Below are 138,302 nucleotides of genomic sequence, written 5' to 3'. Positions count from 1 at the left end.
CAGCAGTGGTCTCAGCACCAGTGGTCACACCAGAAGTTGTAGTTACTTCAGATACTGTGGTCTGAATAACTGTACTTGTAGCTTCAGCTGTGGTTGTGCTCTACCAGTTGTGCTTTCACAGCTGATGTCACATCAGCAGTTGTTGTGTCTGCAACAGGGGTGGACACAGACTCTGTAGTCACTCCGCAGTAGTGATTATCTCAGCAGTAGTTGTTTGGGCTGCCTGAAGTGATTTCAACAGTAGTTGGCTCTGCAGCAGTGGTCTGAGCATCAGTGGTCACACCAGAAGTTGTAGTTACTTCAGATACTGTGGTCTGAATAACTGTACTTGTACTTCAGCTGTGGTTGTGGCTCTACCAGATGTGCTTTCCACAGCTGATGTCAAATCAGCAGTTGTTGTCTGCAACAGGGGTGGCCACAGACTCTGTAGTCACTCCTGCAGTAGTGATTATCTCAGCAGTAGTTGTTGTTTGGGCTGCTGAAGTGAATTCAACAGTAGTTGGCTCTCCAGCAGTGGTCTGAGCATCAGTGGTCACACCAGAAGTTGTAGTTACTTCAGATATGTGGTCTGAAACAACTGTACTGTACTTCAGCTGTGGTTGTGGCTCTACCAGATGTGCTTTCCACAGCTGATGTCAAATCAGCAGTTGTTGTGTCTGCAACAGGGGTGGCCACAGACTCTGTAGACACTCCTGCAGTAGTGATTATCTCAGCAGTAGTTGTTTGGGCTGCTGAAGTGATTTCAACAGTAGTTGGTCTGCAGCAGTGGTCTCAGCACCAGTGGTCACACCAGAAGTTGTAGTTACTTCAGATACTGTGGTCTGAACAACTGTACTTGTAGCTTCAGCTGTGGTTGTGGCTCTACCAGTTGTGCTTTCAACAGCCGAAGTCACATCAGCAGTTGTTGTGTCTCAACAGGGGTGGACACAGACTCTGTAGTCACTCCTGCAGTAGTGATTATCTCAGCAGTAGTTTTTGTTTGCTGCTGAAGTGAATTCAACAGTAGTTGGCTCTGCAGCAGTGGTCTGAGCACCAGTGGTCACACCAGAAGTTGTAGTTACTTCAGACTTGTGGCCTGAAAACTGTACTTGTACCTTCAGCTGTGGTTGTGGCTCTACCAGATGTGCTTTCCACAGCTGATGTCAAATCAGCAGTTGTTGTGTCTGCAACAGGGGTGGCCACAGACTCTGTAGTCACTCCTGCAGTAGTGATTATCTCAGCAGTAGTTGTTTGGGCTGCTGAAGTGATTTCAACAGTAGTTGGCTCTGCAGCAGTGGTCTCAGCACCAGTGGTCACACCAGAAGTTGTAGTTACTTCAGATACTGTGGTCTGAATAACTGTACTTGTAGCTTCAGCTGTGGTTGTGGCTCTACCAGTTGTGCTTTCCACAGCTGAGTCAAATCAGCAGTTGTTGTGTCTGCAACAGGGGTGGCCACAGACTCTGTAGTCACTCCTGCAGTAGTGATTATCTCAGCAGTAGTTGTTTGGCTGCTGAAGTGATTTCAACAGTAGTTGGCTCTGCAGCAGTGGTCTCAGCACCAGTGGTCACACCAGAAGTTGTAGTTACTTCAGCTACTGTGGTCTGAATAACTGTACTTGTAGCTTCAGCTGTGGTTGTGGCTCTACCAGTTGTGCTTTCAACAGCCGAAGTCACATCAGCAGTTGTTGTGTCTGCAACAGGGGTGGACACAGACTCTGTAGTCACTCCTGCAGTAGTGATTATCTCAGCAGTAGTTGTTTGGGCTGCTGAAGTGATTTCAACAGTAGTTGGCTCTGCAGCAGTGGTCTCAGCACCAGTGGTCACACCAGAAGTTGTAGTTACTTCAGCTACTGTGGTCTGAATAACTGTACTTGTAGCTTCAGCTGTGGTTGTGGCTCTACCAGATGTGCTTTCCACAGCTGATGTCACATCAGCAGTTGTTGTGTCTGCAACAGGGGTGGCCACAGACTCTGTAGTCACTCCTGCAGTAGTGATTATCTCAGCAGTAGTTGTTGTTGCTGCTGAAGTGATTTCAACAGTAGTTGGCTCTCAGCAGTGGTCTGAGCATCAGTGGTCACACCAGAAGTTGTAGTTACTTCAGATATTGTGGTCTGAAAAACTGTACTTGTAGCTTCAGCTGTGGTTGTGGCTCTACCAGATGTGCTTTCCACAGCTGATGTCACATCAGCAGTGTTGTGTCTGCAACAGGTGTGGCCACAGACTCTGTAGTCACTCCTGCAGTAGTGATTATCTCAGCAGTAGTTGTTTGGCTGCTGAAGTGATTTCAACAGTAGTTGGCTCTGCAGCAGTGGTCTCAGCACCAGTGGTCACACCAGAAGTTGTAGTTACTTCAGATATGTGGTCTGAATAACTGTACTTGTAGCTTCAGCTGTGGTTGTGGCTCTACCAGTTGTGCTTTCCACAGCTGATGTCAATCAGCAGTTGTTGTGTCTGCAACAGGGGTGGCCACAGACTCTGTAGTCACTCCTGCAGTAGTGATTATCTCAGCAGTAGTTGTTTTTGCTGCTGAAGTGATTTCAACAGTAGTTGGCTCTGCAGCAGTGGTCTCAGCACCAGTGGTCACACCAGAAGTTGTAGTTACTTCAGATACTGTGGTCTGAACAACTGTACTTGTAGCTTCAGCTGAGGTTGTGGCACTACCAGTTGTGCTTTCCACAGCTGATGTCACATCAGCAGTTGTTGTGTCTGCAACAGGGGTGGCACAGACTCTGTAGTCACTCCTGCAGTAGTGATTATCTCAGCAGTAGTTGTTTGGCTGCTGAAGTGATTTCAACAGTAGTTGGCTCTGCAGCAGTGGTCTCAGCACCAGTTGTCACACCAGAAGTTGTAGTTACTTCAGCTACTGTGGTCTGAATAACTGTACTTGTAGCTTCAGCTGTGGTTGTGGCTCTACCAGTTGTGCTTTCAAACAGCCGAAGTCACATCAGCAGTTGTTGTGTCTGCAACAGGGGTGGACACAGACTCTGTAGTCACTCCTGCAGTAGTGATTATCTCAGCAGTAGTTGTTGTTTGGGCTGCTGAAGTGATTCAACAGTAGTTGGCTCTCCAGCAGTGGTCTGAGCATCAGTGGTCACACCAGAAGTTGTAGTTACTTCAGATATTGTGGTGGACAACTGTACTTGTACCTTCAGCTGTGGTTGTGGCTCTACCAGATGTGCTTTCCACAGCTGATGTCAAATCAGCAGTTGTTGTGTCTGCAACAGGGCTGGCCACAGACTCTGTAGTCACTCCTGCAGTAGTGATTATCTCAGCAGTAGTTGTTTTGGCTGCTGAAGTGATCTCAACAGTAGTTGGCTCTGCAGCAGTGGTCTCAGCACCAGTGGTCACACCAGAAGTTGTAGTTACTTCAGCTACTGTGGTCTGAATAACTGTACTTGTAGCTTCAGCTGTGGTTGTGGCTCTACCAGTTGTGCTTTCAACAGCCGAAGTCACATCAGCAGTTGTTGTGTCTGCAACAGGGGTGGACACAGACTCTGTAGTCACTCCTGCAGTAGTGATTATCTCAGCAGTAGTTGTTGTTTGGGCTGCTGAAGTGATTCAACAGTAGTTGGCTCCAGCAGTGGTCTGAGCACCAGTGGTCACACCAGAAGTTGTAGTTACTTCAGATATTGTGGTCTGAACAACTGTACTGTACTTCAGCTGTGGTTGTGGCTCTACCAGTTGTGCTTTCCACAGCCGAAGTTACATCAGCAGTTGTTGTGTCTGCAACAGGGGTGGCCACAGACTCTGTAGTCACTCCTGCAGTAGTGATTATCTCAGCAGTAGTTGTTTGGGCTGCTGAAGTGATTTCAACAGTAGTTGGCTCTGCAGCAGTGGTCTCAGCACCAGTGGTCACACCAGAAGTTGTAGTTACTTCAGATACTGTGGTCTGAACAACTGTACTTGTAGCTTCAGCTGTGGTTGTGGCTCTACCAGTTGTGCTTTCCACAGCTGATGTCACATCAGCAGGTTGTGTCAGCAACAGGGGTGGACACAGACTCTGTAGTCACTCCTGCAGTAGTGATTATCTCAGCAGTAGTTGTTTGGGCTGCTGAAGTGATTTCAACAGTAGTTGGCTCTGCAGCAGTGGTCTGAGCATCAGTGGTCACACCAGAAGTTGTAGTTACTTCAGATATTGTGGTCTGAATAACTGTACTTGTAGCTTCAGCTGTGGTTGTGGCTCTACCAGATGTGCTTTCCACAGCTGATGTCAAATCAGCAGTTGTTGTGTCTGCAACAGGGGTGGCCACAGACTCTGTAGTCACTCCTGCAGTAGTGATTATCTCAGCAGTAGTTGCTTTGGCTGCTGAAGTGATCTCAACAGTAGTTGGCTCTGCAGCAGTGGTCTCAGCACCAGTGGTCACACCAGAAGTTGTAGTTACTTCAGATACTGTGGTCTGAATAACTGTACTTGTAGCTTCAGCTGTGGTTGTGGCTCTACCAGTTGTGCTTTCCACAGCTGAGTCACATCAGCAGTTGTTGTGTCAGCAACAGGGGTGGACACAGACTCTGTAGTCACTCCTGCAGTAGTGATTATCTCAGCAGTAGTTGTTTGGGCTGCTGAAGTGATTTCAACAGTAGTTGGCTCTGCAGCAGTGGACTGAGCCAGTGGTCACACCAGAAGTTGTAGTTACTTCAGATATTTGGTCTGAATAACTGTACTTGTACCTTCAGCTGTGGTTGTGGGCACCAGATGTGCTTTCCACAGCTGATGTCAAATCAGCAGTTGTTGTGTCTGCAACAGGGGTGGCCACAGACTCTGTAGTCACTCCTGCAGTAGTGATATCTCAGCAGTAGTTGTGTTTGGGCTGCTGAAGTGATTCAACAGTAGTTGGCTCTCCAGCAGTGGTCTGAGCATCAGTGGTCACACCAGAAGTGTGTAGTTACTTCAGATATTGTGGTCTGAAACTGTACTTGTAGCTTCAGCTGGTGGTTGTGGCTCTACCAGATGTGCTTTCCACAGCTGATGTCAAATCAGCAGTTGTTGTGTCTGCAACAGGGGTGGCCACAGACTCTGTAGTCACTCCTGCAGTAGTGATTATCTCAGCAGTAGTTGTTTTGCTGCTGAAGTGATTTCAACAGTAGTTGGCTCTGCAGCAGTGGTCTCAGCACCAGTGGTCACACCAGAAGTTGTAGTTACTTCAGATACTGTGGTCTGAACAACTGTACTTGTAGCTTCAGCTGTGGTTGTGGCTACCAGTTGTGCTTTCAACAGCCGAAGTCACATCAGCAGTTGTTGTGTCTGCAACAGGGGTGGACACGGACTCTGTAGTCACTCCTGCAGTAGTGATTATCTCAGCAGTAGTTTTTGTTTGGGTGCTGAAGTGATTCAACAGTAGTTGGCTCTGCAGCAGTGGTCTGAGCATCAGTGGTCACACCAGAAGTTGTAGTTACTTCAGATATTGTGGTCTGAACAACTGTACTTGTACCTTCAGCTGTGGTTGTGGCTCTACCAGATGTGCTTTCCACACCTGATGTCAAATCAGCAGTTGTTGTGTCTGCAACAGGGGTGGACACAGACTCTGTAGTCACTCCTGCAGTAGTGATTATCTCAGCAGTAGTGTTGTTGGGTGCTGAAGTGATTTCCACAGTAGTTGGCTCTGCAGCAGTGGTCTCAGCATCAGTGGTCACACCAGAAGTTGTAGTTACTTCAGATATTGTGGTCTGAACAACTGTACTTGTACCTTCAGCTGTGGTTGTGGCTCTACCAGTTGTGCTTTCCACAGCTGATGTCAAATCAGCAGTTGTTGTGTCTGCAACAGGGGTGGCCACAGACTCTGTAGTCACTCCTGCAGTAGTGATTATCTCAGCAGTAGTGTGTTGGGCTGCTGAAGTGATTCAACAGTAGTTGGCTCTCAGCAGTGGTCTGAGCATCAGTGGTCACACCAGAAGTTGTAGTTACTTCAGATATTGTGGTCTGAACAACTGTACTTGTAGCTTCAGCTGTGGTTGTGGCTCTACCAGATGTGCTTTCCACAGCTGATGTCAATCAGCAGTTGTTGTGTCTGCAACAGGGGTGGCCACAGACTCTGTAGTCACTCCTGCAGTAGTGATTATCTCAGCAGTAGTTGTTTTGCTGCTGAAGTGATTTCAACAGTAGTTGGCTCTGCAGCAGTGGTCTCAGCACCAGTGGTCACACCAGAAGTTGTAGTTACTTCAGATACTGTGGTCTGAACAACTGTACTTGTAGCTTCAGCTGGGTTGTGGCTCTACCAGTTGTGCTTTCAACAGCCGAAGTCACATCAGCAGTTGTTGTGTCTGCAACAGGGGTGGACACAGACTCTGTAGTCACTCCTGCAGTAGTGATTATCTCAGCAGTAGTTTTTGTTGGGCTGCTGAAGTGAATTCAACAGTAGTTGGCTCTCCAGCAGTGGTCTGAGCACAGTGGTCACACCAGAAGTTGTAGTTACTTCAGATATTGTGGTCTGAACAACTGTACTTGTACCTCAGCTGCTGTGGTGGCTCTACCAGATGTGCTTTCCACAGCTGATGTCAAATCAGCAGTTGTTGTGTCTGCAACAGGGGTGGACACAGACTCTGTAGTCACTCCTGCAGTAGTGATTATCTCAGCAGTAGTTGTTTGGGTGCTGAAGTGATTTCAACAGTAGTTGGCTCTCCAGCAGTGGTCAGCATCAGTGGTCACACCAGAAGTTGTAGTTACTTCAGATATTGTGGTCTGAACAACTGTACTTGTACCTTCAGCTGTGGTTGTGGCTCTACCAGTTGTGCTTTCCACAGCTGATGTCAAATCAGCAGTTGTTGTGTCTGCAACAGGGGTGGCCACAGACTCTGTAGTCACTGCTGCAGTAGTGATTATCTCAGCAGTAGTTGTTTTGGCTGCTGAAGTGATTTCAACAGTAGTTGGCTCTGCAGCAGTGGTCTCAGCACCAGTGGTCACACCAGAAGTTGTAGTTACTTCAGATACTGTGGTCTGAATAACTGTACTTGTAGCTTCAGCTGTGGTTGTGGCTCTACCAGTTGTGCTTTCACAGCTGAAGAACATCAGCAGTTGTTGTGTCTGCAACAGGGGTGGACACAGACTCTGTAGTCACTCCTGCAGTAGTGATTATCTCAGCAGTAGTTGTTTGGGCTGCTGAAGTGATTTCAACAGTAGTTGGCTCTGCAGCAGTGGTCTCAGCATCAGTGGTCACACCAGAAGTTGTAGTTACTTCAGCTACTGTGGTCTGAATAACTGTACTTGTAGCTTCAGCTGTGGTTGTGGCTCTACCAGTTGTGCTTTCAACAGCCGAAGTCACATCAGCAGTTGTTGTGTCTGCAACAGGGGTGGACACAGACTCTGTAGTCACTCCTGCAGTAGTGATTATCTCAGCAGTAGTTGTTTTGGGGCTGAAGTGATTTCAACAGTAGTTGGCTCTGCAGCAGTGGTCTCAGCATCAGTGGTCACACCAGAAGTTGTAGTTACTTCAGATACTGTGGTCTGACAACTGTACTTGTAGCTTCAGCTGTGGTTGTGGCTCTACCAGTTGTGCTTTCCACAGCTGATGTCACATCAGCAGTTGTTGTGTCTGCAACAGGGGTGGCCACAGACTCTGTAGTCACTCCTGCAGTAGTGATTATCTCAGCAGTAGTTGTTTGGGCTGCTGAAGTGATTTCAACAGTAGTTGGCTCTGCAGCAGTGGTCAGCACCAGTGGTCACACCAGAAGTTGTAGTTACTTCAGATATTGTGGTCTGAACAACTGTACTTGTAGCTTCAGCTGTGGTTGTGGCTCTACCAGTTGTGCTTTCCACAGCCGAAGTCACATCAGCAGTTGTTGTGTCTGCAACAGGGGTGGCCACAGACTCTGTAGTCACTCCTGCAGTAGTGATTATCTCAGCAGTAGTTGTTTGGGCTGCTGAAGTGATTTCAACAGTAGTTGGCTCTGCAGCAGTGGTCTCAGCACCAGTGGTCACACCAGAAGTTGTAGTTACTTCAGATACTGTGGTCTGAATAACTGTACTTGTAGCTTCAGCTGTGGTTGTGGCTCTACCAGTTGTGCTTTCAACAGCCGAAGTCACATCAGCAGTTGTTGTGTCTGCAACAGGGGTGGACACAGACTCTGTAGTCACTCCTGCAGTAGTGATTATCTCAGCAGTAGTTGTTTGGGCTGCTGAAGTGATTTCAACAGTAGTGGCTCTGCAGCAGTGGTCTCAGCACCAGTGTGTCACACCAGAAGTTGTAGTTACTTCAGCTACTGTGGTCTGAATAACTGTACTTGTAGCTTCAGCTGTGGTTGTGGCTCTACCAGTTGTGCTTTCCACAGCGAAGTCACATCAGCAGTGTTGTTGTGTCGCAACAGGGGTGGACACAGACTCTGTAGTCACTCCTGCAGTAGTGATTATCTCAGCAGTAGTTGTTTGGGCTGCTGAAGTGATTTCAACAGTAGTTGGCTCTGCAGCAGTGGTCTCAGCACCAGTGGTCACACCAGAAGTTGTAGTTACTTCAGATACTGTGGTCTGAATAACTGTACTTGTAGCTTCAGCTGTGGTTGTGGCTCTACCAGTGTGCTTTCCACAGCGAAGTCACATCAGCAGTTGTTGTGTCTGCAACAGGGGTGGCCACAGACTCTGTAGTCACTCCTGCAGTAGTGATTATCTCAGCAGTAGTTGTTTGGGCTGCTGAAGTGATTTCAACAGTAGTTGGCTCTGCAGCAGTGGTCTCAGCACCAGTGGTCACACCAGAAGTTGTAGTTACTTCAGCTACTGTGGTCTGAATAACTGTACTTGTAGCTTCAGCTGTGGTTGTGGCTCTACCAGTTGTGCTTTCAACAGCTGATGTCACATCAGCAGTTGTTGTGTCAGCAACAGGGGTGGCCACAGACTCTGTAGTCACTCCTGCAGTAGTGATTATCTCAGCAGTAGTTGTTTGGGCTGCTGAAGTGATTTCAACAGTAGTTGGCTCTGCAGCAGTGGTCTCAGCACCAGTGGTCACACCAGAAGTTGTAGTTACTTCAGATACTGTGGTCTGAATAACTGTACTTGTAGCTTCAGCTGTGGTTGTGGCTCTACCAGTTGTGCTTTCCACAGCTGATGTCACATCAGCAGTTGTTGTGTCTGAAACAGGTGTGGCCACAGACTCTGTAGTCACTCCTGCAGTAGTGATTATCTCAGCAGTAGTTGTTTGGGCTGCTGAAGTGATTTCAACAGTAGTTGGCTCTGCAGCAGTGGTCTCAGCACCAGTGGTCACACCAGAAGTTGTAGTTACTTCAGCTACTGTGGTCTGAATAACTGTACTTGTAGCTTCAGCTGTGGTTGTGGCTCTACCAGATGTGCTTTCCACAGCTGATGTCACATCAGCAGTTGTTGTGTCTGCAACAGGGGTGGACACAGACTCTTAGTCACTCCTGCAGTAGTGATTATCTCAGCAGTAGTTGTTTGGGCTGCTGAAGTGATTTCAACAGTAGTTGGCTCTGCAGCAGTGGTCTCAGCACCAGTGGTCACACCAGAAGTTGTAGTTACTTCAGATACTGTGGTCTGAACAACTGTACTTGTAGCTTCAGCTGTGGTTGTGGCACTACCAGATGTGCTTTCCACAGCTGATGTCAAATCAGCAGTTGTTGTGTCTGCAACAGGGGTGGCACAGACTCTGTAGTCACTCCTGCAGTAGTGATTATCTCAGCAGTAGTTGTTTTGGCTGCTGAAGTGATTTCAACAGTAGTTGGCTCTGCAGCAGTGGTCTCAGCACCAGTGGTCACACCAGAAGTTGTAGTTACTTCAGATACTGTGGTCTGAATAACTGTACTTGTAGCTTCAGCTGTGGTTGTGGCTCTACCAGATGTGCTTTCCACAGCTGATGTCACATCAGCAGTTGTTGTGTCTGCAACAGGGGTGGACACAGACTCTGTAGTCACTCCTGCAGTAGTGATTATCTCAGCAGTAGTGTTGTTTGGGCTGCTGAAGTGATTTCAACAGTAGTTGGCTCTGCAGCAGTGGTCTGAGCACCAGTGGTCACACCAGAAGTTGTAGTTACTTCAGATACTGTGGTCTGAACAACTGTACTTGTAGCTTCAGCTGTGGTTGTGGCTCTACCAGTTGTGCTTTCCACAGCTGATGTCAAATCAGCAGTTGTTGTGTCTGCAACAGGGGTGGCCACAGACTCTGTAGTCACTCCTGCAGTAGTGATTATCTCAGCAGTAGTTGTTTGGCTGCTGAAGTGATTTCAACAGTAGTTGGCTCTGCAGCAGTGGTCTCAGCACCAGTGGTCACACCAGAAGTTGTAGTTACTTCAGATACTGTGGTCTGAATAACTGTACTTGTAGCTTCAGCTGTGGTTGTGGCTCTACCAGTTGTGCTTTCAACAGCCGAAGTCACATCAGCAGTTGTTGTGTCTGCAACAGGGGTGGCCACAGACTCTGTAGTCACTCCTGCAGTAGTGATTATCTCAGCAGTAGTTGTTTGGGCTGCTGAAGTGATTTCAACAGTAGTTGGCTCTGCAGCAGTGGTCTCAGCACCAGTGGTCACACCAGAAGTTGTAGTTACTTCAGATACTGTGGTCTGAATAACTGTACTTGTAGCTTCAGCTGTGGTTGTGGCTCTACCAGTTGTGCTTTCAACAGCTGAAGTAACATCAGCAGTTGTTGTGTCTGCAACAGGGGTGGCCACAGACTCTGTAGTCACTCCTGCAGTAGTGATTATCTCAGCAGTAGTTGTTTGGCTGCTGAAGTGATTTCAACAGTAGTTGGCTCTGCAGCAGTGGTCTCAGCATCAGTGGTCACACCAGAAGTTGTAGTTACTTCAGATACTGTGGTCTGAATAACTGTACTTGTAGCTTCAGCTGTGGTTGTGGCTCTACCAGATGTGCTTTCCACAGCGATGTCACATCAGCAGTTGTTGTGTCTGCAACAGGGGTGGCCACAGACTCTGTAGTCACTCCTGCAGTAGTGATTATCTCAGCAGTAGTTGTTTGGGCTGCTGAAGTGATTTCAACAGTAGTTGGCTCTGCAGCAGTGGTCTCAGCACCAGTGGTCACACCAGAAGTTGTAGTTACTTCAGATACTGTGGTCTGAATAACTGTACTTGTAGCTTCAGCTGTGGTTGTGGCTCTACCAGTTTGCTTTCAACAGCCGAAGTCACATCAGCAGTTGTTGTGTCTGCAACAGGGGTGGACACAGACTCTGTAGTCACTCCTGCAGTAGTGATTATCTCAGCAGTAGTTGTTTTGGCTGCTGAAGTGATTTCAACAGTAGTTGGCTCTGCAGCAGTGGTCTCAGCACCAGTGGTCACACCAGAAGTTGTAGTTACTTCAGCTACTGTGGTCTGAATAACTGTACTTGTAGCTTCAGCTGTGGTTGTGGCTCTACCAGTTGTGCTTTCAACAGCCGAAGTCACATCAGCAGTTGTTGTGTCTGCAACAGGGGTGGCACAGACTCTGTAGTCACTCCTGCAGTAGTGATTATCTCAGCAGTAGTTGTTTGGGCTGCTGAAGTGATTTCAACAGTAGTTGGCTCTGCAGCAGTGGTCTCAGCACCAGTGGTCACACCAGAAGTTGTAGTTACTTCAGATATTGTGGTCTGAACAACTGTACTTGTACCTTCAGCTGTGGTTGTGGCTCTACCAGTTGTGCTTTCACAGCTGATGTCAAATCAGCAGTTGTTGTGTCTGCAACAGGGGTGGCCACAGACTCTGTAGTCACTCCTGCAGTAGTGATTATCTCAGCAGTAGTTGCTTTGGCTGCTGAAGTGATCTCAACAGTAGTTGGCTCTGCAGCAGTGGTCTCAGCACCAGTGGTCACACCAGAAGTTGTAGTTACTTCAGCTACTGTGGTCTGAATAACTGTACTTGTAGCTTCAGCTGTGGTTGTGGCTCTACCAGTTGTGCTTTCCACAGCTGATGTCACATCAGCAGTTGTTGTGTCTGCAACAGGGGTGGCCACAGACTCTGTAGTCACTCCTGCAGTAGTGATTATCTCAGCAGTAGTTGTTTGGGCTGCTGAAGTGATTTCAACAGTAGTTGGCTCTGCAGCAGTGGTCTCAGCACCAGTGGTCACACCAGAAGTTGTAGTTACTTCAGATACTGTGGTCTGAATAACTGTACTTGTAGCTTCAGCTGTGGTTGTGGCTCTACCAGTTGTGCTTTCACAGCCGAAGTCACATCAGCAGTTGTTGTGTCTGCAACAGGGGTGGCCACAGACTCTGTAGTCACTCCTGCAGTAGTGATTATCTCAGCAGTAGTTGTTTGGCTGCTGAAGTGATTTCAACAGTAGTTGGCTCTGCAGCAGTGGTCTCAGCACCAGTGGTCACACCAGAAGTTGTAGTTACTTCAGATACTGTGGTCTGAATAACTGTACTTGTAGCTTCAGCTGTGGTTGTGGCTCTACCAGTTGTGCTTTCCACAGCCGATGTCACATCAGCAGTTGTTGTGTCTGCAACAGGGGTGGCCACAGACTCTGTAGTCACTCCTGCAGTAGTGATTATCTCAGCAGTAGTTGTTTGGGCTGCTGAAGTGATTTCAACAGTAGTTGGCTCTGCAGCAGTGGTCTCAGCACCAGTGGTCACACCAGAAGTTGTAGTTACTTCAGATACTGTGGTCTGAATAACTGTACTTGTAGCTTCAGCTGTGGTTGTGGCTCTACCAGTTGTGCTTTCAACAGCCGAAGTCACATCAGCAGTTGTGTCTGCAACAGGGGTGGACACAGACTCTGTAGTCACTCCTGCAGTAGTGATTATCTCAGCAGTAGTTGTTTGGGCTGCTGAAGTGATTTCAACAGTAGTTGGCTCTGCAGCAGTGGTCTCAGCACCAGTGGTCACACCAGAAGTTGTAGTTACTTCAGCTACTGTGGTCTGAATAACTGTACTTGTAGCTTCAGCTGTGGTTGTGGCTCTACCAATTGTGCTTTCAACAGCCGAAGTCACATCAGCAGTTGTTGTGTCTGCAACAGGGGTGGCCACAGACTCTGTAGTCACTCCTGCAGTAGTGATTATCTCAGCAGTAGTTGTTTCGGCTGCTGAAGTGATTTCAACAGTAGTTGGCTCTGCAGCAGTGGTCTCAGCACCAGTGGTCACACCAGAAGTTGTTGTTACTTCAGATACTGTGGTCTGAACAACTGTACTTGTAGCTTCAGCTGAGGTTGTGGCTCTACCAGATGTGCTTTCCACAGCTGATGTCAAATCAGCAGTTGTTGTGTCTGCAACAGGGGTGGCCACAGACTCTGTAGTCACTCCTGCAGTAGTGATTATCTCAGCAGTAGTTGTTTGGGCTGCTGAAGTGATTTCAACAGTAGTTGGCTCTGCAGCAGTGGTCTCAGCACCAGTGGTCACACCAGGAGTTGTAGTTACTTCAGATACTGTGGTCTGAACAACTGTACTTGTAGCTTCAGCTGAGGTTGTGGCACTACCAGTTGTGCTTTCCACAGCTGATGTCACATCAGCAGTTATTGTGTCTGCAACAGGGGTGGCCACAGACTCTGTAGACTCCTGCAGTAGTGATTATCTCAGCAGTAGTTGTTTTGGCTGCTGAAGTGATTTCAACAGTAGTTGGCTCTGCAGCAGTGGTCTCAGCACCAGTGGTCACACCAGAAGTTGTAGTTACTTCAGATACTGTGGTCTGAACAACTGTACTTGTAGCTTCAGCTGTGGTTGTGGCTCTACCAGTTGTGCTTTCCACAGCTGATGTCACATCAGCAGTTGTTGTTGTGTGCAACAGGGGTGGCCACAGACTCTGTAGTCACTCCTGCAGTAGTGATTATCTCAGCAGTAGTTGTTTGGCTGCTGAAGTGATTTCAACAGTAGTTGGCTCTGCAGCAGTGGTCTCAGCACCAGTTGTCACACCAGAAGTTGTAGTTACTTCAGAACTGTGGTCTGAATAACTGTACTTGTAGCTTCAGCTGTGGTTGTGGCTCTACCAGTTGTGCTTTCCACAGCTGATGTCACATCAGCAGTTGTTATGTCTGCAACAGGGGTGGCCACAGACTCTGTAGTCACTCCTGCAGTAGTGATTATCTCAGCAGTAGTTGTTTGGGCTGCTGAAGTGATTTCAACAGTAGTTGGCTCTGCAGCAGTGGTCTCAGCACCAGTGGTCACACCAGAAGTTGTAGTTACTTCAGATATTGTGGTCTGAATAACTGTACTTGTAGCTTCAGCTGTGGTTGTGGCTCTACCAGATGTGCTTTCCACAGCTGATGTCAAATCAGCAGTTGTTGTGTCTGCAACAGGGGTGGCCACAGACTCTGTAGTCACTCCTGCAGTAGTGATTATCTCAGCAGTAGTTGTTTTGGCTGCTGAAGTGATCTCAACAGTAGTTGGCTCTGCAGCAGTGGTCTCAGCACCAGTGGTCACACCAGAAGTTGTAGTTACTTCAGCTACTGTGGTCTGAATAACTGTACTTGTAGCTTCAGCTGTGGTTGTGGCTCTACCAGTTGTGCTTTCCACAGCTGATGTCACATCAGCAGTTGTTGTGTCAGCAACAGGGGTGGACACAGACTCTGTAGTCACTCCTGCAGTAGTGATTATCTCAGCAGTAGTTGTTTGGGCTGCTGAAGTGATTTCAACAGTAGTTGGCTCTGCAGCAGTGGTCTGAGCATCAGTGGTCACACCAGAAGTTGTAGTTACTTCAGATATTGTGGTCTGAATAACTGTACTTGTAGCTTCAGCTGTGGTTGTGGCTCTACCAGATGTGCTTTCCACAGCTGATGTCAAATCAGCAGTTGTTGTGTCTGCAACAGGGGTGGCCACAGACTCTGTAGTCACTCCTGCAGTAGTGATTATCTCAGCAGTAGTTGTTTGGGCTGCTGAAGTGAATTCAACAGTAGTTGGCTCTCCAGCAGTGGTCTCAGCATCAGTGGTCACACCAGAAGTTGTAGTTACTTCAGATATTGTGGTCTGAACAACTGTACTTGTAGCTTCAGCTGTGGTTGTGGCTCTACCAGATGTGCTTTCCACAGCTGATGTCAAATCAGCAGTTGTTGTGTCTGCAACAGGTGTGGTCACAGACTCTGTAGTCACTCCTGCAGTAGTGATTATCTCAGCAGTAGTTGTTTTGGCTGCTGAAGTGATTCAACAGTAGTTGGCTCTGCAGCAGTGGTCTCAGCACCAGTGGTCACACCAGAAGTTGTAGTTACTTCAGATACTGTGGTCTGAACAACTGTACTTGTAGCTTCAGCTGTGGTTGTGGCTCTACCAGTTGTGCTTTCAACAGCCGAAGTCACATCAGCAGTTGTTGTGTCTGCAACAGGGGTGGACACAGACTCTGTAGTCACTCCTGCAGTAGTGATTATCTCAGCAGTAGTTTTTGTTTGGGCTGCTGAAGTGAATTCAACAGTAGTTGGCTCTGCAGCAGTGGTCTCAGCACCAGTGGTCACACCAGAAGTTGTAGTTACTTCAGCTATTGTGGTCTGAATAACTGTACTTGTAGCTTCAGCTGTGGTTGTGGCTCTACCAGTTGTGCTTTCAACAGCCGAAGTTACATCAGCAGTTGTTGTGTCTGCAACAGGGGTGGCCACAGACTCTGTAGTCACTCCTGCAGTAGTGATTATCTCAGCAGTAGTTGTTTGGGCTGCTGAAGTGATTTCAACAGTAGTTGGCTCTGCAGCAGTGGTCTCAGCACCAGTGGTCACACCAGGAGTTGTAGTTACTTCAGATACTGTGGTCTGAACAACTGTACTTGTAGCTTCAGCTGAGGTTGTGGCACTACCAGATGTGCTTTCCACAGCTGATGTCAAATCAGCAGTTGTTGTGTCTGCAACAGGGGTGGCCACAGACTCTGTAGTCACTCCTGCAGTAGTGATTATCTCAGCAGTAGTTGTTTGGGCTGCTGAAGTGATTTCAACAGTAGTTGGCTCTGCAGCAGTGGTCTCAGCACCAGTGGTCACACCAGAAGTTGTAGTTACTTCAGATATTGTGGTCTGAACAACTGTACTCGTAGCTTCAGCTGTGGTTGTGGCTCTACCAGTTGTGCTTTCAACAGCCGAAGTACATCAGCAGTTGTTGTGTCTGCAACAGGGGTGGCCACAGACTCTGTAGTCACTCCTGCAGTAGTGATTATCTCAGCAGTAGTTTTTTGGCTGCTGAAGTGATTCTCAACAGTAGTTGGCTCTGCAGCAGTGGTCTCAGCACCAGTGGTCACACCAGAAGTTGTAGTTACTTCAGCTACTGTGGTCTGAAAAACTGTACTTGTAGCTTCAGCTGAGGTTGTGGCTCTACCAGTTGTGCTTTCCACAGCTGATGTCAAATCAGCAGTTGTTGTGTCTGCAACAGGGGTGGCCACAGACTCTGTAGTCACTCCTGCAGTAGTGATTATCTCAGCAGTAGTTGTTTTGGCTGCTGAAGTGATTCAACAGTAGTTGGCTCTGCAGCAGTGGTCTCAGCACCAGTGGTCACACCAGAAGTTGTAGTTACTTCAGCTACTGTGGTCTGAATAACTGTACTTGTAGCTTCAGCTGTGGTTGTGGCTCTACCAGATGTGCTTTCCACAGCTGATGTCAAATCAGCAGTTGTTGTGTCTACAACAGGGGTGGCCACAGACTCTGTAGTCACTCCTGCAGTAGTGATTATCTCAGCAGTAGTTGTTGTTTGGGCTGCTGAAGTCAATTCAACAGTAGTTGGCTCTGCAGCAGTGGTCTGAGCATCAGTGGTCACACCAGAAGTTGTAGTTACTTCAGATATTGTGGTCTGAACAACTGTACTTGTACCTTCAGCTGTGGTTGTGGCTCTACCAGATGTGCTTTCCACAGCTGATGTCAAATCAGCAGTTGTTGTGTCTGCAACAGGTGTGGCCACAGACTCTGTAGTCACTCCTGCAGTAGTGATTATCTCAGCAGTAGTTGTTTCGGCTGCTGAAGTGATTTCAACAGTAGTTGGCTCTGCAGCAGTGGTCTCAGCACCAGTGGTCACACCAGGAGTTGTTGTTACTTCAGATACTGTGGTCTGAACAACTGTACTTGTAGCTTCAGCTGAGGTTGTGGCACTACCAGATGTGCTTTCCAAAGCTGATGTCAAATCAGCAGTTGTTGTGTCTGCAACAGGGGTGGCCACAGACTCTGTAGTCACTCCTGCAGTAGTGATTATCTCAGCAGTAGTTGTTTGGGCTGCTGAAGTGATTTCAACAGTAGTTGGCTCTGCAGCAGTGGTCTCAGCACCAGTGGTCACACCAGAAGTTGTAGTTACTTCAGATACTGTGGTCTGAACAACTGTACTTGTAGCTTCAGCTGTGGTTGTGGCTCTACCAGTTGTGCTTTCCACAGCTGATGTCACATCAGCAGTTGTTGTGTCTGCAACAGGGGTGGCCACAGACTCTGTAGTCACTCCTGCAGTAGTGATTATCTCAGCAGTAGTTGTTTTGGCTGCTGAAGTGATTTCAACAGTAGTTGGCTCTGCAGCAGTGGTCTCAGCACCAGTGGTCACACCAGAAGTTGTAGTTACTTCAGATACTGTGGTCTGAACAACTGTACTTGTAGCTTCAGCTGAGGTTGTGGCACTACCAGTTGTGCTTTCCACAGCTGATGTCACATCAGCAGTTGTTGTGTCTGCAACAGGGGTGGACACAGACTCTGTAGTCACTCCTGCAGTAGTGATTATCTCAGCAGTAGTTGTTTTGGCTGCTGAAGTGATTTCAACAGTAGTTGGCTCTGCAGCAGTGGTCTCAGCACCAGTTGTCACACCAGAAGTTGTAGTTACTTCAGAACTGTGGTCTGAATAACTGTACTTGTAGCTTCAGCTGTGGTTGTGGCTCTACCAGTTGTGCTTTCCACAGCTGATGTCACATCAGCAGTTGTTGTGTCTGAAACAGGTGTGGCCACAGACTCTGTAGTCACTCCTGCAGTAGTGATTATCTCAGCAGTAGTTGTTTGGGCTGCTGAAGTGATTTCAACAGTAGTTGGCTCTGCAGCAGTGGTCTCAGCACCAGTGGTCACACCAGAAGTTGTAGTTACTTCAGATATTGTGGTCTGAATAACTGTACTTGTAGCTTCAGCTGTGGTTGTGGCTCTACCAGATGTGCTTTCCACAGCTGATGTCAAATCAGCAGTTGTTGTGTCTGCAACAGGGGTGGCCACAGACTCTGTAGTCACTCCTGCAGTAGTGATTATCTCAGCAGTAGTTGTTTTGGCTGCTGAAGTGATCTCAACAGTAGTTGGCTCTGCAGCAGTGGTCTCAGCACCAGTGGTCACACCAGAAGTTGTAGTTACTTCAGCTACTGTGGTCTGAATAACTGTACTTGTAGCTTCAGCTGTGGTTGTGGCTCTACCAGTTGTGCTTTCCACAGCTGATGTCACATCAGCAGTTGTTGTGTCAGCAACAGGGGTGGACACAGACTCTGTAGACACTCCTGCAGTAGTGATTATCTCAGCAGTAGTTGTTTGGGCTGCTGAAGTGATTTCAACAGTAGTTGGCTCTGCAGCAGTGGTCTGAGCATCAGTGGTCACACCAGAAGTTGTAGTTACTTCAGATACTGTGGTCTGAATAACTGTACTTGTAGCTTCAGCTGTGGTTGTGGCTCTACCAGATGTGCTTTCCACAGCTGATGTCAAATCAGCAGTTGTTGTGTCTGCAACAGGGGTGGCCACAGACTCTGTAGTCACTCCTGCAGTAGTGATTATCTCAGCAGTAGTTGTTTGGGCTGCTGAAGTGAATTCAACAGTAGTTGGCTCTCCAGCAGTGGTCTGAGCATCAGTGGTCACACCAGAAGTTGTAGTTACTTCAGATACTGTGGTCTGAACAACTGTACTTGTACTTTCAGCTGTGGTTGTGGCTCTACCAGTTGTGCTTTCCACAGCTGATGTCAAATCAGCAGTTGTTGTGTCTGCAACAGGTGTGGCCACAGACTCTGTAGTCACTCTTGCAGTAGTGATTATCTCAGCAGTAGTTGTTTTGGCTGCTGAAGTGATTTCAACAGTAGTTGGCTCTGCAGCAGTGGTCTCAGCACCAGTGGTCACACCAGAAGTTGTAGTTACTTCAGATACTGTGGTCTGAACAACTGTACTTGTAGCTTCAGCTGTGGTTGTGGCTCTACCAGTTGTGCTTTCAACAGCCGAAGTCACATCAGCAGTTGTTGTGTCTGCAACAGGGGTGGACACAGTCTCTGTAGTCACTCCTGCAGTAGTGATTATCTCAGCAGTAGTTTTTGTTTGGGCTGCTGAAGTGAATTCAACAGTAGTTGGCTCTGCAGCAGTGGTCTCAGCACCAGTGGTCACACCAGAAGTTGTAGTTACTTCAGCTAATGTGGTCTGAATAACTGTACTTGTAGCTTCAGCTGTGGTTGTGGCTCTACCAGTTGTGCTTTCAACAGCCGAAGTTACATCAGCAGTTGTTGTGTCTGCAACAGGGGTGGCCACAGACTCTGTAGTCACTCCTGCAGTAGTGATTATCTCAGCAGTAGTTGTTTGGGCTGCTGAAGTGATTTCAACAGTAGTTGGCTCTGCAGCAGTGGTCTCAGCACCAGTGGTCACACCAGGAGTTGTTGTTACTTCAGATACTGTGGTCTGAACAACTGTACTTGTAGCTTCAGCTGAGGTTGTGGCACTACCAGATGTGCTTTCCACAGCTGATGTCAAATCAGCAGTTGTTGTGTCTGCAACAGGGGTGGCCACAGACTCTGTAGTCACTCCTGCAGTAGTGATTATCTCAGCAGTAGTTGTTTGGGCTGCTGAAGTGATTTCAACAGTAGTTGGCTCTGCAGCAGTGGTCTCAGCACCAGTGGTCACACCAGAAGTTGTAGTTACTTCAGATATTGTGGTCTGAACAACTGTACTTGTAGCTTCAGCTGTGGTTGTGGCTCTACCAGTTGTGCTTTCAACAGCCGAGTTACATCAGCAGTTGTTGTGTCTGCAACAGGGGTGGCCACAGACTCTGTAGTCACTCCTGCAGTAGTGATTATCTCAGCAGTAGTTGTTTTGGCTGCTGAAGTGATTCAACAGTAGTTGGCTCTGCAGCAGTGGTCTCAGCACCAGTGGTCACACCAGAAGTTGTAGTTACTTCAGCTACTGTGGTCTGAAAAACTGTACTTGTAGCTTCAGCTGTGGTTGTGGCTCTACCAGTTGTGCTTTCCACAGCTGATGTCAAATCAGCAGTTGTTGTGTCAGCAACAGGGGTGGACACAGACTCTGTAGTCACTCCTGCAGTAGTGATTATCTCAGCAGTAGTTGTTTTGGCTGCTGAAGTGATTTCAACAGTAGTTGGCTCTGCAGCAGTGGTCTCAGCACCAGTGGTCACACCAGAAGTTGTAGTTACTTCAGATACTGTGGTCTGAATAACTGTACTTGTAGCTTCAGCTGGTTGTGGCTCTACCAGATGTGCTTTCCACAGCTGATGTCAAATCAGCAGTTGTTGTGTCTGCAACAGGGGTGGCCACAGACTCTGTAGTCACTCCTGCAGTAGTGATTATCTCAGCAGTAGTTGTTGTTTGGGCTGCTGAAGTGAATTCAACAGTAGTTGGCTCTCCAGCAGTGGTCTCAGCATCAGTGGTCACACCAGAAGTTGTAGTTACTTCAGATATTGTGGTCTGAACAACTGTACTTGTACCTTCAGCTGTGGTTGTGGCTCTACCAGATGTGCTTTCCACAGCTGATGTCAAATCAGCAGTTGTTGTGTCTGCAACAGGTGTGGCCACAGACTCTGTAGTCACTCTTGCAGTAGTGATTATCTCAGCAGTAGTTGTTTTGGCTGCTGAAGTGATTTCAACAGTAGTTGGCTCTGCAGCAGTGGTCTCAGCACCAGTGGTCACACCAGAAGTTGTAGTTACTTCAGATACTGTGGTCTGAACAACTGTACTTGTAGCTTCAGCTGTGGTTGTGGCTCTACCAGTTGTGCTTTCCACAGCCGAAGTCACATCAGCAGTTGTTGTGTCTGCAACAGGGTGGACACAGACTCTGTAGTCACTCCTGCAGTAGTGATTATCTCAGCAGTAGTTTTTGTTTGGGCTGCTGAAGTGATTTCAACAGTAGTTGGCTCTGCAGCAGTGGTCTCAGCACCAGTGGTCACACCAGAAGTTGTAGTTACTTCAGATACTGTGGTCTGAATAACTGTACTTGTAGCTTCAGCTGTGGTTGTGGCTCTACCAGTTGTGCTTTCAACAGCTGAAGTTACATCAGCAGTTGTTGTGTCTGCAACAGGGGTGGCCACAGACTCTGTAGTCACTCCTGCAGTAGTGATTATCTCAGCAGTAGTTGTTTGGGCTGCTGAAGTGATTTCAACAGTAGTTGGCTCTGCAGCAGTGGTCTCAGCACCAGTGGTCACACCAGAAGTTGTAGTTACTTCAGATACTGTGGTCTGAACAACTGTACTTGTAGCTTCAGCTGTGGTTGTGGCTCTACCAGATGTGCTTTCCACAGCTGATGTCAAATCAGCAGTTGTTGTGTCTGCAACAGGGGTGGCCACAGACTCTGTAGTCACTCCTGCAGTAGTGATTATCTCAGCAGTAGTTGTTTGGGCTGCTGAAGTGATTTCAACAGTAGTTGGCTCTGCAGCAGTGGTCTCAGCACCAGTGGTCACACCAGAAGTTGTAGTTACTTCAGATACTGTGGTCTGAATAACTGTACTTGTAGCTTCAGCTGTGGTTGTGGCTCTACCAGTTGTGCTTTCAACAGCCGAAGTCACATCAGCAGTTGTTGTGTCTGCAACAGGGGTGGCCACAGACTCTGTAGTCACTCCTGCAGTAGTGATTATCTCAGCAGTAGTTGTTTTGGCTGCTGAAGTGATCTCAACAGTAGTTGGCTCTGCAGCAGTGGTCTCAGCACCAGTGGTCACACCAGAAGTTGTAGTTACTTCAGCTACTGTGGTCTGAATAACTGTACTTGTAGCTTCAGCTGTGGTTGTGGCTCTACCAGTTGTGCTTTCCACAGCTGAAGTCACATCAGCAGTTGTTGTGTCTGCAACAGGGGTGGACACAGTCTCTGAAGTCACTCCTGCAGTAGTGATTATCTCAGCAGTAGTTGTTTGGGCTGCTGAAGTGAATTCAACAGTAGTTGGCTCTGCAGCAGTGGTCTGAGCATCAGTGGTCACACCAGAAGTTGTAGTTACTTCAGATATTGTGGTCTGAACAACTGTACTTGTACCTTCAGCTGTGGTTGTGGCTCTACCAGTTGTGCTTTCCACAGCTGATGTCAAATCAGCAGTTGTTGTGTCTGCAACAGGGGTGGACACAGACTCTGTAGTCACTCCTGCAGTAGTGATTATCTCAGCAGTAGTTGTTTGGGCTTCTGAAGTGATTTCAACAGTAGTTTGCTCTGCGGCAGTGGTCTGAGCATCAGTGGTCAAACCAGAAGTTGTAGTTACTTCAGATATTGTGGTCTGAATAACTTTACTTGAAGCTTCAGCTGTGGTTGTGGCTCTACCAGTTGTGCTTTCAACAGCCGAAGTCACATCAGCAGTTGTTGTGTCTGCAACAGGGGTGGACACAGACTCTGTAGTCACTCCTGCAGTAGTGATTATCTCAGCAGTTGTTGTTGTTTGGGCTGCTGAAGTGAATTCAACAGTAGTTGGCTCTGCAGCAGTGGTCTGAGCAGCAGTGGTCACACTTGAGTTGTAGTTACTTCAGATACTTTGGTCTGAACAACTGTACTGGTGGCTTCAGCTGTGGTTGTGGCTCTACCAGTTGTGCTTTCCACAGCTGATGTCACATCAGCAGTTGTTGTGCCTGCAACAGGGGTGGCGACAGAACTTGTAGTCACTCCTGCAGTTGTGATTATCTCAGCAGTAGTTGTTTGGGGGATCACGGTTGTGACAGCTTCTGTGGTTCTGTCTCGAACAGTTGTCTCCACTTCAGTGGTTAATCCAGAAGTTGCGCCAATATCAGCAGATGTTTGAGCAGCTGTAGTTGTTGCAGGACCTATTGTAGTCCCTTCATCAACTGTAGTGCGTGCAGATGAAGAGGTTTGTGTAGTTGTCTCTGCTGCAATTGTGGTACCAGTCACAGTTGAGGCACTGACTGTGGTGACTTTATCCTCAGAAGTTGTCTCGGCCGCTGTTGATGTACCAGCTGCTGCAGTTGTCTCAGCACCCGCATCAGCTGTCTTGGTAGATGTGCTGATAGCAGCTGATGTCTGAGGAGCTGTAGTTGTTACCTCATCGGTTGTGATACCTTCAGAGACAGTTGTTTCTACAGATGTAGCCACACCTTGTGTAGTAGTCTCGACATCAACAGTAGTTTCAGCCCAGTGGTACTTCTGCCGGTTGTGGCTACCTCTGGAGTTGTCAGGGATGTTCTGGTGGATAAAGCATCTGTACTGCTCTCTGCAACAGTAGTTTCAGTACCAGTGGTTATTCCAAGAGATGTGCTCACACCAGCTGATGTCTGCGCAGCTGTGGTTATTCCCTGCTCTGTGGTCGTATCTCCAGCAATAGTAGTTTCCACAAGTGTAGTCACAACTGGAGTGGTTGTCTCTGCTACAATTGTAGTTTCAGCCACAGTTGTAGCTTTATAGGTTGAGGCTATTTCTGGAATGGTTGTCTCTGATGTTATTTGAGTTACAGCTTCTGTACTTCTTTCTGGCAAAGTAGTCTCAATGTCAGAGGTTATTCCCACAGTTGTGCTAATAACAGCTGATGTCTGTGCAGCTGTTGTTGCCCCCTGCTCTGTAGTGATACTTTCAGCAAACGTAGTTTCAGCAGACGTAGTCACTGATTTTTCAAGAGAGGTTGTTGCGACAAGTGTAGTGACAACAACAGTTGTTTCAGCACTAGTCATATCAGCAACCGCTGTTGTCTGTTCTGAAGTTGTACTCTCAGAAACAGATGTCAATCCTGTTGTTGTGGTAAACTCACCACTGCTAGTCTGGCCTGGCGTGGTAGTTCCCTTTGTTATTGTTGTCACAGCAACAGCTGTAGTGTCAGCATCTAATGTTGTCTGTGCTGGAGTTGTGGACTCGGGCAGAGCAGTTACTTCACTGACAGTGGTTACCTCCACGGTGGTTTTTTGCACTTCAGTAGTCGTTACATCTGCAATAGTTGTCTCAGCAACAGTGGTGCTTTCAGTCATAGTAGTTGCCTCAGCGCTTGTGGTTTGATCAGCTTTTGTCTGGGGAGCTGTTGAAAAGTATAAATAAATGTAACAATAATTTCAGCTTTTGACACCTTGTACTTTAACAAAATTATTACAATTATGACAGAAGATTATGAACCAAATTGATTTTCTTAGTTTAGTTAATTAGTAATGATTGGAATGTAACTGATAAAATGGTTTACTATGAACTATTTTGAGCCATCATTTGAAAGTTGAATCGATTCGATGAGTTACAATGGCAAATGAATCATGAATGTTAACGAGGAATATCATTGCTCAATAATGTAGATAAATATGAGAAAATGACATTAATCATTTGGACGATTTATACATACCTGCATGCATACTATTTTGAACCCCCAAAAGACTGCAGTTCTGAGCTGTTTTTAACTTCACAATCTTGCGCATGACGTTCAGTTCAGGTAAGTTTGTCTGTGTGAGTCTGACAAAAGCTTTTACACACTGAGACATTGATATGGTCTTATATTTTTTGTTAACTGTGCCTGCATCAAAATGATTGTGTTGCTATAATTGAGTATTCCTATCTCCACACTTCCCTACATATTTTAAACCATGCTGGTCTTTAATTTTTTTCTGGTGTAAGTTGCTGGTGGTGGCACTTTATCGACATGAACAGAAACAGAAAAAAATATTCTTCCTTTATATGTAGTTTTTCTAATGATTTATGTTTAAAACCTGGCAGTACCAAAGAATGCAATTAGTCAAAAAAATGTCAGCTATCTTATGATTGGATTTCACTGTCTGAATCTTTCAACAGTTTAATGCCACTCAACGCTAAACGTTCACAGTCACATATTTGTTTTAGCATAACAGTTACTCCCCTCCCACCAATTCCCCGAATTATTTTAGGTTGTTTAAGAATTTGGCTCGTTTTGAATACTTAAAATTTGTGATTACCTATTTTTTTTTTTATAAACAGTTGCTCTGTACATTAATACTTGCACTGTAATAATAACTTATACACAATTAAGAATGGGTCCACGTAAATATTTCATACAAGTGTCCTCCGTATTTTTTTTAATATGAAAGGACCTGGTGAGCATGTAACCAAAATAGAACTTAATCTTTTTTTCTATGGTCGTTGCCACAGTAACAGGCCATTTTACATTACACTGCATATTTCAGCAAAATATCTTTCCGCACTGTAAATTAGGGACAAAAAGTTGAAAACTGGGTTTAACACCTGATGCAGCCTGCATTCTAAACATATCTCATATTTATTTGTCATTTCCAAAATTTAAGTATGGATTATGGAAATGATTTTGACATATGTGGTTGGGGTCCACACAGCATAATTCAGCACCATAACTATTCACATACTAAATTTGGGCCAAAAAGCTGAAATTCATCTGTTTTCATGCCACTAAACAAAATATTATCAGAAAATGGAATGTTAAAAATGCTGGGGGGGGGGAGGTTAAAAGTTATATTTTGCTGCCAAAAATGCTGCTTATTCTGTAGGAGTTATTCACAGGACTACAACTCACTCTTATGATTTGAAAAAGGTGCCAGAATCATAAAAGTATTATTTTTTGTGTATTATTACTTCAAACGGAAGGAACACCTCAAATTTCACTTTTCCTGTTTTTCCTTTTTTTTTGGAAAATGACAATTTTTGATGAAGTAACTGCCTAAATAGGATACAATCCCCCAAAACTTTCCAGATATGGAAAGACTAATGTTGACTCTAATTAAATCCAAAAGGAAAATATTCTGAGACCCCTGGCAAGTTGACTTTTTGAGGGACAAATCTAGGGTACAAATAACAATTTTGCAAGTTCTAAAAACCTGCTGTAACGAATGTGCAAAAAAAGCATAAGGGTGACATTTAAACATTATATTTTTTTCAAATAAGGGCAAGGATTATACTTTGTAACGATATGGTTGATTTTGTGATATAACTTTGCATTTTGGCTGGCCGATTTTTAAAATAAGCTAAAAATAGATTTTGAGTCCCAAAAACTTGCTAAAATTACTATGGCAACGGGCCATAGATTTTTTTAAGTTTTAATTTTGTTACTCAGCTCACCAAGTCCTTCATATTATAGAAAAGTGTGGAGGACAATTACAAGAAATAATTATGTGGACCCACTATTAAGTAGACCGATATAAAAAAAAAATATGAATGAGAAAGACAATATGGTAACCGTCACAAATCAGCCAAATTCAGACACCTAATTGTGCTTAATAGTGATGCACATGTGAATGTAGATTCAGAATAGATGCATTATATGTCACATTTTATGTCGGAATGCACAATCTTTCAATTTGGCTGATTTGAGTCAATTAAAATGTATGTATCTAGGGGTTTATGGGAGATATTCAAATGAAATGTGAAATCAAGCATGAATTATTAAATGACAATAATGGGAAATGATTTTGCTAAAGACATATGAAAATTAAAGAAATGTTGCCTTAATAAATGACAAAATTCAAGGCAAGAATTTCTGAATATTTATGTTTAAATACAAAATGTAAATCTGGAATGAAAATGAAAATATAAATATGGCCAAAGAAAGAAAAATGAGATGGCAAAATGCATACATATTATAGTAATTTAACATGTTTTTCTTATATATGATATTATATACACATATTATTATTAATATGAGGCGTGATCTTACAGGGCAAGTCAAAAAATTTAACCCAAACCCAAAGATGTATATTTCATATTTTAAAAAATATGTAGCATCAAAAATAATTATGAATGGTAAGTCAATTTAATAAACTACTTTAAGATGAAAAAAATACTTCAACTTCAAGCTGTTCAAATTATATCACCATTTAAATGAAATGCCCCTAAAATCAGTTTGTCCAAAAACAGCAATTTATTGTGTGTTCTAACTGTTTGGAACAACAATGAAAATGTCACAGAATACTTGTTTCAAAAATAGTTATAACTGTATTACATTATATCTTTATTAACAGCCCTGCTTTGGCTAACAACGTGATTTGTAAAATCCACAGGCCTTCAAAAGGACTTCGTAGAATATTTTAAACTTTTAAACTAAGGATTTTATCGCTCCTGATGCTTGCCGACAATTGTAACGACAATTCTTGAAATTGAATTTTTGGACAAAAACAGATTTTAGGGTCATTTCATTTAAATGGTGATATAATTTGAACGAATTGAGCAATTAGAGTGAGTTTTTCATCTAAAACAAGATTATTTAATTGACTTACCATTCGTATTTATTTTTGGTGCTACAAATTTTTTGTAAAATATGAAATAGATTTCTTAAGGTTTGGGTTCCCCTTTTGTTTTACTCATCCTGTATTTTGAGTAATTAAAGAGGCAAACATAATTATGTACAGGACAAATAAAACAAATGGATAGCATCTCAAATTCACTCAAACTACATATTGATTAATGGAGAATATGAAAAGACATCAATAACTGTCAAAAATAGCTATTTTACGCATGAATATTAAAAAAAAACAAGAAATGAAACAAGATAAATGCATGGTACGTAACAAATTAAAGTTATTGTAACATTCTTGGAAGAAAATAAACAAGAGCATGGAGAATGAATATTAAACATTACTATTTATATCAGGCTTTCCAGCGGTAAAAATAAATCAGCGCATTGTTTGCTATCAGAAAAAAAGGACCTGGATGATAGCAATATTATGTCAGTAAAATCACCCGTATGAAGACAATGTTACTTTTGATATTGCCCTAATCCGGGCATTTTCGCTGGTTCCTGAAAGATCAAGAGCAGAGAAGCTCAGTTGACAACCAGTCAACCGAGCGTCGCGCAGTACCATCGCACATGGATGCGCCCGCAGCAAGCACCAGGTTACACGCACACTGTTGTCAACATCCGCAATGGCAGCTTCAAGCGGCATGAAAGTTGTTTCGGTAAGTGAAAAACAATTCGACGAAACAGGGGAAATGAAGACAGTATACTGAAATGTATTTTTTGCGAAAACAGGTCAGCCCGATATAAATAATAATAATATTGCATGGCTTTATATTTTCGGAGGACACAAGAATATATTGCACTTGCTATGACAATATTGTACTTGTCTTCCACTCAGGCAATATTGTTACAGCTGGTGCAATATATTCTTGAATCCCCCTCAAAGCCATCCATTACTATATAAATATTTAAATGGCACAAAAATAAAAGTGATATTTGAAATGTTCGCTGCAGGAAGAATGACTTTCTCTGTCTTCAGGACAGCAGCCAACAATGCATACTCAGAGTTGATTGTGATTCAAAGTATTAATGGCTACAGAAATTTTAATCTCTAGAATAAATATTCAATAAAACCACAAAAATTTGCTGCATCAAATTCAGTTGCAATGTACTTCGATCACTAAGCATTGTACAATGCATCTCTCAAACTGGGAAGCATTGCACATTGGGTATGAAGTATATGTAGCTTCAGTTGCAAGTAAATTCAACTCAGTAATTGCAAAACTAGTATTTAGAAGACGTTTAGTGAAAGAACTTTCTGCTCTTGTAAACATATGCCATATTTGACTTAACGTCAAACAAAAGAAAATCATGTGGAACAGCAAGAACACACAAAAGCAGAGTTTAGTTAGGAAGGGAAATACACAAATATCAAAATGTGATTTGCTTTCTAACCATGGTATACTTCGCCATGTCTGTTTTTTTAGTTTCAATAGCTTGTTTGAATATGATTCAAACTAGACAAGACAGGCCTTGTAAAGCTGGTCACAGAGGGCACAAAACCCTATTCAACTGATATAGAATTGCTAAAATGTTCGTACAATAAACAGTAGAGGTCTACGTGTTGGAAAGAGGTAACCAGTCTAATTCAGAACTGACAGTCAGTCAGTCAGTGAGATAGGTAACAAGTCTAACTATCAAGTAACACACGTCAGTTAGTGAAATAGGTAAACAGTCTAATTCACAAGTGAGAGTCAGTCAGTGAGATAGGTGAACAGTCGCATTCACAAGGGGAGTAAGTCAGTTGGAGACTTGAACAAGTGCAATTATTAAGTATGAGTCAGTCAGTGAGACATTCAATTAGACATTCCATGAGTCAGTGAGTCAGTCAGGTACAAAGCCTACATATATTGACTGGCCCCCTGTGACCAGCAAAAACAAGAGGGGTTCCTTCTATTTTTTTTCTGTTTTTGAGATGAAGACATAATATGAAGCAAACACATTTGAATTTCTCTGTGTAATTGACCTATAGCCGTTTGCGAGTTAGCCATGCCCCCTTAGACAACCTTATGGAGTTTTTGTACACTAAGTTTTGTTTGTCTAAGATTTTGTGTGTTCCGCGTCCATTCGTATATCATGAAATTGGACAATATTTCACAAGCAGCGTTGACATGATTCTACCAATATAGGTCAACTCTGACACAGTGAAGGCCTTTTGCCCCCTTAAGTACAACACGGATGTGAGTCACCATGGATATGACCAAGGCAAACTGGAAATCAGGGAGTAATGTAACATCTTGGATGTATGAGTTAGTGAAGTGGGTCTGTATCACACAAGGGGTTCAGAATAGAATGTTACAGATTAATCAGCCAACAACTTGATTAAAACACATTCCCAACCAAAGATGAAAGAAACGCAGATACACACAATTATAAATGTTAGAAAATGAAAAAGGCCTCACAATTAGACTATCATGTCCCAAGCAGTCAGAAATATCAACAACTTGAAATGGGTGTTTCAACAGCTTCAACCATCATGATGGCAATATTAAGCCAGATGCTGATATTAAGCTTAATTGAACACATTCACATAGCATTTGATTATAAAGCAGTTCTTTAATAGTCATATCGTTTGATGAGAGGAAAATAACTAAATATTAAACCTCACAGTTGAAAAAATGCAACCAAACAGATGAAAAGATATTAATCCACAAGCATCTACAACAGTGTTAATTATTCATAAATACCTGAGACAGGTAACCCATTCCCACTGGTCAAAAGCCCATCACATGGGTGGATTTAAACAGTTGATAAAACACAGACTGGCTGGTTTTAAACAATGTTCCGGTGTCACATGAAATATGACTCCTATGAAATCTAGTACCTTTTAACTTTTTGGACTCCTATGGTTGGATGGTCCTATTGGTTGAATGTTCACAGTTCTCACTTAGGCATGTGCAATACTCCCGAAGAGTCCATATTTCAGTCCTAAACTCACACTACTTGAGCACCGCCACATTCTGCGCCACATCGCGCATTAATGTGCCATGCACACGCCAATCTTCGTATAAATGTAGCTAGAAGGGTGTTTAAAAAGTATGAAGTAAACTTGTTGAACAAATTCGTTGGAAATTTATAATTTTTGACCTGTATTTACTTTTTGACCGGAAGGTATTTACGAATGGGAATAACTATGTGCTTGGTCAGTAAACGAGTACATTTAAAACCGGCTTGGGGCCTGGTCAATGATAATGTCCCTCGCCTTCTTTGTCCAGGCCCCAAGCCTGTTTTAAATGTATTCGTTTAAAATCGGCCAAGCACATATTTATATCCTTAGTAATACATTTTATTACATAATATTAATTCCCGGACGAATTGATAAACCATGAGGAAGTGGTTTTTGATGGAATATGGAGTAATAGGCAAGTTGGTTTGGGCAGTAAAGGTACAAATAATGGGTTCAGTTAGGTGCACAATACAAAGGAAGTGAATGTCAACATGTAAGTTCATGGAAATGAGCAGTATAGACAATAATGAAAATTCTAATGTTTCATTTTCAAATTCACCCACTGTATATAGGTTTTGGTTTTAAGTATACTTGATACCTGATTTGCTTCATTGTATCTGCAGAATTAAACAATTCTGTAAAGTAATCCTGTAAACTAATCCTTACTATGCTAAAGTAACCTGGGTAAAATGAAGAAAGTATATATACAAGTTCAAATGTTTATTTCTGCAGATACCCACGAAAGTAGAAAAAAATCAACTTCTAAAAGACATGCAAAGCATCAATCAGTACATGAATTTGAAAATGAATATAAATGAAAAACACAAACATAAACAAATATAACACAGAAACACAGAGCATGCATATGATGAAATGATTCAAGATGAATAAATGAATAGATTGTGTAAAATCTTTACATACAAATGAGCAAGTACAAATTAAAAAGCCACAGTGTGTGTGTGTCACTGTTACACCTGTTATTTTTCTTGTGCTTCATTAATGGTGTCAGGATAAGGAGCACAAATGGAGTTTTGCCTCATTTGTAGCGTTAAGATTTGGATTTTATGAATGGTATAAAACAAACGTTTTGTGACCTAAGAAATGCTGGTCTTGTTGTTTCTGAAAAACTAAACAGTGTTCTTAAAACAATCAACAAGTTAAACAAAAAGTAAGGATGTATATAAAAAACACAACACACCTATGTAACTATGGCATATTCAACTGCACTTGCTTCAATAAATATTAATATTAGCAAAAAATCTGTACCTGTCGTTGTTAATAAAGAAGCAGCTGTGGTCTCAGTCAATCCTTTTGTGGCTACTTCAATGGTTGAAATCTGAGTACCAGAGATGGTGTAACCTGAAGTAGTTGCCTCTATACCAGTGGTAATTTCAGGTGCATTTGTTCTTGAAACCTGCGTTCCAGTAGTGGCCTTACTAGTTTTTTGCAAAGGTGAACTAAAGTCAACTGTTGTGATAGCAGCTTCAGTGATTATTTCAGGCACAATAGTTGTTGTTTCTACTGTAGTTATGTTTTGGGCTGCAACGGTGGTTACGGCAGATGTAGTTTCATTTGAAGCAGTTGTCTCAGAACCAGTTGCTGCTGTTACTGTTACTGCTACTTCTGGAGTTGTTGTCGAAGATGAAATAGTAGTTACACCTGCTGAAGTTGTTATAGGAGGTGTGATGGTACTTTCCTCAACAGTAGACTGTACTGTTATGGTACTCCCAATCACAGTTGAGGCACCAACTGTAGTAACTTTATCCTCAGAACTTGTCTCGGCTACTGTTGATGTACCAGCTGATGTAGCTGTCTCTGAATCTACAGTACGTGTCTCGGTAGATGTGCTGATAGCACCAGTGGTAACACCAGGAGTGGTAGTTACTTCAGATACTGTGGTCTGAACAACTGTACTTGTAGCTTCAGCTTTGCTTGTGGCACTACTAGTTGTGCTTTCCACAGCTGTCGTGTCATCGGAAATAGTCATCTCGGCAGTTGTTTGACCACCAGTGGTGATACCAGAAGTTGTAGAAACCTCAGCTTGAGTGGTTTGGGTAGCCAAGGAAAAAGGTTCAGCTGCAGTTGTACTCTTTACAGCTGTAGTGATATCAGCAACAGTCGTTTCAGGAAGAGATATGGTCACAGCATTTGTACTTACACCACCTGTTGTGAGAATCTCTGCAGTGGCTGTCTCCGATGCTAAAGAAACTCCAACTGTACTTGCTTCCACAGAAGATGTTATATCAACATCAGTGGTGAGACTAGAGGTTGTTGCTATCTCAGCTGCAGTTGTCTCACCAGGTAACGTTGTAGCTTCAACTGTGCTTGTGGCTCTACCAGATGTGCTCTCAACAGCCAAAGTCACATCAGCAGTTGTGTCTGCAGCAGGGGTGGCCACAGAACTTGTAGTCACTCCTGCATTAATGATTGTCTCAGCAGTAGTTGTGTAGACTGCTGAAGTGATTTCAACAGTAGTTGGCTCTGCAGCAGTGGTCTGAGCATCAGTGGTCACACCAGAAGTTGTAGTTACTTCAGATACTGTGGTCTGAACAACTGTACTTGTAGCTTCAGCTTTGCTTGTGGCACTACCAGTTGTGCTTTCAACAGCTGATGTCACATCAGCAGTTGTGGTCTCTGCAACAGGGGTGGACACAGAACTTGAAGTCACTCCTGCAGTAGTGATTATCTCAGCAGTAGTTGTTTGGGCTGCTGAAGTGATTTCAACAGTAGTTGGCTCTGCAGCAGTGGTCTGAGCATCAGTGGTCACACCAGAAGTTGTAGTTACGTCAGATATTGTGGTCTGAATAACCGTACTTGCAGCTTCAGCTGTGGTTGTAGCTCTACCAGTTGTGCTTTCCACAGCTGACGTCACATCAGCAGTTGTGGTCTCTGCAACAGGGGTGGCCACAGAACTTGAAGTCACTCCTGCAGTAGTGATTATCTCAGCAGTAGTTGTTTGGGCTGCTGAAGTGATTTCAACAGTAGTTGGCTCTGCAACAGTGGTCACACCAGAAATTGTAGTTACTTCAGATACTGTGGTCTGAACAACTGTACTTGTAGCTTCAGCTTTGCTTGTGGCACTACCAGTTGTGCTTTCAACAGCCGAAGTCACATCAGCACCAGTGGTCACACCTTGAGTTGTAGTTACTTCAGATACTGTGGTCTGAACAACTGTACTTGTAGCTTCAGCTGTGGTTGTGGCTCTACCAGTTGTGCTTTCCACAGCTGATGTCACATCAGCAGTTGTTGTGTCTGCAGCAGGGGTGGACACAGACTCTGTAGTCACTCCTGCAGTAGTGATAATCTCAGCAGTAGTTGTTTGGGCTGCTGAAGTGATTTCAACAGTAGTTGGCTCTGCAGCAGTGGTCTGAGCATCAGTGGTAACACCAGAAGTTGTAGTTACGTCAGATATTGTGGTCTGAATAACCGTACTTGCAGCTTCAGCTGTGGTTGTAGCTCTACCAGTTGTGCTTTCCACAGCTGACGTCACATCAGCAGTTGTGGTCTCTGCAACAGGGGTGGCCACAGAACTTGAAGTCACTCCTGCAGTAGTGATTATCTCAGCAGTAGTTGTTTGGGCTGCTGAAGTGATTTCAACAGTAGTTGGCTCTGCAACAGTGGTCACACCAGAAATTGTAGTTACTTCAGATACTGTGGTCTGAACAACTGTACTTGTAGCTTCAGCTTTCCTTGTGGCACTACCAGTTGTGCTTTCAACAGCCGAAGTCACATCAGCACCAGTGGTCACACCTTGAGTTGTAGTTACTTCAGATACTGTGGTCTGAACAACTGTACTTGTAGCTTCAGCTGTGGTTGTGGCTCTACCAGTTGTGCTTTCCACAGCTGATGTCACATCAGCAGTTGTTGTGTCTGCAGCAGGGGTGGACACAGACTCTGTAGTCACTCCTGCAGTAGTGATAATCTCAGCAGTAGTTGTTTGGGCTGCTGAAGTGATTTCAACAGTAGTTGGCTCTGCAGCAGTGGTCTGAGCATCAGTGGTAACACCAGAAGTTGTAGTTACGTCAGATATTGTGGTCTGAATAATCGTACTTGCAGCTTCAGCTGTGGTTGTAACTCTACCAGTTGTGCTTTCCACAGCTGACGTCACATCAGCAGTTGTGGTCTCTGCAACAGGGGTGGACACAGAACTTGAAGTCACTCCTACAGTAGTGATTATCTCAGCAGTAGTTGTTTGGGCTGCTGAAGTGATTTCAACAGTAGTTGGCTCGGCAACAGTAGTCTTAGCATCAGTGGTCACACCAGAAGTTGTAGTTACTTCAGATACTGTGGTCTGAACAACTGTACTTGTAGCTTCAGCTTTGCTTGTGGCACTACCAGTTGTGCTTTCAACAGCCGAAGTCACATCAGCACCAGTGGTCACACCTTGAGTTGTAGTTACTTCAGATACTGTGGTCTGAACAACTGTACTTGTAGCTTCAGCTGTGGTTGTGGCTCTACCAGTTGTGCTTTCCACAGCTGATGACACATCAGCAGTTGTTGTGTCTGAAGCAGGGGTGGACACAGACTCTGTAGTCACTCCTGCAGTAGTAAATATCTCAGCAGTAGTTGTTTGGGCTGCTGAAGTGATTTCAACAGTAGTTGGCTCTGCAGCAGTGGTCTCAGCATCAGTGGTCACACCAGAAGTTGTAGTTACTTCAGATACTGTGGTCTGAACAACAGTACTTGTAGTTTCAGCTTTGCTTGTGGAACTACCAGTTGTGCTTTCCACAGCTGACGTCACATCAGCAGTTGTGGTCTCTGCAACAGGGGTGGACACAGAACTTGAAGTCACTCCTACAGTAGTGATTATCTCAGCAGTAGTTGTTTGGGCTGCTGAAGTGATTTCAACAGTAGTTGGCTCGGCAGCAGTGGTCTGAGCATCAGTGGTCACACCAGAGGTTGTAGTTACGTCAGATATTGTGGTCTGAATAACCGTACTTGCAGCTTCAGCTGTGGTTGTAGCTCTACCAGTTGTGCTTTCCACAGCTGACGTCACATCAGCAGTTGTGGTCTCTGCAACATTAGTGGCCACAGAACTTGAAGTCACTCCTGCAGTAGTGATTATCCCAGCATTAGTTGTTTGGGCTGCTGAAGTGATTTCAACAGTAGTTGGCTCTGCAGCAGTGGTCTCAGCACCAGTGGTCACACCAGGAGTTGTAGTTACTTCAGAAACTGTGGTCTGAATAACCGTACTTGCAGCTTCAGCTGTAGTTGTAGCTCTACCAGTTGTGCTTTCCACAGCTGACGTCAATTCAGCAGTTGTGGTCTCTGCAACAGGGGTGGCCACAGAACTTGAAGTCACTCCTGCAGTAGTGATTATCTCAGCAGTAGTTGTTTGGGCTGCTGAAGTGATTTCAACAGTAGTTGGCTCTGCAACAGTGGTCTTAGCATCAGTGGCCACAGAAGAAGTTGTAGTTACTTCAGATACTGTGGTCTGAACAACTGTACTTGTAGCTTCAACTTTGCTTGTGGCACTACCAGTTGTGATTTCAACAGCCGAAGTCACATCAGCACCAGTGGTCACACCTTGAGTTGTAGTTACTTCAGATACTGTGGTCTGAACAACTGTACTTGTAGCTTCAGCTGTGGTTGTGGCTCTACCAGTTGTGCTTTCCACAGCTGACGTCCCATCAGCAGTTGTGGTCTCTGCAACATTGGTGGCTACAGAACTTGAAGTCACTCCTGCAGTAGTGATTATCCCTGCAGTAGTTGTTTTGGGCTGCTGAAGTGATTTCAACAGTAGTTGGCTCTGCAGCAGTGGTCTCAGCACCAGTGGTCACACCAGGAGCTGTAGTTACTTCAGATACTGTGGTCTGAACAACTGTACTTGTAGCTTCAGCTTTGCTTGTGGCACTACCAGTTGTGCTTTCAACAGCTGATGTCACATCAGCAGTTGTTGTGTCTGCAGCAGGGGTGGACACAGACTCTGTAGTCACTCCTGCAGTAGTGAATATCTCAGCAGTAGTTGTTTGGGCTGCTGAAGTGATTTCAACAGTAGTTGGCTCTGCAGCAGTGGTCTGAGCATCAGTGGTCACACCAGAAGTTGTAGTTACTTCAGATACTGTGGTCTGAACAACTGTACTTGTAGCTTCAGCTGTGGTTGTGGATCTACCAGTTGTGCTTTCCACAGCTGATGTCACATCAGCAGTTGTTGTGTCTGCAGCAGGGGTGGACACAGACTCTGTAGTCACTCCTGCAGTAGTGATTATCTCAGCAGTAGTTGTTTGGGCTGCTGAAGTGATTTCAACAGTAGTTGGCTCGGCAGCAGTGGTCTGAGCATCAGTGGTAACACCAGAAGTTGTAGTTACGTCAGATATTGTGGTCTGAATAATCGTACTTGCAGCTTCAGCTGTGGTTGTAACTCTACCAGTTGTGCTTTCCACAGCTGACGTCACATCAGCAGTTGTGGTCTCTCCAACAGGGGTGGCAATAGAACTGGAAGTCACTCCTGCAGTAGTGATTATCTCAGCAGTAGTTGTTTGGGCTGCTGAAGTGATTTCAACAGTAGTTGGCTCTGCAACAGTAGTCTTAGCATCAGTGGTCACACCAGAGGTTGTAGTTACGTCAGATATTGTGGTCTGAATAACCGTACTTGCAGCTTCAGCTGTGGTTCTAGCTCTACCAGTTGTGCTTTCCACAGCTGACGTCCCATCAGCAGTTGTGGTCTCTGCAACATTGGTGGCCACAGAACTTGAAGTCACTCCTGCAGTAGTGATTATCCCTGCAGTAGTTGTTTGGGCTGCTGAAGTGATTTCAACAGTAGTTGGCTCTGCAGCAGTGGTCTCAGCACCAGTGGTCACACCAGGAGTTGTAGTTACTTCAGATACTGTGGTCTGAACAACTGTACTTGTAGCTTCAGCTTTGCTTGTGGCACTACCAGTTGTGCTTTCAACAGCCGAAGTCACATCAGCAGTTGTTGTGTCTGCAGCAGGGGTGGACACAGACTCTGTAGTCACTCCTGCAGTAGTGATTATCTCAGTAGTAGTTGTTTGGGCTGCTGCAGTGATTTCAACAGTAGTTGGCTCTGCAGCAGTGCTCTGAGCATCAGTGGTCACACCAGAAGTTGTAGTTACGTCAGATATTGTGGTCTGAATAACCGTACTTGCAGTTTCAGCTGTGGTTGTAGCTCTACCAGTTGTGCTTTCCACAGCTGACGTCACATCAGCAGTTTTGGTCTCTGCAACAGGGGTGGCCACAGAACTTGAAGTCACTCCTGCAGTAGTGATTATCTCAGCAGTAGTTGTTTGGGCTGCTGAAGTGATTTCAACAGTAGTTGGCTCTACAGCAGTGGTCTGAGCATCAGTGGTCACACCAGAGGTTGTAGTTACGTCAGATATTGTGGTCTGAATAACCGTACTTGCAGCTTCAGCTGTGGTTGTAGCTCTACCAGTTGTGCTTTCCACAGCTGACGTCACATCAGCAGTTGTGGTCTCTGCAACATTGGTGGCCACAGAACTTGAAGTCACTCCTGCAGTAGTGATTATCCCAGCAGTAGTTGTTTGGGCTGCTGAAGTGATTTCAACAGTAGTTGGCTCTGCAACAGTGGTCTTAGCATCAGTGGTCACACCAGAAGTTGTAGTTACTTCAGATACTGTGGTCTGAACAACTGTACTTGTAACTTCAGCTTTGCTTGTGGCACTACCAGTTGTGCTTTCAACAGCCGAAGTCACATCAGCACCAGTGGTCACACCTTGAGTTGTAGTTAATTCAGATACTGTGGTCTGAACAACTGTACTTGTAGCTTCAGCTGTGGTTGTGGCTCTACCAGTTGTGCTTTCTACAGCTGATGTCACTTCAGCAGTTGTTGTGTCTGCAGCAGGGGTGGACACAGACTCTGTAGTCACTCCTGCAGTAGTGAATATCTCAGCAGTAGTTGTTTGGGCTGCTGAAGTGATTTCAACAGTAGTTGGCTCTGCAGCAGTGGTCTCAGCATCAGTGGTCACACCAGAAGTTGTAGTTACTTCAGATATTGTGGTCTGAACAACTGTACTGGTAGCTTCAGCTTTGCTTGTGGCACTACCAGTTGTGCTTTCAACAGCCGAAGTTACATCAGCAGTTGTTGTGTCTGCAGCAGGGGTGGACACAGACTCTGTAGTCACTCCTGCAGTAGTGATTATCTCAGCAGTAGTTGTTTGGGCTGCTGAAGTGATTTCAACAGTAGTTGGCTCGGCAGCAGTGGTCTGAGCATCAGTGGTAACACCAGAAGTTGTAGTTACGTCAGATATTGTGGTCTGAATAATCGTACTTGCAGCTTCAGCTGTGGTTGTAACTCTACCAGTTGTGCTTTCCACAGCTGACGTCACATCAGCAGTTGTGGTCTCTCCAACAGGGGTGGCAATAGAACTGGAAGTCACTCCTGCAGTAGTGATTATCTCAGCAGTAGTTGTTTGGGCTGCTGAAGTGATTTCAACAGTAGTTGGCTCTGCAACAGTAGTCTTAGCATCAGTGGTCACACCAGAAGTTGTAGTTACTTCAGATACTGTGGTCTGAACAACTGTACTTGTAGCTTCAGCTTTGCTTGTGGCACTACCAGTTGTGCTTTCAACAGCCGAAGTCACATCAGCACCAGTGGTCACACCTTGAGTTGTAGTTACTACAGATACTGTGGTCTGAACAACTGTACTTGTAGCTTCAGCTGTGGTTGTGGCTCTACCAGTTGTGCTTTCCACAGCTGATGTCACATCAGCAGTTGTTGTGTCTGCAGCAGGGGTGGACACAGACTCTGTAGTCACTCCTGCAGTAGTGATTATCTCAGCAGTAGTTGTTTGGGCTGCTGAAGTGATTTCAACAGTAGTTGGATCTGCAGCAGTGGTCTGAGCATCAGTGGTCACACCAGAAGTTGTAGTTACGTCAGATATTGTGGTCTGAATAACCGTACTTGCGGCTTCAGCTGTGGTTGTAGCTCTACCAGTTGTGCTTTCCACAGCTGACGTCACATCAGCAGTTGTGGTCTCTGCAACATTGGTGGCCACAGAACTTGAAGTCACTCCTGCAGTAGTGATTATCCCAGCAGTAGTTGTTTGGGCTGCTGAAGTGATTTCAACAGTAGTTGGCTCTGCAGCAGTGGTCTCAGCACCAGTGGTCACACCAGAAGTTGTAGTTACTTCAGATACTGTGGTCTGAATAACCGTACTTGCAGCTTCAGCTGTGGTTGTAGCTCTACCAGTTGTGCTTTCCACAGCTGATGTCACATCAGCAGTTGTGGTCTCTGCAACAAGGGTGGCCACAGAACTTGAAGTCACTCCTGCAGTAGTGATTATCTCAACAGTAGTTGATTGGGCTGCTGAAGTGATTTCAACAGTAGTTGGCTCTCCAGAAGTGGTCTCAGCACCAGTGGTCACACCAGAAGTTGTAGTTACTTCAGATACTGTGGTCTGAATAACCGTACTTGCAGCTTCAGCTGTGGTTGTAGCTCTACCAGTTGTGCTTTCCACAGCTGATGTCACATCAGCAGTTGTGGTCTCTGCAACAAGGGTGGCCACAGAACTTGAAGTCACTCCTGCAGTAGTGATTATCTCAACAGTAGTTGATTGGGCTGCTGAAGTGATTTCAACAGTAGTTGGCTCTCCAGAAGTGGTCTCAGCATCAGTGGTCACACCAGAAGTTGTAGTTACTTCAGATACTGTGGTCTGAACAACTGTACTTGTAACTTCAGCTTTGCTTGTGGCACTACCAGTAGTGCTTTCCACAGCTGATGTCACATCAGCAGTTGTTGTGTCTGCAGTAGGGGTGGCCACAGACTCTGTAGTCACTCCTGCAGTAGTGATTATCTCAGCAGTAGTTGTTTGGGCTGCTGTAGTGATTTCAACAGTAGTTGGCTCGGCAGCAGTGGTCTGAGCATCAGTGGTCACACCAGAAGTTGTAGTTACGTCAGATATTGTGGTCTGAATAACCGTACTTGCAGCTTCAGCTGTGGTTGTAGCTCTACCAGTTGTGCTTTCCACAGCTGACGTCACATCAGCAGTTGTGGTCTCTGCAACATTGGTGGCCACAGAACTTGAAGTCACTTCTGCAGTAGTGATTATCCCAGCAGTAGTTGTTTGGGCTGCTGAAGTGATTTCAAAAGTAGTTGGCTCTGCAACAGTGGTCTTAGCATCAGTGGTCACACCAGAAGTTGTAGTTACTGAAGATACTGTGGTCTGAACAACTGTACTTGTAGCTTCAGCTTTGCTTGTGGCACTACCAGTTGTGCTTTCAACAGCCGAAGTCACATCAGCACCAGTGGTCACACCTTGAGTTGTAGTTAATTCAGATACTGTGGTCTGAACAACTGTACTTGTAGCTTCAGCTGTGGTTGTGGCTCTACCAGTTGTGCTTTCCACAGATGAAGTCACATCAGCAGTTGTTGTGTCTGCAGCAGGGGTGGCCACAGAACTTGAAGTCACTCCTGCAGTAGTGATTATCTCAGCAGTAGTTGATTGGGCTGCTGAAGTGATCTCAACAGTAGTTGGCTCTCCAGCAGTTGTCTCAGCATCAGTGGTCACACCAGAAGTTGTAGTTACTTCAGATACTGTGGTCTGAACAACTGTACTTGTAACTTCAGCTTTGCTTGTGGCACTACCAGTTGTCCTTTCCACAGCCGAAGTCACATCAGCACCAGTGGTCACACCTTGAGTTGTAGTTAATTCAAATACTGTGGTCTGAACAACTGTACTTGTAGCTTCAGCTGTGGTTGTGGCTCTACCAGTTGTGCTTTCCACAGCTGATGTCACATCAGCAGTTGTTGTGTCTGCAGCAGGGGTGGACACAGACTCTGTAGTCACTCCTGCAGTAGTGAATATCTCAGCAGTAGTTGTTTGGGCTGCTGAAGTGATTTCAACAGTAGTTGGCTCTGCAGCAGTGGTCTCAGCATCAGTGGTCACACCAGAAGTTGTAGTTACTTCAGATATTGTGGTCTGAACAACTGTACTGGTAGCTTCAGCTTTGCTTGTGGCACTACCAGTTGTGCTTTCCACAGCCGAGGTCACATCAGCACCAGTGGTCACACCTTGAGTTGTAGTTACTTCAGATACTGTGGTATGAACAACTGTACTTGTAGCTTCAGCTGTGGTTGTGGCTCTACCAGTTGTGCTTTCCACAGCTGATGTCACATCAGCAGTTGTTGTGTCTGCAGCAGGGGTGGACACAGACTCTGTAGTCACTCCTGCAGTAGTGAATATCTCAGCAGTAGTTGTTTGGACTGCTGAAGTGATTTCAACAGTAGTTGGCTCTGCAGCAGTGGTCTCAGCATCAGTGGTCACACCAGAAGTTGTAGTTACTTCAGATATTGTGGTCTGAACAACTGTACTGGTAGCTTCAGCTTTGCTTGTGGCACTACCAGTTGTGCTTTCCACAGCCGAAGTCACATCAGCACCAGTGGTCACACCTTGAGTTGTAGTTACTTCAGATACTGTGGTATGAACAACTGTACTTGTAGCTTCAGCTGTGGTTGTGGCTCTACCAGTTGTGCTTTCCACATCTGATGTCACATCAGCAGTTGTTGTGTCTGCAGCAGGGGTGGACACCGACTCTGTAGTCACTCCAAAAGTAGTGATTATCTCAGCAGTAGTTGTTTGGGCTGCTGAAGTGATTTCAACAGTAGTTGGCTCGGCAGCAGTGGTCTGAGCATCAGTGGTAACACCAGAAGTTGTAGTTACGTCAGATATTGTGGTCTGAATAACCTTACTTGCAGCTTCAGCTGTGGTTGTAGCTCTACCAGTTGTGCTTTCCACAGCTGACGTCACATCAGCAGTTGTGGTCTCTGCAACATCGGTGGCCACAGAACTTGAAGTCACTCCTGCAGTAGTGATTATCCCAGCAGTGGTTGTTTGGGCTGCTGAAGTGATTTCAAAAGTAGTTGGCTCTGCAACAGTGGTCTTAGCATCAGTGGTCACACCAGAAGTTGTAGTTACTGAAGATACTGTGGTCTGAACAACTGTACTTGTAGCTTCAGCTTTGCTTGTGGCACTACCAGTTGTGCTTTCAACAGCCGAAGTCACATCAGCACCAGTGGTCACACCTTGAGTTGTAGTTAATTCAGATACTGTGGTCTGAACAACTGTACTTGTAGCTTCAGCTGTGGTTGTGGCTCTACCAGTTGTGCTTTCCACAGATGAAGTCACATCAGCAGTTGTTGTGTCTGCAGCAGGGGTGGCCACAGAACTTGAAGTCACTCCTGCAGTAGTGATTATCTCAGCAGTAGTTGATTGGGCTGCTGAAGTGATCTCAACAGTAGTTGGCTCTCCAGCAGTTGTCTCAGCATCAGTGGTCACACCAGAAGTTGTAGTTACTTCAGATACTGTGGTCTGAACAACTGTACTTGTAACTTCAGCTTTGCTTGTGGCACTACCAGTTGTCCTTTCCACAGCCGAAGTCACATCAGCACCAGTGGTCACACCTTGAGTTGTAGTTAATTCAAATACTGTGGTCTGAACAACTGTACTTGTAGCTTCAGCTGTGGTTGTGGCTCTACCAGTTGTGCTTTCCACAGCTGATGTCACATCAGCAGTTGTTGTGTCTGCAGCAGGGGTGGACACAGACTCTGTAGTCACTCCTGCAGTAGTGAATATCTCAGCAGTAGTTGTTTGGGCTGCTGAAGTGATTTCAACAGTAGTTGGCTCTGCAGCAGTGGTCTCAGCATCAGTGGTCACACCAGAAGTTGTAGTTACTTCAGATATTGTGGTCTGAACAACTGTACTGGTAGCTTCAGCTTTGCTTGTGGCACTACCAGTTGTGCTTTCCACAGCCGAGGTCACATCAGCACCAGTGGTCACACCTTGAGTTGTAGTTACTTCAGATACTGTGGTATGAACAACTGTACTTGTAGCTTCAGCTGTGGTTGTGGCTCTACCAGTTGTGCTTTCCACAGCTGATGTCACATCAGCAGTTGTTGTGTCTGCAGCAGGGGTGGACACAGACTCTGTAGTCACTCCTGCAGTAGTGAATATCTCAGCAGTAGTTGTTTGGACTGCTGAAGTGATTTCAACAGTAGTTGGCTCTGCAGCAGTGGTCTCAGCATCAGTGGTCACACCAGAAGTTGTAGTTACTTCAGATATTGTGGTCTGAACAACTGTACTGGTAGCTTCAGCTTTGCTTGTGGCACTACCAGTTGTGCTTTCCACAGCCGAAGTCACATCAGCACCAGTGGTCACACCTTGAGTTGTAGTTACTTCAGATACTGTGGTATGAACAACTGTACTTGTAGCTTCAGCTGTGGTTGTGGCTCTACCAGTTGTGCTTTCCACATCTGATGTCACATCAGCAGTTGTTGTGTCTGCAGCAGGGGTGGACACCGACTCTGTAGTTACTCCTGAAGTAGTGATTATCTCAGCAGTAGTTGTTTGGGCTGCTGAAGTGATTTCAACAGTAGTTGGCTCGGCAGCAGTGGTCTGAGCATCAGTGGTAACACCAGAAGTTGTAGTTACGTCAGATATTGTGGTCTGAATAACCTTACTTGCAGCTTCAGCTGTGGTTGTAGCTCTACCAGTTGTGCTTTCCACAGCTGACGTCACATCAGCAGTTGTGGTCTCTGCAACATCGGTGGCCACAGAACTTGAAGTCACTCCTGCAGTAGTGATTATCCCAGCAGTGGTTGTTTGGGCTGCTGAAGTGATTTCAAAAGTAGTTGGCTCTGCAACAGTGGTCTTAGCATCAGTGGTCACACCAGAAGTTGTAGTTATTTCAGATACTGTGGTCTGAACAACTGTACTTGTAGCTTCAGCTTTGCTTGTGGCACTACCAGTTGTGCTTTCAACAGCCGAAGTCACATCAGCACCAGTGGTCACACCTTGAGTTGTAGTTAATTCAGATACTGTGGTCTGAACAACTGTACTTGTAGCTTCAGCTGTGGTTGTGGCTCTACCAGTTGTGCTTTCCACAGCTGATGTCACATTAGCAGTTGTTGTGTCTGCAGCAGGGGTGGCCACAGAACTTGAAGTCACTCCTGCAGTAGTGATTATCTCAGCAGTAGTTGTTTGGGCTGCTGAAGTGATTTCAAAAGTAGTTGGCTCTGCAACAGTGGTCTTAGCATCAGTGGTCACACCAGAAGTTGTAGTTACTTCAGATACTGTGGTCTGAACAACTGTACTTGTAACTGCAGCTTTGCTTGTGGCACTACCAGTTGTGCTTTCCACAGCCGAAGTCACATCAGCACCAGTGGTCACACCTTGAGTTGTAGTTACTTCAGATACTGTGGTATGAACAACTGTACTTGTAGCTTCAGCTGTGGTTGTGGCTCTACCAGTTGTGCTTTCCACAGCTGATGTCACATCAGCAGTTGTTGTGTCTGCAGCAGGGGTGGACACAGACTCTGTAGTCACTCCTGAAGTAGTGATTATCTCAGCAGTAGTTGTTTGGGCTGCTGAAGTGATTTCAACAGTAGTTGGCTCGGCAGCAGTGGTCTGAGCATCAGTGGTCACACCAGAAGTTGTAGTTACGTCAGATATTGTGGTCTGAATAACCGTACTTGCAGCTTCAGCTGTGGTTGTAGCTCTACCAGTTGTGCTTTCCACAGCTGACGTCACATCAGCAGTTGTGGTCTCTGCAACAGGGATGGCCACAGAACTTGAAGTCACTCCTGCAGTAGTGATTATCTCAGCAGTAGTTGTTTGGGCTGCTGAAGTGATTTCAACAGTAGTTGGCTCTGCAGCAGTGGTCTCAGCATCAGTGGTCACACCAGGAGTTGTAGTTACTCCAGATACTGTGGTCTGAACAACTGTACTTGTAGCTTCAGCTTTGCTTGTGGCACTACCAGTTGTGCTTTCAACAGCTGATGTCACATCAGCAGTTGTTGTGTCTGCAGCAGGGGTGGACACGGACTCTGTAGTCACTCCTGCAGTAGTGATTATCTCAGCAGTAGTTGTTTGGGCTGCTGAAGTGATTTCAACAGTAGTTGGCTCTGCAGCAGTGGTCTGAGCATCAGTGGTCACACCAGAAGTTGTAGTTATTTCAGATACTGTGGTCTGAACAACTGTACTTGTAGCTTCAGCTTTGCTTGTGGCACTACCAGTTGTGCTTTCAACAGCCGAAGTCACATCAGCACCAGTGGTCACACCTTGAGTTGTAGTTAATTCAGATACTGTGGTCTGAACAACTGTACTTGTAGCTTCAGCTGTGGTTGTGGCTCTACCAGTTGTGCTTTCCACAGCTGATGTCACATTAGCAGTTGTTGTGTCTGCAGCAGGGGTGGCCACAGAACTTGAAGTCACTCCTGCAGTAGTGATTATCTCAGCAGTAGTTGTTTGGGCTGCTGAAGTGATTTCAAAAGTAGTTGGCTCTGCAACAGTGGTCTTAGCATCAGTGGTCACACCAGAAGTTGTAGTTACTTCAGATACTGTGGTCTGAACAACTGTACTTGTAACTGCAGCTTTGCTTGTGGCACTACCAGTTGTGCTTTCCACAGCCGAAGTCACATCAGCACCAGTGGTCACACCTTGAGTTGTAGTTACTTCAGATACTGTGGTATGAACAACTGTACTTGTAGCTTCAGCTGTGGTTGTGGCTCTACCAGTTGTGCTTTCCACAGCTGATGTCACATCAGCAGTTGTTGTGTCTGCAGCAGGGGTGGACACAGACTCTGTAGTCACTCCTGAAGTAGTGATTATCTCAGCAGTAGTTGTTTGGGCTGCTGAAGTGATTTCAACAGTAGTTGGCTCGGCAGCAGTGGTCTGAGCATCAGTGGTCACACCAGAAGTTGTAGTTACGTCAGATATTGTGGTCTGAATAACCGTACTTGCAGCTTCAGCTGTGGTTGTAGCTCTACCAGTTGTGCTTTCCACAGCTGACGTCACATCAGCAGTTGTGGTCTCTGCAACAGGGATGGCCACAGAACTTGAAGTCACTCCTGCAGTAGTGATTATCTCAGCAGTAGTTGTTTGGGCTGCTGAAGTGATTTCAACAGTAGTTGGCTCTGCAGCAGTGGTCTCAGCATCAGTGGTCACACCAGGAGTTGTAGTTACTCCAGATACTGTGGTCTGAACAACTGTACTTGTAGCTTCAGCTTTGCTTGTGGCACTACCAGTTGTGCTTTCAACAGCTGATGTCACATCAGCAGTTGTTGTGTCTGCAGCAGGGGTGGACACGGACTCTGTAGTCACTCCTGCAGTAGTGATTATCTCAGCAGTAGTTGTTTGGGCTGCTGAAGTGATTTCAACAGTAGTTGGCTCTGCAGCAGTGGTCTGAGCATCAGTGGTCACACCAGAAGTTGTAGTTACGTCAGATATTGTGGTCTGAATAACCGTACTTGCAGCTTCAGCTGTGGTTGTAGCTCTACCAGTTGTGCTTTCCACAGCTGATGTCACATCAGCAATTGTGGTCTCTGCAACAAGGGTGGCCACAGAACTTGAAGGCACTCCTGCAGTAGTGATTATCTCAGCAGTAGTTGATTGGGCTGCTGAAGTGATTTCAACAGTAGTTGGCTCTCCAGCAGTGGTCTCAGCATCAGTGGTCACACCAGAAGTTGTAGTTACTTCAGATACTGTGATCTGAACAACTGTACTTGTAACTTCAGCTTTGCTTGTGGCACTACCAGTTGTGCTTTCCACAGCCGAAGTCACATCAGCACCAGTGGTCACACCTTGAGTTGTAGTTACTTCAGATACTGTGGTATGAACAACTGTACTTGTAGCTTCAGCTGTGGTTGTGGCTCTACCAGTTGTGCTTTCCACAGCTGATGTCACATCAGCAGTTGTTGTGTCTGCAGCAGGGGTGGACACAGACTCTGTAGTCACTCCTGAAGTAGTGATTATCTCAGCAGTAGTTGTTTGGGCTGCTGAAGTGATTTCAACAGTAGTTGGCTCAGCAGCAGTGGTCTGAGCATCAGTGGTAACACCAGAAGTTGTAGTTACGTCAGATACTGTGGTCTGAACAACTGTACTTGTAGCTTCAGCTTTGCTTGTGGCACTACCAGTTGTGCTTTCAACAGCCGAAGTCACATCAGCACCAGTGGTCACACCTTGAGTTGTAGTTAATTCAGATACTGTGGTCTGAACAACTGTACTTGTAGCTTCAGCTGTGGTTGTGGCTCTACCAGTTGTGCTTCCCACAGCTGATGTCACATCAGCAGTTGTTGTGTCTGCAGCAGGGGTGGCCACAGAACTTGAAGTCACTCCTGCAGTAGTGATTATCTCTGCAGTAGTTGATTGGGCTGCTGAAGTGATTTCAACAGTAGTTGGCTCTCCAGCAGTGGTCTCAGCATCAGTGGTCACACCAGAAGTTGTAGTTACTTCAGATACTGTGGTCTGAACAACTGTACTCATAACTTCAGCTTTGCTTGTGGCACTACCAGTTGTGCTTTCCACAGCCGAAGTCACATCAGCACCAGTGGTCACACCTTGAGTTGTAGTTACTTCAGATACTGTGGTATGAACAACTGTACTTGTAGCTTCAGCTGTGGTTGTGGCTCTACCAGTTGTGCTTTCCACAGCTGATGTCACATCAGCAGTTGTTGTGTCTGCAGCAGGGGTGGACACAGACTCTGTAGTCACTCCTGAAGTAGTGATTATCTCAGCAGTAGTTGTTTGGGCTGCTGAAGTGATTTCAACAGTAGTTGGCTCGGCAGCAGTGGTCTGAGCATCAGTGGTCACACCAGAAGTTGTAGTTACGTCAGATATTGTGGTCTGAATAACCGTACTTGCAGCTTCAGCTGTGGTTGTAGCTCTACCAGTTGTGCTTTCCACAGCTGACGTCACATCAGCAGTTGTGGACTCTGCAACAGGGATGGCCACAGAACTTGAAGTCACTCCTGCAGTAGTGATTATCTCAGCAGTAGTTGTTTGGGCTGCTGAAGTGATTTCAACAGTAGTTGGCTCTGCAGCAGTGGTCTGAGCATCAGTGGTCACACCAGATGTTGTAGTTACGTCAGATATTGTGGTCTGAATAACCGTACTTGCAGCTTCAGCTGTGGTTGTAGCTCTACCAGTTGTGCTTTCCACAGCTGACGTCACATCAGCAGTTGTGGTCTCTGCAACATTGGTGGCCACAGAACTTGAAGTCACTCCTGCAGTAGTGATTATCCCAGCAGTAGTTGTTTGGGCTGCTGAAGTGATTTCAACAGTAGTTAGCTCTGCAGCAGTGGTCTCAGCATCAGTGGTCACACCAGGAGTTGTAGTTACTTCAGATACTGTGGTCTGAACAACTGTACTTGTAGCTTCAGCTTTGCTTGTGGCACTACCAGTTGTGCTTTCAACAGCTGATGTCACATCAGCAGTTGTTGTGTCTGCAGCAGGGGTGGACACGGACTCTGTAGTCACTCCTGCAGTAGTGATTATCTCAGCAGTAGTTGTTTGGGCTGCTGAAGTGATTTCAACAGTAGTTGGATCTGCAGCAGTGGTCTGAGCATCAGTGGTCACACCAGAAGTTGTAGTTACGTCAGATATTGTGGTCTGAATAACCGTACTTGCAGCTTCAGCTGTGGTTGTAGCTCTACCAGTTGTGCTTTCCACAGCTGACGTCACATCAGCAGTTGTGGTCTCTGCAACATTGGTGGCCACAGAACTTGAAGTCACTCCTGCAGTAGTGATTATCCCAGCAGTAGTTTTTTGGGCTGCTGAAGTGATTTCAACAGTAGTTGGCTCTGCAGCAGTGGTCTGAGCATCAGTGGTCACAAAAGAAGTTGTAGTTACGTCAGATATTGTGGTCTGAATAACCGTACTTGCAGCTTCAGCTGTGGTTGTAGCTCTACCAGTTGTGCTTTCCACAGCTGACGTCACATCAGCAGTTGTGGTATCTGCAACAGGGGTGGCCACAGAACTTGAAGTCACTCCTGCAGTAGTGATTATCCCAGCAGTAGTTGTTTGGGCTGCTGAAGTGATTTCAACAGTAGTTGGCTCTGCAACAGTGGTCTTAGCATCAGTGGTCACACCAGAAGTTGTAGTTACTTCAGATACTGTGGTCTGAACAACTGTACTTGTAGCTTCAGCTTTGCTTGTGGCACTACCAGTTGTGCTTTCCACAGCCGAAGTCACATCAGCACCAGTGGTCACACCTTGAGTTGTAGTTAATTCAGATACTGTGGTCTGAACAACTGTACTTGTAGCTTCAGCTGTGGTTGAGGCTCTACCAGTTGTGCTTTCCACAGCTGATGTCACATCAGCAGTTGTTGTGTCTGCAGCAGGGGTGGACACAGACACTGTAGTCACTCCTGAAGTAGTGATTATCTCAGCAGTAGTTGTTTGGGCTGCTGAAGTGATTTCAACAGTAGTTGGCTCTGCAGCAGTGGTCTGAGCATCAGTGGTCACACCAGAAGTTGTAATTACGTCAGATATTGTGGTCTGAATAACCGTACTTGCAGCTTCAGCTGTGGTTGTAGCTCTACCAGTTGTGCTTTCCACAGCTGATGTCACATCAGCAGTTGTGGTCTCTGCAACAAGGGTGGCCACAGAACTTGAAGTCACTCCTGCAGTAGTGATTATCTCAGCAGTAGTTGATTGGGCTGCTGAAGTGATTTCAACAGTAGTTGGCTCTCCAGCAGTGGTCTCAGCATCAGTGGTCACACCAGAAGTTGTGGTTACTTCAGATACTGTGATCGGAACAACTGTACTTGTAACTTCAGCTTTGCTTGTGGCACTACCAGTTGTGCTTTCCACAGCCGAAGTCACATCAGCAGTTGTGTCTGCAGCAGGGGTGGACACAGACTCTGTAGTCACTCCTGAAGTAGTGATTATCTCAGCAGTAGTTGTTTGGGCTGCTGAAGTGATTTCAACAGTAGTTGGCTCGGCAGCAGTGGTCTGAGCATCAGTGGTCACACCAGAAGTTGTAGTTACGTCAGATATTGTGGTCTGAATAACCGTACTTGCAGCTTCAGCTGTGGTTGTAGCTCTACCAGTTGTGCTTTCCACAGCTGACGTCACATCAGCAGTTGTGGTCTCTGCAACATTGGTGGCCACAGAACTTGAAGTCACTCCTGCAGTAGTGATTATCTCAGCAGTAGTTGTTTGGGCTGCTGAAGTGATTTCAACAGAAGTTGGCTCTGCAGCAGTGGTCTGAGCATCAGTGGTCACACCAGGAGTTGTAGTTACTTCAGATACTGTGGTCTGAACAACTGTACTTGTAGCTTCAGCTTTGCTTGTGGCACTACCAGTTGTGCTTTCAACAGCTGATGTCACATCAGCAGTTGTTGTGTCTGCAGCAGGGGTGGTCACAGACTCTGTAGTCACTCCTGCAGTAGTGATTATCTCAGCAGTAGTTGTTTGGGCTGCTGAAGTGATTTCAACAGTAGTTGGCTCTGCAGCAGTGGTGTGAGCATCAGTGGTCACACCAGAAGTTGTAGTTACATCAGATATTGTGGTCTGAATAACCGTACTTCCAGCTTCAGCTGTGGTTGTAGCTCTACCAGTTTTGCTTTCCACAGCTGACGTCACATCAGCAGTTTTGGTCTCTGCAACAGGGGTGGCCACAGAACTTGAAGTTACTCCTGCAGTAGTGATTATCTCAGCAGTAGTTGTTTGGGCTGCTGAAGTGATTTCAACAGTAGTTGGCTCTGCAGCAGTGGTCTCAGCACCGGTGGTCACACCAGGAGTTGTAGTTTCTTCAGATACTGTGGTCTGAACCATTGTACTTGTAGCTGCAGCTTTGCTTGTGGCACTACCAGTTGTGCTTTCAACAGCCGAAGTCACATCAGCACCAGTGGTCACACCTTGAGTTGTAGTTACTTCAGATACTGTGGTATAAACAACTGTACTTGTAGCTTCAGCTGTGGTTGTGGCTCTACCAGTTGTGCTTTCGACAGCTGACGTCAAATCAGCAGTTGTGGTCTCTGCAACGTTGGTGGCCACAGAACTGGAAGTAACTCCTGCAGTAGTGATTATCCCAGCAGTAGTTGTTTGGGCTGCTGAAGTGATTTCAACAGTAGTTGGCTCTGCAGCAGTGGTCTCAGCACCAGTGGTCACACCAGGAGTTGTAGTTACTTCAGATACTGTGGTCTGAACACCTGTACTTGTAGCTTCAGCTTTGCTTGTGGCACTACCAGTTGTGCTTTCAAAAGCCGAAGTCACATCAGCACCAGTGGTCACACCTTGAGTTGTAGTTACTTCAGATACTGTGGTATGAACAACTGTACTTGTAGCTTCAGCTGTGGTTGTGGCTCTACCAGTTGTGCTTTCCACAGCTGATGTCACATCAGCAGTTGTTGTGTCTGCAGCAGGGGTGGACACAGACTCTGTAGTCACTCCTGAAGTAGTGATTATCTCAGCAGTAGTTGTTTGGGCTGCTGAAGTGATTTCAACAGTAGTTGGCTCGGCAGCAGTGGTCTGAGCATCAGTGGTCACACCAGAAGTTGTAGTTACGTCAGATACTGTGGTCTGAATAACCGTACTTGCAGCTTCAGCTGTGGTTGTAGCTCTACCAGTTGTGCTTTCCACAGCTGACGTCAAATCAGCAGTTGTGGTCTCTGCAACATTGGTGGCAACAGAACTTGAAGTCACTCCTGCAGTAGTGATTATCCCAGCAGTAGTTGTTTGGGCTGCTGAAGTGATTTTAAAAGTAGTTGGCTCTGAAACAGTGGTCTTAGCATCAGTGGTCACACCAGAAGTTGTAGTTACTTCAGATACTGTGGTCTGAACAACTGTACTTGTAGCTTCAGCTTTGCTTGTGGCACTACCAGTTGTGCTTTTAACAGCCGAAGTCACATCAGCACCAGTGGTCACACCTTGAGTTGTAGTTAATTCAGATACTGTGGTCTGAACAACTGTACTTGTAGCTTCAGCTGTGGTTGTGGCTCTACCAGTTGTGCTTTCCACAGCTGATGTCACATCAGCAGTTGTTGTGTCTGCAGCAGGGGTGGCCACAGAACTAGAAGTCACTCCTGCAGTAGTGATTATCTCAGCAGTAGTTGATTGGGCTGCTGAAGTGATTTCAACAGTAGTTGGCTCTCCAGCAGTGGTCTCAGCACCAGTGGTCACACCAGAAGTTGTAGTTACTTCAGATACTGTGGTCTGAACAACTGTACTTGTAACTTCAGCTTTGCTTGTGGCACTACCAGTTGTGCTTTCCACAGCCGAAGTCACATCAGCACCAGTGGTCACACCTTGAGTTGAAGTTAATTCAGATACTGTGGTCTGAACAACTGTACTTGTAGCTTCAGCTGTGGTTGTGGCTCTACCAGTTGTGCTTTCCACAGCTGTTGTCACATCAGCAGTTGTTGTGTCTGCAGCAGGGGTGGACACAGACTCTGTAGTCACTCCTGCAGTAGTGATTATCTCAGCAGTAGTTGATTGGGCTGCTGAAGTGATTTCAACAGTAGTTGGCTCTCCAGCAGTGGTCTCAGCACCAGTGGTCACACCAGAAGTTGTAGTTACTTCAGATACTGTGGTCTGAACAACTGTACTTGTAACTTCAGCTTTGCTTGTGGCACTACCAGTTGTGCTTTCCACAGCCGAAGTCACATCAGCACCAGTGGTCACACCTTGAGTTGTAGTTAATTCAGATACTGTGGTCTGAACAACTGTACTTGTAGCTTCAGCTGTGGTTGTGGCTCTACCAGTTGTGCTTTCCACAGCTGTTGTCACATCAGCAGTTGTTGTGTCTGCAGCAGGGGTGGACACAGACTCTGTAGTCACTCCTGCAGTAGTGAATATCTCAGCAGTAGTTGTTTGGGCTGCTGAAGTGATTTCAACAGTAGTTGGCTCTGCAGCAGTGGTCTGAGCATCAGTGGTCACACCAGAAGTTGTAGTTACTTCAGATATTGTGGTCTGAACAACTGTACTGGTAGCTTCAGCTTTGCTTGTGGCACTACCAGTTGTGCTTTCCACAGCCGAAGTCACATCAGCACCAGTGGTCACACCTTGAGTTGTAGTTACTTCAGATACTGTGGTATGAACAACTGTACTTGTAGCTTCAGCTGTGGTTGTGGCTCTACCAGTTGTGCTTTCCACAGCTGATGTCACATCAGCAGTTGTTGTGTATGCAGCAGGGGTGGACACAGACTCTGTAGTCACTCCTGCAGTAGTGAATATCTCAGCAGTAGTTGTTTGGGCTGCTGAAGTGATTTCAACAGTAGTTGGCTCTGCAGCAGTGGTCTCAGCATCAGTGGTCACACCAGAAGTTGTAGTTACTTCAGATATTGTGGTCTGAACAACTGTACTTGTAGCTTCAGCTTTGCTTGTGGCACTACCAGTTGTGCTTTCCACAGCCGAAGTCACATCAGCACCAGTGGTCACAGACTCTGTAGTCACTCCTGCAGTAGTGAATATCTCAGCAGTAGTTGTTTGGGCTGCTGAAGTGATTTCAACAGTAGTTGGCTCTGCAGCAGTGGTCTCAGCATCAGTGGTCACACCAGAAGTTGTAGTTACTTCAGATATTGTGGTCTGAACAACTGTACTTGTAACTTCAGCTTTGCTTGTGGCACTACCAGTTGTGCTTTCCACAGCTGATGTCACATCAGCAGTTGTGTCTGCAGCAGGGGTGGCCACAGAACTTGAAGTCACTCCTGCAGTAGTGATTATCTCAGCAGTAGTTGATTGGGCTGCTGAAGTGATTTCAACAGTAGTTGGCTCTCCAGCAGTGGTCTCAGCATCAGTGGTCACACCAGAAGTTGTAGTTACTTCAGATATTGTGGTATGAACAACTGTACTTGTAGCTTCAGCTGTGGTTGTGGCTCTACCAGTTGTGCTTTCCACAGATGAAGTCACATCAGCAGTTGTTGTGTCTGCAGCAGGGGTGGACACAGACTCTGTAGTCACTCCTGAAGTAGTGATTATCTCAGCAGTAGTTGTTTTGGCTGCTGAAGTGATTTCAACAGTAGTTGGCTCGGCAGCAGTGGTCTGAGCATCAGTGGTAACACCAGAAGTTGTAGTTACGTCAGATATTGTGGTCTGAATAACCGTACTTGCAGCTTCAGCTGTGGTTGTAGCTCTACCAGTTGTGCTTTCCACAGCTGACGTCACATCAGCACCAGTGGTCACACCTTGAGTTGTAGTTACTTCAGATACTGTGGTATGAACAACTGTACTTGTAGCTTCAGCTGTGGTTGTGGCTCTACCAGTTGTGCTTTCCACAGCTGATGTCACATCAGCAGTTGTTGTGTCTGCAGCAGGGGTGGACACAGACTCTGTAGTCACTCCTGAAGTAGTGATTATCTCAGCAGTAGTTGTTTTGGCTGCTGAAGTGATTTCAACAGTAGTTGGCTCGGCAGCAGTGGTCTGAGCATCAGTGGTAACACCAGAAGTTGTAGTTACGTCAGATATTGTGGTCTGAATAACCGTACTTGCAGCTTCAGCTGTGGTTGTAGCTCTACCAGTTGTGCTTTCCACAGCTGACGTCACATCAGCAGTTGTGGTCTCTGCAACATTGGTGGCCACAGAACTTGAAGTCACTCCTGCAGTAGTGATTATCCCAGCAGTGGTTGTTTGGGCTGCTGAAGTGATTTCAAAAGTAGTTGGCTCTACAACAGTGGTCTTAGCATCAGTTGTCACACCAGAAGTTGTAGTTACTTCAGATACTGTGGTCTGAACAACTGTACTTGTAGCTTCAGCTTTGCTTGTGGCACTACCAGTTGTGCTTTCAACAGCCGAAGTCACATCAGCACCAGTGGTCACACCTTGAGTTGTAGTTAATTCAGATACTGTGGTCTGAACAACTGTACTTGTAGCTTCAGCTGTGGTTGTGGCTCTACCAGTTGTGCTTTCCACAGCTGATGTCACATCAGCAGTTGTTGTGTCTGCAGCAGGGGTGGCCACAGAACTTGAAGTCACTCCTGCAGTAGTGATTATCTCAGCAGTAGTTGATTGGGCTGCTGAAGTGATTTCAACAGTAGTTGGCTCTGCAGCAGTGGTCTCAGCATCAGTGGTCACACCAGAAGTTGTAGTTACTTCAGATACTGTGGTCTGAACAACTGTACTTGTAACTTCAGCTTTGCTTGTGGCACTACCAGTTGTGCTTTCCACAGCCGAAGTCAAATCAGCACCAATGGTCACACCTTGAGTTGTAGTTACTTCAGATACTGTGGTATGAACAACTGTACTTGTAGCTTCAGCTGTGGTTGTGGCTCTACCAGTTGTGCTTTCCACAGCTGATGTCACATCAGCAGTTGTTGTGTCTGCAGCAGGGGTGGACACAGACTCTGTAGTCACTCCTGAAGTAGTGATTATCTCAGCAGTAGTTGTTTGGGCTGCTGAAGTGATTTCAACAGTAGTTGGCTCGGCAACAGTGGTCTCAGCATCAGTGGTCACACCAGAAGTTGTACTTACGTCAGATATTGTGGTCTGAATAACCGTACTTGCAGCTTCAGCTGTGGTTGTAGGTCTACCAGTTGTGCTTTCCACAGCTGACGTCACATCAGCAGTTGTGGTCTCTGCAACAGGGATGGCCACAGAACTTGAAGTCACTCCTGCAGTAGTGATTATCTCAGCAGTAGTTGTTTGGGCTGCTGAAGTGATTTCAACAGTAGTTGGCTCTGCAGCAGTGGTCTGAGCATCAGTGGTCACACCAGAGGTTGTAGTTACGTCAGATACTGTGGTCTGAATAACCGTACTTGCAGCTTCAGCTGTGGTTGTAGCTCTACCAGTTGTGCTTTCCACAGCTGATGTCACATCAGCAGTTGTGGTCTCTGCAACAGGGGTGGCCACAGAACTTGAAGTCACTCCTGCAGTAGTGATTATCTCAGCAGTAGTTGTTTGGGCTGCTGAAGTGAATTGATTAGTAGTTGGCTCTGCAGCAGTTGTCTCAGCACCAGTGGTCACACCAGGAGTTGTTGTTTCTTCAGCTACAGTGGTCTGAATAACTGTACTTGTAGCTTCAGCTATGGTTGTGGCACTACCAGTTGTGCTTTCCACAGCTGATGTCACATCAGCAGTTGTTATGTCTGCAACAGGGGTGGCCACAGAACTTGAAGTCAGTCCTGCAGTAGTGATTATCTCAGCAGTAGTTGTTTGGGCTGCTGAAGTGATTTCAACAGTAGTTGGCACTGCAGCAGTGGTCTCAGCACCAGTGGTCACACCAGGAGTTGTTGTTTCTTCAGCTACAGTGGTCTGAATAACTGTACTTGTAGCTTCAGCTATGGTTGTGGCACTACCAGTTGTGCTTTCCACAGCTGATGTCACATCAGCAGTTGTTATGTCTGCAACAGGGGTGGCCACAGAACTTGAAGTCAGTCCTGCAGTAGTGATTATCTCAGCAGTAGTTGTTTGGGCTGCTGAAGTGATTTCAACAGTAGTTGGCACTGCAGCAGTGGTCTCAGCACCAGTGGTCACACCAGGAGTTGTAGTTACTTCAGATACTGTGGTCTGAACAACTGTACTTGTAGCTTCAGCTGTGGTTGTGACACTACCAGTTGTGCTTTCCACAGCTGATGTCACATCAGCAGTTGTTGTGTCTGCAGCAGGGGTGGACACAGACTCTGTGGTCACTCCTGCAGTAGTGATTATCTCAGCAGTAGTTGTTTGGGCTGCTGAAGTGATTTCAACAGAAGTTGGCTCTGCAGCAGTGGTCTGAGCATCAGTGGTCACACCAGGAGTTGTAGTTACTTCAGATACTGTGGTCTGAACAACTGTACTTGTAGCTTCAGCTTTGCTTGTGGCACTACCAGTTGTGCTTTCAACAGCTGATGTCACATCAGCAGTTGTTGTGTCTGCAGCAGGGGTGGTCACAGACTCTGTAGTCACTCCTGCAGTAGTGATTATCTCAGCAGTAGTTGTTTGGGCTGCTGAAGTGATTTCAACAGTAGTTGGCTCTGCAGCAGTGGTGTGAGCATCAGTGGTCACACCAGAAGTTGTAGTTACATCAGATATTGTGGTCTGAATAACCGTACTTCCAGCTTCAGCTGTGGTTGTAGCTCTACCAGTTTTGCTTTCCACAGCTGACGTCACATCAGCAGTTTTGGTCTCTGCAACAGGGGTGGCCACAGAACTTGAAGTTACTCCTGCAGTAGTGATTATCTCAGCAGTAGTTGTTTGGGCTGCTGAAGTGATTTCAACAGTAGTTGGCTCTGCAGCAGTGGTCTCAGCACCGGTGGTCACACCAGGAGTTGTAGTTTCTTCAGATACTGTGGTCTGAACCATTGTACTTGTAGCTGCAGCTTTGCTTGTGGCACTACCAGTTGTGCTTTCAACAGCCGAAGTCACATCAGCACCAGTGGTCACACCTTGAGTTGTAGTTACTTCAGATACTGTGGTATAAACACTGTACTTGTAGCTTCAGCTGTGGTTGTGGCTCTACCAGTTGTGCTTTCGACAGCTGACGTCAAATCAGCAGTTGTGGTCTCTGCAACGTTGGTGGCCACAGAACTGGAAGTAACTCCTGCAGTAGTGATTATCCCAGCAGTAGTTGTTTGGGCTGCTGAAGTGATTTCAACAGTAGTTGGCTCTGCAGCAGTGGTCTCAGCACCAGTGGTCACACCAGGAGTTGTAGGTACTTCAGATACTGTGGTCTGAACACCTGTACTTGTAGCTTCAGCTTTGCTTGTGGCACTACCAGTTGTGCTTTCAAAAGCCGAAGTCACATCAGCACCAGTGGTCACACCTTGAGTTGTAGTTAATTCAGATACTGTGGTCTGAACAACTGCACTTGTAGCTTCAGCTGTGGTTGTGGCTCTACCAGTTGTGCTTTCCACAGCTGATGTCACATCAGCAGTTGTTGTGTCTGCAGCAGGGGTGGACACAGACTCTGTAGTCACTCCTGAAGTAGTGATTATCTCAGCAGTAGTTGTTTGGGCTGCTGAAGTGATTTCAACAGTAGTTGGCTCGGCAGCAGTGGTCTGAGCATCAGTGGTCACACCAGAAGTTGTAGTTACGTCAGATACTGTGGTCTGAATAACCGTACTTGCAGCTTCAGCTGTGGTTGTAGCTCTACCAGTTGTGCTTTCCACAGCTGACGTCAAATCAGCAGTTGTGGTCTCTGCAACATTGGTGGCCACAGAACTTGAAGTCACTCCTGCAGTAGTGATTATCCCAGCAGTAATTGTTTGGGCTGCTGAAGTGATTTCAAAAGTAGTTGGCTCTGAAACAGTGGTCTTAGCATCAGTGGTCACACCAGAAGTTGTAGTTACTTCAGATACTGTGGTCTGAACAACTGTACTTGTAGCTTCAGCTTTGCTTGTGGCACTACCAGTTGTGCTTTTAACAGCCGAAGTCACATCAGCACCAGTGGTCACACCTTGAGTTGTAGTTAATTCAGATACTGTGGTCTGAACAACTGTACTTCTAGCTTCAGCTGTGGTTGTGGCTCTACCAGTTGTGCTTTCCACAGCTGATGTCACATCAGCAGTTGTTGTGTCTGCAGCAGGGGTGGCCACAGAACTAGAAGTCACTCCTGCAGTAGTGATTATCTCAGCAGTAGTTGATTGGGTTGCTGAAGTGATTTCAACAGTAGTTGGCTCTCCAGCAGTGGTCTCAGCACCAGTGGTCACACCAGAAGTTGTAGTTACTTCAGATACTGTGGTCTGAACAACTGTACTTGTAACTTCAGCTTTGCTTGTGGCACTACCAGTTGTGCTTTCCACAGCCGAAGTCACATCAGCACCAGTGGTCACACCTTGAGTTGTAGTTAATTCAGATACTGTGGTCTGAACAACTGTACTTGTAGCTTCAGCTGTGGTTGTGGCTCTACCAGTTGTGCTTTCCACAGCTGTTGTCACATCAGCAGTTGTTGTGTCTGCAGCAGGGGTGGACACAGACTCTGTAGTCACTCCTGCAGTAGTGAATATCTCAGCAGTAGTTGTTTGGGCTGCTGAAGTGATTTCAACAGTAGTTGGCTCTGCAGCAGTGGTCTGAGCATCAGTGGTCACACCAGAAGTTGTAGTTACTTCAGATATTGTGGTCTGAACAACTGTACTGGTAGCTTCAGCTTTGCTTGTGGCACTACCAGTTGTGCTTTCCACAGCCGAAGTCACATCAGCACCAGTGGTCACAGACTCTGTAGTCACTCCTGCAGTAGTGAATATCTCAGCAGTAGTTGTTTGGGCTGCTGAAGTGATTTCAACAGTAGTTGGCTCTGCAGCAGTGGTCTCAGCATCAGTGGTCACACCAGAAGTTGTAGTTACTTCAGATATTGTGGTCTGAACAACTGTACTTGTAACTTCAGCTTTGCTTGTGGCACTACCAGTTGTGCTTTCCACAGCTGATGTCACATCAGCAGTTGTTGTGTCTGCAGCAGGGGTGGCCACAGAACTTGAAGTCACTCCTGCAGTAGTGATTATCTCAGCAGTAGTTGATTGGGCTGCTGAAGTGATTTCAACAGTAGTTGGCTCTCCAGCAGTGGTCTCAGCATCAGTGGTCACACCAGAAGTTGTAGTTACTTCAGATATTGTGGTCTGAACAACTGTACTTGTAGCTTCAGCTTTGCTTGTGGCACTACCAGTTGTGCTTTCCACAGCCGAAGTCACATCAGCACCAGTGGTCACACCTTGAGTTGTAGTTACTTCAGATACTGTGGTATGAACAACTGTACTTGTAGCTTCAGCTGTGGTTGTGGCTCTACCAGTTGTGCTTTCCACAGCTGATGTCACATCAGCAGTTGTTGTGTCTGCAGCAGGGGTGGACACAGACTCTGTAGTCACTCCTGAAGTAGTGATTATCTCAGCAGTAGTTGTTTTGGCTGCTGAAGTGATTTCAACAGTAGTTGGCTCGGCAGCAGTGGTCTGAGCATCAGTGGTAACACCAGAAGTTGTAGTTACGTCAGATATTGTGGTCTGAATAACCTTACTTGCAGCTTCAGCTGTGGTTGTAGCTCTACCAGTTGTGCTTTCCACAGCTGACGTCACATCAGCAGTTGTGGTCTCTGCAACATTGGTGGCCACAGAACTTGAAGTCACTCCTGCAGTAGTGATTATCCCAGCAGTGGTTGTTTGGGCTGCTGAAGTGATTTCAAAAGTAGTTGGCTCTGCAACAGTGGTCTTAGCATCAGTTGTCACACCAGAAGTTGTAGTTACTTCAGATACTGTGGTCTGAACAACTGTACTTGTAGCTTCAGCTTTGCTTGTGGCACTACCAGTTGTGCTTTCCACAGCCGAAGTCACATCAGCACCAGTGGTCACACCTTGAGTTGTAGTTAATTCAGATACTGTGGTCTGAACAACTGTACTTGTAGCTTCAGCTGTGGTTGTGGCTCTACCAGTTGTGCTTTCCACAGCTGATGTCACATCAGCAGTTGTTGTGTCTGCAGCAGGGGTGGCCACAGAACTTGAAGTCACTCCTGCAGTAGTGATTATCTCAGCAGTAGTTGATTGGGCTGCTGAAGTGATTTCAACAGTAGTTGGCTCTCCAGCAGTGGTCTCAGCATCAGTGGTCACACCAGAAGTTGTAGTTACTTCAGATACTGTGGTCTGAACAACTGTACTTGTAACTTCAGCTTTGCTTGTGGCACTACCAGTTGTGCTTTCCACAGCCGAAGTCAAATCAGCACCAATGGTCACACCTTGAGTTGTAGTTACTTCAGATACTGTGGTATGAACAACTGTACTTGTAGCTTCAGCTGTGGTTGTGGCTCTACCAGTTGTGCTTTCCACAGCTGATGTCACATCAGCAGTTGTTGTGTCTGCAGCAGGGGTGGACACAGACTCTGTAGTCACTCCTGAAGTAGTGATTATCTCAGCAGTAGTTGTTTGGGCTGCTGAAGTGATTTCAACAGTAGTTGGCTCGGCAACAGTGGTCTCAGCATCAGTGGTCACACCAGAAGTTGTACTTACGTCAGATATTGTGGTCTGAATAACCGTACTTGCAGCTTCAGCTGTGGTTGTAGGTCTACCAGTTGTGCTTTCCACAGCTGACGTCACATCAGCAGTTGTGGTCTCTGCAACAGGGATGGCCACAGAACTTGAAGTCACTCCTGCAGTAGTGATTATCTCAGCAGTAGTTGTTTGGGCTGCTGAAGTGATTTCAACAGTAGTTGGCTCTGCAGCAGTGGTCTGAGCATCAGTGGTCACACCAGAGGTTGTAGTTACGTCAGATACTGTGGTCTGAATAACCGTACTTGCAGCTTCAGCTGTGGTTGTAGCTCTACCAGTTGTGCTTTCCACAGCTGACGTCACATCAGCAGTTGTGGTCTCTGCAACATTGGTGGCCACAGAACTTGAAGTCACTCCTGCAGTAGTGATTATCCCAGCAGTAGTTGTTTGGGCTGCTGAAGTGATTTCAACAGTAGTTGGCTCTGCAGCAGTGGTCTCAGCACCAGTGGTCACACCAGGAGTTGTAGTTACTTCAGATACTGTGGTCTGAACAACTGTACTTGTAGCTTCAGCTGTTGTTGAGGCTCTACCAGTTGTGCTTTCCACAGCTGATGTCACATCAGCAGTTGTTGTGTCTGCAGCAGGGGTGGACACAGACTCTGTAGTCACTCCTGCAGTAGTGATTATCTCAGCAGTAGTTGTTTTGGCTGCTGAAGTGATTTCAACAGTAGTTGGCTCTGCAGCAGTGGTCTGAGCATCAGTGGTCACACCAGAAGTTGTAGTTACTTCAGATACTGTTGTCTGAACTGTACTTGTAGCTTCAGCTTTGCTTGTGGCACTACCAGTTGTGCTTTCCACAGCCGAAGTCACATCTGCAGTTGTGTCTGCAGCAGGGGTGGACACAGTCTCTGTAGTCGCTCCTGCAGTAGTGATTATCTCAGCATTAGTTGTTTGGGCTGCTGAAGTGATGTCAAGAGTAGTTGGCTCTGCAGCAGTGGTCTTAGTATCAGTGGTCACACCAGAAGTTGTAGTTACGTCAGATATTGTGGTCTGAATAACTGTACTTGCAGCTTCAGCTGTGGTTGTGGCTCTACCAGTTTTGCTTTCGACAGCTGACGTCAAATCAGCAGTTGTGGTCTCTGCAACAGGGGTGGCCACAGAACTTGAAGTCACTCCTGCAGTAGTGATTATCCCAGCAGTAGTTGTTTGGGCTGCTGAAGTGATTTCAACAGTAGTTGGCTCTGCAGCAGTGGTCTCAGCACCAGTGGTCACACCTTGAGTTGTGGTTACTTCAGATACTGTGGTCTGAACACCTGTACTTGTAGCTTCAGCTGTGGTTGTGGCTCTACCAGTTGTGCTTTCCACAGCTGATGTCACATCAGCAGTTGTTGTGTCTGCAGCAGGGGTGGACACAGACTCTGTAGTCACTCCTGCAGTAGTGATTATCTCAGCATTAGTTGTTTGGGCTGCTGAAGTGATGTCAAGAGTAGTTGGCTCTGCAGCAGTGGTCTGAGTATCAGTGGTAACACCAGAAGTTGTAGTTACGTCAGATATTTTGGTCTGAATAACTGTACTTGCAGCTTCAGCTGTGGTTGTGGCTCTACCAGTTGTACTTTCCACAGCTGACGTCACATCAGCAGTTGTGGTCTCTGCAACAGGGGTGGCCACAGAACTTGAAGTCACTCCTGCAGTAGTGATTATCCCAGCAGTAGTTGTTTGGGCTGCTGAAGTGATTTCAACAGTAGTTGGCTCTGCAGCAGTGGTCTCAGCACCAGTGGTCACACCAGGAGTTGTAGTTATTTCAGATACTGTGGTCTGAACACCTGTACTTGTAGCTTCAGCTTTGCTTGTGGCACTACCAGTTGTGCTTTCAAGAGCCGAAGTCACATCAGCACCAGTGGTCACACCTTGAGTTGTAGTTACTTCAGATACTGTGGTCTGAACACCTGTAATTGTAGCTTCAGCTGTGGTTGTGGCTCTACCAGTTGTGCTTTCCACAGCTGATGTCACATCAACAATTGTTGTGTCTGCAGCAGGGTTGGACACAGACTCTGTAGTCACTCCTGCAGTAGTGATTATAACAGCAGTAGTTGTTTGGGCTGCTGAAGTGATTTCAACAGTAGTTGGCTCTGCAGCAGTGGTCTCAGCACCACTGGTCACACCAGGAGTTGTTGTTACGTCAGATACTGTGGTCTGAACAACTGTACTTGAAGCTTCAGCTGAGGTTGTGGCACTACCAGTTGTGCTTTCCACAGCCGAAGTCACATCAGCAGTTGTGTCTGCAGCAGGGGTGGACACAGACTCTGTAGTCACTCCTGAAGTAGTGATTATCTCAGCAGTAGTTGTTTGGGCTGCTGTAGTGATTTCAACAGTAGTTGGCTCTGCAGCAGTGGTCTCAGCATCAGTGGTCACACCAGAAGTTGTAGTTACGTCAGATATTGTGGTCTGAATAACTGTACTTGTAGCTTCAGCTTTGCTTGTGGCACTACCAGTTGTGCTTTCCACAGCCGAAGTCACATCAGCACCAGTGGTCACAGACTCTGTAGTCACTCCTGCAGTAGTGAATATCTCAGCAGTAGTTGTTTGGGCTGCTGAAGTGATTTCAACAGTAGTTGGCTCTGCAGCAGTGGTCTCAGCATCAGTGGTCACACCAGAAGTTGTAGTTACTTCAGATATTGTGGTCTGAACAACTGTACTTGTAACTTCAGCTTTGCTTGTGGCACTACCAGTTGTGCTTTCCACAGCTGATGTCACATCAGCAGTTGTTGTGTCTGCAGCAGGGGTGGCCACAGAACTTGAAGTCACTCCTGCAGTAGTGATTATCTCAGCAGTAGTTGATTGGGCTGCTGAAGTGATTTCAACAGTAGTTGGCTCTCCAGCAGTGGTCTCAGCATCAGTGGTCACACCAGAAGTTGTAGTTACTTCAGATATTGTGGTCTGAACAACTGTACTTGTAGCTTCAGCTTTGCTTGTGGCACTACCAGTTGTGCTTTCCACAGCCGAAGTCACATCAGCACCAGTGGTCACACCTTGAGTTGTAGTTACTTCAGATACTGTGGTATGAACAACTGTACTTGTAGCTTCAGCTGTGGTTGTGGCTCTACCAGTTGTGCTTTCCACAGCTGATGTCACATCAGCAGTTGTTGTGTCTGCAGCAGGGGTGGACACAGACTCTGTAGTCACTCCTGAAGTAGTGATTATCTCAGCAGTAGTTGTTTTGGCTGCTGAAGTGATTTCAACAGTAGTTGGCTCGGCAGCAGTGGTCTGAGCATCAGTGGTAACACCAGAAGTTGTAGTTACGTCAGATATTGTGGTCTGAATAACCTTACTTGCAGCTTCAGCTGTGGTTGTAGCTCTACCAGTTGTGCTTTCCACAGCTGACGTCACATCAGCAGTTGTGGTCTCTGCAACATTGGTGGCCACAGAACTTGAAGTCACTCCTGCAGTAGTGATTATCCCAGCAGTGGTTGTTTGGGCTGCTGAAGTGATTTCAAAAGTAGTTGGCTCTGCAACAGTGGTCTTAGCATCAGTTGTCACACCAGAAGTTGTAGTTACTTCAGATACTGTGGTCTGAACAACTGTACTTGTAGCTTCAGCTTTGCTTGTGGCACTACCAGTTGTGCTTTCCACAGCCGAAGTCACATCAGCACCAGTGGTCACACCTTGAGTTGTAGTTAATTCAGATACTGTGGTCTGAACAACTGTACTTGTAGCTTCAGCTGTGGTTGTGGCTCTACCAGTTGTGCTTTCCACAGCTGATGTCACATCAGCAGTTGTTGTGTCTGCAGCAGGGGTGGCCACAGAACTTGAAGTCACTCCTGCAGTAGTGATTATCTCAGCAGTAGTTGATTGGGCTGCTGAAGTGATTTCAACAGTAGTTGGCTCTCCAGCAGTGGTCTCAGCATCAGTGGTCACACCAGAAGTTGTAGTTACTTCAGATACTGTGGTCTGAACAACTGTACTTGTAACTTCAGCTTTGCTTGTGGCACTACCAGTTGTGCTTTCCACAGCCGAAGTCAAATCAGCACCAATGGTCACACCTTGAGTTGTAGTTACTTCAGATACTGTGGTATGAACAACTGTACTTGTAGCTTCAGCTGTGGTTGTGGCTCTACCAGTTGTGCTTTCCACAGCTGATGTCACATCAGCAGTTGTTGTGTCTGCAGCAGGGGTGGACACAGACTCTGTAGTCACTCCTGAAGTAGTGATTATCTCAGCAGTAGTTGTTTGGGCTGCTGAAGTGATTTCAACAGTAGTTGGCTCGGCAACAGTGGTCTCAGCATCAGTGGTCACACCAGAAGTTGTACTTACGTCAGATATTGTGGTCTGAATAACCGTACTTGCAGCTTCAGCTGTGGTTGTAGGTCTACCAGTTGTGCTTTCCACAGCTGACGTCACATCAGCAGTTGTGGTCTCTGCAACAGGGATGGCCACAGAACTTGAAGTCACTCCTGCAGTAGTGATTATCTCAGCAGTAGTTGTTTGGGCTGCTGAAGTGATTTCAACAGTAGTTGGCTCTGCAGCAGTGGTCTGAGCATCAGTGGTCACACCAGAGGTTGTAGTTACGTCAGATACTGTGGTCTGAATAACCGTACTTGCAGCTTCAGCTGTGGTTGTAGCTCTACCAGTTGTGCTTTCCACAGCTGACGTCACATCAGCAGTTGTGGTCTCTGCAACATTGGTGGCCACAGAACTTGAAGTCACTCCTGCAGTAGTGATTATCCCAGCAGTAGTTGTTTGGGCTGCTGAAGTGATTTCAACAGTAGTTGGCTCTGCAGCAGTGGTCTCAGCACCAGTGGTCACACCAGGAGTTGTAGTTACTTCAGATACTGTGGTCTGAACAACTGTACTTGTAGCTTCAGCTGTTGTTGAGGCTCTACCAGTTGTGCTTTCCACAGCTGATGTCACATCAGCAGTTGTTGTGTCTGCAGCAGGGGTGGACACAGACTCTGTAGTCACTCCTGCAGTAGTGATTATCTCAGCAGTAGTTGTTTTGGCTGCTGAAGTGATTTCAACAGTAGTTGGCTCTGCAGCAGTGGTCTGAGCATCAGTGGTCACACCAGAAGTTGTAGTTACTTCAGATACTGTTGTCTGAACTGTACTTGTAGCTTCAGCTTTGCTTGTGGCACTACCAGTTGTGCTTTCCACAGCCGAAGTCACATCTGCAGTTGTGTCTGCAGCAGGGGTGGACACAGTCTCTGTAGTCGCTCCTGCAGTAGTGATTATCTCAGCATTAGTTGTTTGGGCTGCTGAAGTGATGTCAAGAGTAGTTGGCTCTGCAGCAGTGGTCTTAGTATCAGTGGTCACACCAGAAGTTGTAGTTACGTCAGATATTGTGGTCTGAATAACTGTACTTGCAGCTTCAGCTGTGGTTGTGGCTCTACCAGTTTTGCTTTCGACAGCTGACGTCAAATCAGCAGTTGTGGTCTCTGCAACAGGGGTGGCCACAGAACTTGAAGTCACTCCTGCAGTAGTGATTATCCCAGCAGTAGTTGTTTGGGCTGCTGAAGTGATTTCAACAGTAGTTGGCTCTGCAGCAGTGGTCTCAGCACCAGTGGTCACACCTTGAGTTGTGGTTACTTCAGATACTGTGGTCTGAACACCTGTACTTGTAGCTTCAGCTGTGGTTGTGGCTCTACCAGTTGTGCTTTCCACAGCTGATGTCACATCAGCAGTTGTTGTGTCTGCAGCAGGGGTGGACACAGACTCTGTAGTCACTCCTGCAGTAGTGATTATCTCAGCATTAGTTGTTTGGGCTGCTGAAGTGATGTCAAGAGTAGTTGGCTCTGCAGCAGTGGTCTGAGTATCAGTGGTAACACCAGAAGTTGTAGTTACGTCAGATATTTTGGTCTGAATAACTGTACTTGCAGCTTCAGCTGTGGTTGTGGCTCTACCAGTTGTACTTTCCACAGCTGACGTCACATCAGCAGTTGTGGTCTCTGCAACAGGGGTGGCCACAGAACTTGAAGTCACTCCTGCAGTAGTGATTATCCCAGCAGTAGTTGTTTGGGCTGCTGAAGTGATTTCAACAGTAGTTGGCTCTGCAGCAGTGGTCTCAGCACCAGTGGTCACACCAGGAGTTGTAGTTATTTCAGATACTGTGGTCTGAACACCTGTACTTGTAGCTTCAGCTTTGCTTGTGGCACTACCAGTTGTGCTTTCAAGAGCCGAAGTCACATCAGCACCAGTGGTCACACCTTGAGTTGTAGTTACTTCAGATACTGTGGTCTGAACACCTGTAATTGTAGCTTCAGCTGTGGTTGTGGCTCTACCAGTTGTGCTTTCCACAGCTGATGTCACATCAACAATTGTTGTGTCTGCAGCAGGGTTGGACACAGACTCTGTAGTCACTCCTGCAGTAGTGATTATAACAGCAGTAGTTGTTTGGGCTGCTGAAGTGATTTCAACAGTAGTTGGCTCTGCAGCAGTGGTCTCAGCACCACTGGTCACACCAGGAGTTGTTGTTACGTCAGATACTGTGGTCTGAACAACTGTACTTGAAGCTTCAGCTGAGGTTGTGGCACTACCAGTTGTGCTTTCCACAGCCGAAGTCACATCAGCAGTTGTGTCTGCAGCAGGGGTGGACACAGACTCTGTAGTCACTCCTGAAGTAGTGATTATCTCAGCAGTAGTTGTTTGGGCTGCTGTAGTGATTTCAACAGTAGTTGGCTCTGCAGCAGTGGTCTCAGCATCAGTGGTCACACCAGAAGTTGTAGTTACGTCAGATATTGTGGTCTGAATAACTGTACTTGTAGCTTCAGCTTTGCTTGTGGCTATACCAGTTGTGCTTTCCACAGCTGATGTCACATCAGCAGTTGTGGTCTCTGCAACAAGGGTGGCCACAGAACTTGAAGTCACTCCTGCAGTAGTGATTATCTCAGCAGTAGTTGATTGGGCTGCTGAAGTGATTTCAACAGTAGTTGGCTCTCCAGCAGTGGTCTCAGCATCAGTGGTCACACCAGAAGTTGTGGTTACTTCAGATACTGTGATCGGAACAACTGTACTTGTAACTTCAGCTTTGCTTGTGGCACTACCAGTTGTGCTTTCCACAGCCGAAGTCACATCAGCAGTTGTGTCTGCAGCAGGGGTGGACACAGACTCTGTAGTCACTCCTGAAGTAGTGATTATCTCAGCAGTAGTTGTTTGGGCTGCTGTAGTGATTTCAACAGTAGTTGGCTCTGCAGCAGTGGTCTGAGCATCAGTGGTCACACCAGAAGTTGTAGTTACGTCAGATATTGTGGTCTGAATAACTGTACTTGTAGCTTCAGCTTTGCTTGTGGCTATACCAGTTGTGCTTTCCACAGCTGTCACATCAGCAGTTGTGGTCTCTGCAACAGGGGTGGTCACAGAACTTGAAGTCACTCCTGCAGCAGTGATTATCTCAGCAGTAGTTATTTGGGCTGCTGAAGTGATTTCAACAGAAGTTCGCTCTGCAGCAGTGGTCTCAGCACCAGTGGTCACACCGGGAGTTGTAGTTACTTCAGATACTGTGGTCTGAATAACTGTACTTGTAGCTTCAGCTGTGGTTGTGGCTCTACCAGTTGTGCTTTCGACAGCTGATGTCACATCACCAGTTGTTGTGCCTGCAACAGGGGTGGCCACAGAATTTGTAGTCACTCCTGCAGTAGTGATTATCTCAGCAGTAGTTGTTTGGGAGATCATGGTTGTAACAGCTTCTGTGGTTCTGTCTCGAACAGTTGTCTCCTCTTCAGTGGTTAAACCAGAAGTTGTGCCATTATCAGCAGATGTTTGAGCAGCTGTAGTTGTTGCGGGACCTATTGTAGTCCCTTCGTCTACAGTATTGCGTGCAGGCGAAGAGGTTTGTGCAGTTGTCTCTGCTGCAATGGTGATCCAAGTCACGGTTGAGGCACTGAGTGTGGTGACTTTATCCTCAGAAGTTGTCTCGGCCACTGTTGATGTACCAGCTGCTGCAGTTGTCTCAGCACCCGCAGTAGTTGTCTTGGTAGATGTGCTGAAAGCAGCTGATGTCTGAGGAGCTGTAGTTCTTACCTCATCGGTTGTGATACCTTCAGAGACAGTTGTTTCTACAGATGTAGCCACACCTTGTGTGGTAGTCTCGACATCAACAGTAGCATCAGCCACAGTGGTACTTCTGCCGGTTGTGGCTACCTCTGGAGTTGTCTGGGATGTTCTGGTGGATAAAGCCTCTGTACTGCTCTCTGCAACAGTAGCCTCAGTACCAGTGGTTATTCCAAGAGATGTGCTCACACCAGCTGATGTCTGCGCAGCTGTGGTTATTCCCTGCTCTGTGGTCGTACCTCCAGCAATAGTAGTTTCCACAGGTGTAGTCACAACTGGAGTGGTTGTCTCTGCTACAATTGTAGTTTCAGCCACAGTTGTAGCTTTATAGGTTGAGGCTATTTCTGGAATTGTTGTCTCTGATGTTATTTGAGTTACAGCTTCTGTACTTCTTTCTGACAAAGTAGTCTCAATGTCAGAGGTTATTCCCACAGTTGTGCTAATAACAGCTGATGTCTGTGCAGCTGTTGTTGCCCCCTGCTCTGTAGTGATACTTTCAGCAAACGTGGTTTCAGCAGACGTAGTTACTGATTTTTCAAGAGAGGTTGTTGCGACAGGTGTAGTGACAACAACAGTTGTTTCAGCACTAGTCATATCAGCAACCGCTGTTGTCTGTTCTGAAGTTGTACTCTCAGAAACAGATGTCAATCCTGTTGTTGTGGTAAACTCACCACTGCTAGTCTGGCCTGGCGAGGTAGTTCCCTTTGTTATTGTTGTCACAGCAACAGCTGTAGTGTCAGCATCAAATGTTGTCTGTGCTGGAGTTGTGGACTCGGGCAGAGCAGTTACTTCGCTGACAGTGGTAACCTCCACGGTGGTTTTTTGCACTTCAGTGGTCGTTACATCTGCAATAGTTGTCTCAGCAACAGTGGTACTTTCAGTCATAGTAGTTGCCTCAGTGCTTGTGGTTTGATCAGCTTTTGTCTGGGGAGCTGTTGAAAAGTATAAATAAATATAACAATAATTTCAGCTTTTGACACCTTGTACTTTAAAAAAATTATTACAATTATGACAGAAGATTATGAACCAAATTGATTTTCTTAGTTTAGTTAATTAGTAATGATTGGAATGTAACTGATTAAATGGTTTACTATGAACTTTTTGAGCCATCATTTGAAAGTTGAATCAATTCGATGAGTTACAATGGCAAATGAATCATGAATGATGTTAACGAGGAATATCATTGCTCAATAATGTAGATAAATATAAGAAAATGACATTAATCATTTGGACGATTTATACATACCTGCATGCAAACTATTTTGAACCCCCAAAAGACTGCAGTTCTGAGCTGTTCTTTCATTTTAACTTGACAATCTTGCGTATGACGTTCAGTTCAGGTAAGTTTGTCTGTGTGAGTCTGACAAAAGCTTTTACACACTGAGACATTGATATGGTCTTATATTTTTTGTTCACTGTGCCTTGAATTTTTTTCTGGTGTAAGTTGCTGGTGGTGGCACTTTATCGACATGAACAGAAACAGGAAAAAAATATTCTTCCTTAATATGTAGTTTTTCTAATAATTTATTTTTAAAACCTGGCATTTCCAAAGAATGCAATTAGTCAAAAAATGTCAGCTATCTGATAATTGGATTTCACTGTCTTAATCTTTCAACAGTTTAATGCCACTCAATGCTAAACGTTCACAGTCACATATTTGTGTTAGCATAACAGTTACTCTTCTCCCACAAATTCCCCGAATTATCTTAGGTTGTTAAAGAATTTGGCTTGTTTTGAATACATAAAATTTGTGATTACCTACTCCTTTTTTTTAAACAGTTGCTCTGTACATTAATACTTGCACTGTAATAATAACTTATACACAATTAAGAATGGGTCCACGTAAATATTTCATACAAGTGTCCTCGGCATGTTTTTAATATGAAAGGACCTGGTGAGCATGTAACCAAAATAGAACGTAATCTTTTTTTCTATGGTCGTTGCCACGGTAACAGGCCATTTTACATTACACTGCATATTTCAGCAAAATATCTTTCCGCATTGTAAATTAGGGACAAAAAGTTGAAAACTGGGTTTAACACCTGATGCAGCCTGCATTCTAAACATATCTCATATTTATTTGTCATTTCCAAAATCTAAGTATGGATTATGGAAATGATTTTTACATATGTGGTTGGGGTCCACACAGCATAATTCAGCACCATAACTATTCGCATACTAAAATTTGGGCCAAGAAGCTGAAATTCATCTGTTTTCATGCCACTAAACAAAATGTTATCAGAAAATGGAATGTTATAAATGCTGGGGGGGTTTAAAACTTAGATTTTGCTGCCAAAAATGCTGCTTATTCTGTAGGAGTTATTCACAGGACTACAACTCACTCTTATGATTTGAAAAAGGTGCCAGAATCATAAAAGGATTATTTTTGGGGTATTATTACTTCAAACGGAAGGAACACCTCAAACTTCACTTTTCCTGTTTTCCTTTTTTTTTTGAAAATGATACAATAGGATACTCTATAAATAGGATACAATCCCCAAAAATTGTCCAGATATGGAAAGACTACTGTTGACTCTAATTAAATCCAAAAGGAAAATATTCTGAGACCCCTGGCAAGTTGACTTTTTGAGGGACAAATCTAGGGTAAAAATAACAATTTTGCAAGTTCTAAAAACCTGCTGTAACGAATGTGCAAAAAAAGCAAAAGGGTGACATTTAAACATTATATTTTTTCTCAAATAAGGGCAAGGATGATACTTTGTAACGATATGGTTGATTTTGTGATATAACTTTGCATTTTGGCTGGCCGATTTTTAAAATAAGCTAAAAATAGATTTTGAGTCCCAAAAACTTGCTAAAAATACTATGTCAACGGGCCATAGATTTTTTTAAGTTTTAATTTTGTTACTCAGCTCACCAAGTCCTTCATATTAAAGAAAAGTGTGGAGGACAATTACAAGAAATATTTATGTGGACCCACTATTAAGTAGACCAATATAAAACAAAATATGAATGAGAAAGACAATATGGTAACCGTCACAAATCAGCCAAATTCAGACACCTAATTGTGCTTAATAGTGATGCACATGTGAATGTAGATTCAGAATAGATGCATTTTATGTCACATTTTATGTCGGAATGCACAATCTTTCAATTTGGCTGATTTGAGTCAATTAAAAGGTATGTATCTAGGGGTTTATGGGAGATATTCAAATGAAATGTGAAATCAAGCATGAATTATTAAATGACAATAATGGAAAATGATTTTGCTAAAGACATATGAAAATTAAAGAAATGTTGCCTTAATAAATGACAAAATTCAAGGCAAGAATTTCTGAATATTTATGTTGAAATACAAAATGTAAATCTGGAATGAAAATGAAAATATAAATATGGCCAAAGAAAGAAAAATGAGATGGCAAAATGCATACATATTATAGTAATTTAACATGTTTTTCTGATATATGATATTATATACACATATTATTATTAATATGAGGCGTGATCTTACAGGGCAAGTCAAAAAATTTAACCCAAACCCAAAGATGTATATTTCATATTTCATATTTTAAAAAAAATGTACCATCAAAACTAATTATGAATGGTAAGTCAATTTAATAAACTACTTCAAGATGAAAAAAATACTTCAACTTCAAGCTGTTCAAATTATATCACCATTTAAATGAAATGCCCCTAAAATCAGTTTGTCCAAAAACAGCAATTTATTGTGTGTTCTAACTGTTTGGAACAACAAAGAAAATGTCACAGAATATTTGTTTCAAAAATAGTTATAACTGTAGTACATTATATCTTTATTAACAGCCCTGCTTTGACTAACAACGTGATTTATAAAATCCACAGGCCTTCAAAAGGACTTCGTAGAATATTTTAAACTTTTAAACTAAGGATTTTATCGCTCCTGATGTTTGCCGACAATTGTAATGACAATTCTTGAATTTGAATTGAATTTTTGGACAAAACAGATTTTAGGGTCATTTCATTTAAATGGTGATATAATTTGAACAAATTGAGCAATTAAAGTGAGTTTTCATGTAAAACAAGATTATTAAATTGACTTACCATTCGTATTTATTTTTGGTGCTACACATTTTTTGTAAATATGAAATAGATTTCTTAAGGTTTGGGTTCCCCTTTTGTTTTACTCATCCTGTATTTTGAGTAATTAAAGAGGCAAACATAATTATGTACAGGACAAATAAAACAAATGGATAGCATCTCAAATTCACTCAAACTACATATTGATTAATGGAGAATATGAAAAGACATCAATAACTGTCAAAAATAGCTATTTTACGCATGAATATTAAAACAAACACATGAAATGAAACAAGATAAATGCATGGTACGTAACAAATTAAAGTTATTGTAACATTCTTGGAAGAAAATAAACAAGAGCATGGAAAATGAATATTAAACATTACTATTTATATCAGGCTTTCCAGCGGTAAAAATAAATCAGTGTATTGTATGCTATCAGAAAAAAAGGACCTGGATGATAGCAATATTATGTCAGTAAAAGTACCCCGTATGAAGACAATGTTACTTTTGATATTGCCCTAATCCGGGCATTTTCGCTGGTTCCCGAAAGATCAAGAGCAGAGAAACTCAGTTGACAGCCAGTCAACAACCGCAATGGCAGCTTCATGCGGCGTGAAAGTTGTTTCGGTAAGTGAAAAACAATTTGACAAAACAGGAGAAATGAAGACAGTATCCTGAAATGTATTTTTTGCGAAAACAGGTCAGCCCGATATACATAATAATAATATTGGATGGCTATATATTTTCGGAGGACACAAGAATATATTGCACTCGCTATGACAATTTTGTACTTGTCTTCCACTCAGGCAATATTGTTACAGCTGGTGCAATATATTCTTGAATCCCCCTCAAAGCCATCCATTACTATATAAATATTTAAATGGCACAAAAATAAAAGTGATATTTGAAATGTTCGCTGCAGGAAGAATGACTTTCTCTGGCTTCAGGACAGCAGCCAACAATGCATACTCAGAGTTGATTGTGATTCAATGTATTAATGGCTACAGAAATTTTAATCTCTAGAATAAATATTCAATAAAACCCCAAAAATTTGCTGCATCAAATTCAGTTGCAATGTACTTTGATCTCTAAGCATTGTACAATGCATCTCTCAAACTGGGAAGCATTGCACATGGGGTATGAAGTATATGTAGCTTCAGTTGCAAGTAAATTCAACTCAATAATCGCAAAACTAGTATTTAGAAGATGTTTAATGAAAGAACTTTCTGCTCTTGTAAACATATGCCATATTTGACTTAACGTCAAACAAAAGAAAATCATGTGGAACAGCAAGAACACACAAAAGCAGAGTTAAGTTAGGAAGGGAAATACACAAATATCAAAATGTGATTTGCTTTCTAACCATGGTATACTTTGCCATGTCTGTTTTTTTTAGTTTCAATAGCTTTTTTGAATATGATTCAAACTAGACAAGACAGGCCTTGTAAAGCTGGTCACAGAGGGCACAAAACCTATTCAACTGATATAGAATTGCTAAAATGTTCGTACAATAAACAGTAGAGGTCTACGTGTTGAAAAGAGGTAACCAGTCTAATTCAGAACTGACAGTCAGTCAGTCAGTGAGATAGGTAACAAGTCTAACTATCAAGTAACACACGTCAGTTAGTGAAATAGGTAAACAGTCTAATTCACAAGTGAGAGTCAGTCAGTGAGATAGGTGAACAGTCGCATTCACAAGGGGAGTAAGTCAGTTGGAGACTTGAACAAGTGCAATTATTAAGTATGAGTCAGTCAGTGAGACATTCAATTAGACATTCCATAAGTCAGTGAGTCAGTCAGGTACAAAGACTACATATATTGACTGGCCCCTCTGTGACCAGCAAAAACAAGAGAGGTTCCTTCTATTTTTTTTCTGTTTTGAGATGAAAGTATAATATGAAGCAAACACATTTGAATTTCTCTGTGTAATTGACCTATAGCCATTTGCGAGTTAGCCATGCCCCCTTAGACAACCTTATGGAGTTTTTGTACACTAAGATTTGTTTGTCTAAGATTTTGCGTGTTCCGCGTCCATTCATATATCATGAAATTGAACAATATTTCACAAGCTGCGTTGACATGATTCTACCGTGATAGGTCAACTCTGACACAGTGATGGCCTTTTGCCCCCTTTAGTACAACACAGATGTGAGTCACCATGGATATGACCAAGGAAAACTGGAAATCAGGGAGTAATGTAACATCTTGGATGTATGAGTTAGTGAAGTGGGTCTGTATCACACAAGGGGTTCAGAATAGAATGTTACAGATTAATCAGCCAACAACTTGATTAAAACACATTCCCAACCAAAGATGAAAGAAATGCAGATACACACAATTATAAATGTTAGAAAATGAAAATGGCCTCACAATTAAACTATCATGTCCCAAGCAGTCAGAAATATCAACAACTTGAAATGGGTGTTTCAACAGCTTCAACCATCATGATGGCAATATTAAGCCAGATGCTGATATTAAGCCTTTGACATTTTGTTCAATGTTAATTGAACAGGCTTGGGGCCTGGTCAATGATAATGTCCCTCTCCTTCTTTGTCCAGGCCCCAAGCCTGTTTTAAATGTATCCTTTTAACATCGGCCAAGCACATATTTATTCCCTTAGTAATACATTTTATTACATAATATTAATTCCTGGATGAATTGATAAACCATGAGGAAGTTGTTTTTGATGGAATATGGAGTAATAGGCAAGTTGGTCTAGGCAGTAAAGGTACAAATAATGGGTTCAGTTAGGTGCACAATACAAAGGAAGTGAATGTCAACATGTAAGTTCATGGAAATGAGCAGTATAGACAATAATGAGAATTCTAATGTTTCATTTTCAAATTCACCCACTGTACATAGGTTTTGGTTTTAAGTATACTTGATACCTGATTTGCTTCATTGTATCTGCAGAATTAAACAATTCTGTAAAGTAAACCTGAAACTAATCCTCACTATGCTAAAGTAACCTGGGTAAAATGAAGAAAGTATATATAAAAGTTCAAATGTTTATTTCTGCAGATACCCACGAAAGTAGAAAAAAATCAACTTCTAAAACACATGCAAAGCATCAATCAGTACATGAATTTGAAAATGAATATAAATGAAAAACACAAACATAAACAAATATAACACAGAAACACAGAGCATGCATATGATGAAATGATTCAAGATGAATAAATGAATAGATTGTGTAAAATCTTTACATACAAATGAGCAAGTACAAATTAAAAAGCCACAGTGTGTGTGTGTGTCACTGTTACACCTGTTACTTTTCTTGTGCTTCATTAATGGTGTCAGGATAAGGAGCACAAATGGAGTTTTGCCTCATTTGTAGCGTTAAGATTTGGATTTTATGAATGGTATAAAACAAACGTTTTGTGACCTAAGAAATGCTGGTTTTGTTGTTTCTGAAAAACAAAACAGTGTTCTTAAAACAATCAACAAGTTAAACAAAAAGTAAGGATGTATATAAAAAAACACAACACACGTATGTAAGTATGGCATATTCAACTGCACTTGCTTCAATACATATTAATATTAGCAAAACAATCCGTACCTGTGGTTGTTAATAAAGAAGCAGCTGTGGTCTCAGTCAATCCTTTAGTGGCTACTACAGTGGTTGAAATCTGAGTACTAGAGGTGGTGTAACCTGAAGTAGTTGCCTCTATACCAGTGGTAATTTCAGGTGCATTTGTTCTTGAAACCTGAGTTCCAATAGTGGCCTTACTAGTTTTTTGCAAAGGTGAACTAAAGTCAACTGTTGTGATGGCAGCTTCAGTGATTGTTTCAGGCACAATAGTTGTTGTTTCTACTGTAGTTATGTTTTGGGCTACAGCGGTGGTTACAGCAGATGTAGTTTCATTTGAACCAGTTGTCTCAGTACCAGTTCCTGCTGTTACTGTTAATGCTACTTCTGGAGTTGTTGTCAAAGATGAAATAGTAGTTACACCTGCTGAAGTTGTTATAGGAGGTGTGATAGTACCTTCCTCAACAGTAGACTGTACTGTTATGGTACTCCCAATCACAGTTGAGGCACCAACTGTTGTAACTTTATCCTCAGAACTTGTCTCGGCTACTGTTGATGTACCAGCTGATGTAGCTGTCTGTGAATCTACAGTACGTGTCTCGCTAAATGTGCTTATAGCACCTGTGGTAACACCAGCAGTTGTAGTTACTTCAGATACTGTGGTCTGAACAACTGTACTTGTAGCTTCAGCTTTGCTTGTGGCACTACCAGTTGTGCTTTCAACAGCCGAAGTCGCATCAGCAGTTGTTGGGTCTGCAACAGGGGTGGACACAGACTCTGTAGTCACTCCTGCAGTAGTGATTATCTCAGCAGTAGTTGTTTGGGCTGCTGAAGTGATTTCAACAGTAGTTGGCTCTGTAGCAGTGGCCTCAGCACCAGTGGTCACACCAGGAGTTGCAGTTACTTCAGATACTGTGGTCTGAACAACTGTACTTGTAGCTTCAGCTTTGCTTGTGGCTCTACCAGTTGTGCTTTCAACAGCCGAAGTCACATCAGCAGTTGTTGGGTCTGCAGCAGGGGTGGACACAGACTCTGTAGTCACTCCTGCAGAAGTGATTATCTCAGCAGTAGTTGTTTGGGCTGCTGAAGTAATTTCAACAGTAGTTGGCTCTTCAGCAGTGGTCTCAGCATCAGTGGTCACACCAGAAGTTACTTCAGATATTCTGGTCTGAATAACTGTACTGGTAGCTTCAGCTGTGGTTGTGGCACTACCAGTTGTGCTTTCCACAGTTGATGTCACATCAGCAGTTGTTGTGTCTGCAACAGGGGTGGCCACAGAACTTGAAGTCACGCCAGCAGTAGTGATTATCTCAGCAGTAGTTGTTTGGGCTGCTGAAGTGATTTCAACAATAGTTGGCTCTGCAGCAGTGGTCTCAGCACCAGTGGTCACACCAGGAGTTGTTGTTACTTCAGATACTGTGGTCTGAACAACTGTACTTGTAGCTTCAGCTTTGCTTGTGGCTCTACCAGTTGTGCTTTCAACAGCCGAAGTCACATCAGCAGTTGTTGGGTCTGCAGCAGGGGTGGACACAGACTCTGTAGTCACTCCTGCAAAAGTGATTATCTCAGCAGTAGTTGTTTGGGCTGCTGAAGTAATTTCAACAGTAGTTGGCTCTGCAGCAGTGGTCTCAGCATCAGTGGTCACACCAGAAGTTACTTCAGATATTCTGGTCTGAATAACTGTACTGGTAGCTTCAGCTGTGGTTGTGGCACTACCAGTTGTGCTTTCCACAGTTGATGTCACATCAGCAGTTGTTGTGTCTGCAACAGGGGTGGCCACAGAACTTGAAGTCACGCCAGCAGTAGTGATTATCTCAGCAGTAGTTGTTTGGGCTGCTGAAGTGATTTCAACAGTAGTTGGCTCTGCAGCAGTGGTCTCAGCACCAGTGGTCACACCAGGAGTTGTTGTTACTTCAGATACTGTGGTCTGAACAACTGTACTTGTAGCTTCAGCTGTGGTTGTGGCTCTACCAGTTGTGCTTTCTACAGCTGATGTCACATCAGCAGTGGTGGTCTCAGCAACAGGGGTGGCCACAGAACTTGAAGTCACTCCTGCAGTAATGATTATCTCCGCAGTAGTTGTTTGGGCTGCTGAAGTGATTTCAACAGTAGTTGGCTCTGCAGCAGGGGTCTCAGCACCAGTGGTCACACCAGGAGTTGTAGTTACTTCAGATATTGTGGTCTGAGTAACTGTACTTGTAGCTTCAGCTTTGCTTGTGGCACTACCAGTAGTGCTTTCAACAGCAGAAGTCACATCAGCACCAGTGTTCACACCTTGAGTTGTAGTTAATTCAGATACTGTGGTCTGAACAACTGTACTTGTAGCTTCAGCTGTGGTTGTGGCTCTACCAGTTGTGCTTTCCACAGCTGATGTCACATCAGCAGTTGTTGTGTCTGCAGCAGGGGTGGACACAGACTCTGTAGTCACTCCTGCAGTAGTGATTATCTCAACAGTAGTTGTTTGGGCTGCAGAAGTGATTTCAACAGTAGTTGACTCTGCAGCAGTGGTCTGAGCATCAGTGGTCACACCAGGAGTTGTAGTTAATTCAGATATTGTGGTCTGAGTAACTGTTCTTGTAGCTTCAGCTGTGGTTGTGGCTCTACCAGTTGTGCTTTCTACAGCTGATGTCACATCAGCAGTTGTTGTGTCTGCAACAGGGGTGGACAGAGACTCTGTAGTCACTCCTGCAGTAGTGATTATCTCAGCAGTAGTTGTTTGGGCTGCTGAAGTGATTTCAACAGTAGTTGGCTCTGCAGCAGTGGTCTCAGCACCAGTGGTCACACCAGGAGTTGTTGTTACTTCAGATACTGTGGTCTGAATAACTGTACTTGTAGCTTCAGCTGTGGTTGTGGCACTACCAGTTGTGCTTTCCACAGCTGACGTCAAATCTGCAGTTGTGGTCTCTGCAACAGGGGTGGCCACAGAACTTGAAGTCACTCCTGCAGTAGTGATTATCTCAGCAGTAGTTGTTTGGGCTGCTGAAGTGATTTCAACAGTAGTTGGCTCTGCAGCAGTGGTCTCAGCACCAGTGGTCAAACCAGGAGTTGTAGTTACTTCAGATACTGTGGTCTGAACAACTGTACTTGTAGCTTCACCTTTGCTTGTTGCACTACCAGTTGTGCTTTCAACAGTTGATGTCACATCAGCAGTTGTGGTCTCTGCAACAGGGGTGGCCACAGAACTTGAAGTCACTCCTGTAGTAGTGATTATCTCAGCAGTTGTTGTTTGGGCTGCAGAAGTGATTTCAACAGTAGTTGGCTCTGCAGCAGTGGTCTCAGCACCAGTGGTCACACCAGGAGTTGTTGTTACTTCAGATACTGTGGTCTGAACAACTGTACTTGTAGCTTCAGCTGTGATTGTCGCTCTACCAGTTGTGCTTTCTACAGCTGATGTCACATCAGCAGTTGTTGTGTCTGCAGCAGGGGTGGCCACAGAACTTGTAGTCACTCCTGCAGTAGTGATTATCTCAGCAGTAGTTTCTTGGGCTGCTGAAGTGATTTCAACAGTAGTTGGCTCTGCAGCAGTGGTCTGAGCATCAGTGGTCACACCAGGAGTTGTGGTTACTTCAGATACTGTGGTCAGAATAACTGTACTTGTAGCTTCAGCTTTGCTTGTGGCACTAGCAGTAGTGCTTTCAACAGCCGAAGTCACATCAGCAGTTGTTGTGTCTGCAGCAGGGGTGGACACAGACTCTGTAGTCACTCCTGCAGTAGTGATTATCTCAGCAGTAGTTGTTTGGGCTGCTGGAGTGATTTCAACAGTTGTTGGCTCTGCAGCAGTGGTCTCAGCATCAGTGGTCACACCAGAAGTTGTAGTTACATCAGATACTGTGGTCAGAACAACTGTACTTGTAGCTTCAGCTTTGCTTGTGGCACTACCAGTTGTGCTTTCAACAGCCGAAGTCACATCAGCAGTTGTTGTGTCTGCAGCAGGGGTGGACACAGACTCTGTAGTCACTCCTGCAGTAGTGATTATCTCAGCAGTAGTTGTTTGGGCTGCTGGAGTGATTTCAACAGTTGTTGGCTCTGCAGCAGTGGTCTCAGCACCAGTGGTCACACCAGGAGTGGTAGTTACTTCAGATACTGTGGTCTGAACAACTGTACTTGTAGCTTCAGCGTTGCTTGTGGCACGGCCAGTTGTGCTTTCCACAGCTGACGTCAAATCAGCAGTTGTGGTCTCTGCAACAGGGGTGGCCACAGAACTTGAAGTCACTCCTGCAGTAGTGATTATCTCAGCAGTAGTTGTTTGGGCTGCTGAAGTGATTTCAACAGTAGTTGGCTCTGCAGCAGTGGTCTCAGCACCAGTGGTCACACCAGGAGTTGTTGTTACTTCAGATACTGTGGTCTGAATAACTGTACTTGTAGCTTCAGCTGTGGTTGTGGCACTACCAGTTGTGCTTTCCACAGCTGACGTCAAATCTGCAGTTGTGGTCTCTGCAACAGGGGTGGCCACAGAACTTGAAGTCACTCCTGCAGTAGTGATTATCTCAGCAGTAGTTGTTTGGGCTGCTGAAGTGATTTCAACAGTAGTTGGCTCTGCAGCAGTGGTCTCAGCACCAGTGGTCAAACCAGGAGTTGTAGTTACTTCAGATACTGTGGTCTGAACAACTGTACTTGTAGCTTCACCTTTGCTTGTTGCACTACCAGTTGTGCTTTCAACAGTTGATGTCACATCAGCAGTTGTGGTCTCTGCAACAGGGGTGGCCACAGAACTTGAAGTCACTCCTGTAGTAGTGATTATCTCAGCAGTTGTTGTTTGGGCTGCTGAAGTGATTTCAACAGTAGTTGGCTCTGCAGCAGTGGTCTCAGCACCAGTGGTCACACCAGGAGTTGTTGTTACTTCAGATACTGTGGTCTGAACAACTGTACTTGTAGCTTCAGCTGTGATTGTCGCTCTACCAGTTGTGCTTTCTACAGCTGATGTCACATCAGCAGTTGTTGTGTCTGCAGCAGGGGTGGCCACAGAACTTGTAGTCACTCCTGCAGTAGTGATTATCTCAGCAGTAGTTTCTTGGGCTGCTGAAGTGATTTCAACAGTAGTTGGCTCTGCAGCAGTGGTCTGAGCATCAGTGGTCACACCAGGAGTTGTGGTTACTTCAGATACTGTGGTCAGAATAACTGTACTTGTAGCTTCAGCTTTGCTTGTGGCACTAGCAGTAGTGCTTTCAACAGCCGAAGTCACATCAGCAGTTGTTGTGTCTGCAGCAGGGGTGGACACAGACTCTGTAGTCACTCCTGCAGTAGTGATTATCTCAGCAGTAGTTGTTTGGGCTGCTGGAGTGATTTCAACAGTTGTTGGCTCTGCAGCAGTGGTCTCAGCATCAGTGGTCACACCAGAAGTTGTAGTTACGTCAGATACTGTGGTCAGAACAACTGTACTTGTAGCTTCAGCTTTGCTTGTGGCACTACCAGTTGTGCTTTCAACAGCCGAAGTCACATCAGCAGTTGTTGTGTCTGCAGCAGGGGTGGACACAGACTCTGTAGTCACTCCTGCAGTAGTGATTATCTCAGCAGTAGTTGTTTGGGCTGCTGGAGTGATTTCAACAGTTGTTGGCTCTGCAGCAGTGGTCTCAGCACCAGTGGTCACACCAGGAGTGGTAGTTACTTCAGATACTGTGGTCTGAACAACTGTACTTGTAGCTTCAGCTTTGCTTGTGGCACGGCCAGTTGTGCTTTCCACAGCTGACGTCAAATCAGCAGTTGTGGTCTCTGCAACAGGGGTGGCCACAGAACTTGAAGTCACTCCTGCAGTAGTGATTATCTCAGCAGTAGTTGTTTGGGCTGCTGAAGTGATTTCAACAGTAGTTGACTCTGCAGCAGTGGTCTCAGCACCAGTGGTCACACCAGGAGTTGTAGTTACTTCAGATACTGTGGTCTGAATAACTGTACTCGTAGCTTCACCTTTGCTTGTGGCACTACCAGTTGTGCTTTTCACAGTTGATGTCACATCAGCAGTTGTGGTCTCTGCAACAGGGGTGGCCACAGAACTTGAAGTCACTCCTGCAGTAGTGATTATCTCAGCAGTAGTTGTTTGGGCTGCTGAAGTGATTTCAACAGTAGTTGGCTCTGCAGCAGTGGTCTCAGCACCAGTGGTCACACCAGGAGTTGTAGTTACTTCAGTAACTGTGTTCTCAACAACTGTACTTGTAGCTTCAGCTTTGCTTGTGGCAATACTAGTTGTGCTTTCAACAGCCGAAGTCACATCAGCAGTTATTATGTCTGCAACAGGGGTGGCCACAGAATTTGAAGTCACTCCTGCAGTAGTGATTATCTCAGCATTAGTTGTTTGGGCTGCTGAAGTGAATTCAACAGTAGTTGGCTCTGCAGCAGTGGTCTCAGCACCAGTGGTCACACCATGAGTTGTAGTTACTTCAGGTTCTGTGGTCTGAATAACTGTACTTGTAGCTTCAGCTATGGTTGTGGCACTACCAGTTGTGCTTTCCACAGCTGATGTCATATCAGCAGTTGTTGTATCTGCAACAGGCGTGGCCAGAGAACTTGTTGTCACTCCTGCAGTAGTGATTATCTCAGCAGTAGTTGTTTGGGCTGCTGAAGTGATTTCAACAGTAGTTGGCTCTGCAGCAGTGGTCTCAGCACCAGTGGTCAGACCAGGAGTTGTAGTTACTTCAGTAACTGTGTTCTCAACAACTGTACTTGTAGCTTCAGCTTTGCTTGTGGCAATACTAGTTGTGCTTTCAACAGCCGAAGTCACATCAGCAGTTGTTATGTCTGCAACAGGGGTGGCCACAGAATTTGAAGTCACTCCTGCAGTAGTGATTATCTCAGCATTAGTTGTTTGGGCTGCTGAAGTGAATTCAACAGTAGTTGGCTCTGCAGCAGTGGTCTCAGCGCCAGTGGTCACACCATGAGTTGTAGTTACTTCAGGTTCTGTGGTCTGAATAACTGTACTTGTAGCTTCAGCTATGGTTGTGGCTCTACCAGTTGTGCTTTCCACAGCTGACGTCAAAACAGCAGTTGTGGTCTCTGCAACAGGGGTGGCCACAGAACTTGAAGTCACTACTGCAGTAGTGATTATCTCAGCAGTAGTTGTTTGGGCTGCTGAAGTGATTACAACAGTAGTTGGCTCTGCAGAAGTTGTCTCAGCACCAGTGGTCACACCAGGAGTTGTTGTTACTTCAGCTACTGTGGTCTGAATAACTGTACTTGTAGCTTCAGCTATGGTTGTGGCACTACCAGTTGTGCTTTCCACAGCTGATGTCATATCAGCAGTTGTTGTATCTGCAACAGGCGTGGCCAGAGAACTTGTTGTCACTCCTGCAGTAGTGACTATCTCAGCAGTAGTTGTTTGGGCTGCTGAAGTGATTTCAACAGTAGTTGGCTCTGTAGCAGTGGCCTCAGCACCAGTGGTCACACCAGGAGTTGTAGTTACTTCAGATACTGTGGTCTGAACAACTGTACTTGTAGCTTCAGCTTTGCTTGTGGCTCTACCAGTTGTGCTTTCAACAGCCGAAGTCACATCAGCAGTTGTTGGGTCTGCAGCAGGGGTGGACACAGACTCTGTAGTCACTCCTGCAGAAGTGATTATCTCAGCAGTAGTTGTTTGGGCTGCTGAAGTGATTTCAACAGTAGTTGGCTCTGCAACAGTGGTCTTAGCATCAGTGGTCACACCAGAAGTTGTAGTTACTTCAGATACTGTGGTCTGAACAACTGTACTTGTAGCTTCAGCTTTGCTTGTGGCACTACCAGTTGTGCTTTCAACAGCCGAAGTCACATCAGCACCAGTGTTCACACCTTGAGTTGTAGTTAATTCAGATACTGTGGTCTGAACAACTGTACTTGTAGCTTCAGCTGTGGTTGTGGCTCTACCAGTTGTGCTTTCCACAGCTGATGTCACATCAGCAGTTGTTGTGTCTGCAGCAGGGGTGGACACAGACTCTGTAGTCACTCCTGTAGTAGTGAATATCTCAGCAGTAGTTGTTTGGGCTGCTGAAGTGATTTCAACAGTAGTTGGCTCTGCAGCAGTGGTCTCAGCATCAGTGGTCACACCAGAAGTTGTAGTTACTTCAGATATTGTGGTCTGAACAACTGTACTGGTAGCTTCAGCTTTGCTTGTGGCACTACCAGTTGTGCTTTTCACAGCCGAAGTCACATCAGCACCAGTGGTCACACCTTGAGTTGTAGTTACTTCAGATACTGTGGTATGAACAACTGTACTTGTAGCTTCAGCTGTGGTTGTGGCTCTACCAGTTGTGCTTTCCACAGCTGATGTCACATCAGCAGTTGCTGTGTCTGCAGCAGGGGTGGACACAGACTCTGTAGTCACTCCTGCAGTAGTGATTATCTCAGCAGTAGTTGTTTGGGCTGCTGAAGTGATTTCAACAGTAGTTGGCTCTGCAGCAGTGGTCTGAGCATCAGTGGTCACACCAGAAGTTGTAGTTATTTCAGATTTTGTGGTCTGAATAACTGTACTTGTAGCTTCAGCTATGGTTGTGGCACTACCAGTTGTGCTTTCCACAGCTGATGTCATATCAGCAGTTGTTGTATCTGCAACAGGCGTGGCCAGAGAACTTGTTGTCACTCCTGCAGTAGTGATTATCTCAGCAGTAGTTGTTTGGGCTGCTGAAGTGATTTCAACAGTAGTTGGCTCTGCAGCAGTGGTCTCAGCACCAGTGGTCAGACCAGGAGTTGTAGTTACTTCAGTAACTGTGTTCTCAACAACTGTACTTGTAGCTTCAGCTTTGCTTGTGGCAATACTAGTTGTGCTTTCAACAGCCGAAGTCACATCAGCAGTTGTTATGTCTGCAACAGGGGTGGCCACAGAATTTGAAGTCACTCCTGCAGTAGTGATTATCTCAGCATTAGTTGTTTGGGCTGCTGAAGTGAATTCAACAGTAGTTGGCTCTGCAGCAGTGGTCTCAGCACCAGTGGTCACACCATGAGTTGTAGTTACTTCAGGTTCTGTGGTCTGAATAACTGTACTTGTAGCTTCAGCTATGGTTGTGGCTCTACCAGTTGTGCTTTCCACAGCTGACGTCAAATCAGCAGTTGTGGTCTCTGCAACAGGGGTGGCCACAGAACTTGAAGTCACTACTGCAGTAGTGATTATCTCAGCAGTAGTTGTTTGGGCTGCTGAAGTGATTACAACAGTAGTTGGCTCTGCAGAAGTGTCTCAGCACCAGTGGTCACACCAGGAGTTGTTGTTACTTCAGCTACTGTGGTCTGAATAACTGTACTTGTAGCTTCAGCTATGGTTGTGGCACTACCAGTTGTGCTTTCCACAGCTGATGTCATATCAGCAGTTGTTGTATCTGCAACAGGCGTGGCCAGAGAACTTGTTGTCACTCCTGCAGTAGTGATTATCTCAGCAGTAGTTGTTTGGGCTGCTGAAGTGATTTCAACAGTAGTTGGCTCTGTAGCAGTGGCCTCAGCACCAGTGGTCACACCAGAGTTGTAGTTACTTCAGATACTGTGGTCTGAACAACTGTACTTGTAGCTTCAGCTTTGCTTGTGGCTCTACCAGTTGTGCTTTCAACAGCCGAAGTCACATCAGCAGTTGTTGGGTCTGCAGCAGGGGTGGACACAGACTCTGTAGTCACTCCTGCAGAAGTGATTATCTCAGCAGTAGTTGTTTGGGCTGCTGAAGTGATTTCAACAGTAGTTGGCTCTGCAACAGTGGTCTTAGCATCAGTGGTCACACCAGAAGTTGTAGTTACTTCAGATACTGTGGTCTGAACAACTGTACTTGTAGCTTCAGCTTTGCTTGTGGCACTACCAGTTGTGCTTTCAACAGCCGAAGTCACATCAGCACCAGTGTTCACACCTTGAGTTGTAGTTAATTCAGATACTGTGGTCTGAACAACTGTACTTGTAGCTTCAGCTGTGGTTGTGGCTCTACCAGTTGTGCTTTCCACAGCTGATGTCACATCAGCAGTTGTTGTGTCTGCAGCAGGGGTGGACACAGACTCTGTAGTCACTCCTGTAGTAGTGAATATCTCAGCAGTAGTGTTTGGGCTGCTGAAGTGATTTCAACAGTAGTTGGCTCTGCAGCAGTGGTCTCAGCATCAGTGGTCACACCAGAAGTTGTAGTTACTTCAGATATTGTGGTCTGAACAACTGTACTGGTAGCTTCAGCTTTGCTTGTGGCACTACCAGTTGTGCTTTTCACAGCCGAAGTCACATCAGCACCAGTGGTCACACCTTGAGTTGTAGTTACTTCAGATACTGTGGTCTGAACAACTGTACTTGTAGCTTCAGCTGTGGTTGTGGCTCTACCAGTTGTGCTTTCCACAGCTGATGTCACATCAGCAGTTGTTGTGTCTGCAGCAGGGGTGGACACAGACTCTGTAGTCACTCCTGCAGTAGTGATTATCTCAGCAGTAGTTGTTTGGGCTGCTGAAGTGATTTCAACAGTAGTTGGCTCTGCAGCAGTGGTCTCAGCACCAGTGGTCACACCAGAAGTTGTAGTTATTTCAGATTTGTGGTCTGAATAACTGTACTTGTAGCTTCAGCTGTGGTTGTGGCTCTACCAGTTGTGCTTTCCACAGCTGACGTCACATCAGCAGTTGTTGTGTCTGCAACAGGGGTGGCCACAGAACTGAAGTCACTCCTGCAGTAGTGATTATCTCAGCAGTAGTTGTTTGGGCTGCTGAAGTGAATTCAACAGTAGTTGGCTCTGCAGCAGTGGTCTCAGCATCAGTGGTCACACCAGAAGTTGTAGTTATTTCAGATTTTGTGGTCTGAATAACTGTACTTGTAGCTTCAGCTGTGGTTGTGGCTCTACCAGTTGTGCTTTCCACAGCTGATGTCACATCAGCAGTTGTTGTGTCTGCAACAGGGGTGGACACAGACTCTGTAGTCACTCCTGCAGTAGTGATTATCTCAGCAGTAGTTGTTTGGGATGCTGAAGTGATTTCAACAGTAGTTGGCTCTGCAGCAGTGGTCTCAGCACCAGTGGTCACACCAGAAGTTGTTGTTACTTCAGATACTGTGGTCTGAATAACTGTACTTGTAGCTTCAGCTGTGGTTGTGGCACTACCAGTTGTGCTTTCCACAGCTGACGTCACATCAGCAGTTGTGGTCTCTGCAACAGGGGTGGCCACAGAACTTGAAGTCACTCCTGCAGTAGTGATTATCTCAGCAGTAGTTGTTTGGGCTGCTGAAGTGATTTCAACAGTATTGGCTCTGCAGCAGTGGTCTCAGCACCAGTGGTCACACCAGAAGTTGTAGTTACTTCAGCAACTGGGGTCTGAATAACTGTACTTGTAGCTTCAGCTGTGGTTGTGGCTCTACCAGTTGTGCTTTCTACAGCTGATGTCACATCAGCAGTTGTTATGTCTGCAACAGGGGTGGACACAGACTCTGTAGTCACTCCTGCAGTAGTGATTATCTCAGCAGTAGTTGTTTGGGCTGCTGAAGTGATTTCAACAGTAGTTGGCTCTGCAGCAGTGGTCTCAGCACCAGTGGTCACACCAGGAGTTGTTGTTACTTCAGCTACTGTGGTCTGAATAACTGTACTTGTAGCTTCAGCTGTGGTTGTGGCACTACCAGTTGTGCTTTCCACAGCTGATGTCACATCAGCAGTTGTGGTCTCTGCAACAGGGGTGGCCACAGAACTTGAAGTCACTCCTGCAGTAGTGATTATCTCAGCAGTAGTTGTTTGGGCTGCTGAAGTGAATTCAACAGTAGTTGGCTCTGCAGCAGTGGTCTCAGCATCAGTGGTCACACCAGAAGTTGTAGTTACTTCAGATACTGTGGTCTGAATAACTGTACTTGTAGCTTCAGCTGTGGTTGTGGCTCTACCAGTTGTGCTTTCAACAGCTGATGTCACATCAGCAGTTGTTATGTCTGCAACAGGAGTGGACACAGACTCTGTAGTCACTCCTGCAGTAGTGATTATCTCAGCAGTAGTTGTTTTGGCTGCTGAAGTGAATTCAACAGTAGTTGGCTCTGCAGCAGTGGTCTCAGCACCAGTGGTCACACCAGAAGTTGTAGTTACTTCAGATTTTGTGGTCTGAATAACTGTACTTGTAGCTTCAGCTGTGGTTGTGGCACTACCAGTTGTGCTTTCGACAGCTAATGTCACATCAGCAGTTGTTAAGTCTGCAACAGGGGTGGCCACAGAAATTGAAGTCACTCCTGCAGTAGTGATTATCTCAGCAGTAGTTGTTTGGGATGCTGAAGTGATTTCAACAGTAGTTGGCTCTGCAGCAGTGGTCTCAGCACCAGTGGTCACACCAGGAGTTGTAGTTACTTCAGATACTGTGGTCTGAACAACTGTACTTGTAGCTTCAGCTGTGGTTGTGGCACTACCAGTTGTGCTTTCCACAGCTGATGTCACATCAGCAGTTGTTATGTCTGCAACAGGGGTGGACACAGACTCTGTGGTCACTCCTGCAGTAGTGATTATCTCAGCAGAGTTGTTTGGGCTGCTGAAGTGATTTCAACAGTAGTTGGCTCTGCAGCAGTGGTCTCAGCACCAGTGGTCACACCAGGAGTTGTAGTTACTTCAGATACTGTGGTCTGAATAACTGTACTTGTAGCTTCAGCTGTGGTTGTGGCACTACCAGTTGTGCTTTCCACAGCTGATGTCACATCAGCAGTTGTTGTGTCTGCAACAGGGGTGGACTCAGACTCTGTGGTCACTCCTGCAGTAGTGATTATCTCAGCAGTAGTTGTTTGGGCTGCTGAAGTGATTTCAACAGTAGTTGGCTCTGCAGCAGTGGTCCAGCACCAGTGGTCACACCAGGAGTTGTAGTTACTTCAGATACTGTGGTCTGAAAACTGTACTTGTAGCTTCAGCTGTGGTTGTGGCTCTACCAGTTGTGCTTTCCACAGCTGATGTCACACCAGCAGTTGTTGTGTCTGCAACAGGGGTGGACACAGACTCTGTAGTCACTCCTGCAGTAGTGATTATCTCAGCAGTAGTTGTTTGGGCTGCTGAAGTGATTTCAACAGTAGTTGGCTCTGCAGCAGTGGTCTGAGCATCAGTGGTCACACCAGAAGTTGTAGTTATTTCAGATATTGTGGTCTGAATAACTGTACTTGTAGCTTCAGCTGTGGTTGTGGCACTACCAGTTGTGCTTTCCACAGCTGACGTCACATCAGCAGTTGTGGTCTCTGCAACAGGGGTGGCCACAGAACGTGAAGTCACTCCTGCAGTAGTGATTATCTCAGCAGTAGTTGTTTGGGCTGCTGAAGTGATTTCAACAGTAGTTGGCTCTGCAGCAGTGGTCTCAGCACCAGTGGTCACACCAGAAGTTGTAGTTATTTCAGATTTTGTGGTCTGAATAACTGTACTTGTAGCTTCAGCTGTGGTTGTGGCTCTACCAAATGTGCTTTCCACAGCTGACGTCACATCAGCAGTTGTTGTGTCTGCAACAGGCGTGGACACAGACTCTAAAGTCACTCCTGCAGTAGTGATTATCTCAGCAGTAGTTGTTTGGGCTGCTGAAGTGATTTCAACAGTAGTTGGCTCTGCAGCAGTGGTCTCAGCACCAGTGGTCACACCAGCAGTTGTTGTTACTTCAGATACTGTGGTCTGATTAACTGTACTTGTAGCTTCAGCTGTGGTTGTGGCACTACCAGTCGTGCTTTCCACAGCTGACGTCAAATCAGCAGTTGTGGTCTCTGCAACAGGGGTGGCCACAGAACTTGAAGTCACTCCTGCAGTAGTGATTATCTCAGCAGTAGTTGTTTGGGATGCTGAAGTAATTTCAACAGTAGTTGGCTCTGCAGCAGTGGTCTGAGCATCAGTGGTCACACCAGAAGTTGTAGTTACTTCAGCTACTGTGGTCTGAATAACTGTACTTGCAGCTTCAGCTGTGGTTGTGGCTCTACCAGTTGTGCTTTCTACAGCTGATGTCACATCAGCAGTTGTTATGTCTGCAACAGGGGTGGCCACAGACTCTGTAGTCACTCCTGCAGTAGTGATTATCTCAGCAGTAGTAGTTTTGGGCTGCTGAAGTGATTTCAACAGTAGTTGGCTCTGCAGCAGTGGTCTCAGCACCAGTGGTCACACCAGAAGTTGTAGTTACTTCAGGAACTGTGGTCTGAATAACTGTACTTGTAGCTTCAGCTGTGATTGTGGCTCTACCAGTTGTGCTTTCTACAGCTGATGTCACATCAGCAGTTGTTATGTCTGCAACAGGGGTGGCCACAGACTCTGTGGTCACTCCTGCAGTAGTGATTATCTCAGCAGTAGTTGTTTGGGCTGCTGAAGTGATTTCAACAGTAGTTGGCTCTGCAGCAGTGGTCTCAGCACCAGTGGTCACACCAGAAGTTGTAGTTATTTCAGATTTTGTGGTCTGATTAACTGTACTTGTAGCTTCAGCTGTGGTTGTGGCTCTACCATTTGTGCTTTCTACAGCTGATGTCACATCAGCAGTTGTTATGTCTGCAACAGGGGTGGCCACAGACTCTGTGGTCACTCCTGCAGTAGTGATTATCTCAGCAGTAGTTGTTTGGGCTGCTGAAGTGATTTCAACAGTAGTTGGCTCTGCAGCAGTGGTCTGAGCATCAGTGGTCACACCAGAAGTTGTAGTTATTTCAGATTTTGTGGTCTGAAAAACTGTACTTGTAGCTTCAGCTGTGGTTGTGGCTCTACCAGTTGTGCTTTCCACAGCTGACGTCACATCAGCAGTTGTTGTGTCTGCAACAGGGGTGGCCACAGAACTTGAGGTCACTCCTGCAGTAGTGATTATCTCAGCAGTAGTTGTTTGGGCTGCTGAAGTGAATTCAACAGTAGTTGGCTCTGCAGCAGTGGTCTCAGCACCAGTGGTCACACCAGAAGTTGTAGTTACTTCAGATTTTGTGGTCTGAATAACTGTACTTGTAGCTTCAGCTGTGGTTGTGGCTCTACCAGTTGTGCTTTCCACAGCTGATGTCACATCAGCAGTTGTTGTGTCTGCAAGAGGCGTGGACACAGACTCTGTAGTCACTCCTGCAGTAGTGATTATCTCAGCAGTAGTTGTTTGGGCTGCTGAAGTGATTTCAACAGTAGTTGGCTCTGCAGCAGTGGTCAGAGCATCAGTGGTCACACCAGAAGTTGTAGTTATTTCAGATGTTGTGGTCTGAATAACTGTACTTGTAGCTTCAGCTGTGGTTGTGGCTCTACCAGTTGTGCTTTCCACAGCTGACGTCACATCAGCAGTTGTTGTGTCTGCAACAGGGGTGGCCACAGAACTTGAGGTCACTCCTGCAGTAGTGATTATCTCAGCAGTAGTTGTTTGGGCTGCTGAAGTGAATTCAACAGTAGTTGGCTCTGCAGCAGTGGTCTCAGCACCAGTGGTCACACCAGAAGTTGTAGTTATTTCAGATTTTGTGGTCTGAATAACTGTACTTGTAGCTTCAGCTGTGGTTGTGGCTCTACCAGTTGTGCTTTCCACAGCTGATGTCACATCAGCAGTTGTTGTGTCTGCAACAGGCGCGGACACAGACTCTGTAGTCACTCCTGCAGTAGTGATTATCTCAGCAGTAGTTGTTTGGGCTGCTGAAGTGATTTCAACAGTAGTTGGCTCTGCAGCAGTGGTCTCAGCACCAGTGGTCACACCAGAGTTGTTGTTACTTCAGATACTGTGGTCTGAATAACTGTACTTGTAGCTTCAGCTGTGGTTGTGGCACTACCAGTTGTGCTTTCCACAGCTGACGTCACATCAGCAGTTGTGGTCTCTGCAACAGGGGTGGCCACAGAACTTGAAGTCACTCCTGCAGTAGTGATTATCTCAGCAGTAGTTGTTTGGGCTGCTGAAGTGATTTCAACAGTAGTTGGCTCTGCAGCAGTGGTCTCAGCACCAGTGGTCACACCAGAAGTTGTAGTTACTTCAGCAACTGTGGTCTGAATAACTGTACTTGTAGCTTCAGCTGTGGTTGTGGCTCTACCAGTTGTGCTTTCTACAGCTGATGTCACATCAGCAGTTGTTATGTCTGCAACAGGGGTGGACACAGACTCTGTAGTCACTCCTGCAGTAGTGATTATCTCAGCAGTAGTTGTTTGGGCTGCTGAAGTGATTTCAACAGTAGTTGGCTCTGCAGCAGTGGTCTCAGCACCAGTGGTCACACCAGGAGTTGTTGTTACTTCAGCTACTGTGGTCTGAATAACTGTACTTGTAGCTTCAGCTGTGGTTGTGGCACTACCAGTTGTGCTTTCCACAGCTGATGTCACATCAGCAGTTGTTATGTCTGCAACAGGGGTGGCCACAGAACTTGAAGTCACTCCTGCAGTAGTGATTATCTCAGCAGTAGTTGTTTGGGCTGCTGAAGTGATTTCAACAGTAGTTGGCTCTGCAGCAGTGGTCTCAGCACCAGTGGTCACACCAGAAGTTGTAGTTACTTCAGCAACTGTGGTCTGAATAACTGTACTTGTAGCTTCAGCTGTGGTTGTGGCTCTACCAGTTGTGCTTTCTACAGCTGATGTCACATCAGCAGTTGTTATGTCTGCAACAGGGGTGGCCACAGACTCTGTGGTCACTCCTGCAGTAGTGATTATCTCAGCAGTAGTTGTTTGGGCTGCTGAAGTGATTTCAACAGTAGTTGGCTCTGCAGCAGTGGTCTGAGCATCAGTGGTCACACCAGAAGTTGTAGTTATTTCAGATTTTGTGGTCTGAATAACTGTACTTGTAGCTTCAGCTGTGGTTGTGGCTCTACCAGTTGTGCTTTCCACAGCTGACGTCACATCAGCAGTTGTTGTGTCTGCAACAGGGGTGGCCACAGAACTTGAGGTCACTCCTGCAGTAGTGATTATCTCAGCAGTAGTTGTTTTGGCTGCTGAAGTGAATTCAACAGTAGTTGGCTCTGCAGCAGTGGTCTCAGCACCAGTGGTCACACCAGAAGTTGTAGTTATTTCAGATTTTGTGGTCTGAATAACTGTACTTGTAGCTTCAGCTGTGGTTGTGGCTCTACCAGTTGTGCTTTCCACAGCTGACGTCACATCAGCAGTTGTTGTGTCTGCAACAGGGGTGGCCACAGAACTTGAGGTCACTCCTGCAGTAGTGATTATCTCAGCAGTAGTTGTTTGGGCTGCTGAAGTGATTTCAACAGTAGTTGGCTCTGCAGCAGTGGTCTCAGCACCAGTGGTCACACCAGAAGTTGTAGTTACTTCAGCAACTGTGGTCTGAATAACTGTACTTGTAGCTTCAGCTGTGGTTGTGGCTCTACCAGTTGTGCTTTCTACAGCTGATGTCACATCAGCAGTTGTTATGTCTGCAACAGGGGTGGACACAGACTCTGTAGTCACTCCTGCAGTAGTGATTATCTCAGCAGTAGTTGTTTGGGCTGCTGAAGTGATTTCAACAGTAGTTGGCTCTGCAGCAGTGGTCTCAGCACCAGTGGTCACACCAGGAGTTGTTGTTACTTCAGCTACTGTGGTCTGAATAACTGTACTTGTAGCTTCAGCTGTGGTTGTGGCACTACCAGTTGTGCTTTCCACAGCTGATGTCACATCAGCAGTTGTTGTTTCTGCAACAGGGGTGGCCACAGAACTTGAAGTCACTCCTGCAGTAGTGATTATCTCAGCAGTAGTTGTTTGGGCTGCTGAAGTGATTTCAACAGTAGTTGGCTCTGCAGCAGTGGTCTCAGCACCAGTGGTCACACCAGAAGTTGTTGTTACTTCAGAACTGTGGTCTGAATAACTGTACTTGTAGCTTCAGCTGTGGTTGTGGCTCTACCAGTTGTGCTTTCTACAGCTGATGTCACATCAGCAGTTGTTATGTCTGCAACAGGGGTGGCCACAGACTCTGTGGTCACTCCTGCAGTAGTGATTATCTCAGCAGTAGTTGTTTGGGCTGCTGAAGTGATTTCAACAGTAGTTGGCTCTGCAGCAGTGGTCTCAGCACCAGTGGTCACACCAGAAGTTGTAGTTACTTCAGATTTTGTGGTCTGAATAACTGTACTTGTAGCTTCAGCTGTGGTTGTGGCTCTACCAGTTGTGCTTTCCACAGCTGACGTCACATCAGCAGTTGTTGTGTCTGCAACAGGGGTGGCCACAGAACTTGAGGTCACTCCTGCAGTAGTGATTATCTCAGCAGTAGTTGTTTGGGCTGCTGAAGTGATTTCAACAGTAGTTGGCTCTGCAGCAGTGGTCTCAGCACCAGTGGTCACACCAGAAGTTGTATTTATTCAGATTTTGTGGTCTGAATAACTGTACTTGTAGCTTCAGCTGTGGTTGTGGCTCTACCAGTTGTGCTTTCCACAGCTGATGTCACATCAGCAGTTGTTGTGTCTGCAACAGGCGTGGACACAGACTCTGTAGTCACTCCTGCAGTAGTGATTATCTCAGCAGTAGTTGTTTGGGCTGCTGAAGTGATTTCAACAGTAGTTGGCTCTGCAGCAGTGGTCTCAGCACCAGTGGTCACACCAGGAGTTGTTGTTACTTCAGATACTGTGGTCTGAATAACTGTACTTGTAGCTTCAGCTGTGGTTGTGGCACTACCAGTTGTGCTTTCCACAGCTGACGTCACATCAGCAGTTGTGGTCTCTGCAACAGGGGTGGCCACAGAACTTGAAGTCACTCCTGCAGTAGTGATTATCTCAGCAGTAGTTGTTTGGGCTGCTGAAGTGATTTCAACAGTAGTTGGCTCTGCAGCAGTGGTCTCAGCACCAGTGGTCACACCAGAAGTTGTAGTTACTTCAGCAACTGTGGTCTGAATAACTGTACTTGTAGCTTCAGCTGTGGTTGTGGCTCTACCAGTTGTGCTTTCTACAGCTGATGTCACATCAGCAGTTGTTATGTCTGCAACAGGGGTGGACACAGACTCTGTAGTCACTCCTGCAGTAGTGATTATCTCAGCAGTAGTTGTTTGGGCTGCTGAAGTGATTTCAACAGTAGTTGGCTCTGCAGCAGTGGTCTCAGCACCAGTGGTCACACCAGGAGTTGTTGTTACTTCAGATACTGTGGTCTGAATAACTGTACTTGTAGCTTCAGCTGTGGTTGTGGCACTACCAGTTGTGCTTTCCACAGCTGATGTCACATCAGCAGTTGTTAGTCTGCAACAGGGGTGGCCACAGAACTTGAAGTCACTCCTGCAGTAGTGATTATCTCAGCAGTAGTTGTTTGGGCTGCTGAAGTGATTTCAACAGTAGTTGGCTCTGCAGCAGTGGTCTCAGCACCAGTGGTCACACCAGGAGTTGTTGTTACTTCAGCTACTGTGGTCTGAATAACTGTACTTGTAGCTGCAGCTGTGGTTGTGGCACTACCAGTTGTGCTTTCCACAGCTGATGTCACATCAGCAGTTGTTATGTCTGCAACAGGGGTGGCCACAGAACCTGAAGTCACTCCTGCAGTAGTGATTATCTCAGCAGTAGTTGTTTGGGCTGCTGAAGTGATTTCAACAGTAGTTGGCTCTGCAGCAGTGGTCTCAGCACCAGTGGTCACACCAGAAGTTGTTGTTACTTCAGCAACTGTGGTCTGAATAACTGTACTTGTAGCTTCAGCTGTGGTTGTGGCTCTACCAGTTGTGCTTTCTACAGCTGATGTCACATCAGCAGTTGTTATGTCTGCAACAGGGGTGGCCACAGACTCTGTGGTCACTCCTGCAGTAGTGATTATCTCAGCAGTAGTTGTTTGGGCTGCTGAAGTGATTTCAACAGTAGTTGGCTCTGCAGCAGTGGTCTGAGCATCAGTGGTCACACCAGAAGTTGTAGTTATTTCAGATTTTGTGGTCTGAATAACTGTACTTGTAGCTTCAGCTGTGGTTGTGGCTCTACCAGTTGTGCTTTCCACAGCTGACGTCACATCAGCAGTTGTTGTGTCTGCAACAGGGGTGGCCACAGAACTTGAGGTCACTCCTGCAGTAGTGATTATCTCAGCAGTAGTTGTTTGGGCTGCTGAAGTGATTCAACAGTAGTTGGCTCTGCAGCAGTGGTCTCAGCACCAGTGGTCACACCAGAAGTTGTATTTATTTCAGATTTTGTGGTCTGAATAACTGTACTTGTAGCTTCAGCTGTGGTTGTGGCTCTACCAGTTGTGCTTTCCACAGCTGATGTCACATCAGCAGTTGTTGTGTCTGCAACAGGCGTGGACACAGACTCTGTAGTCACTCCTGCAGTAGTGATTATCTCAGCAGTAGTTGTTTGGGCTGCTGAAGTGATTTCAACAGTAGTTGGCTCTGCAGCAGTGGTCTCAGCACCAGTGGTCACACCAGGAGTTGTTGTTACTTCAGATACTGTGGTCTGAATAACTGTACTTGTAGCTTCAGCTGTGGTTGTGGCACTACCAGTTGTGCTTTCCACAGCTGACGTCACATCAGCAGTTGTGGTCTCTGCAACAGGGGTGGCCACAGAACTTGAAGTCACTCCTGCAGTAGTGATTATCTCAGCAGTAGTTGTTTGGGCTGCTGAAGTGATTTCAACAGTAGTTGGCTCTGCAGCAGTGGTCTCAGCACCAGTGGTCACACCAGAAGTTGTAGTTACTTCAGCAACTGTGGTCTGAATAACTGTACTTGTAGCTTCAGCTGTGGTTGTGGCTCTACCAGTTGTGCTTTCTACAGCTGATGTCACATCAGCAGTTGTTATGTCTGCAACAGGGGTGGACACAGACTCTGTAGTCACTCCTGCAGTAGTGATTATCTCAGCAGTAGTTGTTTGGGCTGCTGAAGTGATTTCAACAGTAGTTGGCTCTGCAGCAGTGGTCTCAGCACCAGTGGTCACACCAGGAGTTGTTGTTACTTCAGCTACTGTGGTCTGAATAACTGTACTTGTAGCTTCAGCTGTGGTTGTGGCACTACCAGTTGTGCTTTCCACAGCTGATGTCACATCAGCAGTTGTTATGTCTGCAACAGGGGTGGCCACAGAACTTGAAGTCACTCCTGCAGTAGTGATTATCTCAGCAGTAGTTGTTTGGGCTGCTGAAGTGATTTCAACAGTAGTTGGCTCTGCAGCAGTTGTCTCAGCACCAGTGGTCACACCAGGAGTTGTTGTTACTTCAGCTACTGTGGTCTGAATAACTGTACTTGTAGCTTCAGCTGTGGTTGTGGCACTACCAGTTGTGCTTTCCACAGCTGATGTCACATCAGCAGTTGTTATGTCTGCAACAGGGGTGGCCACAGAACCTGAAGTCACTCCTGCAGTAGTGATTATCTCAGCAGTAGTTGTTTGGGCTGCTGAAGTGATTTCAACAGTAGTTGGCTCTGCAGCAGTGGTCTCAGCACCAGTGGTCACACCAGAAGTTGTTGTTACTTCAGCAACTGTGGTCTGAATAACTGTACTTGTAGCTTCAGCTGTGGTTGTGGCTCTACCAGTTGTGCTTTCTACAGCTGATGTCACATCAGCAGTTGTTATGTCTGCAACAGGGGTGGCCACAGACTCTGTGGTCACTCCTGCAGTAGTGATTATCTCAGCAGTAGTTGTTTGGGCTGCTGAAGTGATTTCAACAGTAGTTGGCTCTGCAGCAGTGGTCTCAGCATCAGTGGTCACACCAGAAGTTGTAGTTATTTCAGATTTTGTGGTCTGAATAACTGTACTTGTAGCTTCAGCTGTGGTTGTGGCTCTACCAGTTGTGCTTTCCACAGCTGACGTCACATCAGCAGTTGTTGTGTCTGCAACAGGGGTGGCCACAGAACTTGAGGTCACTCCTGCAGTAGTGATTATCTCAGCAGTAGTTGTTTGGGCTGCTGAAGTGATTCAACAGTAGTTGGCTCTGCAGCAGTGGTCTCAGCACCAGTGGTCACACCAGAAGTTGTAGTTATTTCAGATTTTGTGGTCTGAATAACTGTACTTGTAGCTTCAGCTGTGGTTGTGGCTCTACCAGTTGTGCTTTCCACAGCTGATGTCACATCAGCAGTTGTTGTGTCTGCAACAGGGGTGGACACAGACTCTGTAGTCACTCCTGCAGTAGTGATTATCTCAGCAGTAGTTGTTTGGGCTGCTGAAGTGATTTCAACAGTAGTTGGCTCTGCAGCAGTGGTCTCAGCACCAGTGGTCACACCAGGAGTTGTTGTTACTTCAGATACTGTGGTCTGAATAACTGTACTTGTAGCTTCAGCTGTGGTTGTGGCACTACCAGTTGTGCTTTCCACAGCTGACGTCACATCAGCAGTTGTGGTCTCTGCAACAGGGGTGGCCACAGAACTTGAAGTCACTCCTGCAGTAGTGATTATCTCAGCAGTAGTTGTTTGGGCTGCTGAAGTGATTTCAACAGTAGTTGGCTCTGCAGCAGTGGTCTCAGCACCAGTGGTCACACCAGAAGTTGTAGTTACTTCAGCAACTGTGGTCTGAATAACTGTACTTGTAGCTTCAGCTGTGGTTGTGGCTCTACCAGTTGTGCTTTCTACAGCTGATGTCACATCAGCAGTTGTTATGTCTGCAACAGGGGTGGACACAGACTCTGTAGTCACTCCTGCAGTAGTGATTATCTCAGCAGTAGTTGTTTGGGCTGCTGAAGTGATTTCAACAGTAGTTGGCTCTGCAGCAGTGGTCTCAGCACCAGTGGTCACACCAGGAGTTGTTGTTACTTCAGCTACTGTGGTCTGAATAACTGTACTTGTAGCTGCAGCTATGGTTGTGGCACTACCAGTTGTGCTTTCCACAGCTGATGTCACATCAGCAGTTGTTATGTCTGCAACAGGGGTGGCCACAGAACTTGAAGTCACTCCTGCAGTAGTGATTATCTCAGCAGTAGTTGTTTGGGCTGCTGAAGTGATTTCAACAGTAGTTGGCTCTGCAGCAGTGGTCTCAGCACCAGTGGTCACACCAGAAGTTGTTGTTACTTCAGTAACTGTGGTCTGAATAACTGTACTTGTAGCTTCAGCTGTGGTTGTGGCTCTACCAGTTGTGCTTTCTACAGCTGATGTCACATCAGCAGTTGTTATGTCTGCAACAGGGGTGGCCACAGACTCTGTGGTCACTCCTGCAGTAGTGATTATCTCAGCAGTAGTTGTTTGGGCTGCTGAAGTGATTTCAACAGTAGTTGGCTCTGCAGCAGTGGTCTCAGCATCAGTGGTCACACCAGAAGTTGTAGTTATTTCAGATTTTGTGGTCTGAATAACTGTACTTGTAGCTTCAGCTGTGGTTGTGGCTCTACCAGTTGTGCTTTCCACAGCTGACGTCACATCAGCAGTTGTTGTGTCTGCAACAGGGGTGGCCACAGAACTTGAGGTCACTCCTGCAGTAGTGATTATCTCAGCAGTAGTTGTTTGGGCTGCTGAAGTGATTTCAACAGTAGTTGGCTCTGCAGCAGTGGTCTCAGCACCAGTGGTCACACCAGAAGTTGTAGTTACTTCAGCAACTGTGGTCTGAATAACTGTACTTGTAGCTTCAGCTGTGGTTGTGGCTCTACCAGTTGTGCTTTCTACAGCTGATGTCACATCAGCAGTTGTTATGTCTGCAACAGGGGTGGACACAGACTCTGTAGTCACTCCTGCAGTAGTGATTATCTCAGCAGTAGTTGTTTGGGCTGCTGAAGTGATTTCAACAGTAGTTGGCTCTGCAGCAGTTGTCTCAGCACCAGTGGTCACACCAGGAGTTGTTGTTACTTCAGCTACTGTGGTCTGAATAACTGTACTTGTAGCTGCAGCTATGGTTGTGGCACTACCAGTTGTGCTTTCTACAGCTGATGTCACATCAGCAGTTGTTATGTCTGCAACAGGGGTGGCCACAGAACTTGAAGTCACTCCTGCAGTAGTGATTATCTCAGCAGTAGTTGTTTGGGCTGCTGAAGTGATTTCAACAGTAGTTGGCTCTGCAGCAGTGGTCTCAGCACCAGTGGTCACACCAGAAGTTGTTGTTACTTCAGCAACTGTGGTCTGAATAACTGTACTTGTAGCTTCAGCTGTGGTTGTGGCTCTACCAGTTGTGCTTTCTACAGCTGATGTCACATCAGCAGTTGTTATGTCTGCAACGGGGTGGCCACAGACTCTGTGGTCACTCCTGCAGTAGTGATTATCTCAGCAGTAGTTGTTTGGGCTGCTGAAGTGATTTCAACAGTAGTTGGCTCTGCAGCAGTGGTCTGAGCATCAGTGGTCACACCAGAAGTTGTAGTTATTTCAGATTTTGTGGTCTGAATAACTGTACTTGTAGCTTCAGCTGTGGTTGTGGCTCTACCAGTTGTGCTTTCCACAGCTGACGTCACATCAGCAGTTGTTGTGTCTGCAACAGGGGTGGCCACAGAACTTGAGGTCACTCCTGCAGTAGTGATTATCTCAGCAGTAGTTGTTTGGGCTGCTGAAGTGAATTCAACAGTAGTTGGCTCTGCAGCAGTGGTCTCAGCACCAGTGGTCACACCAGAAGTTGTAGTTATTTCAGATTTTGTGGTCTGAATAACTGTACTTGTAGCTTCAGCTGTGGTTGTGGCTCTACCAGTTGTGCTTTCCACAGCTGATGTCACATCAGCAGTTGTTGTGTCTGCAACAGGCGTGGACACAGACTCTGTAGTCACTCCTGCAGTAGTGATTATCTCAGCAGTAGTTGTTTGGGCTGCTGAAGTGATTTCAACAGTAGTTGGCTCTGCAGCAGTGGTCTCAGCACCAGTGGTCACACCAGCAGTTGTTGTTACTTCAGATACTGTGGTCTGAATAACTGTACTTGTAGCTTCAGCTGTGGTTGTGGCACTACCAGTTGTGCTTTCCACAGCTGACGTCACATCAGCAGTTGTGGTCTCTGCAACAGGGGTGGCCACAGAACTTGAAGTCAGTCCTGCAGTAGTGATTATCTCAGCAGTAGTTGTTTGGGCTGCTGAAGTGATTTCAACAGTAGTTGGCTCTGCAGTAGTGGTCTCAGCACCAGTGGTCACACCAGAAGTTGTAGTTACTTCAGATACTGTGGTCTGAATAACTGTACTTGTAGCTTCAGCTGTGGTTGTGGCTCTACCAGTTGTGCTTTCTACAGCTGATGTCACATCAGCAGTTGTTATGTCTGCAACAGGGGTGGACACAGACTCTGTAGTCACTCCTGCAGTAGTGATTATCTCAGCAGTAGTTGTTTGGGCTGCTGAAGTGATTTCAACAGTAGTTGGCTCTGCAGCAGTTGTCTCAGCACCAGTGGTCACACCAGGAGTTGTTGTAGCTTCAGCTATGGTTGTGGCACTACCAGTTGTGCTTTCCACAGCTGATGTCACATCAGCAGTTGTTATGTCTGCAACAGGGGTGGCCACAGAACTTGAAGTCAGTCCTGCAGTAGTGATTATCTCAGCAGTAGTTGTTTGGGCTGCTGAAGTGATTTCAACAGTAGTTGGCTCTGCAGCAGTTGTCTCAGCACCAGTGGTCACACCAGGAGTTGTTGTAGCTTCAGCTATGGTTGTGGCACTACCAGTTGTGCTTTCCACAGCTGATGTCACATCAGCAGTTGTTATGTCTGCAACAGGGGTGGCCACAGAACTTGAAGTCACTCCTGCAGTAGTGATTATCTCAGCAGTAGTTGTTTGGGCTGCTGAAGTGATTTCAACAGTAGTTGGCTCTGCAGCAGTGGTCTGAGCATCAGTGGTCACACCAGAAGTTGTAGTTATTTCAGATTTTGTGGTCTGAATAACTGTACTTGTAGCTTCAGCTGTGGTTGTGGCTCTACCAGTTGTGCTTTCCACAGCTGACGTCACATCAGCAGTTGTTGTGTCTGCAACAGGGGTGGCCACAGAACTTGAGGTCACTCCTGCAGTAGTGATTATCTCAGCAGTAGTTGTTTGGGCTGCTGAAGTGAATTCAACAGTAGTTGGCTCTGCAGCAGTGGTCTCAGCACCAGTGGTCACACCAGAAGTTGTAGTTATTTCAGATTTTGTGGTCTGAATAACTGTACTTGTAGCTTCAGCTGTGGTTGTGGCTCTACCAGTTGTGCTTTCCACAGCTGAGGTCACATCAGCAGTTGTTGTGTCTGCAAGAGGCGTGGACACAGACTCTGTAGTCACTCCTGCAGTAGTGATTATCTCAGCAGTAGTTGTTTGGGCTGCTGAAGTGATTTCAACAGTAGTTGGCTCTGCAGCAGTGGTCTCAGCACCAGTGGTCACACCAGGAGTTGTTGTTACTTCAGATACTGTGGTCTGAATAACTGTACTTGTAGCTTCAGCTGTGGTTGTGGCACTACCAGTTGTGCTTTCCACAGCTGACGTCACATCAGCTGTTGTGGTCTCTGCAACAGGGGTGGCCACAGAACTTGAAGTCACTCCTGCAGTAGTGATTATCTCAGCAGTAGTTGTTTGGGCTGCTGAAGTGATTTCAACAGTAGTTGGCTCTGCAGCAGTGGTCTCAGCACCAGTGGTCACACCAGAAGTTGAAGTTACTTCAGCAACTGTGGTCTGAATAACTGTACTTGTAGCTTCAGCTGTGGTTGTGGCTCTACCAGTTGTGCTTTCTACAGCTGATGTCACATCAGCAGTTGTTATGTCTGCAACAGGGGTGGACACAGACTCTGTAGTCACTCCTGCAGTAGTGATTATCTCAGCAGTAGTTGTTTGGGCTGCTGAAGTGATTTCAACAGTAGTTGGCTCTGCAGCAGTGGTCTCAGCACCAGTGGTCACACCAGGAGTTGTTGTTACTTCAGCTACTGTGGTCTGAATAACTGTACTTGTAGCTGCAGCTATGGTTGTGGCACTACCAGTTGTGCTTTCCACAGCTGATGTCACATCAGCAGTTGTTATGTCTGCAACAGGGGTGGCCACAGAACTTGAAGTCACTCCTGCAGTAGTGATTATCTCAGCAGTAGTTGTTTGGGCTGCTGAAGTGATTTCAACAGTAGTTGGCTCTGCAGCAGTGGTCTCAGCACCAGTGGTCACACCAGAAGTTGTTGTTACTTCAGTAACTGTGGTCTGAATAACTGTACTTGTAGCTTCAGCTATGGTTGTGGCTCTACCAGTTGTGCTTTCTACAGCTGATGTCACATCAGCAGTTGTTATGTCTGCAACAGGGGTGGCCACAGACTCTGTGGTCACTCCTGCAGTAGTGATTATCTCAGCAGTAGTTGTTTGGGCTGCTGAAGTGATTTCAACAGTAGTTGGCTCTGAAGCAGTTGTCTCAGCACCAGTGGTCACACTAGGAGTTGTTGTTACTTCAGCTACTGTGGTCTGAATAACTGTACTTGTAGCTGCAGCTATGGTTGTGGCACTACCAGTTGTGCTTTCCACAGCTGATGTCACATCAGCAGTTGTTATGTCTGCAACAGGGGTGGCCACAGAACTTGAAGTCAGTCCTGCAGTAGTGATTATCTCAGCAGTAGTTGTTTGGGCTGCTGAAGTGATTTCAACAGTAGTTGGCTCTGCAGCAGTGGTCTCAGCACCAGTGGTCACACCAGAAGTTGTTGTTACTTCAGCAACTGTGGTCTGAATAACTGTACTTGTAGCTTCAGCTGTGGTTGTGGCTCTACCAGTTGTGCTTTCTACAGCTGATGTCACATCAGCAGTTGTTATGTCTGCAACAGGGGTGGCCACAGAACTTGAAGTCACTCCTGCAGTAGTGATTATCTCAGCAGTAGTTGTTTGGGCTGCTGAAGTGATTTCAACAGTAGTTGGCTCTGCAGCAGTGGTCTCAGCACCAGTGGTCACACCAGAAGTTGTTGTTACTTCAGTAACTGTGGTCTGAATAACTGTACTTGTAGCTTCAGCTGTGGTTGTGGCTCTACCAGTTGTGCTTTCCACAGCTGATGTCACATCAGCAGTTGTTGTGTCTGCAACAGGCGTGGACACAGACTCTGTAGTCACTCCTGCAGTAGTGATTATCTCAGCAGTAGTTGTTTGGGCTGCTGAAGTGATTTCAACAGTAGTTGGCTCTGCAGCAGTGGTCTCAGCACCAGTGGTCACACCAGCAGTTGTTGTTACTTCAGATACTGTGGTCTGAATAACTGTACTTGTAGCTTCAGCTGTGGTTGTGGCACTATCAGTTGTGCTTTCCACAGCTGACGTCACATCAGCAGTTGTGGTCTCTGCAACAGGGGTGGCCACAGAACTTGAAGTCACTCCTGCAGTAGTGATTATCTCAGCAGTAGTTGTTTGGGCTGCTGAAGTGATTTCAACAGTAGTTGGCTCTGCAGCAGTGGTCTCAGCACCAGTGGTCATACCAGAAGTTGTAGTTAATTCAGCAACTGTGGTCTGAATAACTGTACTTGTAGCTTCAGCTGTGGTTGTGGCTCTACCAGTTGTGCTTTCTACAGCTGATGTCACATCAGCAGTTGTTATGTCTGCAACAGGGGTGGACACAGACTCTGTAGTCACTCCTGCAGTAGTGATTATCTCAGCAGTAGTTGTTTGGGCTGCTGAAGTGATTTCAACAGTAGTTGGCTCTGCAGCAGTTGTCTCAGCACCAGTGGTCACACCAGGAGTTGTTGTAGCTTCAGCTATGGTTGTGGCACTACCAGTTGTGCTTTCCACAGCTGATGTCACATCAGCAGTTGTTATGTCTGCAACAGGGGTGGCCACAGAACTTGAAGTCAGTCCTGCAGTAGTGATTATCTCAGCAGTAGTTGTTTGGGCTGCTGAAGTGATTTCAACAGTAGTTGGCTCTGCAGCAGTTGTCTCAGCACCAGTGGTCACACCAGGAGTTGTTGTAGCTTCAGCTATGGTTGTGGCACTACCAGTTGTGCTTTCCACAGCTGATGTCACATCAGCAGTTGTTATGTCTGCAACAGGGGTGGCCACAGAACTTGAAGTCAGTCCTGCAGTAGTGATTATCTCAGCAGTAGTTGTTTGGGCTGCTGAAGTGATTTCAACAGTAGTTGGCTCTGCAGCAGTGGTCTGAGCATCAGTGGTCACACCAGAAGTTGTAGTTATTTCAGATTTTGTGGTCTGAATAACTGTACTTGTAGCTTCAGCTGTGGTTGTGGCTCTACCAGTTGTGCTTTCCACAGCTGACGTCACATCAGCAGTTGTTGTGTCTGCAACAGGGGTGGCCACAGAACTTGAGGTCACTCCTGCAGTAGTGATTATCTCAGCAGTAGTTGTTTGGGCTGCTGAAGTGATTTCAACAGTAGTTGGCTCTGCAGCAGTGGTCTCAGCTCCAGTGGTCATACCAGAAGTTGTAGTTACTTCAGCAACTGTGGTCTGAATAACTGTACTTGTAGCTTCAGCTGTGGTTGTGGCTCTACCAGTTGTGCTTTCTACAGCTGATGTCACATCAGCAGTTGTTATGTCTGCAACGGGGGTGGCCACAGACTCTGTGGTCACTCCTGCAGTAGTGATTATCTCAGCAGTAGTTGTTTGGGCTGCTGAAGTGATTTCAACAGTAGTTGGCTCTGCAGCAGTTGTCTCAGCACCAGTGGTCACACTAGGAGTTGTTGTTACTTCAGCTACTGTGGTCTGAATAACTGTACTTGTAGCTGCAGCTATGGTTGTGGCACTACCAGTTGTGCTTTCCACAGCTGATGTCACATCAGCAGTTGTTATGTCTGCAACAGGGGTGGCCACAGAACTTGAAGTCAGTCCTGCAGTAGTGATTATCTCAGCAGTAGTTGTTTGGGCTGCTGAAGTGATTTCAACAGTAGTTGGCTCTGCAGCAGTGGTCTCAGCACCAGTGGTCACACCAGAAGTTGTTGTTACTTCAGCAACTGTGGTCTGAATAACTGTACTTGTAGCTTCAGCTGTGGTTGTGGCTCTACCAGTTGTGCTTTCTACAGCTGATGTCACATCAGCAGTTGTTATGTCTGCAACGGGGGTGGCCACAGACTCTGTGGTCACTCCTGCAGTAGTGATAATCTCAGCAGTAGTTGTTTGGGCTGCTGAAGTGATTTCAACAGTAGTTGGCTCTGCAGCAGTGGTCTGAGCATCAGTGGTCACACCAGAAGTTGTAGTTATTTCAGATTTTGTGGTCTGAATAACTGTACTTGTAGCTTCAGCTGTGGTTGTGGCTCTACCAGTTGTGCTTTCCACAGCTGATGTCACATCAGCAGTTGTTGTGTCTGCAACAGGGGTGGCCACAGAACTTGAGGTCACTCCTGCAGTAGTGATTATCTCAGCAGTAGTTGTTTGGGCTGCTGAAGTGAATTCAACAGTAGTTGGCTCTGCAGCAGTGGTCTCAGCACCAGTGGTCACACCAGAAGTTGTAGTTATTTCAGATTTTGTGGTCTGAATAACTGTACTTGTAGCTTCAGCTGTGGTTGTGGCTCTACCAGTTGTGCTTTCCACAGCTGATGTCACATCAGCAGTTGTTGTGTCTGCAACAGGCGTGGACACAGACTCTGTAGTCACTCCTGCAGTAGTGATTATCTCAGCAGTAGTTGTTTGGGCTGCTGAAGTGATTTCAACAGTAGTTGGCTCTGCAGCAGTGGTCTCAGCACCAGTGGTCACACCAGGAGTTGTTGTTACTTCAGATACTGTGGTCTGAATAACTGTACTTGTAGCTTCAGCTGTGGTTGTGGCACTATCAGTTGTGCTTTCCACAGCTGACGTCACATCAGCAGTTGTGGTCTCTGCAACAGGGGTGGCCACAGAACTTGAAGTCACTCCTGCAGTAGTGATTATCTCAGCAGTAGTTGTTTGGGCTGCTGAAGTGATTTCAACAGTAGTTGGCTCTGCAGCAGTGGTCTCAGCACCAGTGGTCATACCAGAAGTTGTAGTTACTTCAGCAACTGTGGTCTGAATAACTGTACTTGTAGCTTCAGCTGTGGTTGTGGCTCTACCAGTTGTGCTTTCTACAGCTGATGTCACATCAGCAGTTGTTAGGTCTGCAACAGGGGTGGACACAGACTCTGTAGTCACTCCTGCAGTAGTGATTATCTCAGCAGTAGTTGTTTGGGCTGCTGAAGTGATTTCAACAGTAGTTGGCTCTGCAGCAGTTGTCTCAGCACCAGTGGTCACACCAGGAGTTGTTGTAGCTTCAGCTATGGTTGTGGCACTACCAGTTGTGCTTTCCACAGCTGATGTCACATCAGCAGTTGTTATGTCTGCAACAGGGGTGGCCACAGAACTTGAAGTCAGTCCTGCAGTAGTGATTATCTCAGCAGTAGTTGTTTGGGCTGCTGAAGTGATTTCAACAGTAGTTGGCTCTGCAGCAGTGGTCTCAGCACCAGTGGTCACACCAGAAGTTGTAGTTACTTCAGCAACTGTGGTCTGAATAACTGTACTTGTAGCTTCAGCTGTGGTTGTGGTTCTACCAGTTGTGCTTTCTACAGCTGATGTCACATCAGCAGTTGTTATGTCTGCAACAGGGGTGGCCACAGACTCTGTGGTCACTCCTGCAGTAGTGATTATCTCAGCAGTAGTTGTTTGGGCTGATGAAGTGATTTCAACAGTAGTTGGCTCTGCAGCAGTGGTCTGAGCATCAGTGGACACACCAGAAGTTGTAGTTATTTCAGATTTTGTGGTCTGAATAACTGTACTTGTAGCTTCAGCTGTGGTTGTGGCTCTAGCAGTTGTGCTTTCCACAGCTGACGTCACATCAGCAGTTGTTGTGTCTGCAACAGGGGTGGCCACAGAACTTGAGGTCACTCCTGCAGTAGTGATTATCTCAGCAGAAGTTGTTTGGGCTGCTGAAGTGAATTCAACAGTAGTTGGCTCTGCAGCAGTGGTCTCAGCACCAGTGGTCACACCAGAAGTTGTAGTTATTTCAGATTTTGTGGTCTGAATAACTGTACTTGTAGCTTCAGCTGTGGTTGTGGCTCTACCAGTTGTGCTTTCCACAGCTGATGTCACATCAGTAGTTGTTGTGTCTGCAACAGGCGTGGACACAGACTCTGTAGTCACTCCTGCAGTAGTGATTATCTCAGCAGTAGTTGTTTGGGCTGCTGAAGTGATTTCAACAGTAGTTGGCTCTGCAGCAGTGGTCTCAGCACCAGTGGTCACACCAGGAGTTGTTGTTACTTCAGATACTGTGGTCTGAATAACTGTACTTGTAGCTTCAGCTGTGGTTGTGGCACTATCAGTTGTGCTTTCCACAGCTGACGTCACATCAGCAGTTGTGGTCTCTGCAACAGGGGTGGCCACAGAACTTGAAGTCACTCCTGCAGTAGTGATTATCTCAGCAGTAGTTGTTTGGGCTGCTGAAGTGATTTCAACAGTAGTTGGCTCTGCAGCAGTGGTCTCAGCACCAGTGGTCACACCAGAAGTTGTAGTTACTTCAGCAACTGTGGTCTGAATAACTGTACTTGTAGCTTCAGCTGTGGTTGTGGCTCTACCAGTTGTGCTTTCTACAGCTGATGTCACATCAGCAGTTGTTATGTCTGCAACAGGGGTGGACACAGACTCTGTAGTCACTCCTGCAGTAGTGATTATCTCAGCAGTAGTTGTTTGGGCTGCTGAAGTGATTTCAACAGTAGTTGGCTCTGCAGCAGTGGTCTCAGCACCAGTGGTCACACCAGGAGTTGTTGTTACTTCAGATACTGTGGTCTGAATAACTGTACTTGTAGCATCAGCTGTGGTTGTGGCACTACCAGTTGTGCTTTCCACAGCTGACGTCAAATCAGCAGTTGTGGTCTCTGCAACAGAGGTGGCCACAGAACTTGAAGTCACTCCTACAGTAGTGATTATCTCAGCAGTAGTTGTTTGGGCTGCTGAAGTGATTTCAACAGTAGTTGGCTCTGCAGCAGTGGTCTCAGCACCAGTGGTCACACCAGACGTTGTTGTTACTTCAGCAACTGTGGTCTGAATAACTGTACTTGTAGCTTCAGCTGTGGTTGTGGCTCTACTAGTTGTGCTTTCTACAGCTGATGTCACATCAGCAGTTGTTATGTCTGTAACAGGGGTGGACACAGACTCTGTGGTCACTCCTGCAGTAGTGATGATCTCAGCAGTAGTTGTTTGGGCTGCTGAAGTTATTTCAACAGTAGTTGGCTCTGCACCAGTTGTCTCAGCACCAGTGGTCACACCAGGAGTTGTTGTTACTTCAGCTACAGTGGTCTGAATAACTGTACTTGTAGCTTCAGCTATGGTTGTGGCACTACCAGTTGTGCTTTCCACAGCTGATGTCACATCAGCAGTTGTTATGTCTGCAACAGGGGTGGGCACAGAACTTGAAGTCAGTCCTGCAGTAGTGATTATCTCAGCAGTAGTTGTTTGGGCTGCTGAAGTGATTTCAACAGTAGTTGGCACTGCAGCAGTGGTCTCAGCACCAGTGGTCACACCAGGAGTTGTAGTTACTTCAGATACTGTGGTCTGAACAACTGTACTTGTAGCTTCAGCTGTGGTTGTGACACTACCAGTTGTGCTTTCCACAGCTGATGTCACATCAGCAGTTGTTGTGTCCGCAGCAGGGGTGGACACAGACTCTGTGGTCACTCCTGCAGTAGTGATTATCTCAGCAGTAGTTGTTTGGGCTGCTGAAGTGATTTCAACAGTAGTTGTCTCTGCAGCAGTGGTCTGAGCATCAGTGGTCACACCAGAAGTTGTAGTTATTTCAGATTTTGTGGTCTGAATAACTGTACTTGTAGCTTCAGCTGTGGTTGTGGCACTACCAGTTGTGCTTTCGACAGCTAATGTCACATCAGCAGTTGTTAAGTCTGCAACAGGGGTGGCCACAGAACTTGAAGTCACTCCTGCAATAGTGATTATCTCAGCAGTAGTTGTTTGGGCTGCTGAAGTGATTTCAACAGTAGTTGGCACTGCAGCAGTGGTCTCAGCACCAGTGGTCACACCAGGAGTTGTAGTTACTTCAGATACTGTGGTCTGAACAACTGTACTTGTAGCTTCAGCTGTGGTTGTGGCACTACCAGTTGTGCTTTCCACAGCTGATGTCACATCAGCAGTTGTTGTGTCTGCAGCAGGGGTGGACTCAGACTCTGTGGTCACTCCTGCAGTAGTGATTATCTCAGCAGTAGTTGTTTGGGCTGCTGAAGTGATTTCAACAGTAGATGGCTCTGCTGCAGTGGTCCCAGCACCAGTGGTCACACCAGGAGTTGTAGTTACTTCAGATACTGTGGTCTGAATAACTGTACTTGTAGCTTCAATTGTGGTTGTGGCACTACCAGTTCTGCTTTCCACAGCTGATGTCACATCAGAAGTTGTTGTGTCTGCAGCAGGGGTGGCCACAGACTCTGTAGTCAATCCTGCAGTAGTGATTATCTCAGCAGTAGTTGTTTGGGCTGCTGAAGTGATTTCAACAGTAGTTGGCTCTGCAGCAGTGGTCTGAGCATCAGTGGTCACACCAGAAGTTGTAGTCATTTCAGATATTGTGGTCTGAATAACTGTACTTGTAGCTTCAGCTGTGGTTGTGGCTCTACCAGTTGTGATTTCCACAGCTGATGTCACATCAGCAGTTGTGGTCTCTGCAACAGGGGTGGCCACAGAACTTGAAGTCACTCCTGCAGTAGTGATTATCTCAGCAGTAGTTGTTTGGGCTGCTGAAGTGATTTCAACAGTAGTTGGCTCTGCAGCAGTGGTCTCAGCACCAGTGGTCACACCAAGAGTTGTTGTTACTTCAGATACTGTGGTCTGAATAACTGTACTTGTAGCTTCAGCTGTGGTTGTGGCACTACCAGTTGTGCTTTCCACAGCTGACGTCAAATCAGCAGTTGTGGTCTCTGCAACAGGGGTGGCCACAGAACTTGAAGTAACTCCTGCAGTAGTAATTATCTCAGCAGTAGTTGTTTGGGCTGCTGAAGTGATTTCAACAGTAGTTGGCTCTGCAGCAGTGGTCTCAGCACCAGTGGTCACACCAGAAGTTGTAGTTACTTCAGATATTGTGGCCTGAGTAACTGTACTTGTAGCTTCAGTTGTGGTTGTGGCTCTACCAGTTGTGCTTTCCACAGCTGACGTCACATCAGCAGTTGTTGTGTCTGCAACAGGGGTGGCCACAGAAATTGAAGTCACTCCTGCAGTAGTGATTATCTCAGCAGTAGTTGTTTGGGCTGCTGAAGTGAATTGATTAGTAGTTAGCTCTGCAGCAGTTGTCTCAGCACCAGTGGTCACACCAGGCGTTGTTGTTACTTCAGCTACAGTGGTCTGAATAACTGTACTTGTAGCTTCAGCTATGGTTGTGGCACTACCAGTTGTGCTTTCCACAGCTGATGTCACATCAGCAGTTGTTATGTCTGCAACAGGGGTGGCCACAGAACTTAAGGTCAGTCCTGCAGTAGTGATTATCTCAGCAGTAGTTGTTTGGGCTGCTGAAGTGATTTCAACAGTAGTTGGCACTGCAGCAGTGGTCTCAGCACCAGTGGTCACACCAGGAGTTGTAGTTACTTCAGATACTGTGGTCTGAACAACTGTTCTTGTAGCTTCAGCTGTGGTTGTGACACTACCAGTTGTGCTTTCCACAGCTGATGTCACATCAGCAGTTGTTGTGTCTGCAGCAGGGGTGGACACAGACTTTGTGGTCACTCCTGCAGTAGTGATTATCTCAGCAGTAGTTGTTTGGGCTGCTGAAGTGATTTCAACAGTAGTTGGCTCTGCAGCAGTGGTCTGAGCATCAGTGGTCACACCAGAAGTTGTAGTTATTTCAGATTTTGTGGTCTGAATAACTGTACTTGTAGCTTCAGCTGTGGTTGTGGCACTACCAGTTGTGCTTTCGACAGCTGATGTCACATCAGCAGTTGTTAAGTCTGCAACAGGGGTGGCCACAGTACTTGAAGTCACTCCTGCAGTAGTGATTATCTCAGCAGTAGTTGTTTGGGCAGCTGAAGTGATTTCAACAGTAGTTGTCTCTGCAGCAGTGGTCTGAGCATCAGTGGTCACACCAGAAGTTGTAGTTATTTCAGATTTTGTGGTCTGAATAACTGTACTTGTAGCTTCAGCTGTGGTTGTGGCTCTACCAGTTGTGCTTTCCACAGCTGACGTCACATCAGCAGTTGTGTCTGCAACAGGGGTGGCCACAGAACTTGAAGTCACTCCTGCAGTAGTGATTATCTCCGCAGTAGTTGTTTGGGCTGCTGAAGTGAATTCAACAGTAGTTGGCTCTGCAGCAGTGGTCTCAGCACCAGTGGTCACACTAGAAGTTGTAGTTATTGCAGATTTTGTGGTCTGAATAACTGTACTTGTAGCTTCAGCTGTGGTTGTGGCTCTACCAGTTGTGCTTTCCACAGCTGATGTCACATCAGCAGTTGTTGTGTCTGCAACAGGCGTGGACACAGACTCTGTAGTCACTCCTGCAGTAGTGATTATCTCAGCAGTAGTTGTTTGGGCTGCTGAAGTGATTTCAACAGTAGTTGTGCTTTCCACAGCTGATGTCACATCAGCAGTTGTTATGTCTGCAACAGGGGTGGCCACAGAACTTGAAGTCACTCCTGCAGTAGTAATTATCTCAGCAGTAGTTGTTTGGGCTGATGAAGTGAATTCAACAGTAGTTGGCTCTGCAGCAGTGGTCTCAGCACCAGTGGTCACACCAGGAGTTGTAGTTACTTCAGCTACTGTGGTCTGAACAACTGTACTTGTAGCTTCAGCTGTGGTTGCGACTCTACCAGTTGTGCTTTCTACAGCTGATGTCACATCAGCAGTTGTTGTGTCTGCAACAGGCGTGGACACAGACTCTGTAGTCACTCCTGCAGTAGTGATTATCTCAGCAGTAGTTGTTTGGGCTGCTGAAGTGATTTCAACAGTAGTTGGCTCTGCAGCAGTGGTCTCAGCACCAGTGGTCACACCAGGAGTTGTTGTTACTTCAGATACTGTGGTCTGAATAACTGTACTTGTAGCTTCAGCTGTGGTTGTGGCACTACCAGTTGTGCTTTCCACAGCTGACGTTAAATCAGCAGTTGTGGTCTCTGCAACAGGGGTGGCCACAGAACTTGAAGTCACTCCTGCAGTAGTGATTATCTCAGCAGTAGTTGTTTGGGCTGCTGAAGTGATTTCAACAGTAGTTGGCTCTGCAGCAGTGGTCTCAGCACCAGTGGTCACACCAAGAGTTGTTGTTACTTCAGATACTGTGGTCTGAATAACTGTACTTGTAGCTTCAGCTGTGGTTGTGGCACTACCAGTTGTGCTTTCCACAGCTGACGTCAAATCAGCAGTTGTGGTCTCTGCAACAGGGGTGGCCACAGAACTTGAAGTAACTCCTGCAGTAGTAATTATCTCAGCAGTAGTTGTTTGGGCTGCTGAAGTGATTTCAACAGTAGTTGGCTCTGCAGCAGTGGTCTCAGCACCAGTGGTCACACCAGAAGTTGTAGTTACTTCAGATATTGTGGCCTGAGTAACTGTACTTGTAGCTTCAGTTGTGGTTGTGGCTCTACCAGTTGTGCTTTCCACAGCTGACGTCACATCAGCAGTTGTTGTGTCTGCAACAGGGGTGGCCACAGAAATTGAAGTCACTCCTGCAGTAGTGATTATCTCAGCAGTAGTTGTTTGGGCTGCTGAAGTGAATTGATTAGTAGTTAGCTCTGCAGCAGTTGTCTCAGCACCAGTGGTCACACCAGGCGTTGTTGTTACTTCAGCTACAGTGGTCTGAATAACTGTACTTGTAGCTTCAGCTATGGTTGTGGCACTACCAGTTGTGCTTTCCACAGCTGATGTCACATCAGCAGTTGTTATGTCTGCAACAGGGGTGGCCACAGAACTTGAAGTCAGTCCTGCAGTAGTGATTATCTCAGCAGTAGTTGTTTGGGCTGCTGAAGTGATTTCAACAGTAGTTGGCACTGCAGCAGTGGTCTCAGCACCAGTGGTCACACCAGGAGTTGTAGTTACTTCAGATACTGTGGTCTGAACAACTGTTCTTGTAGCTTCAGCTGTGGTTGTGACACTACCAGTTGTGCTTTCCACAGCTGATGTCACATCAGCAGTTGTTGTGTCTGCAGCAGGGGTGGACACAGACTTTGTGGTCACTCCTGCAGTAGTGATTATCTCAGCAGTAGTTGTTTGGGCTGCTGAAGTGATTTCAACAGTAGTTGGCTCTGCAGCAGTGGTCTGAGCATCAGTGGTCACACCAGAAGTTGTAGTTATTTCAGATTTTGTGGTCTGAATAACTGTACTTGTAGCTTCAGCTGTGGTTGTGGCACTACCAGTTGTGCTTTCGACAGCTAATGTCACATCAGCAGTTGTTAAGTCTGCAACAGGGGTGGACACAGAACTTGAAGTCACTCCTGCAGTAGTGATTATCTCAGCAGAAGTTGTTTGGGCTGCTGAAGTGATTTCAACAGTAGTTGGCACTGCAGCAGTGGTCTCAGCACCAGTGGTCACACCAGGAGTTGTAGTTACTTCAGATACTGTGGTCTGAACAACTGTACTTGTAGCTTCAGCTGTGGTTGTGGCACTACCAGTTGTGCTTTCCACAGCTGATGTCACATCAGCAGTTGTTGTGTCTGCAGCAGGGGTGGACTCAGACTCTGTGGTCACTCCTGCAGTAGTGATTATCTCAGCAGTAGTTGTTTGGGCTGCTGAAGTGATTTCAACAGTAGATGGCTCTGCAGCAGTGGTCCCAGCACCAGTGGTCACACCAGGAGTTGTAGTTACTTCAGATACTGTGGTCTGACCAACTGTACTTGTAGCTTCAATTGTGGTTGTGGCACTACCAGTTCTGCTTTCCACAGCTGATGTCACATCAGCAGTTGTTGTGTCTGCAGCAGGGGTGGCCACAGACTCTGTAGTCAATCCTGCAGTAGTGATTATCTCAGCAGAAGTTGTTTGGGCTGCTGAAGTGATTTCAACAGTAGTTGGCTCTGCAGCAGTGGTCTGAGCATCAGTGGTCACACCAGAAGTTGTAGTTATTTCAGATATTGTGGTCTGAATAACTGTACTTGTAGCTTCAGCTGTGGTTGTGGCTCTACCAGTTCTGCTTTCCACAGCTGACGTCACATCAGCAGCTGTTGTGCCTGCAACAGGGGTGGCCACAGAACTTGAAGTCACTCCTGCAGTAGTGATTATCTCAGCAGTAGTTGTTTGGGCTGCTGAAGTGATTTCAACAGTAGTTGGCACTGCAGCAGTGGTCTCAGCACCAGTGGTCACACCAGGAGTTGTAGTTACTTCAGATACTGTGGTCTGAACAACTGTACTTGTAGCTTCAGCTGTGGTTGTGGCACTACCAGTTGTGCTTTCCACAGCTGATGTCACATCAGCAGTTGTGTCTGCAGCAGGGGTGGACACAGACTCTGTGGTCACTCCTGCAGTAGTGATTATCTCAGCAGTAGTTGTTTGGGCTGCTGAAGTGATTTCAACAGTAGTTGGCTCTGCAGCAGTGGTCTGAGCATCAGTGGTCACACCAGAAGTTGGAGTTATTTCAGATTTTGTGGTCTGAATAACTGTACTTGTAGCTTCAGCTGTGGTTGTGGCTCTACCAGTTGTGCTTTCCACAGCTGACGTCACATCAGCAGTTGTGTCTGCAACAGGTGTGGCCACAGAACTTGAAGTCACTCCTGCAGTAGTGATTATCTCAGCAGTAGTTGTTTGGGCTGCTGAAGTGAATTCAACAGTAGTTGGCTCTGCAGCAGTGGTCTCAGCACCAGTGGTCACACTAGAAGTTGTAGTTATTTCAGATTTTGTGGTCTGAATAACTGTACTTGTAGCTTCAGCTGTGGTTGTGGCTCTACCAGTTGTGCTTTCCACAGCTGATGTCACATCAGCAGTTGTTGTGTCTGCAACAGGCGTGGACACAGACTCTGTAGTCACTCCTGCAGTAGTGATTATCTCAGCAGTAGTTGTTTGGGCTGCTGAAGTGATTTCAACAGTAGTTGGCTCTGCAGCAGTGGTCTCAGCACCAGTGGTCACACCAGGAGTTGTTGTTACTTCAGATACTGTGGTCTGAATAACTGTACTTGTAGCTTCAGCTATGGTTGTGGCACTACCAGTTGTGCTTTCCACAGCTGACGTCACATCAGCAGTTGTGGTCTCTGCAACAGGGGTGGCCACAGAACTTGAAATCACTCCTGCAGTAGTGATTATCTCAGCAGTAGTTGTTTGGGCTGCTGAAGTGATTTCAACAGTAGTTGGCTCTGCAGCAGTGGTCTCAGCACCAGTGGTCACACCAGGAGTTGTAGTTACTTCAGATACTGTGGTCTGAACAACTGTACTTGTAGCTTCAGCTGTGGTTGTGGCACTACCAGTTGTGCTTTCCACAGCTGATGTCACATCAGCAGTTGTTATGTCTGCAACAGGGGTGGCCACAGAACTTGATGTCAGTCCTGCAGTAGTGATTATCTCAGCAGTAGTTGTTTGGGCTGCTGAAGTGATTTCAACAGTAGTTGGCACTGCAGCAGTGGTCTCAGCACCAGTGGTCACACCAGGAGTTGTAGTTACTTCAGATACTGTGGTCTGAACAACTGTACTTGTAGCTTCAGCTGTGGTTGTGGCACTACCAGTTGTGCTTTCCACAGCCGATGTCACATCAGCAGTTGTTGTGTCTGCAGCAGGGGTGGACACAGACTCTGTGGTCACTCCTGCAGTAGTGATTATCTTAGCAGTAGTTGTTTGGCCTGCTGAAGTGATTTCAACAGTAGTTGGCTCTGCAGCAGTGGTCTGAGCATCAGTGGTCACACCAGAAGTTGTAGTTATTTCAGATTTTGTGGTCTGAATAACTGTACTTGTAGCTTCAGCTGTGGTTGTGGCTCTACCAGTTGTGCTTTCCACAGCTGACGTCACATCAGCAGTTGTTGTGTCTGCAACAGGGGTGGCCACAGAACTTGAAGTCACTCCTGCAGTAGTGATTATCTCAGCAGTAGTTGTTTGGGCTGATGAAGTGAATTCAACAGTAGTTGGCTCTGCAGCAGTGGTCTCAGCACCAGTGGTCACACCAGGAGTTGTAGTTACTTCAGCTACTGTGGTCTGAATAACTGTACTTGTAGCTTCAGCTGTGGTTGTGGCTCTACCAGTTGTGCTTTCTACAGCTGATGTCACATCAGCAGTTGTTGTGTCTGCAACAGGCGTGGACACAGACTCTGTAGTCACTCCTGCAGTAGTGATTATCTCAGCAGTAGTTGTTTGGGCTGCTGAAGTGATTTCAACAGTAGTTGGCTCTGCAGCAGTGGTCTCAGCACCAGTGGTCACACCAGGAGTTGTTGTTACTTCAGATACTGTGGTTTGAATAACTGTACTTGTAGCTTCAGCTGTGGTTGTGGCACTACCAGTTGTGCTTTCCACAGCTGACGTCAAATCAGCAGTTGTGGTCTCTGCAACAGGGGTGGCCACAGAACTTGAAGTCACTCCTGCAGTAGTGATTATCTCAGCAGTAGTTGTTTGGGCTGCTGAAGTGATTTCAACAGTAGTTGGCTCTGCAGCAGTGGTCTCAGCACCAGTGGTCACACCAGAAGTTGTAGTTACTTCAGATATTGTGGCCTGAGTAACTGTACTTGTAGCTTCAGTTGTGGTTGTGGCTCTACCAGTTGTGCTTTCCACAGCTGACGTCACATCAGCAGTTGTTGTGTCTGCAACAGGGGTGGCCACAGAACTTGAAGTCACTCCTGCAGTAGTGATTATCTCAGCAGTAGTTGTTTGGGCTGCTGAAGTGAATTGATTAGTAGTTGGTTCTGCAGCAGTGGTCTCAGCACCAGTGGTCACACCAGGAGTTGTAGTTACTTCAGCTACTGTGGTCTGAATAACTGTACTTGTAGCTTCAGCTGTGGTTGTGGCTCTACCAGTTCTGCTTCCTACAGCTGACGTCACATCAGCAGTTGTTGTGTCTGCAACAGGGGTGGCCACAGAACTTGAAGTGGTGCTTTTCATAGCTGTGGTGACATCAGCAATTGTTGTCTCAGAAACAGTAGCGATTTTCAAAGAGGCTGAGGAGGTGTCTGCAGTAGGAAATAAACACAAAAGACAAAAATCTTCCTTCAATCATAAAATATCACAGCAAATGTAACAAAATGTAACACGTTGGTAAATATTTGTTTTTGGAGTTTGTTCTTGCCGAAAGTGTTTGCCTCTCGTTCGATATTTTAGGGTGCTTTTCAATAAATTTGAAATAAAAATTGGGCACATCTGGTAGTCCTATATGGAAACATTGTTTCATTACAATGTTCTGCTCTTTGAACATTCGTCTCAATTTGGTTGGAATACATCGTATTATAGTATACCCTTTTTTGAATTAGTATATTTACCACTGTAGTCTGCCCCATTGTTTATGGGGATATTTTCATAAAGAATGTTACAACCCGACGCTGCTTTTTTCTTCATAGTTCCATAAATGATGACATGAATCTGACTGAGAAGCATTCCAATTTTGTTAGGAAATACTTAGAAAATGTTCTTGACTTTGTACACAACCGCTGAAGTAGCATCAGGGTTGTCAAGCAAGTGTCAACGGTTGTCTAGGGTTGTCAAGCGTCAAGTTTGTCAAGCAAGTGTCAAGCTTTTAAAACTATTTTCTCTAACATGACTAAGCTGCATTTCACAAAAGAAGGCACCTTAGTAATATTTATTGTTTATATAGGTTTTCCCTGCCAAGTTAGCAGATTTGGCGGCCAAATTGGTGACCAATCACTCATTTTCGCACGAATTTGAATGCACGTTGAGATCAACATTCAATTAGCTAAAAACACTAATCAATTTAACATTTGAAGCATACGATTTCACATTTTAATCATGCAATTTTAACAACAGGGCATTCAAATTACAATTGCACAAACGAGCATCCAAATTCGCCGGAGCTTCCAGCTGTGTAAGTTTGGTCATTCAAATTCACCATTAAGCACGCATTTGTGAAAAGTAAGCAAATGAATTCGAAATAGGTTTATGTCATTCCATTGTTTGTTAGAATTAGATGGAGTGCCTTTGTTCCGATTTGGAAGTATGGATATAAAACCCCGTCTCCAACAAGATTCTGCCAATACTCTGATCACCAAGCACAACTTAGCTTGAAGCACTAGAAATATTAACATGGCAGCTCATGGGCGTTACATGAGAATTTCAAATGTAGATGCACGGCAAGAGATCGATGGCTAACAGACCTGCAGGAGACAGTATCCTCATCATTCTAAAATTAGGAGAGACAAAAAGGACTCTAAGATGATTAAACATCTAAAAAGTTAAAGAGATATAAACAAATATATATAACGAAGATCACAATTGAAAACAGCAGATCAAAAACCCAAAGATAAAGAATTAAGAACATATAGATTTATGTGAACACGATAAAAAGAAGGGAAAACATCAGCTAAGTCTACTGTTGCCTATAGGTTTGTTGTTTCATATATACGTTTAGTTATGCCTCCTTTTTGTTTAGTTTGTTTGCATTTTTACTTCTTTAGAATAAAGAGACAGATAGTAGACACTTTGAAAAAAAAATGAAACGGAAAAGCAGAAATGATAAAAAGGTGCAAGAAATAAAAAGACTCACGTCGTATGCCTTCATTTTATTTTAATTTTTTTGAATGCAAAAAGTGCTAAATAGAATGCACGGAAATGAAAAAGAAATCAAGAATCTCATGCAAATAACCCTTGACCAAACTGACTGCTAAATTGAATGATCACTTAAACCGAATGACATAACTTCAATTTTCATAGGATGAGTTAAACATGAAAATGTCAGGTCTTTAAACGAATTTGAGCGCCTGAAATCTAATACGAACCACGGGAATGACAGCAGGGCGCTACTCCGCTTCAAATTGGCCACTATCAAGATGAATTCGAATGCTATTTTTGGTAAATTTATATATTTACATATATTTGGTAAATCGTATTTTTTTGTTTAATCTGTGTAAAGTTATTTGGGACGTCAGTGCTGCAGAAGAACTCTTTTATTATTATCATTATTATTACAGGAAATAGTACCTTCAGGAGACATTCCTACAGACTTGTGCACAACAACTCCTAACTTTACTGACCCCTAATCCTCACTTAACCTTAACCTACCCTCATCAAACTTAGACAAGAATTATGTCTCCCTAATTTACCTTGTCTCCCTAACAGTTTTGGGGTTGATCACGAAAGCATGAATAAGCGTCCGCCCAAAATGTTTTTGCATTTTCTTGTCATTTAGCCCTTGTAGATCAATAATCCAGCGGTCGCCACCTTGGCATCCTTGAACATTGGTTTTGAACAATTTATATGCAAATTAACTACCGCGATAAGGTAAAATATATGTTTTCTATATCTATATATATATATAGTCACTTATAATTTCATACGGTGACCGGTTGTGCTTACTTTTGCGGCATTAGGGCGACCACCGTCTTTATGGCGTCATTTTGCCGGTCGTCATAACGCCAGGCATGCAACTGGGAATTTAGGAAAAAACGAGGAAATTCCAAACCACACAAGACTTGTACAGTGTTTTTCCATTTGTAATGGCATTCATGAGGAGTAAAAAAAGAGGAAATCAGCGGATCCGAGGAAAAGTTGCATGCCTGTGAACGCAAAAGTACTAGATAGCCAAAGAATGTTATTGTTGCAAATTGGCTTAATCAATGTCTCTTGGTCCAAAACGTAAAAATACCAAATTTTGTTTGGGTCGGATAAGGTAAAATTGGGATAGGTCATATTAAAGTTTTGTAAATTTTGTACACATGTCTATGGAGCGGTCGGCCCAATATATCTATAAATAGTGCATTAAAGCCACATCTACAATGATTACGTCTATATTTTATGTATATTTTGCAAATTAGCACCCACCATTATAATAAATAATTATTGCATCTATTTTCTCCACAAGAATTTGTCCAATGGTATCAAACAAGGTGTCTAAACCCATGTTTCTAGGGTCACCGAATTCATTAAAGCCATTTCTACCATGATACTGTGTATTTTATGCACAATATGCAAATAAGCATCCACCAATCTCAGAAATAATTATAACATGTGTCTTTTTTCCTACTATATATATACATCATTTATGCATAATATGCAAATTAGTATCCGCTATTAGCAAAAATATTTATTCATATACATGTACAATTATCTTTGAAAAATATCATCCAAACTTATCAACCGAGGTGTCTAGATTCATCTTTTTTTAAGAGTCAATGATGAACCCTGCGTGGTTACAATGAACTGTGCGATGCAATCTTTAATCCTTTGGCTCCCAGGAGAATAAAGTACTCATGAGTCTCCATTACCAGGAGCATTTGGAAACATCATTGTGTAGCACCTCGTACTTCATGCATGGTGGACAGAGCCCATTGCTTGCCCAGCAAATGTAAACAATATGTGAACTTCCAAACCGCCTGCATGTTTATTACCCTTGATGTGTTTACCAAGATTATGCAACCCGACACGCGCAAATACAATCTATGTATTTAGGAACTAGTTCAATGCCCGTGAAACATCTCTTAAAGATTTTTTTCACGGAGAAATGGACTTTTAATGAATTTTTAAGGGATGAAGATGTTCATAGTGGGAAGTGGCGTCGACTTTGGGTGCCAAAAGGAGCTTTTGGCGACAAAAGGAGCCCATGGGAGTGAAAGGGTTAATGATAGGTAATTATTCACATTGTCAAAAAATTGTTCTTCAACTTTATTAAACTGACCATTATGTAGCATTTGCTGGAGAATGTTATAGTTCCCTTGCAGATGTGTCAGCGCACGTCTGTTGTGTTTTAAAACAGAGGGCACATACATGATACAAAAACTCCGTCAAACATATTTCCACAAACATTTCCTCTCAACGTCAATGTTTTCTGAAAATCAAATTTATAAAAAAATAGACAAGATAGAACTGCACTCTGTTCAGCACCTCCCCCTTTCAATCAAAACCACGTGAAAATAACTTACGAGCAAGGGACAGAACGCAATGACGGACAGGTACTGCAAGTACATTTTAAACCAAAAGGCCACACTTTCAATGCATTTATTTTAAACAACGCCAAACTGCACACCCGGGGTGAAGTTTTGACACAAAAGTTCGCGTTATTACCCAAAACTATATTTTTTTTCTAACGAAAACCGTTGTTTTCCTTTGTTTTTGTTTCACTTTTTAAATCTGGCATGATTGGGCTTTCGTACGTAGGTAAACATGTGTGGTGAAGAAATGTTTGTTTTACGGTGTAGGCTAATTGTTTGTCTCCTAATAACAGCTCAAGATATTTAGGATGCACTGTATTTAAAATAATGATTTCAGCTTATCTGAATATTTTTGAATAAAATATGCTACTTTTTTTGGTATGTAGGTAGCTTCTTTAATCAGTGACCTTTAAAATATGGATTTGATTCCACCAGCCTTGAGCAAATTCCTGCGGAGATATATAGAAAGAAGTTAAGTTTCTAGTAATGAAGGATGTAAATTTGCATTATATGCTGAAATTATTTACAGTATCAATGTCCGTATATGCTTTAATGAATTTGATGACCCTAAAAACATGGGGTTAGACACTTTGTTGGATACAATGGAACAACTTCCTGTAGAGATATAGATACAAGTTACATTTCTGATAACGGCGGATGCTTACTTGAATATTATGTATAAAAAACACATTATCGTTTCAAAAATGGTATTACATGTATTGAATTTGATGACCTTACAACATGACCTTGGTCACCTCAGTGGATACAACTGGACAAATTCCTGCGGGAGAAAATATGGACAGATGTGCTATTATTTCTGATGATAGCGAGGGCTTATTTGCATAATATGCAGTTGCATAATATGCATAAAATACAAAATAATTGTAAAAATGACTTTAATGCATTAGTTGACCCTAAAAACATGGGTTTAGACACCTCGTTTGATACGATATGACAAAGTCTTGCTGAGACATAAATTACAGGAAAACTTTAGATAATGGCGGATGCTTATTCGCATATTATGCATACAATACATAAATTAGTTAATGAAAATGGCTTTCGTGAAGTTGTTGACCCCAAACATGGTCTAGGCACCCCGATTGATAAGTTTTAAACAAAATCCTGCAGAAATATATAGAATACTTGTTTTCAAAAAATGCTCAAGGATGCCAAGGTGTCACCCGCCAGAATATTGATCTAAGAGGTACAAATGACACGAAAATGCAAAAAACATTTTGTTCGGACCCTAATTCACGGTCCACCTCCATATTGGGGTTTTAAACCCGGACTATAAGGTATAACTTTTGATGATAATATGTTTTCCCTAGGGTATATTACATGAATTATACTTATTATTATTAACAACACAATTCAGTAATCAGTTGTAGGCACTCCACACTTGTGAAAAGGGTCTTGACCTTTTAAGTTTGACATTTACTTCATAATTATTACCAAAATACTGTTATTACTAGTTGACAAAGGCAACAAGTATCATTGATCCGATGTCCCATTGGTCCGAAGTCCCATTGGTCCGAAGTCCCATTGGTCTGACGCCCCATAGGATGAGGGTTTAAGGTTAGGGTTAGGGTCAGTCAACCTGAACCAGTGGAACTATGTATTATGTTTCATCAGACCAATGGAACGTCTGACCAATGGAACGTCGGACCAATGGTACTTAAGACCAATGAGACGTTGGACCAATGGGACTTCGGACCAATGGTACTTCGAACTACCGAGACTCAATTTGACAAAAAGTATTACTCATCAAAAAGGAGATGTGCTTAGGATACAATGTACACGGTGAGTAAAAAAAAAAAAAAAAAAATGTTGGGAACATTGTTTTAGTGAAGTTCTGCACATAGCACTTTCAAAATCTAGGATATGGAAGCCAAATTCATAAACTTTCTTTTAGTACAAAGAATCATTCATATCACTCATGTACCTTTCAAGTTACGGAATTTTAAACACAACCACAGTATTAAAGTTCTGTCCACGGATCACAAAAATTAAGCGTTCCTTCAGCAAAACAAAACAAAAATCACAAAGGCATGTCTGTGAATTGTTTTTGTTTTGCTGAAAGAACGCACACCTTTTTTTGTGATCCGTGGACAAAACTTTAAGCCGGTGGTGATGTTCAAAATGCTGTAACTCGAAAAGTACATGGGTAATTCTAATAATTCTTGTACTTAAAGAAAGCTTATAAATTGGGCTTTCATATCCTAGATTTTGAAAGTGCTTCATGCAGAATTTCACTAAAACAATAGTCCCGACATTCAGGTTTCGTTTTGGTTTATTTTTTACTCACCCTGTATATGTTGGGAGCAATCCAGAAAAAAATCTCAATCCATGAAGCCATTTTAGTCTGCAATCAGAACTCCATAAATGATATTTATATGTTACTTTATCACTGAATGAAAATAGCCCCAAACACTACATGCTTGTTTAAAAAAAAAGATATTCGTAATACAAATTCTGGTCAAAGAAGAAAGAAACATTTTCATGCAGTACTGTTTCTCTGGCCATGCATGCATTACATCGTACAAACAAAATGTTCACCAAACTTTTCAATTATATTGATTTTGCGTTCCATTATATTTGGATAAATTGACTTTGCTGAATGAATCATGTAAATCTGTTGTACTGTATAACTTATGCAAGTTCCTTCCGACCTTCTGACAGTGCTGCGCAGCCACGGAGCATCGATAACAAGATTAGCACTTCTCTTGTCTGATAAATGAGGTGGATTGAATTGTAGTCTTAGGACGACTTAGAGTTGTAGTAGTGTAGAGCTGGGTTAACCAGTTGACATCGGATGACGTGAATACACGCAAAGGTTTTGCAGAATTCCGAACGAGCGAGGCCGGAATTATCTGTCTGCGACCCGCTCACAGCAAGTGAGGCCGGAAATATCAGGGTGTACCTGATACCCACAGATGATGACCTGAACCCATCTGGCATCGAAGTTCGTGAAAAACAATCCCGCGCATGGGTCTGATCAATGTCAAAATAATCCTGGCGCGAACTAGTAAAGCAAGAGTCCAAGACCTTGTGTGGGGGCTTGTTGTTTGCAGCGTTGGGTTGGGAAGATTATGAGCGTGACAGCTCGATTGTGATCCTCATGTCACCTTTTAGAGTGATTGCCCTGGAAAGTTTATTGGTCATTGGTTAAAGCAAGCACCGTTGATATCAGAATTGTCAAATAATTGATATATAGGAAATCCAATATCAACAATATGTGATATATCGATTATCCCATGAAAAGACCATACAGATGGCACTGTGATTTAAAAAAAAAAAAGGTATAAAGTCCCATTTTTCCACAGCTTTCTCTGGAGCATATTGCTAAAACCTTTTACAACAAATCTTAGCACTGAGAGTGAGTCCAGAACAGGCATTTTTTTTTTTTATAGTTTTACACAGGGGGAGCACATGTTTTGTGGCATGGGTGGCTTGTGCGTCAAGCGCTCGCCTCTCACCAAGGTGACCACGGTTCGAATCCTGGCCGCGGATCACATGTGAGTAGAGTTGTGCGTTGGTTCTCTCCTGTGCCACGAGGGTTTTTCTCCGGGCCCTCCGGTTTTCCTCCCTCCGGAAAAATCAAACACTTTCGATCTCAGGCTGTGCTCCGTGGTCATATATGGGTCGATGTGGCCGGCAGCCATAGGCGCCTTTACGTGCCAGCGGCCCGACCACGTTGTAGCCGCGTCCTTCGCAATTCAGCATACCAGCTGCGAGTAAGGATGATTAGCCTCCCAAATTATTATTATTATTATTATTATTATTATTTATGTTTGGAAACAAGAATGGTCCCGGGGTATGAAAACCACCCTCGACTCCTCCCCGCCCAATATAGCACCCCGATACTGCCACAAATGGAAAGAAATAATAATTAAAAACAATTATAATTACACCCCAAACAACATTCCAAGCACTGGTTTTTTTTTTAATTATTTTTTTTTTTTATGCAATTGCAAAAGATCAATTTTAGAAATTGATTATAAATATTTCCTTAATTGGTAACACTGAAATTGTTTTATCAAAGGAAAAATAGGACCACTGACATTTACGGCCTCGCTTATTAGCTTGACAATTATATCACGTGTTACCATAACATACCACCACAGTCGGCAATTTCACGTACCAGCCACACTTTGTAACGACGTTGGATAGTCAAATTGGCTTCAGAAACAGCCTGTTGTTTCGCAACTTTGAAGCCATGAAAAAAAATTGTCATTTGGTAATTTCTTTCCAAAATATTTAGAAAAATAGCCAAATTTCATCAAAATCTGAACAAGACAAGTATGTAAAAAAATGACCAAAATGTTTGCCAAATGTACCATTCAATGAAGGTAAAATCTTGGTTTGTTCCACCGATATGTTATGTGCTTTATAAAAAATGACGCAAAGTATACATGTTAATAACTTTGACAGAATTTGTTTCTGTTACTGAATTCATTTTGAAGAGTTTCAATTTCCAACATCCATAACAATTTTTTTGTGGGGGATACAGCAAGAGACAATAACAAGTTCTGTCCTCTGTTTCTTTTCTTTTATTAGCTGCTAGCAGCAAAACTGCAATTACTGTCATTAGTCAGGTGGTATATGATAGTAGGCCAACTAAATGTGGAAAAGTCATCTAGACAATAATTCCACAGCATTTTTTTGTTAATAGCTGGCATCCATGCTAGATCTATTCTTTGAACCATAACAAACAAGATGTGAACGGATGCCATCGTTAATTTTGACCCTTAATATACCTAATCTGCATAAATCGTTAATACTTGCCGTGTCATATATTTTCCCCCATATTTGGGTAAACATGTATTTTCTATTTTGTATTGTTTAAAAATTTTATTTTGGTGATTCTACTAACCCATCCTTACTTCTATTACACTTTCTAAAGCATATAAGTGACTGAATAATTAAGAGGACATAGTAACAATCCACAATGGCTATTATTATACCCAAATGCTGCACGCATTTACCTTGTCTCCAGATATCTTCCAGCAATCTTGCCAAACTTCAGTATTGATGAGCTTCAAATTCACCAAGTTGCTTACTGGCACAATTACCCTATTAAAATCTTATGGAAAATCATGCGAGCAATGATAACATTGTGCCATTTAGCTCAGCAAACAAAAAACGTGAAAAAAACGAGGTGACTTTTAATTGGCCTAATTAGTGAGGGTTGCCTAACGTGGGAGACTTGAAAAAATCAAGGAAATTCCACAAATTATTTGAAAGAAAATTAATGGAAAAAAAGACATTTTGACATTGACATAACTATTGCTACCAATACATGTGTTTGATTTTGTTTTTGGGAGGGGGGGGGGGTTCTTGAGGACATAATAAAGATCCACAATGGCTACCATTATACCCTAAAGTTGCATGCATTTACCTTTTCCTTAGATATCATTAAGTGGTCTCGCTAAACGTCAGCATTGATGAGGTTCAAATTCACAAAGTAACTTTAACTGGCAAAACTTAACAACAAATGTGCGAGCGCATAATAAGCTGTTGCTGTCTTGCCAACAAAATCCCTCCAGAGCCTTAATTCAGAAAGAAAAAGAACTTTACAGATGTAAAATTAGTATCCCACTTTAAAATAACTGTTCTAGGAGAAAAACCGAAAACTGTTTTGAGAAAAGGACTTCTTACTAGGAGATATCTTAATGGGTGCTATTTGTGGCTGCTCGCACATGCTGAATTTGGGTACTATGTAGAACATACAAAGATATACAGAGCAGGGGCGTAGCACGGTCATTTTTATTGGGGGGGTTAAATTTTTGAAAAGGGCACTTGCACATCCGTTGTGAAATGTAGACAGGTTTATTTTCTCCGGACACTTGGTCTCCGTAAAATTAAAAATTGGGAGGGGGGGGGGCTGGTACCATCTGTCGATAGGGGCGCTGTTCAAAACCGACAATTATGCACACAAAGGGCCAATATATGGTGCTTTTCTGGGCGATACATGGGCGAAATTCTGAAAACGGCAACCAAAACGGCAGATGCCAAAAAAAAAAACCACCACTTCTTTTTTGAAAAGGGCACTTGTTCACAGAAAAAGGGCACTTCGTAAAAAAAAGGGCATGCTTTACAAATTATTGGGGGGGGGGGGTAGTCCCCTTTCAAAAAAGGGCATTTGAATGGAAAAAGGCAGTCTTTATAAAATCCCCCCCCCCCCCCCACAGCTACGCCTATGCAGAGGGTTAGACCGGTAAACGTGGCGCAATGACACGTGGTTGTTATTGACGCAACGTTTACAGGTCTAACATTTGCGCAATTTTTGTACAATATTTTTGGTCACGTTTTCGGCCACCGACCGACCAAGGTGACTTGTAGTAGCTCCTGCCACAGCTTACAAAATTGGGAAATGATGTGAACAATTATAACATCTTGATATTTAGCCCCCATGTCCGTAAATTGGGCTTAAAATTAGGCCCAGGGTTGCCAAACTTTGGGGACTTGAACAGTTCAAGGAAATCCCCAAAAGAAGAGATTATTGTTGTTTACAATAATAACGTCTAAATTAACAAATTTTCTCACCAACAATTTGGGGAATTTCCTTGAACTTGTTCAAGTCTCCCACGTTAGGCAACCATTCGCCTACTTTTTAGCCCAATTTACAGACACCTTGTTTTTTCCCCATTTTTCTTCTGGGCTAAATATCACAATGTTATTATTTTTCACATGAGTTTCCATAAGCTGTTCATACATTAAATGGGGGTGGGGGTAGGGGGAAACAATTAATAGGCGCATTACTGGAACCATGGATCAAAAAATCAGCACCAAACCCCCAACCTTTGCATTAACATAATGCCAATTAAAAACGAATGAATTTAAGGGTTACCAAAAAAAAGCTGATGTTATTAGTCAAGTAGTTTGGTTTTAAATAGGGTCAATAGGTCAAATCAACACACCTTTCTCAGTCAATCTCACAGATTTTCTTCATCTTTGCTGAAATTATTAGGTAATATGAGGCCTTTTATTGATTTTGAAAATGTGGTTTTACAGTTCCATGGGGTCAAATGTCAATGTTTATTTTGCATCACCTCACACTGAAATTTCAATTTGTTTTTCATCTGTAAAGTAGATAATTTCTTATGTTAAGAGCTATAATTTAATATAAATATTCTCCCACATTCCCAAGTTTTATCCCACATTCCTACCCAGAGATACAGATGTACAGTATAGTTCAAAAGTTTAACGACCAGCAACTCACAAACCACATGACCCAAACATTCACATTTTCGAATTTGGAGTTTTCTCAGATGGCGTAACAATTTCAGCAAATTAAAAGATATTCCGTGGGACTGACAATGGAAGGTGTGCTGATATTACACGGAGTGACCCAATCGTGGTTTATCTCAATATTTCAGGAACAAAATAAAAACCTACAATGATCAGTGCCAATAAAAACAAGGATGGAGAATAATACCTCATCCTGATAAGTGCACAAAAACATTATATTTTTAAGTGGATGATGTACTCAATTGAAAATACATATATGTAAAGAAAAAATCAAAACGTGCTACAAAAGCATTTCGCCACTCTGTGCAGTACAACACCATACGAGCAAACTACAACCTCACTAAACCCTACTTTAATTTCTAGGACTACTCCAAACTAACCCTAAAAAATAAAAAATTAGCCTATCATCTAATGGATCTAGACTGGAGACATAATTTCAACCTACACACTGCAGTGCTAACACAAATGATGTATACGATGTGCGGGAATAGACTTAAAACAGATAAAACCAAACATAAAATGTGCATATATGCAAAAAGCAGGTCTAGAAGGTAATCACGTGAATTAATTCCTCAAGCATCTGTACTTCATTATACTGCCTGACTTTCCAAACAATTCACCAACATGCATTGTAAATGGGTTCTCTTATAATCAAACCTGTTTAGCTAATTATTTTCAGATAGATAAAAATTCAATGGCAAAATACAAAACCTTGATTGCAGCATGCTTGTAAAGCCAGGTCTAAATCTTTGGGTGTTTTTTTCCCTTTGCTTTCCATTGACGCTGAAACAAACTGAAGCAAGGGCTGAAAAAATCTGGAAAGTTTTTGCCAAAACTCTCGATGAAAGATGCTCAAAGAAATAAAACCTTTCACAAATAGTGACACTGCAAAAAGCTTCAATACATGTATTATCTTTTTTTTCTAGTGTGCAAGGTGGAAAACCAGTGCATAAAGTGGAAATCCAGTGCAAATAAAAATGAGATGCGAACAGGTAAAGTGTTAACACACACCATTGTGTGTGTGTGTGTGTTTGTATTAGTATAAGTCCCAGAATTTGAGGGTCATAGGCAAACAATGAGCAGACAAGAAAAACTTAAGAACAAGAACAGAATTGTCAAGTGTCTCCAAAAAGATTTTTCATGCAGGCTTTTGAGATAATTTTCAATTCATTTCTGAAATTCTTTGAGCTGCGGACTTGGCAATGCTGATAGATATGGTGTGTCTTGAAAAGTGATCCTCCTCAATGAATAATATATTTAATCAAATATATCAATGAAATGTATTATTGTATGTACTCTGACCTGCATGACAATCCTTTGTGTTTGTTAAAGTGAAAATTAAATCATTTGAGAGAAAGCACAGAGCGATCTTTTCTGGAGTGCAATGAATGCAAAGAAAACATTGAAGTTGAAGAAAACAAAAATATTTCACTTGAAAAAAATGAAAAGTGACAAACCTGAGGTGCTGAAAACACCCGAGACTGTGGTTGCTGGTTCAATTGTAGTTTCTGCAGGACTAGTTGTTTGTGCTGCTCTGGTTGTCACATCTTCGGTAGTTGTATCCACAACAGGACTAGTTGTTACCTCAGCTGTGGTGGTATCTGCACCTGTTGTAGTACAAAAGCATTTTAATTTGAAAACTGAATCTTAATTGGACAATGTTAATGACCAAATGCTCTCAATAAAGTAAGGCCTCTTGAAAGGCAACAACCCAATTGAATTACGCCGCAGGAAAAAATCGTGTGCCTTGGTCCCAAAAGACAATTAACGATTGACAAATTTTGAAAGTGCCTCAGCATAAAACTTTTTCTTTCAACTACCTTATTCATTTATCATCCTGACTTCCTTTTGATGAAAAACTTACCCGCACAGCGAATGCACAAACACAGAATATGTATCCAAATACTGGTGCTCTAAACAACATTTTGATAGTCATGGTTTGGTCTTGTATATTTGACAATCAAAGTCCAACAATATTTCCATTAAATATTTTGTATAAAAAAAGAAAATTGAAGTTATGTTTTGAAAGCATTCTGGCAGGAGATTGCCATCTGCCAAATATAAAACGTAATGTTAACAAAAAACTCACAATGGAAATTGATTTGTTCCTCGAGCTTTAAAATAAAAAAATAATTCCTAAATTATACCAATTTAAAAAAAATACACACAAAAACGTTAAAAAGAAAACCTTGTTTACATGACCTACGTTGGCCGCCTGTATCGCATGGAGGCTCGGCAATAATAAAGACTTTTTTTAAGACTACTTCAACGAACAACGTTGTGCCATGCGTGCGCCTAAATGTACTAAATCAAGAGCGCTAACGAGGTAAAAATCAACGCATTTCCACAGTTTTTCTTTTCTCTACCGGTTTATTTTGACGGCCAGAAAAACCAGAATTTTGTGAGATGTTAAAAGAAAAAAGGAATTCCGGTTAAAACCGGAGAAGTGGCATGTTAAGTTGATGATTTCTTCAGTTGATAATACAAACTACAACTTCAATAAAAGCCTACTTTATTAAACCCTAATTTAATTTCACAGAATAATTCAAACTAGAAAACATAAAATTTAGCCTGTGGTGTATTCGATCTAGTCAAGTGGGCAGAGATGGTTATTGTGATTGAATTAGTTTCCTTGCGCCTAACTGGCAGCATCCAGCTATATACACCCCAGGGAGCTGAGATGGTATTTGGAATGTTTTATGGGTCCAGTGAGCAGGGGTAATAATGATGCAGCGCCTTGAGCACCAGTCCTGTTGGATGCGTGCGCTTTATAAATACCCACTATTATATTATTATTATTATTATTATTATTATTATTATTGTATAAATGAAAAATGTGAATTTTTTTTTACAAGTGGGAACCAGTTAAAATATTAATGAGATGTGAAAAGGTGAAGTGCCATTCCAAGATCCACTAATTGTGCTTATTTTAGGATCTTCATGTGTCCCCAGAATGGTTCTCCATACAGGTTCATTGAAATTCATTTCAGTTCAATAACTCATAGATACAGTTTGTGCTGAATAGTGAAAGTTCTTCATGACTTACCACTCTAGCCTGCATGTTGTGTTTGTTATAGTGAAAATTAAACCATTACAGACAAAATTTACCCACAAAGCATACTTTTCTCAAGCATAATGACTGCAAATAGACCTGACACTCAAAACAACAAAATTTTAACAAAAAAAATTAAAATTCACAAACCTGAGGTACTGAAAACACCTGAGGCAGTGCTTGCTGGTTCAATTTTAGTTGTTGTAACTCCGACTGTAGTAGTGACTTCAACCCTATTTGTCTGTTCTGCTGTGGTTACATCTGCAGTAGTTGTTTCCACTAAAGAACTAGTTGTTACCTCTGCTGTCATTGTTGTGGCTCGAACTGTAGCAGTGGCTACAACACTATTTGTCTGTGCTGATGTGGTTTCCAAACCAGCAGAAGTTGTATCCACAACAGGAGTAGTTGTTACATTCTCTTTAGTGGTATCAACAGCCATTGTTGTTGTGGCAACTGTTGTAATTGCTTCAACAGTGGTTGTTTTCTCTGCAGTGGTTATCATATCAACAGTTGACAAATCCATTGAAGGGGTTGTTCCCTCAGCTGATCCCTCAGTTGTGACTGCAACTGTAGTGGCATCAGCAATAGATGTCTGTTCTGCTGCAGTTGTCACATTTGTAGCAGTTGTGTCCACTGAAGGAGAGGTTGTTGCCACAGCTGTAGTGGTATCTGCTGACATTGTTGTGGCTACAACAGTAGATGTCTGTGCTCCTGTTGTAACCACATCCTCAACAGTCGTATCAACCACAGGACTGGTTGTTACCTCAGCTTTAGTGGTATCTACAGCCATCGTTGTCGCTTCAACAATAGTTGTTTGCTCTGTCATTGTTGTGATATCAGCAGTTGTCACATCCACTGAAGGAGTTGTTACATCAGCTGTAGTAGTATCTGCACCTGCTGTTGTGACTGTAACTGTACTGGCATCAGCAATAGATGTCTGTTCTGCTGCGGTTGTCACGTCTGCAGCAGTTGTGTCCACTGAAGCAGAGGTTGTCGACACAGCTGTAGTGGTATCTGCTGACACTGTTGTGGCTACAACAGTAGGTGTCTGTGCTCCTGTTGTAACTGCATCCTCAACAGTCGTATCAACCACAGGACTGGTTGTTACCTCAGCTATAGTGGTATCTACAGCCATCGTTGTGGCTTCAACAGTAGTTGTTTGCTCTGTCATTGTTGTGATATCAGCAGTTGTCACATCCATTGAAGGAGTTGTTCCCTCAGCTGTAGTAGTATCTGCACCTGCTGTTGTGACTGCAACTGTACTGGCATCAGCAATCAATGTCTGTTCTGCTGCGGTTGTCACATCTGCAGCAGTTGTGTCCACTGAAGGAGAGGTTGTCGACGCAGCTGTAGTGGTATCTGCTGACACTGTTGTGGCTACAACAGTAGGTGTCTGTACTCCTGTTGTAACTGCATCCTCAACAGTCATATCAACCACAGGACTGGTTGTTACCTCAGCTATAGTAGTATCTACAGCCATCGTTGTGGCTTCAACAGTAGTTGTTTGCTCTGTCATTGTTATGATATCAGCAGTTGTCACATCCACTGAAGGAGTTATTCCCTCAGCTGTAGTAATAACTGCACCTGCTGTTGTGACTGCAACTGTACTGGCATCAGCAATAGATGTCTGTGCTGCTGCAGTTGTCACATCTGTAGCAGTTGTCTCCACTGAATGAGAGGTTGTCGACGCAGCTGTAGTGGTATCTGCTGACACTGTTGTGGCTACAACAGTAGGTGTCTGTGCTCCTGTTGTAACTGCATCCTCAACAGTCGTATCAACCACAGGACTGGTTGTTACCTCAGCTATAGTGGTATCTACAGCCATCATTGTGGCTTCAACAGTAGTTGTTTGCTCTGTCATTGTTGTGATATCAGCAGTTGTCACATCCACTGAAGGAGTTATTCCCTCAGCTGTAGTAATAACTGCACCTGCTGTTGTGACTGCAACTGTACTGGCATCAGCAATAGATGTCTGTGCTGCTGCAGTTGTCACATCTGTAGCAGTTGTCTCCACTGAAGGAGTGGTTGTCGACGCAGCTGTAGTGGTATCTGCTGACACTGTTGTGGCTACAACAGTAGATGTCTGTGCTCCTGTTGTAACTGCATCCTCAACAGTCGTATCAACCGCAGGATTGGTTGTTACCTCACCTATAGTGGTATCTACAGCCATCGTTGTGGCTTCAACAGTAGTTGTTTGCTCTGTCATTGTTGTGATATCAGCAGTTGTCACATCCACTGAAGGAATTGTTCCCTCAGCTGTAGTAGTATCTGCACCTGCTGTTGTGACTGCAACTGTACTGGCATCAGCAATAGATGTCTGTTGTGCTGCGGTTGTCACATCTGTAGCGGTTGTGTCCACTGAAGGAGAGGTTGTCGACGCAGCTGACGTGGTATCTGCTGACACTGTTGTGGCTACAACAGTAGATGTCTGTGCTCCTGTTGTAACCGCATCCTCAACAGTCGTATCAACCACAGGACTGGTTGTTACCTCAGCTTTAGTGGTATCTACAGCCATCGTCGTCGCTTCAACAGTAGTTGTTTGCTCTGTCATTGTTGTGATATCAGCACTTGTCACATCCACTGAAGGAGTTGTTCCCTCAGCCGTAGTAGTATCTGCACCAGCTGTTGTGACTGCAACTGTACTGGCATCAGCAATAGATGTCTGTTCTGCTGCAGTTGTCACATCTGTAGCAGTTGTGTCCACTGAAGGAGAGGTTGTCGACGCAGCTTTAGTGGTATCTGCTGACACTGTTGTGGCTACAACAGTAGATGTCTGTGCTCCTGTTGTAACTGCATCCTCAACAGTCGTATCAACCGCAGGACTGGTTGTTACCTCACCTATAGTGGTATCTACAGCCATCGTTGTGGCTTCAACAGTAGTTGTTTGCTCTGTCAGTGTTGTGATATCAGCAGTTGTCACATCCACTGAAGGAGTTGTTCCCTCAGCTGTAGTAGTATCTGCACCTGCTGTTGTGACTGCAACTGTACTGGCATCAGCAATAGATGTCTGTTGTGCTGCGGTTGTCACATCTGTAGCAGTTGTGTCCACTGAAGGAGAGGTTGTCGACGCAGCTGAAGTGGTATCTGCTGACACTGTTGTGGCTACAACAGTAGATGTCTGTGCTCCTGTTGTAACCACATCCTCAACAGTCGTATCAACCACAGGACTGGTTGTTACCTCACCTATAGTGGTATCTACAGCCATCGTCGTCGCTTCAACAGTAGTTGTTTGCTCTGTCATTGTTGTGATATCAGCAGTTGTCACATCCACTGAAAGAGTTGTTCCCTCAGCCGTAGTAGTATCTGCACCAGCTGTTGTGACTGCAACTGTACTGGCATCAGCAATAGATGTCTGTTCTGCTGCAGTTGTCACATCTGTAGCAGTTGTGTCCACAGAAGGAGAGGTTGTCGATGCAGCTGTAGTGGTATCTGCTGACACTGTTGTGGCTACAACAGTTGGTTTCTGTGCTCCTGTTGTAACCGCATCCTCAACAGTCGTATCAACTGCAGGACTGATTGTTACCTCACCTATAGTGGTATCTACAGCCATCGTTGAGGCTGCAACAGAAGTTGTTCGCTCTGTCATTGTTGTCATATCAGCAGTTGTCACATCCACTGAAGGAGTCGTTCCCTCAGCTGTAGTAGTATCTGCACCTGTTGTTGTGACTGCAACTGTAATGGCATCAGCAATAGATGTCTGTTCTGCTGCTGTTGTCACATCTGTATCAGTTGTGTCCACTGAAGGAGAGGCTGTCGACGCACCTGTAGTGGTATCTGCTGACACTGTTGTGGCTACAACAGTAGGTGTCTGTGCTCCTGTTGTAACCGCATCCTCAACAGTCGTATCAACCGCAGGACTGGTTGTTACCTCACCTATAGTGGTATCTACAGCCATCGTTGTGGCTTCAACAGTAGTTGTTTGCTCTGTCATTGTTGTGATATCAGCAGTTGTCACATCCACTGAAGGAGTTGTTCCCTCAGCTGTAGTAGTATCTGCACCTGCTGTTGTGACTGCAACTGTACTGGCATCAGCAATCAATGTCTGTTCTGCTGCGGTTGTCACATCGGTAGAAGTTGTGTCCACAGAAGGAGAGGTTGTCGCCGCAGCTTTAGTGGTATCTGCTGACACTGTTGTGGCTACAACAGTAGATGTCTGTGCTCCTGTTGTAACCACATCCTCAACAGTCGTATCAACCGCAGGACTGGTTGTTACCTCAGCTTTAGTGGTATCTACAGCCATCGTTGAGGCTTCAACAGTAGTTGTTTGCTCTGTCATTGTTGTGATATCAGCAGTTGTCAATTCCACTGAAGGAGTTATTCCCTCACCTGTAGTAATAACTGCACCTGCTGTTGTGACTGCAACTGTACTGGCATCAGCAATAGATGTCTGTTCTGCTGCGGTTGTCACATCTGTAGCAGTTGTGTCCACTGAAGGAAAGGTTGTCGACGCAGCTGTAGTGGTATCTGCTGACACTGTTGTGGCTACAACAGTAGGTGTCTGTGCTCCTGTTGTAACTTCATCCTCAACAGTCGTATCAACTGCAGGACTGGTTGTTACCTCACCTATAGTGGTATCTACAGCCATCGTTGTGGCTTCAACAGTAGTTGTTTGCTCTGTCATTGTTGTGATATCAGCAGTTGTCACATCCACTGAAGGAGTCGTTCCCTCAGCTGTAGTAGTATCTGCACCTGCTGTTGTGACTGCAACTGTACTGGCATCAGCAATAGATGTCTGTGCTGCTGCAGTTGTCACATCTGTAGCAGTTGTCTCCACTGAAGGAGAGGTTGTCGACGCAGCTGAAGTGGTATCTGCTGACATTGTTGTGGCTACAACAGTAGATGTCTGTGCTCCTGTTGTAACCGCATCCTCAACAGTCGTATCAACCGCAGGACTGGTTGTTACCTCACCTATAGTGGTATCTACAGCCATCGTTGTGGCTTCAACAGTAGTTGTTTGCTCTGTCATTGTTGTGATATCAGCAGTTGTCACATCCACTGAAGGAGTTGTTCTCTCAGCTGTAGTAGTATCTGCACCTGCTGTTGTGACTGCAACTGTACTGGCATCAGCAATCGATGTCTGTTCTGCTGCAGTTGTCACATTTGTAGCAGTTGTGTCCACTGAAGGAGAGGTTGTTGCCACAGCTGTAGTGGTATCTGCTGACATTGTTGTGGCTACAACAGTAGATGTCTGTGCTCCTGTTGTAACCGCATCCTCAACAGTCGTATCAACCGCAGGACTGGTTGTTACCTCAGCTTTAGTGGTATCTACAGCCATCGTTGAGGCTTCAACAGCAGTTGTTTGCTCTGTCATTGTTGTGATATCAGCAGTTGTCACATCCACTGAAGGAGTCGTTCCCTCAGCTGTAGTAGTATCTGCACCTGTTGTTGTGACTGCAACTGTACTGGCATCAGCAATAGATGTCTGTTCTGCTGCGGTTGTCACATCTGCAGCAGTTGTATCCACTGAAGGAGAGGTTGTCGACGCAGCTGTAGTGGTATCTGCTGACACTGTTGTGGCTACAACAGTAGGTGTCTGTGCTCCTGTTGTAACTGCATCCTCAACAGTCGTATCAACCGCAGGACTGGTTGTTACCTCACCTATAGTGGTATCTACAGCCATCGTTGTGGCTTCAACAGTAGTTGTTTGCTCTGTCATTGTTGTGATATCAGCAGTTGTCACATCCACTGAAGGAGTTGTTCCCTCAGCTGTAGTAGTATCTGCACCTGCTGTTGTGACTGCAACTGTACTGGCATCAGCAATAGATGTCTGTTCTGCTGCAGTTGTCACATCTGTAGCAGTTGTGTCCACAGAAGGAGAGGTTGTCGATGCAGCTGTAGTGGTATCTGCTGACACTGTTGTGGCTACAACAGTTGGTTTCTGTGCTCCTGTTGTAACCGCATCCTCAACAGTCGTATCAACTGCAGGACTGATTGTTACCTCACCTATAGTGGTATCTACAGCCATCGTTGAGGCTGCAACAGAAGTTGTTCGCTCTGTCATTGTTGTCATATCAGCAGTTGTCACATCCACTGAAGGAGTCGTTCCCTCAGCTGTAGTAGTATCTGCACCTGTTGTTGTGACTGCAACTGTAATGGCATCAGCAATAGATGTCTGTTCTGCTGCTGTTGTCACATCTGTATCAGTTGTGTCCACTGAAGGAGAGGTTGTCGACGCACCTGTAGTGGTATCTGCTGACACTGTTGTGGCTACAACAGTAGGTGTCTGTGCTCCTGTTGTAACCGCATCCTCAACAGTCGTATCAACCGCAGGACTGGTTGTTACCTCACCTATAGTGGTATCTACAGCCATCGTTGTGGCTTCAACAGTAGTTGTTTGCTCTGTCATTGTTGTGATATCAGCAGTTGTCACATCCACTGAAGGAGTTGTTCCCTCAGCTGTAG

At 44.9% G+C, this 138,302-nt stretch overlaps 1 protein-coding gene across 1 annotated transcript; it reads right to left on the bottom strand.

Moving 5' to 3' along the window:
• Positions 1–27,154: 27,154 nt before the first annotated feature.
• LOC119720871 (mucin-22-like) lies at positions 27,155–132,549 on the bottom strand. The gene is made up of 7 exons (XM_038190737.1): positions 132,051–132,549; positions 130,306–130,455; positions 117,587–117,673; positions 69,067–69,620; positions 36,980–37,057; positions 34,648–34,716; positions 27,155–32,454 (listed from the first exon to the last, which is right to left on the bottom strand). The coding sequence occupies exons 1-7, from the start codon at positions 132,421–132,423 to the stop codon at positions 31,276–31,278; spliced, it is 2,490 nt and encodes an 829-aa protein (XP_038046665.1). The 5' UTR covers positions 132,424–132,549; the 3' UTR covers positions 27,155–31,275.
• Positions 132,550–138,302: the final 5,753 nt, after the last annotated feature.

This window comes from Patiria miniata, unplaced genomic scaffold (genome assembly GCF_015706575.1).
Source record: "Patiria miniata isolate m_02_andy unplaced genomic scaffold, ASM1570657v1 HiC_scaffold_9, whole genome shotgun sequence".
Taxonomy (NCBI): domain Eukaryota; kingdom Metazoa; phylum Echinodermata; class Asteroidea; order Valvatida; family Asterinidae; genus Patiria; species Patiria miniata.
The sequence above is the reverse complement of the archived record's forward strand: the minus strand, read 5'-3'. Positions and strand labels throughout refer to the sequence as shown.

Excerpts from the sequence above, each read along its gene's own strand:
- LOC119720871 (XM_038190737.1), bottom strand. The coding sequence starts at position 132,423 with ATGGATTTGTCAACTGTTGATATGATAACCACTGCAGAGAAAACAACC. Across the intron at positions 130,456-132,050 it reads AGGTGTTTTCAGTACCTCAG|GTGCAGATACCACCACAGCT; the intron begins GTTTGTGAATTT and ends GTACTACAACAG. Across the intron at positions 37,058-69,066 it reads CAGAAAGAAGTACAGAAGCT|ACTGAGATAATCACTACTGC; the intron begins GTAACTCAAATA and ends CAAACAACTACT.